The 144179-nt window shown below is 40.8% G+C and overlaps 1 long non-coding RNA gene across 1 annotated transcript; it reads left to right on the top strand.

The window, feature by feature from the left end:
* Positions 1 to 40140: 40140 nt before the first annotated feature.
* LOC129505413 (uncharacterized) lies at positions 40141 to 126671 on the top strand. Its single transcript, XR_008663519.1, has 3 exons — positions 40141 to 40310; positions 123335 to 123563; positions 126386 to 126671. It is a non-coding gene; the product is annotated as an uncharacterized LOC129505413 (long non-coding RNA).
* Positions 126672 to 144179: the final 17508 nt, after the last annotated feature.

Here is a 144179-nt window from a genome sequence, read left to right as displayed (position 1 = left end):
AACAAACATTTCCTGTGTGAACAATGTGTTTGTTATATTTTCCTCATTTGTTTATGATGGCTGTGTCAGCCACACTGATTTACATAAACACTGCCAATCTCGGGATGTTATACTCTCAACAAAAGTAGCTGAGTACAAACAGCATTCCTCAGGTTTAATTCGTATTGTCTAAACATAGCAGATGTTGATAAAATGAGCCAACAAGAAAATACAACAAAGGAGACCATTTCAAGGGGGGCTTTAGATTAAAATGCATTCCAGATTGACAAAATATTACAATATTAATGGAATGGATCATTTAAATCTCATATTTGGCTACTACAGAACCATAAAGCAAGCTTTCACTCCTACAGAACCATAAAGCAACCATAAAGCAAGCTTTTGCAGCTTCCAAATGTAAATGTACAGGATGACTGTATATGCATCTGTAATTGAGGCAGTTCTTTGGTCCTTGCTCCCTTATTAGTTATTTAGTTGTTTATTTTTGTACATGTTGTGCTGCTGCATGTTGCAGCCTCAATTCTGGACCTGCTGGAGATGCATAACCTGCCAAATGATGCTCTTTGCCTTTCCACGAGCCATGTCAGTCCATGATGGATCCAGAGTTTCCAGGGACTGCTGCTGGGACATTGTCTGGCCCCAATGGGCCAAATGATTGATTTGGAACCTCTTACTAATGTGATTGTGAGAAGCAGGTGTTACCAAGGGGGTATGATTGCAAATAAGGAGAATATTAGACAAGGATTTGATAAATTCCTTTCACTTTATATTGGCAACCACGGAATGACGTTCAAAGGTTGTTGGCAAAATCTTGCAGTTGAACCATTTAAAATTAGACTACAGTGAGCAGTGGGGTTCAAGCCTCTCATAGTAACGGATGACATAATCAACATTGTGTTGACAGTGAGCCTTTGTTTATTATTGTTCATAGAAAGAAATTAAATGGAATACTGCATTTTTGCCTTTTAATGAACACTTAGATTCAAAGAAAGAGTCCTTGGAATTAGCTGTGGATGCCATGGGGCCCAGATGACTGGGCTGGTGACCCCTTGGTGAGTGGGAGACACACCCAGTGCAGTTCCTTCCCAGGCTGCCTCCGCATCCTTGGGATTCTTTGGTGGGAGAGCTATTTGTAATTGGAGCAGAGGCTGGAGCCCAGCAGTGCAAGCACAGTAAGCAGGACTCAGCCAGGCTTCAATAAGTTTGGAGCAGATGTGGACAATGGCCTCTGCGCCCCTGGCATTGCTGCCTGTGCATTCCACGTGCAGACATGGCTTCCCCCTGCAATTAGGGCTGACACTTTGGGAATTTATGTCCAGATTTGAAATGGGGAATTTAGCACTCATTGCATTGGGTTGTTTTTAAAAATTAGATTCTGTAAAGCTCTTAAAACCAAGATTATTACATAATAAATATCCTGTGTATAGTAGCTGTTATTATTGTTGCATTTTTTTTTCATTTTGAGCTTATCAGCTCCAATTCTCAACAAGGAAATTTACATCAGCTTTTGTCATTGTGTGGATCAGCACATAAGGCTGTTGGAATCAGGCCTCTCATGTATCTGAAGTCCATCTAGCTGACAAATGGGGCAGGGTTTAATCTAGGGGCAGAGACTGTTGTTTAGATATGGAAGCTTTGACATAAGGAGAAGAGAAAATAAATAGAATTAATTACTTTTTTGACCAAGGACTCATTAAGAAGGAGGCAAGGAGACATCATAGTATTTCTTTGTAGTGGTATAATATTATTACATCTATAGGATTTGGCATTTTATTCAAAGGTAACCATCAGGTCTATTTTGTAGATGGAGAAATAAAGACCAGAGAGGCTAAGTGGCTTATCCAAGATCACAGAGACTTTGGAAGCCTCTCCAAATTCAGGCTAATGTTTCGCTTTTATCTGCACCACCTTTCCCAGTCAGACTTTATATGATCTCTAAATCAAGGAATCAATTATACTGTGAGGGGAAAGAATACAGTGTTTAATGCCCAAGTAAGTAATTTGTTCAATAGCTTTGCAGAATGTTCATGAAGAATGAACACTTTCCAGCTGCAGGAAAAGGTAGATAAGAAGAGTAAAAATGACAAAATTTTTTTTTCTCTATTTTCTTTAGGCCTTGGGTACCAGTACATGTTCATTAACTTCTTCAAAATTTAAAACTTTTCATTTTAAGATAATGGTAGGTCCAAATGCAGTTGTAAAAAAAATAATACAAAGACATCCTATGTAATTATTGCCCAATTTCCACCAAAGGTATCATCTTGCAAAATTATAAAACAACATCACAACTTAGATATTGACATTGATACAAAGTACAGAATGTTTCCATCACCACAAATATCCTTCCTTTTCCCCTTTTATAACCATACCTACCACCTTTTCCTATGTACCCGCCTGAAAGGGGACAACAATTAAAATTTCTACAATTTCACCATTTCAAGAATGCTATATAAATGGAATAATACAGTGTATAGTTTTTTTTCCACTCAAGAGTAATTCTCTGGAGATTTATACAGTTTGTGTGTATCAATAGTTCATTTCTTTTTATTGTTGAGTAGTGTTACATGGTGTTAATGTACCACTGTTTGTGAATCATCATCCAATGAAGGATATCTGGGGGTATTTCCCATTTTTGGCTATTATAAATACGGTTGTACATTCATGTACAGGTTTCTTTTTATATGAACATAAATCCTCATACTCTAGAATAGATGCCTAAGAGAGCAACTGCTAAGTCACATGGTAGTTCTTTTTTTTAAAATTTTTTTTAATTTATGATAGTCACACACACACACACACACACACACACAGAGAGAGAGAGAGAGAGAGAGAGAGAGAGAGGCAGAGACCCAGGCAGAGGGAGAAGCAGGCTCCATGCACCGGGAGCCCGACGTGGGATTCGATCCCGGGCCTCCAGGATCACGCCCTGGGCCAAAGGCAGGCGCCAAACCGCTGCGCCACCCAGGGATCCCACATGGTAGTTCTATATTTAGTTTTTTGTAGTCAAGCTGTTTTCCAGAGAGACTATCATTTGATATTCTCACCAGGAACATGTGAGCAGTACAGTTTCTTGGCATCCTTGTTAGCACTTAATGTTCTTGTGATTCTTGATTTTCTTTTAATTTAGCCATCCTGATAGGTGTGTAATAATATCTCGTTTTATTTATTTATTTATTTATTTATTTATTTATTTATTTATTTATTTATTTATAGTTCAATTTGCCAACATATGGCATATCACCCAGTCCTCATTCTGACAAGTGCCCCTCTCAGTGCCTGTCACCCAGTCACCCCAAGCCCCCGCCGACCTCCCTTTCCACTACTCCTTGTTTGTTTCCCAGAAATAGGAGTCTCTCATGTTCTGTCATCCTCACTGATATTTTCACTCATTTTCTCGCTTTTCCCCTTTATTCCCTATCACTATTTTTTATATTCCACAAATGAATAAGACCATATAATGTTTGTCCTTCTCTGATTGACTTACTTCACTCAGCATAATACCCTCCAGTTCCATCCACGTTGAAGCAAATGGTGGGTATTTGTCGTTTCTAATGGCTGAGGAATATTCCATTGTATACATAAACCACATCTTCTTTATCCATTCATCTTTCCATGGACACCGAGGCTCCTTCCACAGTTTGGCTATTGTGGACATTGCTGCTAGAAACATCGGGGTGCAGGTGTCCCAGCATTTCACTGCATCTGTATCTTTGGGGTAAATCCCTAACAGTGCAATTGCTGGGTCGTAGGGCGGGTCTATTTTTAACTCTTTGAGGAACCTCCACACAGTTTTCCAGAGTGGCTGCACCAGTTCACATTCCCACCAACAGTGTAAGAGGGTTCCCTTTTCTCCGCATCCTCTCCAACATTTGTGGTTTCCTGCCTTGTTAATTTTCCCCATTCTCACTGGTGTGAGGTGGTAACTCATTGTGGTTTTGATTTGTTTTTCCCTGATGGCAATGGATGCAGAGCATTTTCCCATGTGCGTGTTGGCCATGTCTATGTCTTCCTCTGTGAGATTTCTGTTCATGTCGTTTTCTTTTTCCCATTTCATGATTGGATTGTTTGTCTCTTGCAATTGAGTTTAATAAGTTCTTTATATTCTTGGAAACTAGCCCTTTATCTGATATGTCATGTGCAAATATCTTCTCCCATTCTGTAGGTTGTCTTTTAGTTTTGTTGACTGTTTCTTTTGCTGTGCAGAAGCTTCTTATCTTGATGAAGTCCCAATAATTCATTTTTGCTTATGTTTCTCTTACCCTCATGGATGTATCTTGCAAGAAGTTGCTGTGGCCAAGTTCAAAAAGGGTGTTGCCTGTGTTCTCCTCTAGGATTTTGATGGAATCTTGTCTCACATTTAGATCTTTCATCCATTTTGAGTTTATCTTTGTGTCTGGTGCAAGAGAGTGGTCTAGTTTCATTCTTCTGCATGTGGATGTCCAATTTTCCCAGCACCATTTATTGAAAAGATTGTCTTTTTTCCAGTGGATAGTCTTTCCTGCCTTGTCGAATATTAGTTGACCATAGAGTTGAGGGGCCATTTCTGGATTCTCTCTTCTGTTCCATTGATCTATGTGTCTGTTTTTGTGCCAGTACCACACTGTCTTGATGACCACCGCTTTGTAGTACAACCTGAAATCTGGCATTGTGATGTCCCCAGCTATGGTTTTCTTTTTTAATATTCCCCTGGCTATTCGGGGTCTTTTCTGATTCCACACAAATCTTAAGATGATTTGTTCTCACTCTCTGAAGAAAGTCCATGGTATTTTGATAGGGATTGCATTAAACGTGTAAATTGCCCTGGGTAACATTGACATTTTCACAATATTGATTCTTCCAATCCATGAGCATGGGATATTTTTCCATCTCTTTGTGTCTTCCTCAATTTCTTTCAGAAGTGTTCTATAGTTTTTAGGGTATAGATCCTTTACCTCTTTGGTTAGGTTTATTCCTAGGTATCTTACACTTTTGGGTGCAATGGTAAATGGGATTGACTCCTTAATTTCTCTTTCTTCAGTCTCATTGTTAGTGTATAGAAAAGTTACTGATTTCTGGGGATTGATTTTGTATCCTGCCACACTGCCGAATCACTGTATGAGTTCTAGCAATCTTGGGGTGGGGTCTTTTGGGTTTTCTATGTAGAGTATCATGTCATTGGCAGAGAGGGAGAGTTTGACTTCTTCTTTGCCAATTTGAATGCCTTTTATTTCTTTTTGTTGCCTGATTGCTGATGCTGGGACTTCTAGTACTAGGTCGAATAGTGGTAGTGAGAGTGGACATCCCTGTCGTGTTCCTGATCTTAGGGGAAAGGCTCCCAGTGCTTCCCCATTGAGAAGGATATTTGCTGTGGGCTTTTCATAGATGACTTTTAAGAGGCTGAGGATTGTTCCCTCTAACCCTGTACTGTGAAGAGTTTTGATCAGGAATGGATGCTGTATTTTGTCAAATGCTTTCTTTGCATCTATTGAGAGGATCATATGGTTCTTGTGTTTTCTTTTGTTGATATGATATATCACGTTGATTGCTTTATGAGTGATGAACCAGTCTTGCATCCTGGGGGTAAATCCTATGTGGTCATGGTGAATAATCTTCTCATTGTACTGCTGGATCCTATTGGCTGGTATCTTGTTGAGAATTTTGGCATCTGTGTTCATCAGGGATATTGGTCTAAAATCTCCTTTTTGGTGAGGTCTTTGTCTGGTTATGGAATTAAGGTGATGCTGGCCTCATAGAATGAGTTTGGAAGTATTCTGTCTCTTTTTATCTTTCGGGACAGCTTTAGAAGAATAGGTATTATTTCTTCTATAAACGTTTGATTAAATTCCCCTGGGAAGCCATCTGGCCCTGGACTTTTGTGTCTTGGGAGGTTTTTGATGACTGCTTCAATTTCCTGTCTTGTTATTGGCCTGATCAGGTTTTCTATTTCTAAGTGCACCAGTATTGGTTGTTTGTGGTTTTCCAGAAATGTGTCCATTTCTTCTAGATTGCCTAATTTATTGGTGTAAAGCTGCTCATAATAAGTTTTTAAAATCATTTGTATTTCTTTGGTATTGGTGGTGATCTCTCCTTTTTCATTCATGATTTTATTAATATGAGTCTTTTCTCTTTTGTTTTTAATAAGGCTGGCTTTTTAAATCTATCTTTTTAATTCTTTCAAAGAACCAACTCCTGTTTTTGTTGATCTGTTCCACAGTTCTTCTGGTCACTATTTCATGGAGTTCTACCTGCACCTTTATTAACTCTCTTCTTCTGCTGGGTGTAGGTTTTTTTTTTTTTTTTCTGTTCTTTCTCCAGCTCTTTTAGGTGCAAGATTAGCTTGTCTATTTTGAGTTTTTTTCCAGTTTTTTATTTATTTTTATTTATTTATGATAGTCACACACACACAGAGAGAGAGAGAGAGAGAGAGAGAGAGAGAGAGAGAGAGAGGCAGAGACACAGGCAGAGGGAGAAGCAGGCTCCATGCACCGGGAGCCCGACTTGGGATTCGATCCCGGATCTCCAGGATCGCGCCCTGGGCCAAAGGCAGGCGCCAAACCGCTGCCCTACCCAGGGATCCCTTTTTCCAGTTTTTTAGGGATGCTTGTATTGCGATGTATTTCCCTCTCAGGACTGCTTTTGCTGTATCTTGAAATTTCGAACTGTTGTATCTTCATTCTCATTAGTTTCCATGAATCTTTTTAATTCTTCTCTAATTTCCTGGTTGACCCTTTCATCTTTTAGCAGGATGGTCTTAACCTCCACGTGTTTGAGGTCCTTCCAAATTTCTTCTAGCGATTTAGTTCTAGTTTCAAAGCATTATGTCTGAAAATATGCAGGGGACAATCCCAATCTTTTGGTATCATTTAAGACCTGATTTGTGACCCAGTATGTGGTCTATTCTGGAGAAAGTTCCATGTGCACTTGAGAAGAATGTGTATTCAGTTGCATTTGGATGTACAGTTCTGTAAATATCTGTGAAATCTATCTGGTACAGTGTATCATTTAAAGCTCTTGTTTCTTTGGGATGTTGTGCTTAGAAGATCTGTCATTTGCAGAAAGCACCGTGTTCAAGTCTCATAGTATTAGTGTATTATTATCTAAGTATGTCTTAACTTAGGTTATTAATTGATTGGTATACTTGGCAGCTCCCACATTTGGGGCATAAATATTCATGATTGTTGGATATTCTTGGATAGATCCTTTAAGTATGATATAGTGTCTCTCTTCATCTCTTACTACAGTCTTTGGGATAAACTTTCATTTACCTGATATGAGGATGGCTACCCCTGCTTTCTTTTGAGGACCATTTGAATGGTAAATGTAGGTGTCCTTAGGTCTAAAATGAGTCTCTTGTAGGCAGAAAATAGATGGGATTTTTATCCAGTCTGAAACCCTGCACCTTTTGATGGGATCATTAAGCCCATTCATGTTCAGACTTACTATTAAAAGATATGAATTTAGTGTTATCATAAAGCTTTTCAGTCCCTGTTTTTCAGATTATTTCTTTGGGGTTCCTCTTTCTTTTACAGAGTCCCCCTTAATATTTCTTGCAGAGCTGGTTTGGTGGCCACATATTCTTTCAGTTTCTGCCTATCTTAGAAGCTCTTTATCTGTCCTTCTATTCTGAATGAGAGCCTTGCTGGATAGAGTATTCTTGGCTGCATGTTCTTCTCATTTAGGAACCTGAATATATCCGTTTCTGGCCTGCCAGGTCTCTGTCCAGAGGTCTGCTGTTAACCTAATACTTCTCCCCATAAAGGTTAGGGATATCTTGTCTCTTACTGCTTTAAGAATTTTCTCTTTATCTTTGGAATTTGCAAGTTTCACTATTATATGTCGGGGAGTTGAACAGTTTTTATTGATGTTAGGGGGGGATGTCTCTATCTCCTGGATCTGAATGCCTGTTTTCCACCCCAAGTTAGGGAAGTTCTCAGCTATGATTTGTTCAAATACACTTTCTGGTCCTCTGTCCCTTTTGGCACCCTCTGCAACTTCAATTAAATGTAGATTTTTCCTTCTGAGGCTGTCATTCATTTCCCTTAATCTTTCCTCATGATCTTTTAATTGTTTTTCTCTTTTTTCCTCAGCTTCCTTCCTTGCCATCAACTTGTCTTCTATGTCACTCACTCTTTCTTCTACCTCATTAACCCTCATCATTAGGGCCTCCAGTTTGGATTGCATCTCATTTATTTTTAATTTCTGCCTGATTAGATCTAAATTCTGCAGTCATGAAGTCTCTTGAATCCTTTATACTTTTTTTCCAGAGCCACCAGTAGCTTTATAATTTTTCTTCTGAATTGGGTTTCTGACATTGAATTGTAATCCAAATTCTGTAGCTCTGTGGCAGAGAGTACTGTTTCTGATTCTTTTGTGGTGAGTTCTTCCTTCTAGTCATTTTGCTCAGTGCAGAATGGGTAAAAACAAGTTGTACTGGAAAAAGGAATGAAAAGAAAGAGAAAAAAGGGGAAAACAAACAACAAAGAAAAAAAAAACAAAAAAAACACAAAACAAAACAAAAACAAAACAAGGAAAACAAAACAAAACAAAACAAAACAAAAATAACAAGGAGGGCTATCCTCTGATATTATATACTGTAAGTACCTCGACTCCCCCTGGAACTTTCCAGCGCTGTTCAGTCAAGAACTTGCTCTTCCCCTGCCCTTCCAGCTGGTCTTCTGGGGGAGGGGCCTGCTGTGCTGATCCTAAGGTGTGTGCACCTGGGGGAGCTGCCCCACCCCCTGACTGGTGCACAGCTCAGTGGGAGCTGTTTAACCTGTGAGCGCTCTGTTCCCCGGGGCCCCCCGCTCTGTCCCAGGCACAAGGTGACACAGGGAGGAACAACAAGATTGGCGGCGGCCAGCACTCCAGGCCCCGGAGTCAGCTCCCGTAGTAAGTACCGCAGCTCCATGTCCACACTGGCCTGGATGCTCCGGGGGCGGAGGGGCACTGATCTGCACAGCTTGGGGCACCCGGCGGTAGGAGCGTCCTCACTGTCCATGTGCTCCCAGCCTGCCTGTCCCAAGGGCAGCGCTGGATCCTGGGCTGTGTCCCCAGGTGCCCTGGGCTCTGGGGTCTGTGCTGCTGGAATCGCGTTCCAGGGGCTGCGCTGCTCCCTCCGCGCAGAGCCGCCGCCTGAGCTGCTCCCCGGCCCCGCGGGGCTGCTCTCCAGCCCTTTAGGGAGCTCTGCCTGCGGGGTGCGGCCCTCCCCCCGGGCGCAGGTCCTCCGTTAGTGTCCCAGGGAGCCCGAGGGCATCCCCGCCCTCCTGGGTCCTGTTCCAGCTCCCTGCGGGCCCCTTTCCGCCCGGGAAGGTTGGTGCAGCTCCTGCTTCTCCGGGACGGGACGGGGCTCTCCTGTCCTGGGGACACTCGCCCCGGCCTCAGCCCGGCTCCTCGCGGGCCCCTCCCCCTCGGAGGCCTTTTGTTCCTTTATTTCTTTTTCCCCGTCTTCCTGCCTTGATAGAAGCGCGAACTCTTCTCACTGTAGCATTCCAGCTGGTCTCTCTTTACATCTCAGGCCGAATTCGTGGATTTTCAGGATGATTTGAAGGTGATCTAGGTAATTTGGTGGGGACAGATGACCTGGGGACCCTACTCTTCTCCCATCTTGCCCCTCCCCCCAATATCTTGTTTTAATTTGCATTTCTCTAGTGGCTAATGATTCTGGACATTTTTTCATGCACTTATTTGTTATCTGTGTATCTTCAATGAATAGTCTCTTCATGACTTTCGTCCATGTACTTATGATTTTTTTCTTTTTTACTGATAAATTTTGGGAGTTCTTTAATATTCTCTAAAGTCTATTCTTTAAACATCCCTTGTCAGATATGTGGCTTGAAAATATTTTCTTCCAGTGTGTAGGTGTTCATCCCTTTATTGGTGTCTTCTGCAGAGGAAACGTTTTTAATTTTGTTAAAGTTCAATTTATCATTTTTTCTTGTGTTGATTGCAATTTTCCTGTAAAGTTTGACCACTCTTTGCTGAATACTAGATCATGAATACTTTCCTTTATGGTTTTCCTAAATGTTTTTTTTTTTTTTTTTAAGTCCATGACATATTTTGAGTTAGTTTTTGTAGGAGGTGTGAGACTTAGGTTTAGGATAATTTTCTTTTTCTTTTCTTTTCTTTTCTTTTCTTTTCTTTTTTTTTTTTTTTTTTTTGCCTTCAGATAATTTCTCTAGCACCATTTGTTGATAAGCTACTTTTAGGCTATTCATTTGCTTCTGTAACTTTGTCATAAATCAGTAGGACCCATTGGTGTGGGTTTACTTCTAGGTTCTCTATTCTGTCTCATTGATCTCTGTGTCTATCCCTTCATCAATACCACACAACTTCAATTACTATAGTTATGTAAGTCTTGAAATTGGGTGCTGATTCCCCTACCTTATTCTTCTTTTTCTAAATTGTAACTATCCTAGTTCTTTTACCTTTTCATATGCGTTTAAGTGATCTTGTTTATATCTATACAAAGTCTTACAGAGATTATGACAGGAATTGGGTTAATCCTATATATTTTTGGGAAGAGTTGGCATCTTTACTCTTCAAGTCTTCCAATCCATTAACACTATATATTTATTTCTCTGTTTATTCAAATTATCTTTGATTTCTTTTATCAACATTTTTATAATTTCTTTCATACAAGTCCTATACATGTTTTGTTACATTTACACATAGTACTTTTCGTTTTTGGATTGGATGTAAATGGTATTTTATTTTTAGTTTCAAGGTCCATGTATTTAATGCAAGTATGTAGAAATACAATAAATTTCTCTGTTTATTTTGTATCCCGTGACATTGCTGCACTCACTAGTTCTGGAAGTTTTTTTTTTTTCTTTTCTTCAGATCTTTGGGGTTTTCTACATAGACCACCATCTCCTCTGCAAGTAGGGACACTTTTACTTTTTCTTCTCTGATCTGTGTACCTTCTATTTCCTTTTCTTACCTTGTTGCACTGGCTAAAATTTCAGCACTGTGTTGAATAAGAAAGTTAGAGCTGTTCATAGTCTTAGGGAGAAAGCATTCAGTCATTCACTATTAAGGAATATATTAACTGCAGGTTTTTCTGGTGTTCTTGAATCAAGTAGAAGAAGTTTCTCTGTATTCCTATTTTTCTAAGATTTTTGAAAAATCATGAACAGGTATTGAATTTTATTAACTTTTTTTTGCATTAATTGATGCAGTTGGGATTTCTCTTGTTTAGTTTGTGAATACAAACTTGTTTAGTTCTCCTCCCTGCAGCGAGCCTGCTTCTCCCTCTGCTTATGTCTCTGCCTTTCTGTCTCTCATGACTAAATAAGTAAAATCTTTAAAAAATATTTTTATTTTTATTTTTATTTATTTATTTATTTATTTATTTATTTATAATTTTTTTAAATTTATTTTATGATAGTCACAGAGAGAGAGAGAGAGAGGCAGAGAAACAGGCAGAGGGAGAAGCAGGCTCCATGCACCGGGAGCCCGATGTGGGATTCGATCCCGGGTCTCCAGGATCGCGCCCTGGGCCAAAGGCAGGCGCCAAACCGCTGCGCCACCCAGGGATCCCTAAAAAATATTTTTAAAAAATAAAATTAAAAAAAGAAAACACAAAACATCAATATCAGGAAGGAAATGGGGAATACCATCTTCAGTGCAACATCAAAGAGATAATAAGGGAATGTTGTGAACAGCCCTACACACATAAATTTGGCAAATTAGATGAAATGGAAGAATTCTTTGAAAAACACAAACTACCCAACTCACTCAATATAAAATAGATAATATTCATAGTCCTAAAAGGATTTTAAAAATTGAATTCATAATTCAATTCAACAACTCTCAAATAAAAAATTTTCAGGTCCATATGGTATCACTGAAGAATTCTACCAAACATATAAGTAAGAATTACTCCTCTACAGAATCGTTCCAAAAAATAGGAGAGAAGGAACACTTCTGAATTCAAAATTAAATACACAGTTCAAAAAGGGCAGGAGGAGGGTGGCTTGGGTGGACTACTATTATCTTTCATGAGCATTGTGTAAAAATCCTTAACAGTATAGGGCAGCCCGGGTGGCTCAGTGGTTTAGCATCACCTTCAGCCCAGGACCTGATCCTGGAGACCTGGGATCGAGTCCCACGTCTGGCTCCCTGCATGAAGCCTGCTTCTCCCTTTGCCTGTATCTCTGCCTTTCTCTCTCTCTCTCTTTTTCTCTCTCTGTGTGTCTCTCATGAATAAATAATAAATAAAATCTTAAAAAAGCCCTTAACAGTATATTAGCAAGTCAGAATTCTCTAATATGTAAAAAGAATTATATACAATGACCAAATGGGCCTTACACTGCAGTCAAGGAGTGCATGATTTCAATTCTTTAAAATTTGTAGAATTTTTATTTTGTTTTTTAAATGCCACAGGATGTGGTCTATTTTTAAAATTTTATTTTTAGTTTCAGAGGTAGAATTTAGTGATTCATCAATTGCATATAACACTCAGTACTCATTATATCCAATGCCCTCCTTAATGCCCATCACTCAATTATCCTTTCCCCCCCACCTACCTCCCCTCCAGCAACCCTCAGTTTATTTCCTAATATTGGGGCCTTTTCGGAGTTGTATATAGCCTGGGACTTTTCATTCAACAAGAGTAAGAAAGGCTACGGCGAGGAGAATTGGAACAATTAATGAGATAATATTGATAAAGAACATGATGTTAGGGAGTGGAGTCGAACCTCTGGGGATAAAGGTTTAAGTTTTACACAATTACCAGGCTCTGCCACCCTAACAAAGCCCTCCTTTCTTGGGCTTATGGGGAGATAAACTGGTTAGATTGAGCTTAATTTCATTTATTAGTTTTAATGCACTTTTGTAAGGTGGGGCTTATTTCTCTTGTCCTTTCGTACTGGGAGAAATTGTTAAATAGATAGAAACCGACCTGGATTACTCCAGTCTGAACTCAGATCACGTAGGACTTTAATCGTTGAACAAACGAACCCTTATTAGCTGCTGCACCATTAGGATGTCCTGATCCAACATCGAGGTCGTAAACCCTACTGTCGATATGAACTCTTTTTTTTTTATAAATTAATTTTTATTGGTGTTCAATTTACCAACATACAGAATAACACCCAGTGCTCATCCCGTCAAGTTTACTCCTCAGTGCCCGTCACCCATTCACCCCCACCCCCCACCTCCTCCCCCTCCACCACCCCTAGTTCATTTCCCAGAGTTAGAAGTCTTTATGTTCTGTCTCCCTTTCTGATATTTCTCACACATTTCTTCTCCCTTCCCTTATATTCCCTTTCACTATTATTCATATTCCCCAAATGAATGAGAACATACACTGTTTGTCCTTCTCCGGTTACTGTGGCCAAGTTCAAAAAGGGTGTTGCCTGAGTTCTCCTCTGGGATTTTGATGGAATCTTGTCTCACATTTAGATCTTTCATCTATTTTGAGTTTATCTTTGTGTATGGTGCAAGAGAGTGGTCCAGTTTCATTCTTCTGCATGTGGATGTCCAATTTTCCCAGCACCATTTATTGAAGAGACTGTCTTTCTTCCAGTGGATCGTCTTTCCTCCTTTATCGTATATTAGTTGACCATAAAGTTGAGAGTCCCTTCTGTATTCTCTATTCTGTTCCATTGATCTATGTGTCTGTTTTTGTGCCAGTACCACACTGTCTTGATGAACACAGCTTTGTAGTACAACCTGAAATCTGGCATTGTGATGCCCCCAGATATGGTTTTCTTTTTTAAAAATTCCCCTGGCTGTTTGGGGTCTTTTCTGATTCCACACAAATCTTAAAATAATTTGTTCTAAGTCTCTGAAGAAAGTCCATGGTATTTTGATAGGGATTGCATTATACGTGTAAATTGCCCTGGGTAACATTGACATTTTCACAATATTAATTCTGCCAATCCATGAGCATGGAATATTTTTCCATCTCTTTGTGTCTTCCTCAATTTCTTTCAGAAGTGTTCTATAGTTTTTAGGGTATATTTTGAGAACCATTTGAATGGTAAATGGTTCCCCAACCTTTTATTTTCAGGTTGTAGGTGTCCTTCTGTCTAAAATGAGTCTCTTGTAGACAGCAAATAGATGGGTCCTGCTTTTTTATCCAGTCTGAAACCCTGCGCCTTTTGATGGGGTCATTAAGGCCATTCACGTTCAGAGTTACTATTGACAGATATGAGTTTAGTGTCATCATGATATCTATTTAGTCCTTGTTTTTGTGGATTGTTCCACTGAACTTCTTCTTAAAGGGGAGTTAAGAGTCCCCCTTAAAATTTCTTGCAGAGCTGGTTTGGAGGTCACATATTCTTTCAGTTCCTGCCTGTCTTGGAAGCTCTTTATCTCTCCTTCCATTTTGAATGAGAGCCTTGCTGGATAAAGTATTCTTGGTTGCATGTTCTTCTCATTTAGGACCCTGAATATATCCTGCCAGCCCTTTCTGGCCTGCCAGGTCTCTGTGGAGAGGTCTGCTGTTACCCTAATATTCCTCCCCATGAAAGTCAGGGACTTCTTGTCTCTTGCTGCTTTAAGGATCTTCTCTTTATCTTTGGAATTTGCAAGCTTCACTATTAGATGTCGAGGTGTTGAACGGTTTTTATTGATTTTAGGGGGGGATCTCTCTATTTCCTGGATCTGAATGCCTGTTTCCCTTCCCAGATTGGGAAAGTTTTCAGCTAGGATTTGTTCAAATACATATTCTGGCCCTCTGTCCCTTTCGGCGCCCTCGGGAACCCCAATTAAACGTAGGTTTTTCTTCCTTAGGCTGTCATTTATTTCCCTTAATCTGTCTTCATGGTCTTTTAATTGTCTGTCTCTTTTTTCCTCAGTTTCCCTCTTTGCCATTAACTTGTCTTCTATGTCACTCACTCGTTCTTCCACCTCGTTAACCCTCGTCGTTAGGACTTCTAGTTTGGATTGCATCTCATTCAATTGATTTTTAATTTCTGCCTGATTGGATCTAAATTCTGCAGTCATGAAGTCTCGTGAGGCCTTAATGCTTTTTTCTAGAGCCACCAGTAGCTGTATAATAGTGCTTCTGAATTGGCTTTCTGACATTGAAGTGTAATCCAGATTTTGTAGCTCTGTGGGAGAGAGGACTGTTTCTGATTCTTTCTTTTGAGGTGAGGTTTTCCTTCTAGTCATTTTGCTCAGTGCAGAGTGGCCAAAAACAAGTTGTATTGGAACACGGGGGAGTATCACTGGTCCGTCTAGCTGGTCTTCTGGGGGAGGGGCCTGCTGTGCTGATTTTCAGGTGTTAGCACTTGGGGGAGCTGCTCTGCCCCTGCCTCCTGCAGGGCTCAGTGGGGGTTGTTGACCCCGTGAGGCCCCAGGAGGAACAGCCGCAGTGGCGGGGCCAGCTCTGCAGCCCTGGAGTCAGCTCCCGCAGTCACCACGGGGCTCTCAGTCCGCCGGGCCTGGAGGCTCCGGGGCGGGGCCGCTGATCTGCTCACCTCGGGGCAGGAGCGTCCTCGCTGTCCTGGGCCCTCCCGGCCTCTGCCTGTCCCGGGGGAGGCCGGATCCTGGGCTGTGTCCCGGCGCCCTGTGCTCCGGGGCCTGCGCTGTTGGATTCGCGCTCCCGCCCGGCAGCCCCCTCCCTGGAGCCGCTCCCGAGCCCCTCTGAGCTGCTCCAGCCCCGCCGTGCGCGCTGCAGCCCTTAGGGAGCTCGGCGCACTCTCCCGGGGCGCAGGTGTCTGTTAGTGTCCCCGGAGCCCGAGGGCATCCCCGCCCTCCTGGGTCCTGCTCCAACTCCCTGCGGGCCCCTTTCCACCCGGGAAGGTTGGTGCAGCTCCTGCTCCTCCGGGACGGGGCTCTCCTGTCCTGGGGACACTCGCCCCGGCCTCAGCCTGGCTCCTCGCGGGCCCCTCCCCCTCGGAGGTCTTTTGTTCCTTTATTTCTTTTTCCCCGTCTTCCTGCCTTGATAGAAGCGCGAACTCTTCTCGCTGTAGCGTTCCAGCTGGTCTCTCTTTAAATCTCAGGCCGAATTCGTAAATTTTCAGGATGATTTGAAGGTGATCTAGGTAATTTGGTGGGGACAGGTGATTTGGGGACCCTGCTCTTCCGCCATCTTGTCCCTCCCCTCCCGATATGAACTCTTGAATAGGATTGTGCTATTATCCCTAGGGTAACTCGTTCTGTTGATCAAAGACTATTGGATCAATAAATGATATTATATTTTGACTGGTAAGTCTAAGTTTTAATCACTTGGAAGTTTTTTTATATTCCGAAGTCACCCCAACCTAAATTGTTAACCCATAACAATGGTGAAATATTATGCCTAGTAGGTATATATTACCCATGAATTTGGGTTAATTAATTAAAGCTCAATAGGGTCTTCTCATCTTATTATGTTATTCCCGCCTCTTCACGGCAAGGTCAATTTCACTGATTGGAAGTAAGAGACAGTCAAACCCTCGTGTGGCCATTCATACAAGTTCTTATTTAGAGAACAAATGATTATGCTACCTTTGCACGGTCAGGATACCGTGGCTGTTGGACAAATGTCACTGGGCAGGCAGTGCCTCCCATACTGGGGATGCTGGAGGTGATGTTTTTGGTAAACAGGCGGGGTTTATGTTTGCCGAGTTCCTTTTACTTCTTTTAATCTTTCCTTGGGTGCATACCTGTGTTGGGTTAACAATGGAATTGATAAGTATTTTATTTTTGGGTTAGTTTTATCAGGTTGTTAACTATCAGTGGTTTATCTGTTTCTGATATACGCTTATGCAGGGAGAAATAATTCTTGTTACTCATATTAGCATTATTGCTTCTATATTTAAATAGAATAACCCAGCGGCATATTAGGAGTTGATTGAATACGGTTGGAATTAAGTCATATTGTTTGTTGAGCTTGAACGCTTTCTCAGTTGATGACTGCTTTTAGGCCAACAAAGGTGATATTAACATGTACTCTCTAATGAAGGTTGTATCCTTATTCTAAAAAGCTGTACCTCTTTAGATTATATTTTAAATTTACATTAAAATTTTATTTTTTTAGGTAAATTTAAAGTTGAACTAAAATTCTGTTTATGGGTAACCAACTATCACCAGTCTCGTTAGGCTTTTCACCGCTACCTATAAATCTTCTCACTATTTTGCTACATAGATGAGTTGATCCTTCTAGATTGTTCATCTAGAGGTAGCTCGTCTTGTTTCGGGGGACTTAGCTTAAGTTCTCTTTGTTATTTCTGGCTAATTCATTATGCAAAAGGTAAAAGGGGTAATCTTTGCTGTTTTGTACATTTAAAATATCTTTCATCATTCCCTTACAGTACTATCTCTATAGCTCCAATTAGAATTTCTATCTCCTATACTTTTATGGTTTAACTGAATGTTTTATTTTGTAGAGTTACGATATTTTGGTTTAGGGTTAGTTGGGCTAGCTTTTGTTCAAAGTGGTCATGGGGTATGAAATCTTCTGGGTGTAAGCCAGATGCTTTAATTAAGCTACACTTTGGTTAATCCAAGCACGCCTTCCGGTACGCTTACCTTGTTATGACTTGTCTCCTCTTGTGTTTTAGTATGGTTAGTATGATTACGGGTTTAGTTTTTACTTGAGGAGGGTGACGGGCGGTGTGTGCGTGCTTCATGGCCCTATTCAATTAAGCTCTCTGTTCTTAATTTACTACTAAATCCTCCTTCAGTGTTTAGTTTCATAAAAACTTTCGTGAGATATTCTTGGAATAGAAAATGTAGCCCATTTCCTCCCATCTCATAAGTTACACCTTGACCTAACTTTTTTATGTGAAATGATTGTGCTTACTATTCTTCCTTTTAAGCGTTTGCTGAAGATGGTGGCATATAGACTGCATTAGGAAGAGATGGTGAGGTTTATCGGGGTTTATGGATTATAGAACAGGCTCCTCTAGAGGGATATAAAGAACCGCCAAGTCCTTTGAGTTTTAAGTTGTTGCTAGTAGTTCTCTGGCGAATTATTTTGTTATAGAATGATTTATGTTTAGGGCTAAGCATAGTGGGGTATCTAATCCCAGTTTGGATCTTAGCTATCGTGTAATCAGAAAATTTTAAAGTCACTTTCGTAGCATATTTTATGGTAACTGTAGCTTTTTACGGCTTAGTTAAGTTTTAACTTTAGTATTGTATTATCTTAAACACGCTTTACCCCGTGGGCCAATTAGTTTGGGTTAATCGTATGACGGCGGTGGCTGGCACGATTTTTACCAACCCTCTTTAGTAGAGCTTAGTCGAACTTTCCTTCATGGCTTAATTTTTATCACTGCTGTGTCCCATGGGGGTGTGGCTTAGCAAGGTGTTGTGAGCTACTTAAAAGTGTGCTTGATACCCGCTCCTTTAAATCATTAGTGATTTTAAGGGCGTTCTCACTGGGGCGTGGAGGCTTGCAAGTGTAAGTTTACTAAGGATTAATAGGAAGGCTAGGACCAAACCTTTGTGTTTATGGAGTCTTATGACTCATCTTGGCATTTTCAGTGCCTTGCTTTACTAATTAAGCTACATTAACAGATGTTTATGGTATTGTATGCTATGTTAGTGAGTGTGTGGGTATGGGCTGTGTATTAAATAGAAGAGATAAAGTTAAGGAAACCCTGTGTATAGATAGACTGCGAGATAGGCATATAAAGTCGTTTTGTTGAATTAACTAGGGTTGTGATGTTCTTGTATAAAATTTAGATGAGGCTTATGGATGTTGCATAGACTTAGTCCTGTTTTTGGGGTTTGTCGGGACATAAATAAGTATATAGTAAATAACATGAGTTTATGGGGAGTAAGGGGGGTTTGGATTAGTTAATTTAATGTCTCACGTGTGCGCCCGTATGTGTTTATGTGTGTACCTGTGTACGTGTATAAAATCTATATGTCCTAAAAAAAAATCTATATGTCCTGAAACCATTGACTGAACAGCACCTTGAATTGTGCACGGAGTTGATACATGATAATGAATAAGTCCAGCTACAAGTTATTTGACTGCATCGGGGCCGCGACAGGCATATTCCCTGAGTGCAGATACATATATTAGAGTTAGTGCCATTGCGGTCATAGTGGAGTGATAGCAAGCTCCCCCCCCCCCCGAAAAATAAAAGATACCAAATGCATGACACCACAGTTATGTGTGATCATGGGCTGATTAGTCATTAGTCCATCAAGATGTCCCATTTGAGAGGATTAGTAGGATTGGAGTGAATCAGAGTATGACCCTGAAGTACCAGATGCCAGGTATAGTTTCAGTATAGAAACCTCACATGAATATGGGCCCGGAGTGAGAAGAGGGACACTTTGTGCAAGGACTGATGGTTTCTCGAGGCATGGTGATTAAGCCCTTCTGGACTAAGTGACGTGCAATCAAATATATCCCGCTAGGAAATATGTGTTAGGTGTGGTAGACAATACCTGTCTGTATGTAAAGATATAGTAATATGTACATGCTTATATGCATGGGGCAAACCAATAACATGACGTACATAGGGGAGGGGAAAAATTTTTGGACATACTGACATAACACGGTAGAGTTGTTGCAATATATGAATAGAGGAAGGTTTGTTATCAGGGAATAGTTTAAGAAGAATTTCAGCTTTGGGTGCTGATGGTGGAGCTGGTGCTTCTTCCTTGAGTCTTAGGGAGGGTAGTTAGTCTCCATTTTTGGTTTACAAGACCAAGGTAATAAATATACTACAAAGACTCTTCATTTTAGGAGATTGTTTTCGATAATACTGATAGTTGGTAGCAGGATTAGGAGGATAGTAAAGTATAGAATGGAGGCAATTTGGCCAATAATGATGAAAGGACGCTCTACTGGTTGCCCTCCGATTCATGTCAATGTGAGTAGGTCGGCTGTTAGCAATCAGAATAAACATTGACTGAGGAGTTGGAATATTATTCCACGTTGTTTGGATGTGTGAAGTAAGGGGATAATTGCTAGACTCAGGATGGATACTGGGGGCTCAGCATCTCTTATGGTTTGCCTCCCTCTCAATTTTTATCTTATTTTTGCTTTTCTTTGTAATGACATGGATGGATCTAGAGGGTATTATGCTAAGCACAATAAGTCAGTCAGAGAAAGACAAATACCATATGATTTCACCCATATGTGGAATTTAAGAAACCAAACAGATGAACATAGGGGAAGGGAAGGATTTGGTCTATTTTGGTGTATTTTCTTTGGGTTTTTGAAAAAAATGTGTGGTCTGCTGTTTTTGGGTGGAGTATTCTACAAATGTTGATTAGGACCTTTTTACTAATGGTGTTGTTGATTTAGTCCATATTCTTGCTAATTTTTTATCTAATTCTTTTAATAATTATTAAGAGAAAGGTATTGAAGTTTCCTACTATAGTTATAGATTAGTTTATTTCCCCCTTTCAATACTGTCAGTTTTTGCTTCACATATTTTGTGGCATTGTTTGGTGCATACATTATTTAGGATTTCTATGTCTACTTGGTGGATTGACTTTTTATCATTATGTAATGTCTCTTTTTGTCTCTCATAATCTTTTTTCTGAAGTTTATTAGATATTAATATATTCACTCCTACAATCTTTGGTCATTGTTTGAATGGTGTATCTTTTCCATTCAACCTGACTAAATGACTATGTTTGAAGTGAGTCTCTTGTGGACAGTGTATAGTTGATTTTTGTTCAGACCATTTATACTTAATGTACTTATTAATATGCAGGGGTTAAGCTTGTCATATTTTTTGGTTTCTGTTTGTTCTTTCTGGTTTTTATTTCTCTCTTTTCTTTTTCCTTCCTTCCTGTGAGTTGAAAATTTCTTTTAGAATTCCATTTGGTATGTCTATAGAACTTTGAATGTTATCTCCTCATATAGCTCTTTCAGTGTTTTGCTCTAGGCATTACCTTATATATCTTATGACAATTTGCTGGTACTATCATTTTGCCAATTGGCAAGACTTGTAGAAACTTTACTTCCAATCCCCTTACCTTCCCCTTTTAATAATACAATTATCCTAAACATTTCTTCTTCATACATTTAGAACCACATCAGACTGTTAGAATTTTTGCTTCTACTGCATACTTTATTACCATATAATACACTATACTCAAGAGGAGATGAAAACTTTATTGTTTTTAGTTATATTTGTGTTTATTGTGTTCTTTCTTTCTTCCTAATGTCTCAAGATTCCTTCTTTTGTCATTTCCTGTCTGTTTAGAGAAACTTATTTTGCCATTCTTGTAAGGTAGGTCTACTGGTGACAAATTCTCTTAGTTTTCCTTCCTCTGAGTATCTTTTGATCCCCCTCATTCCTCAAGGACATTTTCATTGGAAGTAGATTTCTGGTTTGGAAGTTACTTTTTTCAGCCCTTCAATCACACGTTATTTCCTCTGGCTTACCATGGCTTCTGATGAGAAATCGATGGTTTATTTGAATTGCCTTCTTTATAGAGGTGAGGTACCCGTTTTTCTCTGGATTCTTTAAGAAAATGTCTTTGCTTTGCTTTAATTTTTTATAAGTTTAGTTATGATATATCTTAGTTTCTCTGCATTTATCTTGTTTGGGATTCACTTAACCTTTTGAATCTGTAGGCTACATATTTTGCTAAACTTAAGGAGTTTCCAACCATTATTTCTTTGGGTATTTCTCAGGCTCACACACTTTCTCCTCTCTTTCTGAGACTCTAATAACACAAATGTTAGATCTTTTGTTATAGTCTTTTGTTATAGTCCTTTTGTATAGAACTCTGAGGTTCTGTTTATTATTATTTTTCAATCTATTTTTTCTTTTTATTCAGATTGGATAAATTCTATTGATCTGTTCTCCCATTCACTAACTCTTTCCTCTGTCCCTTTCATTGAGCCCATTCATTGAATTTTTATTTCACTTATATTTTTTTAGTTCTCAAATTTCTATTTGGTTCTTCTTTCTTCTATTTCTTGCTGAGATATTTATGTGTTTTCTGAGATTATTTTTTCATTGTTTCAAGCATGTTGGTATTTGCTTATTGAAGTATTTTTATGTTCACTATTTTAAGATCTTTGTCAGAGGATTCTAACATCTGTGTCATCTCAGTGTTGGCATCTTTTGCCTTTTTTCATTAAGCTTTAGATCCTTCTCATTCTTGGAATGATGAGTGATTTTATACTGGAACCTGAACGTTGAGTACTATGTTATGAGACCCTTGGTTTTAGCTGGCTTCTTCTGACACTACTCTAGTGGGGAACAGGAAGGTGCTGCCTCATTATTGCCAGTTAGAGGTGAAGTCCTGGTTCTCTACTCAGTCACCTTTGACATCCAGGGGAAATCTCATCATTGCTGTCGGGGGAAGTGTTGGGAGTTCTGACCCCCCAGTAGGACTCCATGGATATGTCCTGGCTGTGAGGATAGAACTATCACCTACATGGCTGCACTAACATCATGGCAGGGGATGGCCATTATTGCTGGGTGGTGGTGAAAGTGTTGAGTCTGCCCTAGACTTCCTGTGACACCACCTTAGCTTGCAGAGAGAGGGGCACTGTATTACTGCCAGGTGATCTCCACTGAGACCAACTTATGGAATTGGGCTGGGGTCACAGGGTACTTCTTTACCTCCTGGAGGGGATGGGATTCTAGGATCCTGACTTGGCCTTTGCTAGCATGGGGTGGGAGAGAGACCAAAGTTTTTCCTGTGGTGTTTGGCTGGAGTACAATGGTTATTTTCTTAAAGTTTTTTGTCTTGCTAGGCTATCCCTTTCCTGGATCTTTGCCTAGAGAGAGTAAGCTTCAGTTAGATTTGTTTTTGCCTATGCCCATTGGCATTTCCAGATTTCTGGCTTCTTCAGCTCCAAGTCTGTGATATACAAAACAAAAAACAAAAGGCCCCAAAAGACAAAAACCAGGAGACTCAATTTTGTGTCATTCCTCAGGTCCTGAGGCCTCTAGCGGGTCTGGTTTCCTCTCTCCACTTTTCAGTGTTTTATGTATAAAATGTCCAGTGTTTTTGTTGTACTTAGTAGGAGGAGTAGAGCACACCTACTCTATCTTCTCAGAAGCAGAAGTCCTGTCATTAACTTGTAAATGTCTTTGCCAAATAATATAAACAGCAAGTGGAGAGCCAAAAGTCTGGAACTTAGTATGCAAATGTATCATCATGATCCAATAATATCCAACTACAGAGAGGACTTTGAATTTCTTTCTAGTTGCTATGGGTGCTGATGTTCTTTTGATGTAGGTGTCAGTTAATTTCCACAAACTTAACTATGTTGGGTTATTCTGGGATCCTTGCATTGAATTTCCTAAGGAAAGTCAAGGTGGACAAGTGTAAATTTGCTTAGCAGCAGTCACTTCATAGTGCATATAAATGTGGCTGCAAATAATGGCTAAGTTTCTGGGGTGCGAAGCTCAGACCATCAAGGCTCCAGGAGGGGCAGTGTCTGCATTTTGAACACAGAGACTTCATAGTTCACATCACTAAGCAGGGACGGATTTAAGTGACTGTTGCTGGACAAGACATATTAGTAGATTTCCTGTGGCACTTCATAATGAGCAGTTAATTTTAGCCTCCTCAAAGGAGAAAGGAGTCCTTGCTGGCTGACCAGCTCAGTTTTCAGGGAATCACTATAGTGACAAATACTGTTATAAAGTATACAGGGGAAAAAGATTAATAAGTGCCCGCTGATGATGAAGTGTTGCCAGATTTCCTGTGAAATGGAGAAGTGGTGTGAAGACCAGGCCATCTATTGACGTCTCTGGTAATTAGTGCTTAACATGCTTTTGAACCCAACTTTTCCATTTGTATGTTGTTTCTAACTAAGGGTAGAAATGGAAACTATTTATTTTTGGATCCAAACTCTAGACACACTTAGGACTTCAGAATTCATAAAAAGAAGACTACGAAGTGATTAAAATAACTTCAGAAATGTAGATTATTTTAGAAGTTACCATTTTATCTGAATGAGAACAAAACACACTCAAATTATAAGCTGCAGCAAACAGTAGTTGATTCTCACTACCTCTTCCACCATTATACTTTACCAATAAAAAACCCTTAGACTTGGCACATAAATTTCCCAAATGCCCCAGTCCAAGCTAGCTCTATTCATTTGTGACATGGAATAAGGTCTGGAACTACAGGTCACTCTGATGTTTCAGGGCCTGGCCCAGGGTCTGGTCTAGGGTAGGTGCTCAACAAATGTTTATTGAGAGAGTTGTCTATTGTAAATATGTATGCCCTATATCTCTAAACCAGAAGTAAGGTTGCAGTTTATTTCAAGTTGGTGCTTGAAACTGGGTTGGTCTTCAGATAAGTAAAAACATTTATTTAAGTTCAAGGGTTTGGGTCTATTTTGTGAATAAGATCTGAGTTTTGGAAATGACCTTGAATCAGTATGGGACATTATGGCTTGGTCTTAGAAACATTATATTATTAAAAACCTAATATATGTATATTTAGAGCTCCTCTCTCAACTTCTGGATATGTGTCATTATTTGTGGTGGTACAATAAAAATGCTTTAAAGTAGTATTTTAGTATTTTGTATGATAGTGCCTTATGGTTTATGCTGAGTTGTGCATATGGAGATAAATGGCCCACTTGCCTGTGTCAGTTAGAAAGTGGTTAGGTTGGGGGAGCCTGGGCAGCTCAGTCGGTTAAGTGCCTGACTCTTGATTTCAGCTGGGGTCATGATCTCAGAGTCATGACATTGAACCCCACATTTGGCTCCATCCTAGGCAAGCAGCCTCCTTAAGATTCTCTCTCCCTCTTTCTCTGCCCCTATTCTCCTCTCTTTATCAGAAAAAAAATAGAGTTTGGTTTCATACATAAGAATCACTCAACTCCAGTGATTCTACCACACAGAACTTTGTGTTTGCAGTGTCACAAAGGTATATCTGGCTATAGAAGAGCCTGGGAGCAGTGAATGTTTTTGACTGGACATGTTGCTGCTCCCAATAAAATTGGGACTGTGTTGATAGAATAGAAAAGAGAATGAATATTCAGTTGACAATCTTCATTTTCTGCTGCACTATATATTTTTAAAAAGATTTTATTTGAGAGAAAGAGCATGAGAGAGAGAGAGAGAGAGAGAGAGAGAGAGAGAGAGCATGAGCAAGGGGGAGGGGAAGAGGAGGAGGGAGGAACAGACTCCTTGCTGAGCAGTGAGCCTGATATGGGACTCTATCCCAGGACCCTGGGATCATGACCTGAGCCAAAGGCAGACACTTAACCAATTGAGCCAGCCAGGAGCCCTCTGCCACACTATTGAAGTGTGTATTTATATGCACTCATTTACATTAGACTGGAAGGCCTCCTAGCATTAATTTCTTATTGCTTAATTAAGTAATTATTGCTTATAGTTTAGCATGAAAACACAATGACACACTTCAATTTTTTTCTGTGCAGGGATGGTCTGGGATATTATAGATTTGCTTTTCTGGCCAAATGAGTCAATCACGATGGAAATATTAATTTGAGGGGGGAATCCCTGGGTGGCTCAGTGGTTTGGCGTCTGCCTTCGGCCCAGGCCGTGATCCTGGAGTCCTGGGATAGAGTCCCACATCAGGCTCCCTGCATGGAGCCTGCTTCTCCCTCTGCCTGTGTCTCTGCCTCTCTCTCTGTGTCTGTCATGAATAAATAAATAAAATCTTAAAAAAAGGAAATATTAATTTGAGAATTGTTCAAACACTGAAGAAAAGGCTATAGAAATTATTTTCTTAGAGAAAAGGGAAGTCATACACTGAATATGAATATCAGTACTCATAGTAGAAAAGAAGTGAACTTAGGAGAAAACAAGAGACATCAGAAGCATGTTCTACTATAGTGGAGCCACTGAAATCTTTGCTGGCCACAGAATTCTAGGCTGTAGTAATCATGAATTTGTTCCAGGAGTCTGCATGAGTCTTATGACCCTTTACTGTGGAAATATATTTGAAAATAAGCTATCCCAAATGACTTACCTGGGTGTGCTCAAGGGTTGGTGTTTATACCTACAGAAGTGATTTTTTTCCACCCCTTGATGTATTCATCTTTTTCATATTCTCATCTCATTCTCACTCTTTCCATTTAACTTCTCTCCTTTCTATTGTCTCTGATCTTAATAGACCTTCCTACTGGGTAACCATTTAAGCCCAAAGGAACAAGATTATTAAGAATATGGTCCCATACCCCATCTCAGATATTTCTGTAAAAGTTCTAGTACAAACCACATCCAACCCCATGTTCTTCCATAATGAAAAAAATTGCTATGCTTACCAACTATCTCTCCTCCATCATCAACTACAGGCATACCCCATTTTACTCTCTTCACTTTATTCTTCTCAGATACTGCACTTTTTGCAAATTGAAGGTTTGTGTCAACTCTGCATTGAGTAAGTCTACTGATATCATTTTTTCCACTAGCACATGCTCATTTTGTGTTTCTGTATCACACTTTGGTAATTTTTGCAGTATTTCAAGCTTTCTAATTATTATTATATTTGTTATGGTGCTCCGCAAACAGTGACTATGACTTGCTGAAAGCTCAGTGGTTAGCATTTTTTTAAAAGATTCATTCATTTTAAAGAGAAAGAGAGAGCACAGGATGAGAGGAGCAGAGGGAGAAGGAGAGAGAGAATCTCAGGCAGACTCCATGCTGAATGTGAAGCCAAATGCAGGGCTTGATCTCATGGCCCTGAGATCATGACCTGAGCCAAAACCAAGAGTTGAATGCTTAATCAACTGAGCCACCCAGGTACCCCAGATGGATAGCATTCTTTTGCAACAGAGTGTTTTTTTAATTAAGGTACGTACATTGTTTTTTTGGACATAATGCTTTTGCACACTTAACAGACTATAAGAGTGTAAACATAACTTTATGTGCACTGGGAAACCAAAAAATTAATTTAAATAGCTTTACTGCAATTTTTGCTTTATTGTGGTGGTATGGAACTGAACCTGCAATATGTCTGAGGTGTGCCTGTACTAAAATAAAGTAGCTTAAAAGACCTGTCAGAGTTGAAACCATTAACAATTAATGAGTTGAGAACATTCATTACAGTTGGCTATTTTAAAAAGATAATTTGATCTCCTCTTTATAAGTCATGTGAAAACAAGACCATTGTGCTTTTATAGATATCGAATTTGTATATTAGATGAAAATCTGTTTTAATTGCTATCACGTGCAATAGCAATTGCTAATATTTATTGAGCACTTATAATATGCTAGTTTATAGCTTTACATGTGATACCAGTTGGGGTTTGCTTGCCAATTAACAAGCCACCTTAAAACGTACTGGCTTAAACGAAGGACCATATTCTTGCTCATGAATCTCTGGGTAAATGAGATGGTTTTGTTGATCTTAGCTTGACTTGCTCATACATTTCAGGTCAGCTTGTGGGTTGACTGAGGCTGGCTGGCCCAAGAGGGTTTCACTCAGATATTTAGCCATTGGCTAGCTGATGTCTGGGGTCTGGTGGTAACTGGGCCCCCTATCTCTTTCTTCAGCAGGCTAGCCTGTGTGTTTGCATGGCAGCAACATGGTTTCTAGAGGGAAGATGAGAGAATGTGTGACCTCATGAGGTCCAGCTCAGAACTGGCATGATGCTACTCCCGCTACTTGCCGAAAAGTCACAGGGTCCACCCAGAGTTAAAGAACAGACTCCACCTCTTTCTGGAAAGAGTTGTAAAACCACGTTACAAAGGGGAGACCCAGGAAGAGTGAAGAAGTGTGGCCATTTTTGCAACCTACTTCACATATATTAGTTCTTTTAATCCAACAATCTTGTGAGGCAACACTACTCTTATTCCCATTTTATACATGTGGAAACTGAGGCTCAGAGGGGCTAAGCAACTTTGTTCTAAATTGTACTGTTTAAAAATGGCAGAAGGAAGTCTCAAGATATTCTTGTTCTAGAATCTGTTCTCCTAGCCACTCTCCTGCAACTTTAAACTAGGTATCAAGGGCAACTCAGATTGGTTTGGCCACCACAAAGAGAAATTCCAGGTTGCAATATAGAAATATAGCAAGTGTCAATGCCTAACAATTTAAAAGGGTTCTGAAGAAACTCAATAAAGTGGAAGATAAATTGTGCATGGATCATTTAGATAGATGCAGATTACACAGGTTCATGATAATGCCATTCATTTTCCCTCCCACACCTTCTTCAGAAGTACCACTAAACATTTCTGGACATGTTTGTGTTCTGAGAAGCAAAACAACTACTTAAAATACTAATGATCCTGGATAAGTGTCTCTGTGGTTTTACCTAATGAATATGTTTCCAGATTGTTCTATGTCTTGGTGATCTGATCATGGGGAGGCCCATGGAACAGATGGGATTTAAGAAGTTAATTCTTAACTGTAGCCAGGTCAAGGCCCCAAGAACAGAGCAGGCAGCAGACTCTCTGAGGTAACGTGATATGAGAGGATGTATGTGTCATAGGAAGTGAGTCACTTACCATCAGATGTATCTAGTCATAGTTAGTGAGGCTTCTGGGCTGTTACCTTGTTTTTACAAAGGTCACCAACCCTAGGGTCCTGACACTTAAAGAAATGCAAGAATACAGAATCCACTGGTGACCAGGGAAAACAAACAAAAAGATGAATCTGTGTTTAGGATGACCATAGGCCAACATAACCCAGTCAGTGACATGCAGCAAAGTGGAAAGAAGTGTCTGCCTAGAATCCCAACTCTGCATTGACCCTGAAGAATCAGAGAAGTCCCTAAACCCTCCCTGCCTCTGGACCTGATATCCCGTTGTGAAATGATAGAGGAGAGTGATGAGGCCTCTGCCAGCCTGGAGAGCATGATCTGTGCTCTGCTGCTGAAGAAGTTAGAGAGAAAAGAGCAACAATCATGCATGTGGCATCCTGTCTGTCAGCAATGTAACCCCACACATCCTGAAAAGAACAGATGTTCCCTAGAATAAGCAATCACCTTTCCAAGATATTGACTAATGGAGAGCCAAAGTCCTTCAGTGTGAGTCTCTGCATCATGGTGAGATTAAGAATGTCCTGGTCAATGACCGTAAGTTACTGATGGGCAATTGTGCCAAGACTTTCTTTCTACACTCAGTAGGTAGGAAAAACACTAAGATTTCAAAGACATCTTCTGGAGAGTATAGTTGAAATGCCAAGGGAATATTCAGCAACATTGAGAAGAATGTAGACAGTGCCTATGAATATAGAGTGACCACATGAGATGGTTGGAGAGCTGCCTTTAGGAGAGGACAGAGAAGCTTCTGTGGTTCATATCCTTACCCAAGGCACATTACCTGCCCTCATCCTGGAATAGCTTTGGGGAGTGAGTGACTCTTTCATACTTCTTTTGACTCATGAAAATAACCTCTTCCCAGTTGCATGCTTTGAAAAACAAGCAGCCCAAGAATTGTACCAGGACAGCAAATGACCCAGAAAGGCAATGATTGACTGATGGTTAAAACTGTGGACCAGACACATTCATAAAACAAGGAAATGAAGACAGACTGTGCCAAGTCAGATTCTCAGACATCAGGTCAGGAACATGAAGAAGGCTCTGGTGTGTGAATCATGTGCACACCACAATGGTAGGGGACGCTCTGCAAGCCAAAGGGCACAGAAGTGCCTTTTCCCCTCCCTTCCCAAGAATATCTGCAAGGACACACTGTTCTCTAATTTACTAAAAGCTAAGTATATTCCTGTATAATTCTTTAAAAAATTGGGATCAGAAGTGTTAGTGCTAACTTTATTTTTGTCTTACCAACACTCATTTCTTCAATGTTCAAACACTCTCGCTTAGAGAAGTCTTAGAAACAAACAGGGTGCCAGACGACCAGGCTAGCCCCTTCTGCACTCCACACAGAGCTCCCATTGACTGCAATCCTATTGTAAGGCAGGGCCAGCGTAAACAGGGCAGAGACAGCAATACTATGAAGCCCTAAGCCTTGGTTGAACTTGCCAAAGAGAAGTTGTAAGATGAAAACAATGGTTCTCCAAGGAAAAGGGACTTATTTATCATGAATTTCATTGTAGAATCATAGCACAAAGCATATCACTGAAGCAAGATAAATGCATGTGGTGCTGTGTATGTGGACCTCAAAGCTGTTCTCTTGGAGGTGTTAGAAAGGAAAGCTCCATAGCAATGTGAGTTTGGGACATGTTGGGTTAAATAGATTAAATGGATTTTTACTGAAAGATTTCTCAGAATATTCTTATCCTAATGTGCATTGCGAGTCTTCAAGAAGGGTATATTTTATGTAGTATTTGCCAAATAGTCAATGTGACTCTTCTCCTTTCCTTTCTTATGGGAAGTGGCTCAGTGTAATGGATAAGCATGTAGGCTCTGGGATCAGCCTCTCTGCTTTAAACTAGGCTCTTTCAACTATGAGCAATGTGGCATCAGACAAGTTAAAAGCAGTATAATAATAGCACCTACCTTAAAAACGTAAGGTTATGAGAAATAAATTAGATAACTCATATAAAGCATTGAATCGTTCCAAGGCCTCAGAGACAATTACAGCTTAGTAAGTTACCAATATAGAGCATCACCCAGAATTGCATGGTGTTGCATGGTGTACACTTTTCAAAGTTTTAGTTTAGTGGACATTGGAGCTGCTGCTTAGCATTGGAAGAAGTATGGCTTCTTCCTCGCTAAAATAATTTACTTAACTGGTCTAATGAGAAGGATGCTCAAGAACATTCCTTGATGGTTGTGGGGGGAAGATCTCCCTTTGAGTCTGAGTGATCAGGTTGTGGGACATAGACTATGGGAGGTGTTTTATTATAATGAGGTGAATGATCTGAGGAGGAAGCAGGCAACCCAGTGGACAGCAAGACACAGATGGCGCCTTCATCAAACTTCACTTGGACTGGCCCTTCCCTGCACTTTTCAGTCAGGAAAGCCTGTAAATTCCTTGAAGCTTAAGTAAGTCTGAGTAAGCCTTTCTGTTACTGGCTGGCTAAGCCTCTCAGCTGATGGAGGGGTGAGTTCAAGTGAAATAGGAAGCAGTGTGGTGCACTGGAAACAGCTCCAGAGCACACATGCAGCCCCAGCTTTCTAGCGATAGGCTTCACACTCTCCATCTGTCCCTTGACCGTTCTACTTCTTAGTTTCCTCGAGTATAAAAAGAAAACATCAATATCTTTTCTACTCAAGCCTCATGGTTAAAGTGAGTACAAAGGAGAGAAGGTGTGCAAAAACACTCTGGAGACAGTCAAGTGTTCTATAAATGCGACACAGAAATATTTATAGCAATAGTGGGAACTTGACTACTTCTTGATTTAAAGCTGTTACACTGTGGTGGTATAAGATTTTTGGCTAATGCTAAAACAAGAACATAAAAGCCAGCTGTCAAAATATTATAATTGGTCTCTGCCTAACCCTAAGGCTTTAAATTCTGTGATGCTATAAGTTTAAAAGCTTATCTGCAATTTCTGCCATTCTATAATACCCTATCCTATTTAAAATTCTACAGCTCTGAATATTTCAAAAGAAACTCTGAAAGTATTCATGTATAAACAAGGAAAAATCACCTCTGGTAATTACCTCTGGTAATTTTATTTTATTTAAAAAATTTTTCAAACTTTGTAAAATATTAATCCTCATTTATAGTTTGACCAAATGGACCAAGCACTTTGGTAAAAAATAGTGAAGTTTTTAATTTTAGTTTAGAGAGAAATAGAATTTTTAGCTAACAGTTGAAAAGGAAATACTCTACCAAATCAAGAAGAAAGTAGCTCTTCAAGGACTTTAATGAAATTGAAATACTATATTATTATCAGTAATAATGATCTGATCTTTATTGAGGAAGACGTTCTCTGTGGGTTTTCGAACTTCTCTAAGTCTTGCTGGGAATTCTAAGAGCATGAGACCTTGACTGCCCTTTGGCTGGATCGTTTCTCAAGATTGGGTTTGTAGCAAGTAACTTTGAACAATAGGATAAAAAGACAAAGAGTGGATTTATTTACTGTTCACTGTAACAAAGGTAGATCTTCCAAGCTCAGATATGACACAACCCCACTATGTATAAAACATCCACCAGGGATCTTCTGTATCAGCCATATGGGACTTGAGGACAAGGGGAACTGACATTTACATGCCGATGCTCTTGATGCTGTGCCCTGTAAAATAAAGTCCTGTGCCTCTGACCCAAGGGTCTTGTGTCTTCTGCCAGCATCCATGAAACAGAAACAGGTTAATTTTATAAGCTTACAAGGAAAGTAAAAGCAGATCCCAGACTCTTCATAAGTCTTGACACTTTTGGTGATGTGTTTGGTTGATTTTCATAAAAAATTCCTACGTAAGAGTTCACTCCTGTGGTGTTCTTTGTGGGTTCCTGGCATCTTCATTAACCAGCAGAGGGAGCCCATGCTAATTAATTAGCTAAGGCTAGCTTTGCTTGTACACATGTTAGAGCATCTTCCAGGTAAAATTCACTTAAAACTATACTGCTGTGGACAATACCCTACTGCTGACAAAAATGTAAGATGTAAAATAGTAGCATCATTGACCTGGGCTTCAGGGCATCAAAAAAAATTTACATTTTCCAAGGGGACCCCTCCAGGAAGGAGGAAGTTAGGGAATATGCATTAGCTACCTAGAAGAAGTTGAAAGTAGTATTTTCTCAATGAAGACTTTTTCTAAGTTGATAGCCCTAGATTTTATGAAAGGACAGGCCCTGAGTATAATTAAATGGTTACCTTTAGGACTTTAGAACTACCTCTCCTTTATACCATGTATATCATTAAGAGATGAAGTCCTAACTTAGAAATTACTCCGCTTAAAGACTGTTCATAACTAAAGCACACAAATACATGCACACACAAGTCTTGTGCACTTTGCTTTGGCACCTTCAAGTCTGTACTTTTACCCAGGAAAATTTTAGGAGTGCTGGGCAAGTCCAGAGCTGACCACCAGCCTGGGGCTAGGCCAATTTCTCTGAGCAAGCTGGACATCATACTTGACAATGTATGTTTGTTTACAGAACCTTCCGTTTGTTTACAAAATAAAGCTTCTCTGAGTGGAAGCACACACACACATACCCTGCGTTCATTAAAATGAGGAAGCGAATGTAATAATTTAAAACTGCACTTAAAAATTGCCATATGGAGGGAAACAAAATAGAATATCATTAATGATAAAGTTAGTAACAATGAAAACTGTTAAATATTACCTGTTGTTACTTGAATTTTATCCTGGAACTTCGGAGATATATAGATTGTACAGTGACCTTATTAAACCTTTAAATCTGGCTTTCTCCTATTACACAGTAATCTAATTTGGTGGATTTGACAAAGTGGTCTCTTTACCTGTGTTTTTTCATTTTGTCATTAGCTTTAATTTTTAATTGTTTTCTTTTACTTATCATTATCACCATCTTGCTTAGAAATACCTTAGAGAACTAAAGTGAGAGAAGATTTAAAATAGTGAGGACAAGAAAATGGCTGTTTTTCAAATATGGTCAATCTCTAGGTCAGGTTATGCTCTTGAAGATTTGTAAGAGGAAGTGATATAAGTGAATGTAATTTTCTCATACAAACAATGTTATGATGAAAGGGTTATTTTCCTAAATAAGGACTTACTCCTAAAATTTAAAGGAATACTTTAAACACCCCGTTGAATTAGCTACAGATATTAGCTGTAAAGTTTTCTGAAGCACACTGCAAATCAGTTAGAAAGGGCAATTAAGCAGCTGTTTGCATATTCTTTATGATTTAATTTGTGCAGGGAAGGGAAGGGTCCCTGGGAGAGAAGCTGGTTTCAATCTAGGAACTTTAGGGACCCTGGTGAGGCTGAGGGCCCAGCCACAGGAGAATAGTGGTGTGCGTAATCCCAGGACTGCTTGACAATGGGCAGAATTAGGAATGGGTCACTGTAAGTCTCAGGGAGATGGATACAGGTTTTGTGAGGAGCTCACAAAGAGAAAGAGAAAGTAGGGCAGCTCAGATGTGCAAGGCCAGGGAGTCAACTGACTTCAGGGGTTAAGAATCCTCTCAAAAACTCTTGACTGGGACAGGGAGATGGAGAACGACGTGTGCTGCGAACACATGAAGTAACCACCACACTGATGGTGCTGTACTAGGCGCTCTTCCACTCGAGGTTTAGGAGGAAAGGTGTGGCTGCTCTCCTGGACTTTCAGCTCCGTGTACACAGCTAAGGCCAACCACTGTGCGTGCCTTGAGCTGACCACTTCCTCTTGGGCATGCCTGAGAACCACTAAGAGTAATCTGAGATTAGATTTTTTTCCTCTCCACATCTTTGCCCCAACGATTTCTGACATTTTTCATGCCCCTTATTTTGTGATCCAGAAGAAATGTTTCCTTGAAAGTGGGAACTGTATCAGAAACCTGGCTTCTGTATTTTATCCACAGCTACTTTCCATGGAACACATACACAAAAGGCTGAGAGTGAAATGGAATCACTTAAAGTCACAGACACAATTAGGGACAGGTAGGACTTTTTCTCCAGGACCTTAGACCAGCTCTGGAGGCAGAGACACAGCTCACTGTGGCAAGTCTGAACTTCAACTGTGGCACTTGGAGTCTGAATTGGGTTAGTTCAGAGGCAAGAGGGCTGCCTGGCTATCTTGATACCTGCTGGGAGGGTCTCATAAAGCCTTTTGCCACAGGCTAGCCACCATGGCTGTGCTGACCCATAAACGACATGTCAGGCACCACAGAGTCCTATTCATGAGCTTGTGTTTTTGGAAGAAAGGTCTAGAGACTCTAAAAATGAGCAGTGAGACAGTGACATCATAATGGTATTTATTATTTCAGGTTAGACTGGCACCTACTAAATCACTAAGGCCACAGGTAGGTTTTTCCACTTGAGGGAAGTCTTCTTTTTCCCTCTAAAGCTGGATTACTGAGAGGCGTGAAGCACACACGTTCCCCAGGAGTGCCAGTATGGGTGAAATAAAGACTCAAATAATTCCCACTTCATTTTATTTTCACACATTCCCCTCCCTAGAAGTTGAGCGGATTAATTTTTTATTGGGCACAGACTGGGGCCAGCTCACACACAGGCCCTCCCAGCGGCTGCCTCCATGGCATGATGGTGATGTGAGGAACATCTCAGAACATCCTGCTCCTTTGGGCTAGAAATTCCCATTTTAGCTAAGCCTTTGGGTTCAAGCTTTCAAGCTTGAAATTTTATCAATTTGTTTGAAAGACAAGACAAAATTTTTAACATTTTAGTATAGATTCATTTATCACATTAGCCTGTTAATATTTTAACACAGGTTTATTTATCACATTAAGTCTGAGAGAATGGGACTGGTGAATTTCAGTGGGGAAGGAGAGGAGAGGAGAGGACGGAATGAGCGAATGGGAATCCACCTAAAGAAGTGTTCTGTGTGCTGACTGATGGAAAGGTGTGTGTGTGTGTGTGTGTGTGTGTGTGTGTGCACGCACATATGTACAAAGTAGTTGGGGGGAAGTGCATGGAAATGGAAGTCCTACCAGTCTACAAAAAGGTTAGATGTGGATGGGTACAGATGGTCGCTACACTTAGTGATGTATGGACCTGTCAAATCACTATGCTGTACAACTGAAACTAACATAACTGTGTATGTTAATTATACTTTAATAAAAAATAGGAAAAATGATTGAGACATATGATGTATGTTAGGACTTGAGGAATGAAAAGAATGTGTATACATGGGGTAATATATGTGGTTTGTGATATACACATATGGTTTTTTGTTTGTTTTTGTTTTTTAAGATTTTATTTATTTATTCATGAGAGACACGGAGAGAGGCAGAGACACAGGCAGAGGGAAGCAGGCTCCCTGCAGGTAGGCCCGGTGCAGGACTCGACCCAGGACCCCAGGATCACGACCTGAGCCGAAGGCAGATGCTCAACCACTGAGCCACCCAGGTCCCTTATATATGGTTTTAAACAAAATTCAGAAAGTAAAATAGAGGTCAAGAGAGCAATTGTAGTGATCACCTGATTACCCAGGTTGCATTTCAGATCATGAAAACTTCAAGGCTTGGACATTTAAGAAAAATTTATTTTTTTCTCTGCAGAGTGAAGGCTGGTCTTGGTGTGGAGGAGGCCAGAGGGACACAGCTTCCTGTCACTCTGAATCACCCCAGCGCCTGCCTGGAGGCGTCTTTCTTTCTCTGGGGCTGTGGCTTCCCTGCATTCATACTTTCTTCCTGGGTCTTATAGCAGCTGCATCATTAAACTACCCTGGTGCCTGAAAAGAAGTATAAACCCACGCTGAGGTTAATGATAATGCACTTAAGTTTACACAACATGTCAAGTCCAGAAGGGTTGCAAGGTGCCGTGTAAACCTCCCAGAGGTGCTGGGATGCAGGAGGCTTCCTCTGAGGTGCACAGAGTTGGCAGGTGGAGAGGAAGGGTGGGACCCACGTGCTAGCCATGGCAGCCACAGCAGGATCACTTATGAGATGGTCAAGAAGCTCACAGTGCTTTTGGCAGATTCGCTTGCTGTGGCTAAACTCGGGCAATACTCTGGCTCAGTGCCTTAGATGAAACTGTGTTCCCTCCATTTTGCAGACAAATATGGGAAGACTGACATGATGAGCAGCAGACCACAGATGTTTAGTGGTAGGAGGGTGGCAGCCCAGCCATTCTGTTGCGCAGCTGCGGGGCAAGGAGGAGGAGCTGGCAGGGGACTCAGTTCATGCTCCCTTCCTTGTTTCTCTGCTGTAGGCACAAGGCCTTTTGTTGTCTTTCTGACTCTGTCTGGAATTGCTCTGCCCCTGGGCTCACTCCCTCGTGTCACTCAGGTCACTGGCCAAGTGTTAGTGTGACAGGGAGGACTTCCCTGAGTCCTCCCTCAGTGTCTGTCCCAGACATCACTCACCCCCTTACCTGTGTCCATCCCATCACAGCACGGATCTATGTGAGAGTATTTCTGTTTTCATTGGTACTTTTTAGTGCCTGTGTCCCCAACTAGAATATGAACTCCATGAGTTGGAGCTTTTGCTCCATCCCCGCCTGTATTCCCAGTACCTGGAACAGGGCCGGAGATGTAGTAAGTGTTCGGTAAACATCCTTTGGATGGGGAAATATATGGGATGGCTGCAGTCCTTACACCATTCATCCACAGACTGGGTGGTGAGCATCAGGAATGTCCAGATGTGGCCTCAAGGCATCTAGTCCAGTCCCTTGTGTATAGGTGACATTTTGTTGAATTAAATGGAATTTTTTTATTGAAGAGAGGCCTCTGCTTAATTTAGGGCATTTTTGATGTTGGATGCTAGGAAAATCGAAGCTTCTGGGCTAGGGTAGATTAAAACAGCCCAGTTTCTCTGACTTTTTCCATTGGAAAAGGTGGGGAGTTGATTGTATTGGAGTCACTACCTGGATTGACCCTGTTTGAAACATGCTCCTTGGGATGCCTGGGTGGCTCAGTGGTTGAGCATCTGCCTTTGGCCCAGGGTGTGATCCTGGGGCCCTGGGATTCAGTCCCACGTCGGGCTCCCTGCATGGAGCCTGCTTCTCCCTCCGCCTGTGTCTTTGTCTCTCTCTCTCTCTCTCTCTATGTCTCTTATGAATACATAAAAAAAATGTTAAATAAAAAAAAAACAACGAAACTTGCTCCTCCAAATGGAGTCAGAACTACACAAGACAATGGCTACCTCTGTCTTTAAGAACCCCAGGACCTTTGAATAAAAGATCCAACAATCAGAGGACACGCTATAACTATGTGTGAAATGTTCAGTGGGGCTATGCAGAAGGAGGGTTTTGGAAGGGTAGGATTTTCAGGGGCGGGGAGAAGAGGAAGGGGCATTCCAGGCAGAGAGAACAGCAACAGAAGACCCAGCAATCCAATAGCATGTAGGTGTGGATGGGGAGGAGCCATGGGCCCCTGCAGTTAGGTGGTGCTATGGATCCACACCCTGGGATATGATCTCATTAGCTAAGCAGGACCAGGCTTGGCCAGGATTTGTAAGGAAGACCTCCCAGGAAAGCCCTGGGTACTGCATAGATTGATGCTGGTGATTCATTTGGAGGCAAATCTTTCTTCTGAGTCATTTCTGAATCAATGTTACAGGACACAGTGTGTGTGTGTGTGTGTGTGTGTGTGTGTCAGTATATGATTATGCATGTGTTATGTTAGTATGTGAAGGGGATAGCTCACTCTTAGACAAGTGGAGAATTTCTCACACCCTCTGAAGGGATCTGACAGATGATACCTTCCTGAGGTCTGGGCTGTGGGGCTTCCCTTTTGCTAATCCGTCTCTCACTGGCAAGATTATTTCAGTTACCTGTTTCCCTAGAAATGATCTTTTGGACTCCTATATTCTGAGATGATTCTGGCTGTTTCTGTAACAAGGAGAAATGCACGAACAGATAATTCCCTACCCTAGAATACTTTTCAGAGGGCTAGTCAAGTGCAGTGGAATGCTCCTCTACAAATAAAACTCTTCTGAACAAAGTGAGGGTGTCCAGCTGTCCATGGATGGTGTGATGGGCCAGGGATCTGGGCAGAGCTTACCAGGATAAGATGGGCTGTCCCCAAGGAAGAAGTCGCCTGGACAAGAGGCAGTGCCCTGATAAAGGTCACTGTGTAGGGTCTGACTCCACCCTAAAGCATCCCTTTGTTTCCTGTATGAGTTCTGCCTCTTTTAATCCCAGATGTGAGCTCAAGCACACTGTTGGAGCATATCCCCCTTCTTAAATAAAGGTATTTCTTAATTACTTTGATGAATGTGGTAATTTAGTATGCGTGCATGGCATACCTTGTCTGTTTGCTGTACGGCAGGGCATGGGTGCTCACGCTCACTGCCCACTCAGGGATGAGACTGCTTGCTAGTTTACTCTCAGCACTGGAGTGATTGGATAGGGTGGAGAGAGCTTGTCTGAGAGCTGTACAAAGTTGGTCAAGAAGGCAACTGTTTTCTTTACTTACTGATAATCTCAGGAAAGGGATTTAAATGAAAAAAAATTTATTGGTCTTGTCTTCGGTTGGTGATGTTTTCCTGAGTAATTTTTGTTATGCCCTTGAATAAGGACATATTCTTAATACTATAAAGTAGTTTGATGTGCTCATTACTGGTAAGCTTATAACTAAGACTCATAGGCCAGTAGTACTTTTTAGAATGGTTTTAAAAATAATTCTTGGTAGCTGGAGGTAGGTTGCTACAGGTCATGGGATAAATAGGGGAATGTGGCATGCTTTCCACAGTGACTCTCTCTTTCCTTGCTTAAGGTCAACCCTCAAAATCAAGATCAAGAAAACTCTGGACTTCAGAGCACCATTTATATTTCAGCATAAATAGGTCAGTTCATAGATGCAAGCTTTCCCTGTGACATTACTTAGCTATGTATGGTTACAAGAAAAATACTTCTTATTGCCAAGTATACATAACCCACATTAGTGAATTGGTAGTAAAAATGAGTTTTATACATTTCTTGACTGTTGTGTGTGTTTGAATTGTAAACTATGTGATGAATATTCTTATCCATATGGAGAAATATCAAGAATTCTCTTTGTGGTAGCTGGGCATATGTATCTAAACTCTTCTGGCACACCCAAGTAATAAGTCTCTCTGGAAATTTAGATTGCATGAAGCTTATACTTAAGGCTCCAATTCTATTTCTGCATTTTTATTCATTATTGTGTCGTTGTCCTGTGCCAAAGGTACACCCTCCTTATCTCTGCCAGATTCCTGGTAATTGCAATTACACTTGGAAATGCTGGTCAGTAAGGGGAGGAGTCCCCTTAATTACAAAACACAGTGCTTGTCATCTGAGAAAAATGAAGCACCCCCAAACCTGATGAGTGATCTGTAATCATCCCCTATCCGTGCTTTATTCCTTCCTGTGTGGTTGTCTCTGACATGCCCATTCCTGTGTGCTGACTCTCACCCTGGGACCTGCTCCTGAGCTGACACCCACCTGCTGCAGTGGAGGAAGGTTTGCTGCCTCCAGCGAATTATTTTAATGAGTTGGAGGAAAATGGCAAACTAAACCAGGTTGTTTAGCATGAAAGACAGAAAGCAAAGCACACTTAGGGCCTGCCAGTGCCTTTTTCTCAGCCCTCAGTTTGCTGAGGTCACTGCAGCACGCTCAGTTCCTCTCCCTGCAGCCGGCGTGTACCTTCAGTAAGTCATGCCGTACGGCGCCGCTAGATGGCGCTGCTTCCAACCAGTTCCGCTGCGGGGCCCCAGGCTCCAGGCCAGGGAGGGCGCACGGCCCAGGCCGGGATGCACCTGCAGGGGTCCTTCGCCAGGTGGACGCGAAGGTAAGAGGGCAGGGGAGAGGCGGTGGAGCCGCAGGCCAGGGGCAAGCAGCAGGTGCCCACCCTGAGTCCCTGCACAGGCTGGCACTGCGGTGCTGGTGCTCGTGCCCAGGGATGGGTGCCAGCGCAGCAGGAGGGCCCAGAACTGACGGTGACACACCTGCAAAGGACATGGCCTCAGGCAAGGCTTTGGAAATGACACCTAGAACAGCCAGGTAATCGGAGAAGTGCCCTCTGTGGCCCCTCCGCGGAAGAGTGCCATCGGAGGGACGGCGCTGGGTAAGTAAGGCTTCAATTTATTTTCCTGGGAATGTTTTTATATTTCTTGATTCAGTCATTCATCTTCTACTGGAAGTGTTACACAGTCTCAACACTCATTCCTATTGGGTACACATATCTCCCCTGTAGCTAGTTTGTGTCCAGGGGACAGCCACACAAAGTTGTCGGTCTGTTACAATCCAACTACAGTTAAAGGCTTAGAGCATTCTAGAGTGTCTAGAAGAGAGACGATAACAACAAAACACCAGGTTCGGCATTTTTGTTCCCACAGATACATTCAGGAGCGCTGGTTACTGATGGAGACTCTCCCTGTATTTGGGAGCTAAAGGTGTCTACTTCCCGTTTCTGAACTTAGGAGGGTGAGGAAAAGCCTGTCAGTGCAGTTCAGGGCACAGTGAACGATTTCCCTTGTAATTAGCCTTTTTGCAAAGGCGGGAGGTGATCATTCTCTTCTGCCAACCCAGCTAGAAATAGAATGCCTCTGCTAAGGAGAATTCTCTCTCTCCGATGGACACATTTGGACAGATTCCCTGTAGTCCTACTTGAAGGACTTAGTTGGACGACAGAATCCAAAGGTTTCATCTACAGCTGGTATTTAAGCTGTAGCTAAGATGGTTTTAAGTGAAGATCCCAGAGGTGCAAAGGCAGGAGAAACAGAAGCATTGTTTACCAGCTACTCAACAAAATCTGGGGCTCATTGATTAGCAAATGTGGGGCACTGGCCATGTGCCAAATGCTGCGTTAGGCTGGGGATACATCAGTGAATGAAATGGACAAAATCACATACTCCTCTGGAATGTGTCTTTTAGTGGGAAGAGACACAAGATAAACGAATCAACCATGTATGTGAATACAATGAGAACCGCTGAGAAGAAAATAAAGCAGAGAAGGGGGTGGGGATTATAAGGTGCGATGGATGGGGAAGGTCTCCCAGAGAAGGTGACACTTGAGCAAATGCATGGAGGATGTGGGGCAGTTAGTTGTAGAGATTCCGGGGGATGGCATCTAGGCCTTGTTATACATTTAAGAGTTCTACCACTCAGCGGTTCAACCATTGGTGGCTTGGAATTGGATACAGTGGTAATATTTACACCAGGGAAATTAGCAACTGCTATAATCCAAGGCTCATTTATTTGGACACCAGGCTCCTCAGCATACCATGGGAGGGAAGAGGAGAGGCCAGTAGTGATCCACCCAAGACCAGGTCCATCCCTTACTCTGGGGAAGGTCTGCAGTTACTGGAGGAATAAGGATGTACTCGGTCACAGGCTTGGGGGCTGCTGCTAGATGTCACCTTGGCTATTTGTAGGCAGTGCTTTGCTGGACGGTCAGTCTTTCTCGGCACATTGCTATCTCTTTAGAAGAAAGTAGGTATGAAAAAGACCCTATACTTAAGAGTTATCACACATTTCAAGATTATCCTTTCTTCTTGAAATGATGTGAGAACTGGAACATCATTCTTTACAGTCAGGCCAGAGGAGCCTAAGTCCATTTTGCTGAGGGGGAGGGGGGGTTTTGTCTATAAGCTGTTTTGGATAAAAACATATCCTTGTGTACCTTCTTCCTCTCCTACATTCTCAGGCTGCCTGTCCCTCATCCTGAGGACATCAATTGAACACTGTGCTCCCCAACATTTTGAAAAATACATGGTACACCTCAAAGTTCAATAGGAACTGTTTTGGCATTATCTATGATTTTGACTTTGATACATTTAGTTTTATCAATTTACCTTCCTTGTTATCATAAACACCTGAGGTTAAATTTTAGGGAGAATTTAGCCCTGGCCCAGCTTATATATGGTGGGCATTCTTTAGCAACCAGGAAAAGTGCTGCTGCCCTTTAGAATGGGCAGAGCCAGAGCAATCCTGAGCACACAGATCTCTCTTTGGGGGCTAACAAAACACACTGGAAATTTTACAAGAATTGACTTTTCTGTGAAGTTTCCAGAACTTTCACCTACTATGCGGTCTGGCATTGACAACCCACATCCATTGGTATGGCCTGTTCCAGCTGGGGGCAGGGAACTCAGAGGTGCAAATCTTCAGTGAGGGGTGAGGCAGGACAGGCGTCCAGGCCCTGGAGCCATGAAGTCCAGGCACCGTCCCCATCTGGCCTTGACTCACTCTTTTAGACAGGAAAAGCCATGATGGACTCCATCTCTGAGGATTTTGTGGGGATCAATTGCTGAGAATGTGTACACTGCCGTTGCAGGGAGCCATGGCCGCTCATCCTCCTCCAAAGAGGAATGTTTGAGACTGTATGGGGAATGTTCTTGATTTTCCTAAAGTCTAGGGAGTGCTTGCCCTGCTCAAAGTGCCAATATGCTCCATGGGGAGAGGCCAGGGAGTGCCTGCTACTGCATTTAGCAAGAGTCAGGGCTACAGGGGACAAAAGAGATAGAATCCCTAATTTGTGCTCTGAACATGGCTATAACCTTAATGCATAGGAATGATGGCTGAAGAGGGCTTGGGAGCCTCACACAGGGTCTGCAGAGGTGCTGCTGTGGACAGAGCCTTGAAGTGGGCATGAAGGACTATATTCCAGTCAGGGCTCATAAGCTCTCTGAGCATATTGGTCAAGGTGCTTATCTCTCTGGGTCTCAATGACTTCTATAAAACCAGAAGGCAGACCCAGGTGATCCCGAGGCCCTATCCATTGTAGTTTCAGAATGGAGACCAACAGGCTGTCCAGAATTCTTCTCAATGGGACAGGTGGGCAGGTGTGGTTTCCTGAGGAGCTGACTCTGAGTGAATCTCTAGGGGACAACACATTCCAGGCAGAGATGGGCCAGGAGAAAGGTAAGGGCTATGCTCTGTGGTCAGCAGGGGCCCGGCCCTCAGATGGTGTTAATAGCCCACCATTTGCATGCTGTGATTACCAGCTTATGTGAATGGAGATTGGGGCCCTGTCAGGAAATCTACTGGTGGGTGTCACTGGTTCAAGCTCTGCCATGGCTGTTGATTCCTCTGATGGTTTATGGAAGGGCTGAAAAAAAACTGGATCCCACCAAAGGAGAGAGAGATGCTCCTGAACTGTGCTGTGTCCTTCCCTGTGTACTCTTTTGCTTTATGTGCACACACAGTGTGATGGTTAATTTTATGTTTTGGTGTGACTAGGCCACAGGGCCCAGATGGTTGGTCAGACAATATTGTGGGTATTTCTGTGTTTTAGGATGAGATTAACAGTTGAATCCTTAGAATAAAGCAGATTACCCTCTAATCAGTCATAAGGGTGGGCTTCACCCAATCAATAGAAGCCTGAATTGAACAAAAGGCTGTTGTCCATTGAGTAAGAGATGATTCTCCTGCCTTTGAACTAGGATATCACTTCTCCCTGCTTCCACATCAATTTCTGGCCTTTGGATTTGAACTGGGACATCAGCTATCAGCTCTGTGGATTCTAGACTTGCCAGCTTCTGTAACAGAAGCCAGTTCCCTATAATAAATCTCTTTCTCTCTCTATTGATATATACAGATATACAGATATATGTGCCATTTGTTCTATTTCTCTGGAAAACCCCGATTAATACACAAAGTATTTGATTATTTCACATGCTGGGGGAGAGAAAGCAGATTGGTTGTGTCATCCAGAGGAGTGTTCAGAAGACTCAGGATATGATTGCAGGCTCCCATGGAGAAATAAATGCATTGGCCGAGCCAAAGAGTCGGAACTACACGGTGGAGATGCTGCTGGATGCTGCTGGGATGCTGCATAGTTGTGAAGGCCTCCCTCCAGAGACAGTAAGGGAGAATAAACCACACTGATATTCCAAATAAGTCCAGGAATGTTGGAAGATAAGCCAGCTAATCTATGTATATATTCACAAGGTTTTTGAAAGAAAAATGCTGGGGAAATATTTAGTATTATTGCCATTATTATTTCTGGGTTTCATTCTCCCTATATTTAAAGAGAATGAGGAATAGGGTTCAATGATCTATGTGTTTTGGCAAAAAGGTTAAAATATCCCCCTGGTTCAAATTGAAAAAACCTCTCATAATTCTCAGGTCAGACATATAAATATTCTAAACAAAAACTCATTAGTTCGGCCCTCCCCACCATGTATTGAGTTAAGACTGACTAATCCAGAGGTTGACACAGTTAAATGAAAAGGTTCATTTGGAACTGTTAACACCTTGCAATAACACCTTGCACTTATATAGAAGCCTTCATGCTGAAGGATTGCAAAGTGCTCCTCAGACGGTGTATAAATAGAAACCCTTCCCCTGACCAGAGGCAGCCTCCTTACAGGCACAATGCCACCAAAACACACACCCACAGTCTTTTTGATGAAAGAGAAAAGTGAAAACTCTTTTCTCCATTTCAAACTGAGAGAGTTTTTCCTTCATGCCAATTAATTCTTAGATTCTCTGACCAGCTGGGTGTCCAACTGATCAAATGACTATTTGATTAACGATTCAATTCTGACACTAATCCCTGGAGTTAGCATGGACCCTACAGGGTAAGGGCTCAGTTCCATGGCACTGGCCCCACATCAGACATCAGTTCAACTGTGGTGCCCAAGCCACCCATACTTCTGCCTGGCTGAGTACAAATTTGGGAATACCCACAGTTCTCTCTTGCGTTCAATAATTCGCTGGAATGAATTGCAGAACGCAGGAAAGGTACAATTTAGGAACAGCCAAAGGGAAGAGATGCATGGACACTGTATTGGGGGTGGTGCCCCTGGGGCTTCCATGCTCTCTTGAAGCACTCTCCCAGCAGCTCCAAGTGTTCACCAACCTGTAGGCCTCTGAAACCTGTCAGTTAGGGATGTTAATGGTTTTATTATTATAGAGACACAATTTTATTAAATCATTGGCCATTGGTGATTGAACTCAAACCAGCCCTTCTCCCCTCCCCAGAGGTTAAGGGAGGTTGGGACTCAAAGTTCCAGCCCTCCAGCTGTGCCTTGGCCCAACCCCTGTCCTGAAGCTACCTAGGGTTACTTCATTAGCATAAACTCAGGTGTGGTCTAGAGGGGCTTGTTATGAATAACAAAGGACAGTCCTATCTTTCAGGGAATTCCAAGGGGAAGGTTTTAGAAGATTTGATGCCAGGAAACATTATACTGCACAAATGACAGAGTACTTCAATTTTTTAAAAAGGATTTTATTTGACAGAGAGAGAGGAGACAGCGTGAGTTGAGAAGGAGGGCCAGAGGGAGAGGGAGCTGAGCAGGAGCCCAGTATGGGGCTCCCTCCCAGGGCCCTGGGGCCATGACCTGAGCCCAAGGCAGATGCTTAACGACTGAGCCACCCAGGTGCCCCATACAGGGTATTTCAAATGACAGTACTGGTCACACTGGAGTGAGACCAGTACTAATGTGAGCATGTCTGTCACATAGAAGGAGTTCTAGGGCATCTTAAATGACTTCCTCATGTTTTCTTGTCTCACGAAACTGACTAATAAAATTTCTGTGGTAATGAAATGCTCCAGTATGGTGGCCACTAACCACATGGAGTTGGCTATTGAACACTTGACATGTGGCTAATGTACTGCAATGTCATTATTTTATTATAATTATTACTTTACTTAATTGTGTTGTGCAAAGCTCTACAGTGCAGATCCTCCAGAAATGACAAATGATTTCATGGGGAGGCGGTAGCTCCTGCTGGATCAGGAGCAGCCCTAGGGCCCTCATTTCTTGCCTCTCTCCTTGGAACTGTAACCCAAAGTGAAGAGATCTTGACATCTCCAGAAATGCTTAGTGTCAGATCTACCCACCCATCCATCTATCCATCCATTTATCCTTTGAACAAATATTTCTTGAGCATATTCAACACGGTTATATTCAGTGCTTTTCCAGGTAAACAGAGGTTTTGAATTTAGAATTGCCCAGCAATTCTTAGAATAGACACAGAATTAAATTTTTTTAAAAATATTTTATTTATTTGAGGGAGAGAGTGAATGAGAGAGAGAGAGAGAGAGAGAGAGGAGAGAAAGAGAGGGAGAGATCACATAGGCAGGGGCAGAGGGAGAGGGAGAAACAAACTCCCCCACTGAGCAGGACTCTGTCTGAGGACACTGGGATCATGACCTGAGCTTGTTGGACCCTGGCTCACGGGTGCCAACGTGGCCCGGTGGACGCCCCAGAGACCCAGACCCCAGACAGGCAGATGCAATCAGCAAGAGGGTTTATTGAACGTTTGCGCAAACGGGCTCTCCGCCTCCGAGGAGGAAAAGAGCCCCGATTAGCAATTACAGGGATCTTTTAAAGGCAAAAGGAAAGAAACTGCCTAAAGACAAAAGAACCGCGGGAGTCGCATGGCATCCAGGTTGATTTCGGGGAGAGTCAACATGAACCTATTCAGGGACATTCCAATCAGGGTGTTGGGGGGGAAATGGTTTTCTTATTGTGAACAGAATGCTTTTAGTTGCTAAAATTTCAGGAAGGTGCCTGGATGGGCTGCCTCTGGGTTAGGGCTGGCCCTACTTACAAGGGGGAGGTTTCTTCAAGCTGAAGGCAGACGTTTAACCAACTGAACCCCCCAGGAGCCCGAGTAATTGGTGGTTCTTGCAATCAGGAAGGCATTTATGATAGAGGGAAACTGAGTAGTGTGGAGGGTGGCATCTTAAGGAACTCCGTTATTTTCTCCCAAGTGGGATGGTGGGTTAGAAAGAGGAGAGAAAGGAGGAAGCATGGAAGTAGAGTTTAAGAGACTTGAGTAAAGGACACCTGGGTGGCTCAGCGGTTGAGCATCTGCCTTTGGTTTGGTTGGGACGTGACCCTGGGGTCCTGGGATCGAGTCCCACATCAGGCTCCCTGCCGGGGGCCTGCTTCTCCCTCTGCCTATGTCTCTGCCTCTCTCTCTCTGGGTCTCTCATGAATAAATAAATAAAATCTTTAAAAAAAAAAAAAGAGGCTAAGTGAAATGACACTGCAGGGAAATCATTAAGGGCAATGATGGAGACAGAAGCAATTGGAGCAGAACAAGGCAGGAGAGAGTGTGACATGAGGTGAGTTGCCAGGGCAGCTCAGGCAGCCTGTGCCCTGCAACAGAAGCCAGCGGGAGTGAGGACTGGGCACAGGTCTGAGGGGCCCGGAGGCAACACTTGCAGGAAAAGCTGGACCCTAGGACAGAGTCTGAGGCAGGTGTGGGCTCCTTGGAAAAAGGGTCACCCCAGGGCCTACCTGGAAAAGGGGCTTCCTCTGATGCTGAGCTGAGTGAGTGAGCCCAAGGTTGATAGGCATGTGGTTTTTCTTACCTGGTGGCAGGTGAGGGTGGGACAAGAACAGTTTTCTTCCAAGAGTAGAGAAAAAAGCCAAACAGAAGCTACATTAGGGAAAATTTTTGTGCTTGTTAAATATTTTATGAGAAGGTCCTTAGCTAGGATGCTTCATGCATGTCTTAGTCAGTTGGCACTGCTGTAACAAATTATCATAGACTGGGTGCTTTGTAGACAACAAAATTGATTTCTCACAATTTTGGAGGCTGGAAGTGTGATTTTTGTGTGCCAGCATGGTCAGCTGAGACCTGTCTAGGTTGCAGCCTTCACTGTGTCCTGTGCAGAAAGGGTGCAGGAGCTCTGTGGGTTTCCTTTATAGGGGTGCTAACTCCACTTACGAGGACTCCACTCTCATGACCTAATTACACTCCAAAGGCCCCCCACCTCCAATACCATCACATTAGGCATTAAGACTTAAACATATATGAGTTTTGGGAAGGCACAAACATTCAGTCCATAGCAATCTGAAATGGTTTGTTCAGTCCTCAGTGGTTTGGGACCTTACCTCTAGTCACTATGGTGTGCTGACCCACAGAACTGGACAGTGATTCTTTTTTTTTTTATTTTTAATTTTTATTTATTTATGATAGACACACACAGAGAGAGAGAGAGAGGCAGAGACACAGGCAGAGGGAGAAGCAGGCTCCATGCACCGGGAGCCCGACGTGGGATTCGATCCCGGGTCTCCAGGATCGCGCCCCCGGCCAAAGGCAGGCGCTAAACCGCTGCGCCACCCAGGGATCCCTGGACAGTGATTCTTATGACATTTCTTAAAACTCTCTCTTTCTAAGAAATTGGGTAATTTCTTATAAAGGAGACTTGCTTTTCTGTCTGCTGTGGCTAGGCTATAGTTCTCTTTGTTCTTTCTGTGACTGAGTAGGAGCTTGCAGGGCCTAGGAGCTAGTTTGTTTGCTTAACATATCCTAAGAATTGCTGCTTGTCTTTTCTAAACTTTAATTAATTTTGGTTAATTTATACCTGTGCCTTGGCATAAAGGGCTCAATTTAATTTCTCTTCTTTCTCTATATACACATGCACACACACATGATATATATACACACACATACACGTATACATATATACATACACATATATAAAGCTTTAGGCTATATATACATACACACATATAAAGAGGCTTAGAAAAATCAGACCAAGTTATTGGTGATTTATATTAATATTAGAATTCATTAATTCCATTCCAAATAAATCCTTTCCAAACAAAACACATTAATATATGTAATATATTAAATATATAATATATTACATATATCATATTAAATATATATTTATAAATATATAAAAATTAATGTATAATATATATTCTATTTCAAACAAGTCCTTTCCAAGCAAAACGCAGAGCTGCAGAATCACCCATGCATCTGGCTCTTTTATATATATATATATTTATATTTATATATATATATATATATATATATATATATATATATATGCATTTTGCTTGGAAAGGATTTGTTTGGAATGGAATTAATGAATTCTTATATTTATATAAATCACCAATCACTTGGTCTGAGTTTTCCAAACCCTTACAAGCTTACATAAGTATTTTTAATTTAATTACTTTGAAGTAGTGTGGTTATCAGAATTCCCACGGTTCAGGCTCCTTGTTCCAAGGTCAAGATAACTATGCATTTGAAATGTTAAGGTCAGACCCTCAGACTAAGGACTTTGCTCCTTCCTTGGCAATGTGCTGGGCTGAGCTGTCAAGCTCACACAGCTGGAGGAATTGGCCCTGATGCCAGCCTCAGGGGCAGGGACATATTGGTGGTCCTGTCCATAGAGACGTGGGATTAGGTGGTGGCAACAGGACAGCCCAGTTTAAGTGCTGAGAACTGGAATGTAGACTGTGCAGGAGGCTGTGCAGGAGGGGTCAGCCCAAAACGACACTGACCCAGAGATGCTCAGAGGACATGCAGGTGAATGGCAGGTGCTCAGGTCTCTGCTCTGGGCTTGTGTTGGGACTCTGCTCTTATAATGAAGTATTACAGTGAATCTTCCAGGGAAAGTTTGCAAGGCCACTACACAGTCTTTTCTTGGGGTGTCAGCTTTCCAACCTCTTGGATTCCTGACCTTGTTTCAAAAGCATATTTCTTTTCTCACATAAAACCTTTATAATTTGACTTTTATCCAAGGAGGAGTGAAGGCAATTATTGGTAATTTGGCAAGTGCTTAGTTTAGTTATATAGTAGTTGAATTTTTATGCCAGAGTTTCACTTTTGTGTGTGTGGGGTGGGGGTGGGGTGGGGGTGGGGTTTGACTTTGCCTGTCCCTCTAGACTTCTGACCAGCACATAGGTGTTTTCAGAATGAAATGTATACCTCATTAATATTAACTGGGTAAAAAATGCATTGCTCTCCCAGAGAAGCTTATTTGGGGGGTCACCTTGACTCTTTTCCAGCAAGTGGGGAAATGGTGGGATGTGATATGTCAACGTATCCCCTGCACATGGGCCCAGCAGGCTGAGATCCAGGTTGAGCTATGTGAGGTTAGGGTCTAGGCCCTCTGCCAACATGGGCTTGGCATGTCACAGGCTGCAATAAAATGGCTCAACCTTGCTTTATCAGCACCTGCTTTTGAATAGCTATCAATAGCCTTCTACATGTGTGGCCCCTCCCACTGGAAGATTTTCCAATCCATGGTCAAAGCTAGTGTGTGACAATATCACTCCAATGTGGATGTAAGAAATCCATCTGCAAAGGAGACTGAAGAGCTTCCAGGGCCTGCCATGTGGCCAGGAACACCTCTGGGGTATCTGTTCAATGACACAGACACCCACTGCTTTCTGTGGAGGTGATGTGTGTGGCAGGGTGGGTCTTACTCTGTGCCTGGCCTGGCTGTGAGGTTCTGGAGAGCCCTACGAGGAGGACATGCTGAAGTTTCTCCTTGCACGGAGGCCCCTCTGCTCTTGGGAGATGGTTCTTAGGCAGCCTGGGAAAGGCAGAAGGTGAGTCCCCTGGGCTCGGAGGCAGCCAGGTGGTGGGTCAGTTGGCAGATCTGTGGGAAAGGGCTTCACATTTGAGCTCTTGCTCCCACTTGCTCATCGTGACTTGAAATTCCTTTACCAGGGGGAAGAATTCTTCCAAAAGAGTCAGGTTTCAGGTCCTCACTTCTTTCAGCAATTTATACGAAATTTGTCATTGGACCTGGCCTCAAGGGATTTGAGTGCTAATGAAAAGATTTTATTGTCAACCCTAAAATTATTTTAAAAATTCCTAATTATGTTTTAGGAAATTTATGATTTTTAAGGATGAAGAGTCTTTTAGAGACTTATTTAGCTGTATGAGCTTGAGCAAGTTGTAGTAATCTTTTTAGACTCAAATCACATTCTTTAAAAGGAGGCAGTTGTACTACATGATTGCTTACATCTATGTTAGTTCAAAAGGTAACAATTCTCCAATTAGAATCTTTAATGGAATGATTTTCATAATCAGAAAAACAATGCATATATTATGTGTAGAGGTGGTAATACGGATTAAAAATCATTATTCCATGGTCATGGATTGGAAGAATTAATATTGTGAAAATGCTACCCAGGGCAATTTACACATTTAATGCAATCCCTATCAAAATACCATGGACTTTCTTCAGAGAGTTGGAACAAATCATCTTAAGATTTGTGTGGAACCAGAAAAGCCCCGAATAGCCAGGGGAATATTAAAAAAGAAAACCAGAGCTGGGGGCATCTGGCACAATGCCAGATTTCAGGTTGTGCTACAAAGCTGTGGTCATCAAGACAGTGTGGTACTGGCACAAAAACAGACACATAGATCAATGGAACAGAATAGAGAACCCAGAAGTGGACCCTCAACTTTATGGTCAACTAATATTCAACAAAGGAGGAAAGAGTATCCACTGGAAAAAAAGACAGTCTCTTCAATAAATGGTGCTGGGAAAATTGGACATCCACATGCAGAAGAATGAAACTAGACCACTCTCTTGCACCATCCACAAAGATAAACTCAAAATGGATGAAAGATCTAAATGTGAGACAAGATTCCATCAAAATCCTAGAGGAGAACACAGGCAACACCCTTTTTTGAACTTGGCCACAGCAACTTCTTGCAAAATACATCCATGAAGGCAAGAGAAACAAAAGCAAAATGAATTATTGGGACTTAAGCAAAATAAAAAACTTCTGCACAGCAAAAGAAACAGTCAACAAAACTCAAAGACAACCTACAGAATGGGAGAAGATATTTGCAAATGACGTATCAGATAAAGGGCTAGTATCCAAGATCTATAAAGAACTTCTTAAACTCAACAGCAAAGAAACAAACAATCCAATCATGAAATGGGCAGAAGATATGAACAGAAATCTCACAGAGGAAGACATAGACATGGCCAACACGCACATGAGAAAATGCTCTGCATCACTTGCCATCAGGGAAATACAAATCAAAACCACCATGAGATACCACCTCACACCAGTGAGAATGGGGAAACTTAACAAGGCAGGAAACCACAAATGTTGGAGAGGATGCGGAGAAAGGGGAACCCTCTTGCACTGTTGGTGGGAATGTGAACTGGTGCAGCCACTCTGGAAAACTGTGTGGAGGTTCCTCAAAGAGTTAAAAATAGACCTGCCCTATGACCCAGCAATTGCACTGCTGGGGATTTACCCCAAAGATACAGATGCAGTGAAACGCTGGGACACCTGCACCCCGATGTTTCTAGCAGCAATGTCCACAATAGCCAAACTGTGGAGGGAGCCTCGGTGTCCATCGAAAGATGATGGATAAAGAAGATGTGGTTTATGTATACAATGAAATATTACTCAGCCATTGGAAACGACAAATACCCACCATTTGCTTGGACGTGGATGGAACTGGAGGGTATTCTGCTGAGGGAAATACGTCAGAGAAGGATATACATTATATGGTCTCATTCATTTGGGGAATATAAAAAATAGTGAAAGGGAATAAAAAGGGAAAGGAGAGAAAACAAGTGGGAAGTATCAGAGAGGGAGACAGAACATAAAGACTCCTAACTCTGGGAAACGAACAAGGGGTGGTGGAAGGGGAGGAAGGTGGGGGGTGGGGGTGACTGGGTGATGGGCACTGAGGGGGGCACTTGATGGGATGAGCCCTGGGTGTTTGCTATATGTTGGCAAAATTGAACTCCAATAAAAAAAATGAAAAAAAAAATCACATTGAAATGTAAATACCAAGTTGTTTCCTGAGGTCAATATTGGTAAGGGGCAGGATCATAGAAAGGTGAGGAGAAAAGGAAACAAACACAAAAAGTGTCAGAAATACGCTGCATTTGGCCAAAGTTTGAGTGTCAGTTTTTCTGGTTCATCTCTATGACCTTGGGTATATTGCTTGATCTCTCTGTACTTCAATTTGCTTATCTCTGAGGTGGTAGAGCCCAGTTAGGAGGGTGTTGTGAGGCTTACAGCAGGTAGAAGAGTGACGGGCATGTGTAGGGCTACCTCAGGGGCTGTTACTCTTATTAATGATGCTCATTTGTGAGCCATTTCCTGGTTAGCAGCAGTTTAGAATGATTCTTGCCTTAATTAAAAGATCACTTCTCAATCTGGGAGTAGAAAGAAGTAAAGGGAGGAATGGAAGTTTCAGCCTTGGCTTTAAAAAGTTGGTGAAGCAATGGGAAGTGGCACCTCCATTTTATGGATTTCAATCTAAGGAGCTCTATAAAAAAACCCAGACTGGCACAATACTTTGAAAAACTTAGTTTTCTTCTTTTGGCTCTGCAATTTGCATGGATTTTGAAAAAGGTGTTAAATTTAAAAAAAAAAAAAAAGGTGGCATTATGTATTTTCAGGGTTTAATGATTTATGCATTTTTTTTAAGGTAAAAAAGTCTCTGTTTTAGGGTGACCTCGGTTGGCTTCACAGCGTTAAATGTTCCTGGTCTGAATGGTGTTTGAAAATACACCTGCAAAATTTTTCTTTTTTTTTTTTAATTTTTATTTATTTATGATAGTCACACACAGAGATAGAGAGAGGCAAGGCAGAGACACAGGCAGAGGGAGAAGCAGGCTCCATGCACCGGGAGCCCGACGTGGGATTCGATCCCGGGTCTCCAGGGTCGCGCCCTGGACCAAAGGCAGGCGCTAAACCGCTGCGCCACCCAGGGTTCCCACCTGCAAAATTTTTCAATATCCTTTCAATGAGTCCATTGCCTGGGTATAGGAATCACAGAGGACACTGTGACTTCCCTCAATTCATGCCACCCCATCAGCTGGCCTTGATCCTTTCCAAAGGCCAGAACTCTCTTGGGGATCCTTCACTTCTCTTGCAGGCCAATGACTGCCACCCAGGGATCTGCAGCATTCTCCCCAGGCCCTGGGAAGTCTCTAGGCAGTGTGTGTGTGTGTGGGGGGGGGGGGGGCGCGTCTCAGAGGGGCGGAATAAATGCTAACCATGATTTCTTTCTTCTGTTCTCTAGTTCTTCCCTACGTCTACTTTTTGTGGGTCAATCCTTTGCAAATGTACAAGATAATTTGGCTTTTACATAATGCTTATTTTAAAATACATCTCTGAAGTTGTCTAGGCTGAAAGTCGCATATAATAGGACTATGAAAATAAGGAAAAAGGATAAAGCAACAACAATAGCAAAAGATGAAAAGAAAGATATAACCACGATGTAAAGATACTTGGTGCTCTTCACCTTAATTTAACTCTGAAACTTCTGGCAATCTGAATGATGATAGAGATAGAAATGAAATAAAACACTATAAAATACTATAAAATACATGATTTCCATTATATCATGAATAGAAGAAGACTAGTTTGAATCTTGACTTAAGAGTTTTGTTCTCAATTCTAAACAGAGTATGTCATGAAAGTCCTTATATAGACGATATTGACTGAGTAGTCTTGAATAGAAATAATGCAACAGTTTTAGGGATTGTATTTTTCATATGTCTATTTCTTGTGTTTTCCCTTGTCCATCACATAAGAGAAGATAGGTTAATCCTGGGACCACCTACTCTAAGAGGTAAGATGAGTCTGGAATAATGAGAGGGCCTCAAAAGAAGATTCTGTTGAATCACTAATGAGGAAAGTACACACAGTACTGCAGTCCTGTTAACCATGATGCTTTCACCTGCCTGATTGCCAGTATCTCTTATTGCTGTATTCTGCCCACCAGGTTGGTCCTGCTCCACTGTGGTTCCAACACAGAATGGGAGGGAAGATTGGGTCAATATAATGATGTAGAGATTGATAGGGACCAGATACAAGTCTTGCTAAGGGTTTTGGTCTTTCTTTATTGTTTTTTTTTAAACTCTTATATTTAATTTTTTAAAAAAACCCAAGTTGGTAAAGAAGAAGTAAGACTTTCACTGTTTGCAGATGACATGATACTGTATATAGAAAACCCTACAGACTCCACCATAAACTGCCAAAACTGATAACTGAATTAAGTTTTGGTTTATCTTATAAGAGCAATGGAAAGCCATTGTAGATTTTTTTTGTTTTGTTATTGTTATTTTTAGGATGAGACACATGCTAAAAGGTCTGAATTTTGAAAACACCACTCTGTGTGTGTTGTGTGTGGAGGTGTGAGAAGGACTGCATAGGAAGCCAGCACAACAGGTTAGATGACAAATTAAGGGCTTGGCTCCAGGTAAGATGGTGGCAATGGGAATGGAGAGAAGTATGTGGACTTGAGGTAATTTGTATATGTGCTGCCGAAGCGAGCACGACTTGTGGTAATTTGGGTGTGGACTGGGTGATGAGAGAGAGGAACATGCCAGTGACAACTCACAGATTCTGGAATGCAGCATGGAATGCCAGCAACAAGGAGGCTGTAGAAGGAAGATGATGAGTTTGGTCTTGGGTGTGTGCCTATGGGTCCCTAGGAGTGGACACGTCTGGATTCAGAGATGTCATGGATGATAGATTTACACTGGGAGCCCTAGGCATGTCAGTGGTCATTGAGAGTGGGAGATGATCCATGGCAAGAAAGACCATGGGCCTGGAATCCAGAACAAGGAGGTGCCCCAGTGTCTATGTGTCAGGGAAAGTAGGAGCTGGCAAAGGAGACTTAGCAGGAGGAATTGGAGATAGAGGCCTGGGGAGTGTGGTGTCCCAAGACTCCAGGGAGAAGAGTGCCTTGAGAAGGGGGAAGGGAGAATCTGTGTACCATTAGGAGTTCACCCATCTGGTGACTGAGGTAGAGGTAGTTGAATTTCATGAGATCTATCTGGACAGTGGTGGGGGTAGCAGCTAGGCTAATGTGCTGAAGTGGGCACGGAAGATGAGAAAATGGAAAAGGCAAATGTGAGTAGTCTTTCAAGAAGTTAGATTATGAAGGAGAAGAAGAAGGGGATAGAGTCATAGGGTTGGGAGAATTCCAACAGATTTTTAAGTGTGTTGGGGAGTGGGGTTGGGTGGGGTGAGGTGGGGAAGAGTTAAGTTCTAAAGCTTATACTGCTTCAAATATTTTTGGAATCATTAGCCCAAAAGAACAAATGTACACGGTGCAGGATTCCAACTAGTGTTGCTATATTCTACTACCTTGCAGGATACTTTGAATAGGGAGGTGTAACTTAACATAAGTGATTTTACAGAGGTTGCCATTGTGGTGATAGGGCGTGGCTATCTTGCAAAATGAGAATGAAATATACAGGAGGATGAGACATACAAGTTAGAGAAGAAAGAGGGGGTGAGAGATGCCTACAGTCTCCCAGCCAGTTAGGTGTAATACATGCCGTCCCGTCCAAAATTTTTAAATTCATTCCCTAAAGTGTAAAAATAGCCCCTGGCCTCTGCCCTCCACTGTGTCCAGCACTGTCTGTTTCATCACTTAGTAGAGCACATTTTGTGATCAGCTCATACCTCTGAGCACAGGACCTGTTTCTGTCTTTGAGCATGCACTGTGTCATAACAGACAGTTTGAGCTCTCCCCCTTTTCCCTCTCCAAATAATCTCCAGAAGTGCAACCCATTACACTACACCTCTGTTCCTGGACCTAGCCAGCACCCGGGCAGCCAGGAACCTGATAGTGCCAACTCTGGACAACAGGCTCTGCCTCTGCAAAGGGAAAAGGAACAAGCCCCAGAAATGCAGGTGTGGGAAGAGTTTGTGACTGGGAAAGGATAATGTCTGAGACATCCGTTTGCCAAACACCCCACTTAGCCATGTTTTCCAGCGCTAGTGCCCCTGGAGATGGGATGAGGAACACTCAGAGTGTTTCTCTGCCCAAGAATGAAGAAGGCTCACTTTCTCAAGAAACTTGTGATACATGAGAATTTAGATTTCAGTAGTTAACTGTGCTGTTGTGGATCCAAATACAATGGGTCTATTTTGTGTATTTTTCATACAACAAAAAAACATCCCCTATTTCCTAAGGATCCAGCCATCAGATCCAGGCAAGCAGATAGCCTGTTTAGAATGAAGAAAACAGACTCTCTGTGGTGTGAGTATGGGTGTGGGGATGGGGACAGCCCTTCCAACCTCCCTGTGGCTCATTGTTGATCTCTAACCCTCCTTCACTAGCCAAGTATACAGGTGTAGACAGCACACGTAGACCCCATGTAGACTCATTCACACCAGCAATGACCCACCTGACTGCCTTCACTGGGTACACTAAATGGGTTCATAGCTGTCAAGCTCTGGGCAGATGTGCTCTGTAGAAACATCTTTCCTTTAGTAAGATAGTGAAGTGGTAAATAAAGTGGCTGCTGGTAGTGAGCCCAAACATTAAATAAGGGAAGGGGGACAAAAGGACATGTCAAATTGAGAGAGAAATGGGCATTGTAGGAAGGGGTAGAGCTCTGTGTATCAGTCTAATTTTGATTCTTGGATTTTGGGTGTTGCAGATTTTTGGCATTCATTTATGATGCTCCCATTATGATTGGCTATGGTGGTACATCTTAAATTTAGTTTGATTGTCCTAGTTTGGCCTCCTGATGTGCTCTTCAAGTAATGGGAATCTGTGCTTCTGGAGAGAGCAGCAGGAAGTGTATAGGGCTGGGATGCTGTAGGAAAAACTGTGGACCCCTTGGGGAAGATAAAAAAAATCAATATCCGAAAGGATTTGATTTGATGGGCAGGGCATGGGGAGTGGCAAGATCCTACGATAGTGATGAGCCCAGAACATTGGTGACACCTTTGTTCAGAGTGGTATCTTTGGAGAAGGACCAGGGCTGGTAACTGGTAGTTAGTCTCTAAATGGGAGGGTTACAGTAAGCACTAAACTTTTGCTCCAGTCTTAAGGGAATCCTGGATAATTAACAATTCTGATGGGAGTCTCAGGTAGTTGATTGGATGACTTGGGAATTAGAGACAGTATATCTTGGTAGCCTCAGTTCGTCAGAGAGGTTACAGCATCATAAGATATATTGTGTTGTGCCTGCTTCTGAACTCTGACTACACATTAAAATTAACTCAAGACCTTACTACTGGTGCCCAGGCCTCAGCTATTAACTGGCTTACCTGGAGACTTTGGGGTGGAATTGACATTTTTAGAAGTGACAAGTATAATTCTAACTTACAGCCAAGGACTGGGATATTCAATAACTATCTGGTGCTGCTAATCCCTACTCCTCTTGCTGCTGTGTTGGGGCCATTAGCACACTCCCTCTCCTGGTTACAGTTGGCTCAGGAACAAGGCAGGCATTTCTATGTCTCACTGCATTAAGTCAAGATAAATATGAAGTAGATTCTGATAAGTTAAGATGTATCTGGTATGCCCTAGAGGGACCACCAAGAAACCAAGAAAATAACTTAAAAAGATGAAAAAATCATTAAAGCAATTAAAATGTTAGACTAAGAAATAGTTAATGCAAAAGAATGTAGTAAAAGAGTAATAGAGAAAGAAAGAAGAAATGAGACCCATAGAAAACATGTTAAATGGCAGATATAAATCCAGCTCTATCAATAATAAAGCTAAATATGAATCAAACAATCTAATCAAATAAACAATCTGTAAGGCAGAGGTTGTCACACTGGGTAAAAATACAAGATCTAAGTATATATTCTACACAGGGGACAAAATATAGATTCAAAGATACAAATAGGTTGAAAGTGAAAAGATGGTAAAGCTGCAGCTGTAAGAGAACCGGAGTGGCTCTAATGATATTAGACATAATCTTTAAAAATAAAAAATGCTACTAGAGATAAAGAGGAACATTTTATAATGATAAGAGGGTTGATACATTAAAAAGATATGACAGTTTTGTACATAGATACATCTAACAACAAAGGCCCAAAATATATGAAGCAAAAACTAACAAACTTGAAGGAGAAATAAAATTCAATAATGGAGATACCTGTAGACTTCAACAATTCACTTTTAATAATGGGTAGAAAAGGTAGGCAGAAGGTCAATGAGGAGACAGAAGGCTTGAACAGCACTGTACACCAACACAACTGCACAGGTATATAAACATACACTCTTTTAAAAGTTTTTAATTTCATTTTTTTCAGCTGTTTGAGTTATAATTGATACAACATTGTATAGGTTTAAGGTATATAATGTGTTTATTTGTACACTTATATACTGTAAAATGCTTATCACAATAGGGCTAGGTAGCACCTCCATCACCTCACATACTTATCTTTTATTTTCTGTGGTGAGAACATTTAAAATCTACTCTCAGCAACTTTAAAGTGTATAATCACTAATATATACCATAGATCCTCAGAATTTATTCACCTTATAACTGGAAGTCTGCATACTTTGCGTTCTTCTACCTCCCAACCACTGTAAACTTCCATTCTACTCTTTTTTTTTTATGAGTTCAGCTTTTTTGATTGCACATAAAGAAGTAAAATCATACAGTATCTGTCTTTCCCTGGTTTATTTCAGTTAGCAGAATGTGCTCAATTTCATCCACGTTGTAGTAAATGGTAGGGATTGCTTTTTTTCTCGTGGCTGGTAATATTTCATTCATTTGTAGAAGGGCTTCAAGGTTGTTTATGTATCTCGGCAATTATGAATAGTGCTGCCACGAACATGAGAGTTTCAAATCTCTTTTGAGATCCTACTTTCATTTCTTATGGATTTCTTATGGATATCCACCCAGAAGTGGGACTGCTGGATCATATGGTACGTCTATTTTTAATATTTTGAGGAACCTCCATATTTTACCCAAGGAACTCCATAGTGGCTCTACCAGTGGTGGACACTCTCACTAACAGTGTACCAGGGTTCCCTTTTTCCACATACTCACTAACACTTTCTACTTCTAGTCTTTTTGATGTTAGCTATTCTAACAGGTTTGAAGTGATACCTCAATCTGGTTTTGATTTGGATTTCCCTAATGGTTAGTGATGTTGAGCATCTTTTCATATACCTTTTGGTCATTTGTATTTCTTTGGAAAAAAATCCATTCAAGTCCCCAGCCTATTTTTAAAATTGAATTGTTTGTGAACGTATGAGTTCTTTATATATTTTGGATATTGACCTCTTATCAGATACATGTTTACAAATATTCTGTTTTTTAGTTTGCTTTTTCATTGTGTTGCTTTTTAATTTTGTTGTGCAGAATGTTCTCAGTGTTCTGTAGTCCCACTTATTTATTTTTCATTTTGTTTATGCTTTTAGTGTCTCCTATCTAAAAAATTGTTGCCAATTTGTAAATTGCCAATTTCTCCTTTGTCAAGGAGATATTTCCCTAATGTCTTTTTCTAGGAGTATGACAGTTTTAGGTCTTATATTTAAGTCTTCATTTCAAGTTACTTTTTTGAATGGTATAAGATAGGAATCCAGTTTCATTCTTCTGTGTATGATTATCCATACACAGTAAGAATATTGAGTATTCTTAACTTCTTTCTCAAATATTTTTTGACTCTGTATGCAGCAATTTATTTCTGACCTCTTGATCTTATTCCTTTGGTCCTAAAAATTTGTTCATTTTTAGGCCAGTACCATGTTTGATTACCATAGCTTCCTAGCATAGTTTTAAATCAGGCAGTGTGATGCCTTCAGTCTATTCCTCTTTCTCTATTTTGTTTTGGCTATCTTTTATGGTTTCATAAAAATTTTAGATAGTTCTTTTTTTCTATTTCTGTGAAAACTGACATTGGCATTTTCATAAGCATTGCTTGAATGATGGCTTTGTGTAGTTTGGATATTTTAGCAATATTATCTCTTGATCCATGAACATGAATCTTTCTATTATTTGTGTCTTCTTTAATTTCATTATTCAAAGTCTTATAGTTTTCAGTGTATAGATCTTTCATCACCTTGGTTAAATTTATTCCTAAGTTGTTATTTATTTTTTAAATTGTATAATTGACATACAATGTTATATTACTTTCAGGTATATAACATAATGATTCAACATTTATACATTGCAGAATGATACCACAATAAGTCTAGTTCCCATCTGTCATTGTACGAAGTTAGTGCAATATTATTGACTATATTCCCCATGTTGTACATTACATTCCCATGACTCATTTATTTATAGCTGGAATTTTGTACTTCTTAATCTCTTTCATCTATTTCACCCTCTCCAACCTCCCTTCCCTCTGGCAACCACTGACCTGTTCTCTATATTTCTAAGTCTAGGTTTTGTTTTGTTTTTTTTTTTTTTTGTTTGCTTGTTTGTTTTGTTGTTTAGATTCCACATATAAGTGAAACCATACTTTTCAGCTTTTGCCTTTTAACATCCATGCAGTCCCACATGGCAAGATTTCATTCCATTGTTATGGCTGAGTAGTATTTCAGTGTGTGTGTGTGTGTGTGTGTGTGTGTGTGTGTGTGTGTGTGACATCTTCTTTATCCATTCATCCATCAATGGACACTTAAGTTGTTTCCATATCTTAGCTATTGTAAAAAATACTTTGGTGAACATAACTGCATATATCTTTTTGTTTTTGTTTTTTTTTGCATATATTTTTTGAATTAATACTTCCATTTTCTTCAAATAGATACCCCGTAATGGAATTGCTGGACCATTGAGAAGCTCTATTTTTAACTTTTTGAGGAACCTCCATACTGTACCAATTCTCATTCCATTCCCATCAACAGTGTATGATGGTTCCCTTTTCTCCACACCCTTGCCAACACTTGTTATTTCTGGTCTTTTGATAATAGCAATTCTAACAGGTGTAAGGTTATATCTCATTGTGGTTTTAATTTTCACTTCCATGATGATCAATAATGTTGAGCATCTTTTCATATGCCTATTGGCTATCTGTATTCAGATTCTCTACTATTTACAAATTAGATTTTTTGTTGTTGTTGTGATTCTTGAGTTGTATGGTTACAGATTCTGCATATTAACACCTTATTGGATGTATGATTTGCAAATATCTTCTGCTACTCAGTAGGTTACCTTTTTATTTTTATTTTGTTGATGGGTTTTCCTTCACTGTGCAGAAATGTTCTAGTTGGATATAGTCCCACTTGTTTATTTTTGCTTTTATTTCTCTTGCCTTTGAAGTCAAATATACAAACACATTGCTAAGACTGATGTCATGGGGCTTACTGCCTATGTTTTCTTCTAAGAGTTTTATGGTTTCAGATCTTACATTAAGATGCTCAATTTATTTTAAGTTAATTTTTATATACAGTATAGGAGGGTGGTCTAGTTTCATCCTTTTGCATATTGCTCTCCAGTTCTCTAACACTATTTATTGAAGAGATTCTTCCTTCCCCATTGTATATTCTTGCCCCCTTTCTTGTAAATTAATTGAACATATAAGCATGGATTTATTTCTGGGCTTTTTAAACTGTTTTATTGATGTGTCTGTTTATTCCACATATAATATTCCACTATTGTTTTGATTACAGTAGCTTTGTAGTATAGTGTGAAATGAGGGTGCATGGTACCTCTGACTTTATTGTTCTTTCTCAAGATTTTTTGGGGCTACTTGAGTCTTTTTGTGGTTCCATACACATTTTATTTTTATTTTTATTTTTTTATTTTTATTTTTTTTTCATACACATTTTAGAATCATGTTTTCCTAGTTCTGTGAAAATGCCAATGGAATTTTAATAGGAGTAGCATTAAGTCTGTAGATTGTTTTGGGTATATGGACATTTTAACAATGTTAATTCTTCCAATCCATGGTATATCTTTTCATTTATTTGGGTCTTCTTCAATTTCTTTCATCAATGTCTCATAGTTTTCAGTATACAGATCTTTCATCTTCTTGGTCACATTTATTCCTAGAAATTTTATTCTTTTTGATACAAGTGTAAATGGAACAATTTTCTTGATCTCTCTGATAGTTTATTATTAGTATATAGAAACCCAATACATTTTTGTGTATTAATTTTGTATTCCTGCCACTTTATTGAATTCATTGACTAGTTCTAACAGTTTTTTGGTGGGATCTTTAGGTTTTTCTGTTCATTGCATCATGTCACCTGGAAATCCTCTGAATGGATTGTGTTGTGGGTTTTTCATTTGTGGTGTTTATTATGTTGAGCTAAGTTCCTTCTATACTTACCTGGTTGTATGTTTTTTCAAAATGGATGTTGAATTTTGTTAAATGCTTTTTCTGCATCTATTGAGATTATTATATAATTTTAACCTTTTAATTAATATGGTGTATCACACTAATTGATCACAAATGTTGAACCATCCTTGCATACCTGGAATAAATCCCATTTGATCATGGTGTGTGATCCCTCTAGTGTATGGCTGACTTTCGTTTCTAAATTTTTTTAAAGATTTATTTATCCATGAGAGACACAGAGAGAGACAGAGGCAGAGACACAGGCAGAGGGAGAAGTAGGCTCTTCACAGGGAGCCTGATGTGGGACTTGAACCTGGACCCAGGATCACACCCTAAGCCTAAGGCAGATGCTCAACCACTGAGCTCATCCAGGCATCCCAGGTTTCTAATTTTTTGTTAAGGATTTTTGCATCCATGGTCATCAGGGATTTCAGCCTGTTATTTGGGTTTATAATACATAAAATAATAATAATAATAATAATAATAATAATAATAATTAATAATAATAATGTGTGGTGGTCATTCTGGTTTGGTATCAGAGTAATGCTAGCTTCATAAAATGAGTTTGTAGGCATTACCTCCTCTTCAAGTGGAAGAGGAGGTAATGCCTCTCCTCTTCGAAGAGTTTAAGAAGGCTAGGTATTAAATCTTTGAATGTTTGGTAGAATTCACCAGTGATACCCAACTGGTCCTGGACTTTTGCTAGTTAGACATTTTTGATTACTGATTTAGCCTCCTTACTAATAATCAGTCTATTCAGATTTTCTATTTCTTTATGATCCAGTCTTAGAAGATTGTATGTTTATAGGAATTAATATATTTTTTTCTAGGTTGTCTAATTGTTGGCATAGAATTGTTCATAGTAGTCTCTAATAATCTTTTGTATTTCTGTGGTATCAGTTGTAACTACTTTTTCATTTCTGGATTTATTTATTGGAACTCTGTCTCTTTTTTTTTCATGGTGAGTCTAGCTAAATGTTTGTCAATTTTGTTTATCTTTTGAAAAAAAACAGATTTCATTTTTTGGAACTTTACAATTTTTTTTAGTCTCTATTTTACTAATTACCCCTCTGACCTTTATTATTATTTTCTTTCTTTAACTAACTTTGGGCTTCATTTGTTCTTCTTTTTCTAGTTCCTTGAGGTGTAAAGTTAAATTGTTTTTGTGAGATTTCTTTTGTTTTTTAAGGTAGTTCTGTATTGCTATGAACTTCCCTATAAGAATACATTTATTGCAGCCCATAGTTTTGGTACTTGTGTTTCCATTTTCATTTGTCTCCAGGTGTTTTTTCATTTCTCCTTTGATTTCTTCTGTTATCCAGCAGTTGTTCAGTGACAGTTGTTTAATCTTCATGTATTTGTGATTTCTTTCAGTTTTTTTTCCCTGTAATTGATTTCTAATTTCATACTATTGTGGTATAAATTATGCATGATGTGATTTCAACCTTGAATTTGAGACTTGCTTTGTGGCCTAATATGTTATCTATTCAAGAGAATTTTCTACATGCACTTGGGAAGAATGTGTCTTTTGCTGTTTAGGGTGATATGTTCTATTAAATTCCTCTGGTCTAATCTGTCTTTCAGGTCAATGCTTCCTTACTGGTTTTCTGTTTGGATGATCTATCTTTTGAAGAGTGTTGAAGGTCCCATTATTATTGTGTTGCTTTCCATTCCTCCCTTTAGGTCTGTTAGTATTTGCTTTATGTATTTTGGTGCTCCTCTGTAGAGTGGATATATATTTATAAATGTTATATCTTCTTGCTGGAGTGATCTCTTTATCATTATGTAATGCCATTTTTTGTCTTTTATTATAGTCTTTATTTTAAAGACTATTTTGTCTGAAATAAATATAGCTACACCAGCTTTCTTTACATTTCTATTTGAATGGAACATCTTTTTCCATTCTTCACTTTCAGTCTACTTGTATCTTGTAGGCAGTATATAGATGTGTCTTTTAAAAAAGCATATATCCAGTCAGCTGTCCTATGTTTTTGACTGGACAATTTAGTCCATTTAATTTAATGTAATTATGGATAAATATGTACTTATTAGCCATTTTGTTCATTGCTTTCTGGTTATTTTTGTAGTTCTTTTGTATTCATTTCTTCTTTCTCTTCCCTTGTGGTTTGATGACCATTTGGTTTTACGTTTAGATTTCTTTCTCATTTTTTTTTTTTGGTATTTACTATATATTTTTCTTTGTGGTTACTATGAGGTTCACATATATCATCCTATGTATATATCCATCTATTTTTAGTTGATAGCAACATAATTTGAACACATCCCAAAGTACATTTTTACTTCCCTTCCCATGTTCTATGTTTTTGATGTCAAATTTTACATATTTTTATTTTGTGTATCCCATAACTTGTTATTATAGTATTAATTTTACTGGTTTCGTCTTTTAAACTTACAGTAGCTTTATAAGTGATTAATCCACTACTTTTACTATATATTTACCTTTCCCAATGAGATTTTTACTTTTATGTGTTTTGTTATTAATCAGTGCCATTTCTTTTCAGCTTAAAGAAGTCCCTTTAAGATTTTTTGTAAGACCAGTTTAGTAGTGATGGACTCCTTAGTTTTTGCTTGTCTGGAAAACTTTTGATCTCTCCTCCAATTTTGAATGATAACCTTGCTGCGTATTCTTGGAAAGTTTTTCCTTTCAACACTTTGTGTTTTTTTTTTTTTTCCTTTCAACACTTTGAATATGTCATGCCACTCTCTTCTGGCCTGCTAAGTTTCTGCTAATAAATCTGATATGCTTATAGGGTTTCTCTTGAACATAACAATTTGTTTTTCTCTTGCTACTTTTAAGGTTCTCTAACTTTTGAAATTTTGATTATAATGTATTTTGGTGTGGATCTGTTTGGGTTTATCTTATTTAGAACACTCTAAGTTTCCTGGACCTAGATGTCTGTCTGTTTTCCTAGGTTAGGGAAGTTTTCTGTCATTATTTCTTCAAGTAAGCTTTCTGTCCCTTTTTTCACTCTTCTCCTTCTGGTACACTGAATATATAAATGCTTTATGCTTTAAATGTTGTTCTTTAGGTTTCTTTGTTATCTTCATTTAAACAATTATTTTTTCTTTTTTCGTCTTTGTCTGGGTTAGTTCCATTGCTTTGTTTTCCAGCTCACTGGCTTATTCTTTTGCTCCATGCAGTCTACTGATGAACCCCTCTAGTGCATTTTTCAGTTCAGTTATTACATTCTTCAGTTCTATGACTTGTCTGGTACTTTCTTAAGAGTTTCTCTTTGTTGAAGTTTCCATCATGTTTATCCATTCTTCTGAGTTCAGTGAGCATCTCTATGATCATTATTTTGAATTCTTCATCAGGTAAATTATTTGTCTTTATATTATTAAGGTCTTTGTCTGAGGTTTTGTCTTATTCTTTTGTTTGGAACATATTTCTTTGTTTCCTTATTTTACTTGACTCTGTGTTTGTTTCTGTGTTTTAGATGAAACAGCTATCTCCCTCAGTCTTGACAGAGTGACCTCATGTAGGGGATGAAACTCCTCATTCAATCTTGTTTAAGCCTTAATTGTCTCTTAAACCTTTGTGATTGTCTGAACCACCTGATTTATTCTTGGTTTATCCCCATTATTGAAGGTATGTTAAGATCTGTCAATGTTCCACGGGAAGAATTTCACTTAATGCCTACTTTCAGGCTCATTGGAAGCCAAGTCCTCAGGCAGTAGTTTTTAAAGCATGCAAATATGTACAGTGCTGTGGGATTGCAATTGTAATCCCTGCTGGCCTCCAGACCAAGAGATTTGGAGGTGTCCCCTTTGGGTGGCAGTTGTAAAAATCATGATATAAACTGTTTTCTGGGATATCTTGTCAATGTAGTAGGACCAAGGGGTCATGCAGGATGGTGTCCACCTTATATGCCTTGGGAATTTCTTCTTAGACTCTAGATGTATAGGAAACTTGAAGCCTTTCCTCCAGGCTGAAGCTCCAGCCCAGTAGGCCTTTTTCATGGAGTACTGGGACATTTCTTTGTCTGTCTGTGCAGTGTTCTGGAGATGCTAGCCTGCCAAAAATTATCTTTCTGATTGTTACATGTGGGGCCCAGAAACATAAACTTCTTCGCCACTAGAGCCAGGAGATCAAGGGCATCTTTTGAGTGGATTGTGCCCTTCTGTTGGCCCTGGTTAGGTGTGGCTGGAGAGTGTAGGGGGTGGGTCATACTTAGCACCTTTAGAAAGGTAGTGGGAAAATGTCTTGATTGTGTGCACCTGCAGGCTTCAGAAATGCAGTGGGGGAATGCTTTTCTGTGTGCACATGATGGCTTAAGGCTAGGAGCAAGAGATTGACACCACTGCTCCTGCTCACCAGTCCCAGTCAGGGAGTGAAGTAGTGCTGCAACTGCCTATGTACTCCAGCTTTAGCAAGGCAGAGGGATAGTGCCATGATCACTTGCCACACCTATCTTAACAAGGTAGTGAGAGGGTGCCACATCTGAGCTCACCTACCTGTGCTAGCTCACCTACCTGTACTAGAGAGTACAAAAATGGTATCTTCCAACACCTTCATCTTCAGTGAACATTTCAATTGTCCCTTCCTTCTCCAGCAGATGAATTTTGATCAGAAAATATATCTCCTTCACATAGGGGGCACTTTTTAAACTGCTAATTTTTTGCTGAGTCTTAGGGCAAGTGAAACTGCACATGAGACCTTCAAAAGAGGAATCTCAGTTTCCCATAGCACTTTGTATTGCTTGGACTGCCATGCCAGAGATGGGGTTTTTGTGAGGCTATGTCTCTCTTACTTGTCTCAACGTGGTCTTTTTATCCTTTTGTGTGTCTGTATGTGTGTGTGTGGAGAAGCAGTATATCTAGTTTTCAAATCTTTTTCAGAGGAAAATGGTCCATAAAACTAAAAGACAACCTATAGAATGAGAGAAGATATTTGCAAGTGACATATCTGATAAAGACCTAGTGTCTAAAATCTAAAGAACTCAATGCCCAAAAAACAAAAAATCCAATTAAAAAATGGGCAGAAGGCATGAAGAGACCTTTTCCCAAAGAAGACATTCAGATGACCAATAGACACGTAGAAAGATGCTCAACAGCACTCATCATCAGGGAAATACAAATCAAAAGTACAATGAGATGTCACCTCATTCCTGTTAGAAAAACTACAGTCAAAAACACAAGAAACAAAGGTATTGTTGAGGATGTGGAGAAAAAGAAAGCCTCTGTACTCTTGGTGAGAATGCAAAGTGGTGCAGCCACTCTGGAGAACAGTATGGAGGTTCCTCAAAAGGTTAAAAACAGAACTGTGCAATGAATCAGGAATTGCACAATTGGGTGTTTACCCAAAGAATACAGGAACACTAATTTGAAGGAAAACATGCACCCCTATATTTATAGCAGCATTATTTACAATAGCCAAGCTATGGAAGCAGCCCAGGTGTCCACCGACAGATGATTGGATAAAGAAGATGAGGATATTATTCAGGATAATTCAGGATGAGGATTTATTATTATTATTATTATTATTATTATTATTATTTTATTCCTAAAAAAGAATGAAATCTTGCCATTTGCAATGACATGGGTGGAAGGAGAGAATATAATGCTAAGCAAAAAAGTTAGAGAACAAAAGGACAAATACCGTATGATTTCACTTATATATGGAATTTAACAAACAAAACAAACAAACAAAGGGAAAAAAGGAGATAAACTAAGAAATAGACTCTTAAGTATAGGAAACAAACTGATAGTTACCAGAGGGGAGGTGGGTGAGAGGATGGGTAAGTAAGAGATGATGATAAAAGAGTACACTTACCACGACAAACATAAAATATATACAAATATATGGAAAATATAAAAAACATAAAATATGATAAAAAAAGAAACATCCAATAAACCCGTCTTAGCTAAAAAACAAAAACAACAAACAAACAAAAAACCCATACAAAAAAATAGAACTCTTGATAGCATTATTTGAGAAGTGTTCCCCCTGTTCTAAATTATCTGGAAGAATTTTGGTAAAATTGTTTTCTTAATGATCTGGGGCTGGAGTTACCTTTTTAAAAGATATTTTAAATTACACATTCAGTTTATTTCATACTTATGTAATTGTTTAAGTTCTCTGATAATTTATATATCCCAGGAATTGATCATTTCTTTTAAGTTTAATTTACAGGTATAAACATTTATATTTTTTGGAATTCCATTAGCAGTATTCCCTTATTATCCTGCAGGATGTTTAGTAATTTCACCTAATTTTTTTCTTGATATTGGTGGTTTGTGTCTTCTCTCTTTTAATCATTGTCAACTTGGTTTGTCAATTTCACTGGTTTCTTTTTCCTTCAAAGAACCAACTTTTCTTCTATGAACTGGTTTTCATTTCGTTTTGTTTTGTTTTCAATTTAATTGACTTCTGTCTTATTTTTATTGTTTCCTTTCTTTTGCTTTGCTTTTTCTTTTTTTGTGAAGTTGAAACTTAGATTTTTTTATTAGAGATCTTTCCTTTTCTCTATTAGAAAGATTTAATGCTATAAATGGAGAAGAAATGTGTGGGAGATATCAGAAAGGGACACAGAACATAAAGACTTCTAACTCTGGGAAATGAACTAGGGGTGGTGGAAGGGGAGGAGGGCGGGGGGTGGGGGTGAATGGGTGACGGGCACGGAGGGGGACACTTGACGGGATGAGCACTGGGTGTTATTCTGTATGTTGGTAAATTGAACACCAATAAAAATTAATTTATAAAAAAAATAAATTTCCATCTGATCAATGTTTTAGCTGTATCCTATAAATTTTCACATGTTATGCTTGTGTTTTTATTTATTGGGCACTTTTAAAGAATGTGGATGGAGTGTTCTATAAATGTCAATTAGATTCTGTTGGTTCATGGTGATGTTGAGTTGCTTTGTATCCTCGTTGATTTTCTGTCTAGTAGTTCTATCAATTTCTGGGAGTGGGTATTGTGGTCCTCAACTATAATTTATTTCTCCTTTCACTCCCATTAGTTGAAGCTCTGGTATTTTGTGTATAAAAATTTAGGATTGTTATATATTCTTGAAGGATTAATGTAATGTCCTCCTTTTTACTCTACACAGCAAGGTACATCTCTGCATGTACCTAGAAAGAAATCTACTTTATTGCAATTAATATATTCACTACTATTTTTAAAAAATTCATGTTGTATAATGTATCTTTTCCTATTCTTTTACTTTAAACCTAGCTATGTTGTTATGTGCCAGGTGAATTTGTTGTAGACAGTATATATTTGGGTCATGTATTTTGTTTTTTTTTATTATTAAACCATTGTGTCAACCTGCGTGCTTTTATTGGTATATTTAGATCATTTACATCTAAAGTAATTATTGGGATGCCTGGGTAGCTCAGTGGTTGAGCATCTGCCTTCAGCCCAGGGCGTGATCCTGGAGACCCAGGATGGAGTCCTGCATCGGGCTTCCTGCATGGAGCCTGGTTCTCCCTCTGCCTCTGCCTATGTCTCTGCCTCTCTTTCTGTGTGTTTCTCATGAATAAATAAATAAATAAAATATTTTAAAAAAAGGATATAATTAAAAAAATAATTATTGCTCTGCTAAGGCTAAGGTCTGGCTTTTTTCCCTGTTTATATTGTTTATATTTTTTTTCTTTTTAGTTTTTGCTCTCCTGTGTGTAATTTGAACATTTTTTTAGAATTCCATTTTGATTTCTTTATAATATTTTGAGGATATTACTTTGGATAGTGTTCTTTCTAATTCTACATATTACCCTAAACATATGTAACATCACAGTTTATGGGTGTTGACATTTCATCAACAAATGAAGTGCTAACCTTGTTTCAAGTTAGGTCCTTTTACTCTCCTTAGTTTTTGCATATAATTATCTTAAGTATTTCCTTTACATATATTATCATCAAATCAAATGGTATTGTAAATTTTGCTTCAACCATAAAATGATTAAAATAACTCATGAAAGAATAATCTATTATGTTTACTTATCTTTTTTACTCTTTTCATTGTTCTTTTTCTGTCCTGAAAATTTTAACCTTCTTTTATTATCATTTTCTTTATGTTTATAGAGCTTCATTTACTCAGTCTTTTAGTGTAGGTCTGCTAGTAACAAGTTATCTTAATTTTACTTTGAGAATTTATTTATTTCCTCTTCATTCCTCAAGGATAGTTTATTCAGATATAGGATTCATAATTGACAGTTCTTTCTTCTTAGGACTTGAAAACTGTGCTACTTCTTTCTGGCCTCCACAGTTTCAAATGACAAATCTGCTGCCATATGAATTGTTCTTTTATAAGTAATGTGTCATTCCATTCTGACTCTTTTTAAGTTTTTTTCTTTGTCTTTAACTTCTATAAATTCAATTATGATGTACCTTGCTGTGGATTTCTTTGGGTTTATCACACTTAGGTTTCTTTCAGCTTTTTGCAGGTTTATGTATTTTTTCAATATTGAGAAGTTTTTAGTCCCACACTCCTTTTTCCTCTCCTTTCAGACTTTGAAAATATGAAAGTCAGATCATTTATTATCCCATAGGTTCTTGATACTCTGATCATTTTTAAATCTATTTTCTCTCTGTTGTTTAGATTGAGTTAGTTCTATTGATTCTGTCTTCAAGTTCAATGAATGTATCATCTATTGTCACCTCTCAACTATTGAGTTCCTCAAGTAGTTTTAAAATTTTAGTTACTGTGTGTTTTCATTTTGTTCTTTTTTCATTTTGTTAATTTCCATTTTGTTCTTTTAAATAGTCTCTTTACTGAGATTTTTCTGTTTTTGCATTTGTCTTGAAATATTGTTGAACCATTTTTATGATAGCTGGCTTAAATATATGTCTAATAATTCCAACTTCTAATTCATCTCTGTGTGCTAAATTATCTTTTTCATTGAGGTTGCAGTTCTATTGGCTTTTGATATGATGAGTGAATTTTTATTTTATATCCTGGACATTTTGCTGATTATATTAGGATACTTCTAATATATTTAAATCTTCTGTTTCAGTAGATTATTACCTATTTAACTTCGACCCATAGATGTCGGCTTTTTTGTTGGCTCTAATTCCAATATTTAGTTTTCAGATCTTTTGTAATGCTGTTCTGGTCTAATCTTCTGCCACTTCTATGGACTGCTTCCTTGTTTTTCTTTCTTTCTTTCTTTCTTTCTTTCTTTCTTTCTTTCTTTCTTTCTTTTTCTTTCTTTCTTTCCCTCTTTAGATTTATTTATTTGAGAGAGAAAGAGAGAGAGAGCATGAGAGGTGGGAGGGGCAAAGGGAGAGAATCTCAAGCAGACTGCATGCAGAGTGCAGAGCCTAATGCAGGGCCCATTCTCACAATCCTGAGATCATGACTTGAGCCAAAACCAAGAGTTGGTCCCTCAACTGACTGAGACACCCAAGTGCTTTTGGGGGTCTTCTTTCATTTCCAGGATGCTATCCACATGGATTGAAACACCTACAGGAAAGGATAGCATTTCTCTGGGTTGTCTTATGTTGTTGGCCCACATTCTGTCACTGGGGGGCAGAAGCTCAGAAGCCTGTCACTGCGGGGCAGAAGCTCAGAAGCCACAAGACTTAGATCTCCTCCTTATGCAGTTGCTGGAGGGCAGGGCAATGAAGAGCTCTGCTCAGCCTGGCCCTATAGGTGGACTGGCCTGGCTACTAATGCTCAGGTCACAAAGAGGAAGTTGGGGCTTCCCACTAGGACTCTGCTGGGTTTCCTCTTTCCCAGCTCTTTGGTCAGAGAGAAAAGCTTAGAAAAGTTTTTGTTTAAAAAAAAAAAAAGAAAGAAAAGTTTTTGTTTATAGCTGTTAGTAGTTCTGATTTGCAGGCTCCTCAGACTCCTTAGTCTGAGGTCTATGGCAGATAGAAGCTCAGAAAATCACATTGCTTTTCTTTAGGTCTTGAAGTCTCTAGTCAGCCCACCTCCTTCTCTCTAGGTTTTTGAGATCTTTTTATCATTGTCTGTTTATAATGTCCAGGATGTCCAGTGTTATTTAGTTGTACTTAGAGAAGATAAGCAGAGAAAAGAACACCATGTTTTTCTAGACCCAGAAAGCTTAAATGGATTTTGCAATATGGGTATTTCCTTTGTACTTGCAACTATAGTTTGAGCTCAAAAATATATATCCATGGCATATTTGTGTGTGAATGTAGATGTTTTTTATTTTAAATTTTAATAACACAGAAAGCATCTTGACATTACTTGTTATTCAAACAATGTTAGCCGATGATGAAATGACTTTATCACATTATAAGTATTATGTATAAGCATTTCTGTCTTTTTAATTTTTGGTTGAATTTATTAAGAAATATTATCAAATCTGTAGCAAGTGCTAATTCCTAAAGCTATTCAGTGTTTGAAAATAGTGTTTGAGGATGGTTCTTCCAACCATTTAAAAACACAAAAACCATTCTTTGCTTGAGTCATACGAAAACAGGCAGAAGGCCTTAGTTTGTCTATTTCTGCTCTACAGTTTATCCCAGTGGTATGCTTGGAAATGTTTAACACTTAGATCTCTGGAGACTGAAAGCCCTGGTTTATAGAGTTTTCTGTTTTCTGTGGTGGAAATACTCCCACCATGGCTGATTTCAAGTACCAATGTGATGTCACTCAATGAATTGTTATGAAAATGTGTGCATAATAGGCTCTCTTGAGCTGGTGCTAGCAGATTTCAGCAAACCGTTGATTGAAGAGACCTTAAGAGATCTGCTAAGAAAATCATAACTTCTATGTCACACACACTGAATACTTGCAGTAGGCATCATATTTTGATAATTGTTCACTTAGAGTCTCTCTCATCTTTATAAAACATGCACACATATGGAAAAGTTGCTTTCTATGTGATTTCATTGTAACAGAACAGGGGAAGAAATAAATCAAATTATTACTTTTCTGCACTGGACCTGAAAAACTGGTTTCACCAATCTCAATATTTTCTTCATAGGCAAATATTTACTTTTGGAATGACAAGCCCTGCACCCCAGGTAGTAGTTAATGCCACACATTAAGTAATGCTTCTTTATGTTATTTACGGAAGCATTACCCTGGTTTGGCTTTCCAAAAAAAAATGGCAAGTCTTATTTTAAATGTCTTTTGTGGCTGCATTTGTTAATACATCAAAGTAATAGAGAAATCTGCTTCTTTGAAGGATAGTTACTTAGTCAGCTGTTTGCTTCCTTGCTCATGAATGGATACTTTTCCAACTGCATGCACAGCAGGGCAATGTCTCATGCAGAATATTTACTCTAATTGGCTCTTTTCAAACCTTCCCCATTTTCTGGTCTCTCCTGCCCTCTGCTCTTATAGCTCTTTATCTATGGTACTGGCCACTTTGCAGCTCTGTGTTTTGTGGGTTCTGCTATGTCCCTCTGCCCAACTCTGCTCTCTGGGATATTGAACACTACCAGGACCCATGTGTTCCTCTCCAAATCAAAGCAATAGCTGGCATCTCCTGCCATTGGAGCTGCCATGGCAAAGAAATGAATACAGATTAAGAGGTCTCTTTAACCCTGAGACCAATTCCAGTGGGGGAGGGGTGGTTCCCTGAACCAACAAGCAATTCTCAGACAAGGTGTCCAAGAATTCAGCTCAATTCTGAAACTATCTGCCTGGAGATAGCATCAGATTCCATAGCTTAAGGGCTCAGTCCTACAAGACTGCCCTCCACCCTCCACTTCAGATGCCAGCCACAAGCTCCAAGTTGTTACCTGAGCTACTCTTGACCAACAGGCTATGTCAGAGGTTTCCCAGGACCTCCTCCCTAGATTTGATTAATTTGCTAGAGTGGCTCACAGAACTCTGAGAAACATTTTACTAGATCATATTGGTTTATTATAAAAGGATATAACTTAGGGAACAAGCAGATGGAAGAGATGCATAGGGCAAGGTATGGGGAAGGGATGTGGAGCTTCCTCTGCATGCAAGCCAACTCTCCCCTACTTCCACATGTTCACTAGCTTGAAAGCTCTTTAAATCCAGGCCTTTTAGGTTTTGTTTTGTTTTTAAAGATTTTATTTATTTATTTGAGAGAGAGAGTGAAAATGAGAGCACAAGTGGGTAAGGGAAGAGGGACACTGAGTAGGGAGCCCCACTTGGGGCTGGATCCCAGGACCTTGAGATCATGACCTGAGCTGAAGGCAGACACTTAACTGACCGAGCCACCCAGTGTCCTGTCTTCTTGGGTTTTATGGAGTCTTCATTAAATAGGCAGAATTGATGAAATCATCAGCCACTGGCATCTGATTCAATGTCCAGTCCCTCTCCTCTCCTGGGAGGTCAGTGGGGTAGGACTGAAAAGTTCCAACCCTCTAATCATGTGGTTGGCTCTACCAGAAACCAGTCGCCATCCTTAGATGCTTTCTAAAAGACACCTCATCAACATAACAAAACACCTTTATCACTTTCAACACTTAGGAAGTTCCAAAAGTTTGGGGAGCTGTGAGCTTTGTTTTTTTAGATTTTATTTATTTATTTGACAGAAAGAGGTGCACAAGCAAGGGGAGTAGCAGAGGGAGAGGGAGAGGGAGAAGTAGGCTCTCTACTGAGCAGGGAGCCCAATGCAGGGCACCATCCTAGGACCCTGAGTTCATGACCTGACTGACAACAGACACTTAACTGAGCCACCCAGGTGCCCCCATATATGTATTTCTTTCAAATCATAATATTACAGGGCCTAAGACCTGATGGGCGCTCTGACTCGAATGCCACTGCAATATTAATAGAGAGCTCCTGTCTCATTGGAATGGTAGAATTTCTGGGAATGAGCAGGGCAGTAGGGCAGTCAGGATTCTCAAAGCAGCTGCTGACCTCTCTTGCTCATAAGGCCTACCTGAAGTTTGGTGTAGACAAGTCAGTAAAGTCGTTTCCTTTGTCTTATTTATAAGCTGTCTGCCACATGGGGTCAAAGCAGAGCTTAGTCCTAGAAACAAAAGGGTTACATTTCTTCCCTGGGCCTACGACTAACTCAGGAAACTGTCAGCTCTTTTATTTTGGGAAATGGGAGAGAATCTCATCTGTGGGAGAAGGGTTTAAAAGCATTCTACTAAATCCCTTTGTTATCATTCTTCATGAAGTTGAGGGACGATTTGTGGTACAGATGGAGGAAGGGTGCTAGACAATGGCAGAGCGGGACCAAGATTGCTAGAGTGGTTGGTTGTGCACAGTCAGGCATCACTTCCCATCCTATCCTGAGTTACAGCTAACCCTATTGAGGGTTGATGATTAAAATTTATGATCTCAGAATTCTTTATTTTTCTTAAGGATTCATTGCTTGTGGAAATGGAACCTCCCCAGAGGGAGGTGCAAAACTCCTTGAGAAATATCAGTGATCTAAATTCTTAATTAAGTTAGTTCTTCATGTCCTTTTCAGAAGACTAGGGGCCTGGGAGGGGGAGAAGAGGGCCATAGGAGATGTGGTATATGAAGGTAGCAGTTCTGAGCTAGCTGAGGGCTGACAAAGGGCAAACTTTGGCCATTTTACACTGTTGCCTCTGGCCAGCCCTTGGAGGAGCAACACAACATTAAATATTTCAGCAATGACTTTTTAAAGGGACTATGGAATGTTCAGGACAATCACTAGGAGGACATAGATACACATTTGCCTATGGGATCCTTGTTTTCAAAGAATGTGACTTTATTCTAATTGAAACAGATCCTAACTCAGTAGAGTCACAACATCTCTCTAAAGCACAAAAGCAGAATGGAACTTGGCTGGCAAAAGAAAGAAATTTGCTTTACTAAAGATGTCTAATCACCAGTGTTTCCAACACCTTCTTTAGTTTCATACTACTGTATGTGGAGACTTCTTATGCAGAACAACATTCTGAGGCATTACATGGTCTTAATTTATCAAAGAGAGATCATGCTCACAGTGCAGAGCTTCGGGAAAGAGCTAACTTCTATAGAGCACCTACTTTGAAATAGGAGCTTGCCTAAAGTTCTCAATTAAATCTCATCCTCTTAGTCAGCTTGGGCTGCTCTAACAAAATACCACAGACCAGGTGGCTTACACAACAAACCTTTATTTTTCAGTTCTAGATGCTAAAAGTCCAAGATCAAGGTGTTGGCCAATTGGATTTCTGGTGAGGGCCCTCTTCCTGGCTTGCACACAGCCTCTTTCTTCCTGTGTCCTCACGTAGCCTCTCCTTGGTTCATTAGGAGGCAGAGATCGCTCTCTTCCTTTTCTTATAAGGCTAGTAACCCTATCAGCTTAGAACCCTACCTTTATGATTTCATTTAATCTTAACTACCTCTAAAAGCTCTATCTCCAAATACAGTCACTTTGGTGGTTAGGGCTTCAACATATGAATTTTGGGGGACGCGATTCAATTCACAGCCCCCACTTTGACTCAAGGTAGAGTGTGTTTAAAATAATAAAATAGCTACAGAAGAGGAAACTGAGGCAACAGAGGCAAAGAAGTGACAAAGAGTGATTCACCAATGCTAGGATGCTGGCTAGTCAGATCCAGATATGCCTTCTTCATGAGGCATGCTAAGGTCAAATGCTAGGCTCTTTTAGGAGCACGGGCATGGTGAGGGCTGCATCTGGTCTATCAGGACTGAGCTTGAAAGCTTCCTGGCAAAGGGCAGACATGTAGTGCTTCTCCCCTGTAGGTGTTTGGTAAGTTGAGAAGCGAAATTCTGAAAACACAGATAATTCCTTTGATGTTCAAGGGCCAGTTGTGCACTCCATAATCCTTAGAGAAGAACAGAGATATTAACAAGTGAATATTGTGAACAAAGTCCTAAGAACTTCTGTTGGAACCATGGTCCCAATTCAGATGACCCACTGTCACCTGTGCTGAATTAGTCTCTATCCCACCTGTTCACAGGGGACTCAGAACAGAGCTATTAAGACCCTTCCTAGGCTAATTCCACTTTTCAGTTACTTTTTTAGCATTTGCTCACTATTTATTAATACCTACAGTGTGTGGTGCTGTTTTGGGTACTAGAGGTAAGTAGGTGAGCAGAACAAAGCTGCATCCTGATTGTCAGCGCTCCATTTCCTTTCCAGGAGTCAAGATGGGCAAGGGACTGGTTACTTGAGACTTCTGGACAGGCCTGGTGTTGTTTATCCCTATTTAATTTTATTTGAATTTTATTTAATTTACTTCATTTTATTTTGTTTTACTTCATTTATTTTAGGACAAATGCAGAAAGCCATGCTGCCAGAGTAGATAGTGCCACAGAAGAAACTAATTATAAAGACCAAGTGGTCATACATTGGCAGGATTTGCTGCTGTAATCAAACAAAACACAGTTAATCTGGCACACATTTCAGGATGTACATAGTCATTACTGTGCTGTATGATAATCAGACACAAATGATCAGCAGTTAACCAAAATAACTATAATCAGTATGACTTTTACACAGACAAGTCATCTTCTACGTGCTTTCTCTTATTAGGTCTCTAGCACTCAGATCTAGTGTCACTCTAGCTTTCCTAGTACTGGATGTGGCTGTCACTTCCCAGGGTACAAAGACAGAGCTCTTCATCTTGTGTGCTTCATCAGCTGGGCCTTCCTGGGTCCACCAGCCCTGCTTTGGATCTTTTCTATACCTCCTCACATTCACCAGAATTCCCACATTCTTCCCATCTTCCTGCCAGGCACCTTTGCCCCTGTCCTGAGACCAATGCTGTAGGAAGAGTCTGGGATCTGCAGGGCTTGTGGTCTGTCAGTGGGAGTTGGCCAAGTTGAGGAGGGAGAGAGATGGAAAATCTACATCCCCTGGAGAGCCTGGGGTGCAAGAATGGGAAGGAGGTTGTGAGCCAGGTGAGGGATAATGTTGGCAGGCAGAGGAGCATAGCCCCGGTGCCCATGCCTCTTTCAGATCCAAGCTCCAGGGACTCTTGATGTGATTTTAGATGTAAGGAGGATTTATCCAAAATCCTCCCCTCCAACCAGACATTCCTTTAACAAGACACAAAGCTTCCATTTAATGATTGGAGATAACAATCTGAAATGCAAATGCTTGGAGAATTACTACTTTGGCTTGAAAGGGTTTGAGATCCAGGATAAATATGCTGCTTTAATTGAGAAAGGGGAAGCCCTGGGAGACAGTGGAGGATAGGAAGGAGATGCCTTTTAGGAGGCAAGGAGGAAAATGTGATTGGGTCCTAAGTTAAGTTCCCAATTCAACCTCAGGTCTGGATCTGTTCTAAGCTGATGGGAGTCATTGATTATGTGATGTTGGGCCACCTGCATGACTCAGGTCATACACTAATTTGGCCTCTTTGTCATGAGAAGACTTTGTGAAGAGTGATTCTTGATAGAAAAAGATGATTTACTTAATGAAGTGAGGTTAGATTGCAAGGAGGCTAACATGTTGGCATTGCATTTCAGGGCAATTACTAGATGCTTTGGGTGGAGTTACAGGCATAAGGCCAAAGGCTGAATGACTTTAAGCCACCCAAGTAGAAAGATTCCTGCTGAGAAATGGATGGCCTAAAATGTTGGGGGCTGGGTGGCTGGTGGGCTGGGAAGGAGAGGGGGCAGCTTGCCCCAGGAAAGGAGCTGGTGGTAGCAATGCATTGCTTTGTGGGGAAGGCTTTGATGGAAGGATCAAAGGAGCTTAGGAGCCCAAGATGAGATCAGACACTGCTCTCCCTGTGTCTGTCCATGGGCCATGGCCCACATCCTCTGGAACCAGGGGAAAGCCTCTACCCCAGTCAGGGCTGCCCCAGAAAACCTGTGCTGAACATGCTGAGAACATTGGAGGATCGAGGGCCAAGCTAGAAGTTTCTCAGGAGCCCAAGAAAGCAAACAAAGAAGTTCCTGTAAAGTTCCTTTAATCAAGGTCCTATCAGTAAAACAGAATTACTGATTTCAGAATTATGCTCATTACTGTGGGTGGCAATGCACCCAAAAAGAAACAAAAGACAGATGGCTCACTCTGAATCATATTTTTTTTTGACCAGACAATATTTAATGTCAAAGAAAGTAGAAGAAAAAAATTAGAACCCAGATTAGTCTGATGTAGCACATTCTCTTGTCATGATTATTTCTATTTCTTGGATTTCACTTGGGAGGTTGCTCCTATTTGGGACAGGATGCTAACTGTTGTCACATAAGGCACATTTCACAACAAAGCATTGTTCTGGATTTCAAGGAAGAACACTGGTCTTTCTGAAAATCTTAATTCTCAGAGTCGTCTCATCTACTTTCTCCCACCATAGAGAATAACAGATGTTTTTCATAAAGCTGTACATGTTTATAAAATATGTAAATTAACAAATACCACATCCATTTTTATATTTTAAAATACATATAAAGTATTTTATATCTGATAGAGCACTTTTCTTCATCAGAAAGGGGGTGAAATTTGGTCCACACATTAGGACCTTCTGTCTGGAGTGAAGAATTCCATTTCTGGCCATTCCTGGTCTAAACTGTGGGCAAATGGCCTACCTCTTCCTGACTCCCTTTCCTAGTGGATGGAGGACGCAGAAGTACATGCCATGTTGTCACCAGAGCCCAGAGACTCATCTCATCCATGTACCTTTCATGCAGTCCTTGAATATTTAGGACATACATAGATTTAGGATATCAGACCCTAGAGGAGGAGGGGGCATGTATTCTCCAAAGAAGCCCTCATTCTCACTCCAAGGATATAATTCATGGAGTTATTTAGGCCTTTTGGGAAGATTGAAAATATTACTCGAAATGAATTACCATTTGATTTAGCTATCGGTTAGGATTGTTGTTAATTCATAAATAAGCACATAATTACATCCTTTCTATCCATCTTTGTACATCTCCTAATCAATTCCACTCACAGATTGCTGTGGAGGATCTTCCCTCCCACATAGAATGGAAGCATGGCCCACTAGGCCTAGCTCAAGGCTCTTTATGAAACCTTCCCTGATGGACTCTCCCAGGGTTGTGAATTTCTTTACCATTGAATCAGTTCTACATCATCTAACTTATTTCTCAAATTGTAAATTGTAATATGTAGTTAGCACTTACAACATGCCACTTGCTGTTCCAAATGCTTTTCAAATGTTAACTATTTCCACATGCATAAAACTCTAAGACACAGATACCATTATTATTCTCTGACTGCAGACAAGGAAAGTGAAGGCCTGAATGGTCACTTGATTTCTGCGAGTCCTACCACTTGTTGGAGTTATAAAGCAAAGCTATGCATATGGGCATTAGGTCCAGTCCCTTTCTACAGGCATGATTACTCTCCAGGGAAGTCATGGATGCAAGAACACTCCCTGACAGTAGCTCCTGGCTACGTATCAGAGTGATCTGGGGGAGCTTTTATAAATTAAAAGTTCCTGGGTTCCCACTCAAAGTCTGGGATTTAGGGAATGTCTTCAACTTCCTTCAGTGCTTTGAAGGTGAAGCCAAGTTTGGGGACATTCTTTCCTGCAGCAGGATCCTAAGTGCACAGTGGGTATAAAATGAGTGTGTGTGTGTGTGTGTGTGTGTGTGTGTGTGAGTGTGTGTGTGTGTTGCTTTGCAGAAGCCTCAATATCAGAGTTCTCAAATATATGTGAGTCTGTAGATCATCTGACAAGCCACACCCAGAGGAGAGCTGTCACCAATCCTATCAGATATGGAAACTTTTGACAATGGTGGGTAACTAATTTAGGGAAATTTATTGTAATTTAAAATAAAAACTTGTAATTGGAAGGCAAATTTCTCCCAAAACTCAGGCTTCCACTTTTGTCCCTTGCCTAGTTACTGGGTCCACTTGTGGGTCAGAATGTGCCCAGCCATGCTGGTGGGTGACACTGATGTCCAATATTCCAGAGGGACCAGGGTGAGCCACAGAACTGAGAAAATGAAGCTGGTCACTTTTGCTTCATTTGGCCTTAGATTCTATTAAGTCAGTTGTCTCACTGTGTATCAAAGTCAAATCCAAACACTTTTTCAAAAGTACAGCATCTTATTCATGGCCCTGTTTCCACTGATGTTTGGTTTGGTCCAGAAGATGGACACACTGTCAGCAGGATGGGCCTCCCCAGTGTGTGAGTCTCACGGCCCTTGCAAACGGCTTCCTCTCCACCAGAACTGAAGAAAGGCATTTTAATATGAATTCCTGCTCCCTGCAAGTTTCCAAAGTTCACATCTTTCTCTCTTACATCAGAGCAAAACACAAAACGCAAAAAATCCCAGGGTAGCCACTATCCAGGATTAATTTCCCCCTTCTTCTGGCCCTTGTCTCCCTCTCTAAGGGTTAAGTATGTGGAGGGAAGCATTGCTAGACTTTGTGTCTGTGCTTGGTGGGAACTATTAAATTACTGCTGGATGTTTTTGATTATACCACACATCAGTGCCTGAGCACCGCGGCCCTGGAAGCCACATGTGCCTCGCCGTCCTGGCCCCCGGCGCCCGGCCCCACGCTCGCTCGCAGGGGCCTCTCTGTGGCACCGAAACAGCGCGAGGATGGGAGCTAGTGCTGGCAAAGCAGAAGGAAACGGGCAATAAAACCGAGAGCTGAGCGGCTTACTGGAGCCAGGACGCTGGGGTCTGCTTAATTGCTCTGAAATGAAAAAGATTCGGGGGTTTCATGAAATCCCATAGGTACACTTGCCAAGCCTCAAGTATTAGATTGAATTACAGTTTCTAGTCTCTCCCCTCTCCCTCAGCCACGCGTCTTATTTCTTCTGGATGTTTGTCCACAGCTTCGAGCGGGAGGAGAAAGGTCAACCTGAGTGGTGACCAGGCTCTCCCAGTCTCATCAAAGCACACAGAGGCACCCTGTGGGAGTTCTCCATCGCTGGGCATCTGGCATCCATTGGTGCCAGAGCTCCAGAAACCTTGAGAACAAAGTTGCTTCCCCCAAGGCCCAGGGGCAGCCATGTTCTGAGGCCGACCAGGATCAAAGAGTACAGGTCATTTCTTTGGAAAGAATTGATATCTTTTATCAGAGACTCAAAGGAGTCTTGCAAAAATTAAGAAGTACTAATAGAGAAAACAGAAGTATGATAACACAGTTAGGGATTTTCCTGGGTGTGAAGATGATTTTCAGGACTGCATAAAGGAGGAATGGGAAAAGTGGACAAGGCTGCTGAAGCCAGAAGGGTGGTAGATAGTTGGTATCCAAACGACAGAGAGGGGAGGGAGCACAGCATTCTCCATCTGACCTCACCAGTGGGAAGTATCTCACTGAGCAATTGAGGGCAGGAAACCTGGCTGGGGTAGAAAGGATGTAGCATGAAAAACAGCCCAATGAGTCATGCAAGATGAACACTGGCCTATAATAAGTGCAAAGAATTGTTAGAGAGGAGAAGCTGAGAGTACAGGGAGGCTTGGTGGGGGGTGGGAGGGTGAGATAGAAGGCCAGCCATGCCAGGAGGGCAAGTGGTGCTGGTGGTGTGGCCTGCTGCTCCTCAGTTCACACTGGCTTCACACTCTCTAGGCAAAACCTGGACGGTCAGGCTAGTGTGACCTCTGAGACTGAGCTCAGAGACAAGGACTCGTTCTTCAGGCAGGTTTTGTCTTCCCTGGGGCTTTTGCATAACTCATCTTGTTTGTCTCACAAACTTTCAGCTTTCTTTTTATGCTTGGTGGAACAAGTGTATCGGGATTGTTCCACCAATCGTAAGTTTCAGGGCCAGAGGGTAGCAGGCACTAAAAGGAGCTTTCCTTCTGGGTGACAGAAACTTTTCTAATTTTCAAAGCATTCTTAGAGGGGAAAAAAGGCATTGAGGTCTGTTTTGAGGATACACACAAGAAAAGTGATAGACTGAGAATAACAGTGACATGGTGTGAAATCAAGGAGATTTTGGAGGCTGTCAAGGTTAATATGGAAAACAGGGAAACAGGGAAAGTCTACCTGAATGTGAGCTACTGTCACCATCATCATGAGTGAAGAGGCTCTTACTTTTCTAGTTCCTAGTTTACTGAGCACATGGCTTAGTGTAAACTGAATTTGGAAATTCTCTTCTTTCCAACATTCACACCACTAAGTTCACAGTGTCTTCTGAAGCAGCATATTTACTACTGCTTAGAGGTGGTACCTCTGTGACTTAGTGTGCCATCGCTCTCATAAGAGGGTCACCCTGTGCCCTATTTCTTCCTCCTTCTCTGCGGTCCTACCTGGTGACTTGTGTTCTGCTCATGTTTGTCATTGTATGTCATGAGTTTTTTTTTTTTTTTTCCAAATCAACTCTGTGTGGTCTTTTTGTGGTTTTGTTGGTAGATGAAGGATCTTGCTTCTGTGACTGGATGGCCTTCTAGAAGTAGTCCAGACTTTCAGTGTGTGCTGTCCCCTCAAAGAATATCACAGGTCTACCCAATGCTTTCTTGGCAGACAGAAAACCGGGATCTTGTGACACAGTGTTCATGGGATGACTCTTGTTCCCAAGGAACAGCATGATCTTCAAGGTAAGGTCAGTAGCTAAACGTCAGGGTGAGGGAAAGTGCTGTGGAGGCAGAGAGGCAGATGAGGTCTCTGTGTCTTCCCTCTGCAGCTGGTTAGAAGGAAGGAGCAGAGAAATAATGCATACATGCTGGACACTGTGGTCCCTTTCACAGGCATCATCTGATTTAACCTCCCAGGAACTTCATAGGTGCTAATTATTCTCATTATTTTAAATGATGAAACTAAAGCCCAGAAGCATATTAGTTAACAACTAGCTGTTGTAACAGATAAACCTCCAAATGCAAAAGGCTTTAAAACTAACAAAGGTCTGCTTCTCATTCATTTAAATCTCACATAGGCATTCCTTCTCAAGAGGAACTCTCCTCCAGGTAGCCCTTCAGAGATATGCTTCCCTCCACTCCTGAGACTTAATCATTTTCAAGAGTTTTGTGGCGCTTTGGCTTCAATGGTGAGACTGATTTAAAATATGGTGAGGATGGTATTTTCTAACTGGAATGAACCATAGCAATAAATAGTCCAAACTCTGTATTTTTGTTGATTAAGAAACTGAGATTCAAGAAGATTGAGGGATTAGTCAAGATCTCAAAGTTAGGTCATATCTGTGCATTCGGTTCTACAGATGTGACTGAAAATTTGCTGAATGGGCCTAGATATAGATAAGATTTCCCCTCTCAATAAATTAAAACAGACTACAAATTCAATTCAGCTTTTATTTGTAGATATGAAGCACAGGAGGAGTTCAAAGTTCTAGAAATCCTTGGTATGGATATTTGGGCAAGGAGATAGTAATGTATGTGGCCATAGGCAATGTGGGAAATACCTTCCAAGGAAGGTAACAGGTGCTTTTCTCTGCCACTTCAATTTTCACCTGCTTTTCAAAATATTTGTTCTCTCTATTGACTAACAGAAAGTATTTCCAATAGGTGACAAGTGGAGTTTCCTGATTTGTCATCACAGGGGCAAATCTGATTACGTTTTATCTTTGGTGTTCCCTATGTTCCCAGAAACTGCAACTGTGGAGCAGGATAGGAAAGAGAAAAAGCAAACATTTTGCAGATCCTAATCAGGTTTCCCTGAGGGAAGCAGAAGGTGATCCAGCTTGTGAGACTAGCGTGCAAGGACTGGCTAGAAGAGAAGAAGGGTAGTGGACAGAGAGGAACCCAGTGTTTTACATAGAAAGCAACAGCAAAAGATGAGTCAGGATAGCTGTGGTGCAAAAATGTACAGGGAGGGGATGAAGAAGTGATAGGGTTTGATTCACGTCTATCTAGAGTCATGGAATGAAATCACTTCTCTCCCTAGGAGATTAAAACCCAGTCTTGCTGTCTCCACCACAGAATGTCTGCTTTTCTCATTAACTGGACTTCCATATGTGGTATGGGATGACCTAAGCTGCGGAGGGCAGCAGGCTGACCAGAACAAAGGTCAGATTGTAATCTCCAAACATCAAATCTATTTTTTGTCTACACTCTCAACATCCACTTCCTACCACCAACTAAAAGGTAGAAGAACAAATAACAACATAAAACTGTAACAACAATAGGGTGTGATGTGCAATAAAGCCCTAGAGATGTCCATCTGGTGTTATCAACGCATTTAGGACTAAAATCTTCACCACTCATTCCTATTTGGCCGTGATGGTGTGCAGAACAGTCCTAGTGAAATCTGTAACAGTGGAACCCAGAGACACCTACACAACCTGCTAAGGAGACCATCGCCAAAATGGAATGTATGCTTATTTTATTTGTAGATACAGTAAGTCTAAGTTTGCATAATGATTTTTTTTAAGGGAGAGAAATAATTTGTAAGAGAAAAAGTCATTGGTTTTGAATATTATATTTTGTTCATTAGATTGTTTGTGGTTGCCAAATCTATAAAAGTGCAAAACTTAAAAAAAAACAAAAACAAATGACAACTCTTGTTGAAATCTCTTGGAAGATATACAGTCTTCAGAAAAAACCCTGTGTTTTCCTTTAAGTTAGACAACAAGTAGAGAGAAGTAGGTTTGTTGTCCTGGAACCAGTGGTGGCAGAGGTGGAATTTAAGTCTGAAGTTTGATGCATTTGATTCTTGTCAATTGTGTAGAGCAAACTGGAAATAAATTACACTGATTTCAAGTGAAGTAGTTTTCTGAGCTCTCTGGAGGCTTGGGTGATTTTAGTAGTGGAATTCTGATGCTCTCCAACACCAACAAAGACAAAAAACATACAAACCGTGGCTATGATTGGAGAACTCTCAACGACAACGGAATTTTTAGACATCTTTTTTTAAACAGCTCTGGCCTGAAATATCTGGGAGATTTTGTTATAATGTTCAGATCTGTTTCCTGGTAAAGGTAACTTTGTGGCTGACAATGGAGTCCGTATGAAAAATACATATAGAACAGGAAATATAAAAGGCATCTTTCTTTGCAATTGCAAAAGTTTGGTGACCAAGTGCTTTATTTTACTTTTTGAAATTTTGTTTTATTTTCCGATTTTATTTGGTTCGTAATATTATTTTCCTTGGGCTTGATACGGCAAATGTGCAATACTTTTGGCTACTTTGGAGAATAAAATGGAAAACCCTGTTTCTAGACAGGAAGGAACAGAGCTCCAGCATGAGGCTGAAATGCCATTTGACCCCTGTGTAGACTGCAGTGGGCTCAGTCCTGCCACAGGCTCCTGCAGGGAGGGCCAGCTTTGGTCTCCATGTCCACCCCCTCCTCCTGCTCTTCCCCCTCCTTCCTCCCACGCTTCTCCCAAAGTGTACAAGCTTCAAAGCAATCCTTAGTAGCTAAGTGACCAAGTCTTAGAAGCTTGACATTGGGATAAAACTTGGATATTCTGGAAAAGACTTTGGAGACAGAATAGGACAGGCAGCGAACCCAGCTATATCTAGAAACAGCTTCCATACCTCTTTTAAAACAGAAAATAGCTGCTAAACTGGGTTGTTTTGTTTTGTTTTGGTATGAAAACATTTTATAGTTTGGAAAACTTTCCTTAATAAAAAAAATTATATATTTTCTTCAATACTGCAATCAAGTACCTAAGGGGTTTGGAAATGTTAACAACCACTAAATTATGTTTGTTGTAAGAACTTAATACTCTGTCTGGTTGCTTTTATTTTCCCTTCTACTCCCTTCCACGTTTCTTTTTGTCTTATTAATAAGATACCCATAATGACCTCCTGGGTATATTTCTAAAAAAAAAAAAAAAAAAAAAAAAGAAGATCCTTTTGTCTTAAATTCCATTAGTGTTTGAGCCTCTGGAATTTCACAAGAGGTGTCAAATTTAGCTGACCCCAAACTTTTCACTTGAACAGAAATAGAAGCCTAGAGGGGAAAAGCCATGCTGTGTGCTAAGGATATGTGACCCATAAAAAGAACTACAATAGAATATGTTAAATGATCTTGTTAAGAGCATTATGACTCCTCAGAGTTCTGTTTCACCTCTCTTGAGTGGGGAGTATAGAACTTTGTTCAGGTTTGCTGTGCCTGACTCTAATAAAAAGAGTTTAAAAAACAAACCTGAAATGAGTTTTTCTTCACTAATTTAATGCTTTTATCAATACTACCTTGTTTCTGTTCTTCACCTCTTTTGTTATCAGTTGTTATTCATTCATTGATTTAATTCTTAATAAGTGCCTACCATGTTTCTATGGAGAATAGAAAGATAAATAAGACACGGATCTTAGCTGCAAGGAATTCAGTCTCAATTTTGTGATCTTAAAACTGAAATATTATGTCTCTGGCTTTTTAAGTCCAATGGAATGATGAGATGTTATTTAAATATCGTGCCTTCAGGTGCCTTCTACAAAAACACATTCGTATTTTATGGCAAACATAAGTTGGTTTTGAGGGCCTTTTGCTATTGATGATTTTGCTCATAGAACTCTTACTGGCCTTTAGATTTTGTTCAGAAAGACCTTTTGCTATTTCTAGTACAGGACCTCGCACTTCTTGGTGATACCACAGGCATAAAAGGCATGCTTGTTTTTCCTCAGGATCTGTGCAGTTGTATGTTTGAGACTGCACGTGAGCATAGAAAACCATTCCTGCCACAGGAAATTTCGGCAGTGTGGAGACAAGGCAGCAAATATCTATCATGTGACAAGTTCCATATTAGAAGCTCATACCAAGTGCTACTATGGGAGTGTAGATGGTAGGACTCTGGAGAAGAGGTATGGTTAGGCTGGGAAAGTTCACTGCAGGAGATGACACAGGATGCCCAGATGTATAGGAAGGCCATAGAGGGCAGAGGGTGGAGGTGCCATCCATCTGAGGGTTTTGTGGGAGAGCAGGTGAAGCCTGGGGTTGGTGTTCCTCCCTTGGCCAGAGCTGCCTCTGTAGCTGTCCCAGTTGGTTTGTTCTTCATCAAATCCAGTCTCAAGGATGGCTGTGACTCTCCAACACACATGCTGTGCGAGTCAGTCTAAATGAATCCAATGGTGGTAAGGGCCATTTACTTGGAGATACTCTGAGATTCTAGAAGAACTGTCCTTGGAGTCTGCGAAGGTCTAACAGCATGCCCTCTGCACTCAGAGGGGAAAATATTTTTTGTTCTTATTTTTGAAGAATCTTTCTGCCTCCTTCAGCACATGTCACTACATCTGCATAGCAACTGAGAAAGTCCCACATAAAGTCCTGTAGTGTGTCAGGCACAAGCCCCATAGGCACTGGGGCAGTCTCAGTCTTGACCTAGGGGTCTGCCTAAGTGCATACAGCTGACAGGTGTGTAGCCCAGGTCTTGGGACCCTCAGTTCAAAGTGCCACATCAGTCTGGTTTATTGGAAATTTACTCTTTTAGACAGGGACAGTCTTGTCATTATGCAGAATGATCAACTGCTTTATAGGCCTCTGTAAATTCCTGGCATCTAAAATTCCATTTCGAGGGATTTCTTCCTCCTAGTAGTAGTGGTAAAAAGAGAAAACTCCAGCAAGTCTTATCAGTTGTGTACATAGAGAATATAAGAGGCTCTTATCAGAGCTGGCTGTTACTGGGGGGCTGTCAGGGTGGGTGCTGCCGAGCTCTCACTGGGCAGGTGAGGGGGACAGAGCTGCAGAAGCCATGAAGAGGAGAGGCCTTGGGAGCTGAGAGCCATTTTACCCAATCACATGTTTTCTGTTTGGGACATGCTCGAACTGCTTCTTGGATTGACCATCCAAATTTGCTGGAACTTTGGTTGTCAATGTGATAGCAGCAATGAGGGAGGGTTGCCTGATTTCTTTCCTTGTGATCCAGGCCTCAGGTTGTAAATATTTTGGATGACTTCAGTGGGATCCTCCTTGACACCCATAAGGAGAACTAGCCAAGGGAAAGAAGCCTGGGTGGGACAGGCTCACCTTTCCTGCAGAGTGGGCTGACAATCATATGCTATAACATGACCCTTCCCCTCTGCTCTGGGTACCATGTGGAGTGGGCACAATGGAGATTGCCTGGGAATGTGGCCCATTTCTGCTGCTCCTGGTATGTTCTGGGCAGCTAAGGAGGGGCTGTGTAGGCTGCCTTTGTGCCCAGAGCCAACCGGCACCATAAGCTGGGACACAATTAATGGGTAACCTGGTCCTTTCTGACCTAATTCAGATGTTCCATTATGAGTCTTTAGAGTTGGACCAAGCTAGTACAAATACCATTCTGTTTACCTGGCCTAGTTAAAAATTTTTTTTTTTAAACAAGGAACTGAATTTGTAGCTTTTTTCACCCATAATTATTGCACAAGAGATCTGGAAGAGAAACTTCTGTACCTTGCTTCATTTTGCAGAGTTGCTGTGTACCACTGTGGCCAGAGCATAGGCTTTGGAGGCCTGAGGACCTGCGTTCTGATTCTCAGGTCTAAACTATGTGAGGTACACAAACTTTTGCTATCTGAGTTTCTTCCTTTCTGGAAAGGGAATAATAGTACTTATACCCAAGTTGTTCCAAAGATTTTGTAAGGTGACCATGTGGAGGGCAGGGTGCTGTGATCATTGTTATTGGTATTATCATCATTAGCCTACAGAAGTTAAAGGCCCTGTCTATGCTTAGAAAGGTGCAGATTCACTGTAGAGCAGGTGGCCTGCTCTCCTAGCCCCAAGTCTGGTCACTCTGTGCTGGGTGCCCTGCAATATGCCCTGTGTTTACATGTGGCACCACTTTCCCAATATTGCAATGAAAGCATGAGTGGCATCCTTTTTTATGTTACATAGACATGCTCCTGGGACACAAAGAAAAGGAAGCAAGCTTTAAGAAAGTATAAGATCTGACATGACTCTGCCCTGTCCCTGTGAAACCTGTGGAATGCCCTTAATTTCTTGAGATCTTGGTTTCCTCATCTATGAAATGGGGATAACAAGAGAGACTCAACCGTGGGATTACTGGTAGGAGTGAACAGTCTGCGAAGGTGCTTGGCACACGGGCTGGCATACAGCGGCACACCCTGCATAGAGTTCTTGATATTCCTGGCAGTGTCCTCATCGTCATTATGAGGCGTGCTGGGAGGAAAGTGAGGTCGTTGTCCTTTTCTATTTGAGAGAACCTTATCACTCTGCTTCCACCGAGTTCCACAAAGTCACAACCTGTAATTAGTCACTTGTGAGGAGCTTCACTTCATGCCCATCTCCCTGCTCCACAGGGAGGCCTGCTGGTTGGCTCTGGTGAAGTAGGAATCCCATCTGTTTGCTTTTCCTCCTTGGATCCTGGCTCCTGACCTGGCACATGGTAGGTGCTCAATAAGTATTTGCTAAGCAAATGAATACAGAGGGATATAACATTCTTGTTACCTCTCTGGACCATCTCTTTCTGGGACAGTTGAAAGAGCACAGGCTCCAGACATAGCTTGGGTTCAAATCCCAGGTACTGGCTGATGAGCCTTGGTGGCACCCGATCCTGTGCCTGGGGTCCCCGATGCAAGGTGTGGGACTGGTGACCACACCTGTCTCCCAGAGTTCCTCTGAATATCCAGGGAAGTAATGGAGGATGGATTTCCACCATCTTCCTTTCTTATGAAGACACCTTATAGGAATTAAAGTGGCATGTTAAAATTTTCTTAATCACTACATCATATTTTTTATACCTTTTCCAAAGAGAGGAATTCTCCTGTTTTTCATTAGTTTTATCTGTATAAACAGATGTACCGGACATAAATACACTAAAGTTAAATCCAGTTTCTAAATGCTCATAAAAACCAAATTATGCCAGATTACCAATTTGATCTTCTATTTCATCCTTTAGAAGCTGACCATTCTGATGTAGTAAAAATAGGACAGTGTTCTTTCTCACTGAGGCATCTTAAGGTTGCTATCCAATTTTTCTCTTGCTTTTTTTTTTTTTTCTAATTTATTTGCTAGGCTAATTCTGATTTAACTTTTCTTTGTTTGATCCTTAGAGACAGACTTGGATGAAAATAGTTTACCCAAGAATAGGTATCAGTGTTTAAGAATCTTCGCAAAAAGTTCTTTCCAGAAAGGACCCTTTTCTGATTCCAGGATCATTGCAAGGGCACCCTAAAACACATGCCATGACTTGGGCCTCCTCTCCTACCTCCCTCAAAAGGGGTTTCATTCCTTCCCAGCTCTTGGCAGTGTAGATGTCACCTGGCAGGGGCACCCAGGGGCCTTATGGAGCATGAGGATGAGGAGGCCCAGCCCTCAGCTGGTCAGTCCACTTCGGCAGCGCTCACTTAGTTTCTCTACCTGCAATTTGAAGGTGATGGTTTTGGGCACACAACTCGCAGAGCAAGGCTGCAGAGGTGGCCTGTGGAAAAAAAAGTAGAAAAGGATTCCGACCTTTCTACTGGTGGAAAACAAGGAGCTTGTACTCAAAAAGCAGGTTTCTGATGCTTTCCTCCCTGGGACTCTCCCTGGGGAGCTGCTCAGAAGGTCTCTGCACCTCCTCATCAGCGCAGGCTTGCGGAGGCCTGGCCTGCCCCCAGCACCCGCCCCCCCCCCCTCGGATTTGACATTTTTTGCTCCCTCCATAGCTACCAGTCTCGCTGCCAGGAAGGCTCCACACCCGCACTCAGGGAGGGCTGCGCCTTATGCTCCCCTGCCTAGTAGTATCTGTGCGCCCACAGCCCGTCCGACCCTTGCCGGGTCGGGGTCGTTCCCCAGCTCCAGCTTGCGGTTGCCGTGGGTTCGGGGTCCCTGGGCGCGAGCACAAGCCTCCCGGTCCAGGCCTCCCCGTCCAGGCCTCCCCTTCCAGGCCTCCCCGTCCAGGCCTCCCCGTCCAGGCCTCCCCCTCCAGGCCTCCCCGTCCAGGCCTCCCCCTCCAGGCCGCCCCGTCCAGGCCTCCCCGTCCAGGCCTCCCCGCCCCGCCCCTGCACCCGCCGGGCGCGACCTCGTGGAGATCTATGGGCCCGGGCCTGGCATTACACGACCTGCGCTGGGTGTCCTGGCGGACACGCTCTGCAGGCTTCCGCCCTCCGATAACTTCGTAAACTGCGGAAACATGCACAGAAGACTCCTGATCCCTTTCAGGTCACCCTAACGTCCCATTCATCCCTCGGATCTAGTTCCTCTCCGTTGCCTCTGGGTTGCTGCCTCGTGCTAAAATGCCTTGAGGTCACAAAACACGTGTTTGGGCTTTTAATCCCTTCCTAAATTTTTTTCCCTAAATGTAGTATTTTGCAGAAACGAGAGGGAAATGGCTCCTCCAAAGAGTTAAAGAGAGGAGGCCTTTGACATCCATCAGAGTCTTCTAAACTGTGGCTTTTCTTTCTTTTAAAGAATTCATTTTCCCCTTGCTTAGATTTTTGATATAGATGATGTTCCAGACTACTGATAATATTTAGTCCTTTTTTTTTTTTTTTTTTTTTTTTTTTTTTTATGGGGACAATTGCAGTCATGCTTGCAGTGAATGTTGTGGCACAGAACAGGGGCTGTGTGAGCTGCTTATCAGGACGTAGAGGAGGGGTTAGGTGTGAGCTGCCAGGGACCCTGGTCCTTCTGGTCTAAGGGACTCTAGCAAGCCTGGGCCAATGTTAGTGTAAACTGGGGATTGCAATCTGCTTTACTGTCACCTCAGAGTTGTTTAGACCAGGGTTTGCCCTGGATGGGCTCAAATTCCTGCGAGTCCTGCATTCCTCACTCCATTTTGATGGTTGAAGGCTGGGCCCCTCCAGTTCTCAGGGAAGGTTCCTGAGACAGACCCTTAATGGTGGAATTACATTTTGTGTTGGAGCTGGGTGTGCTTTAAACTCGGCTCTTTCTATTTGACTCTTATCTTCCACTTTCTCTGACCATTCAAATTGAATGTCCCACCATAAAATCCCCATGTAGTCACCTACCATTTGGCAAAAAAAAACCCTAATTGACGCCTTAAAATGAGTGTGTTTGGGGCTGACCCCACTCCCTAAAGAGAGAGACAAAGGTGTCTATTTCTACATGAAAGTGTAAATGCATGCTTTGAGTTTGTGTCTGTGTGTTGTGATATCTGACCAGGGATAATAAAACCTGTCTTTCATACCCACAATACTAAAACTATGTGCTTTTTTTTTTTTTTAAGATTTTATTTATTTATTTATTTGAGAGAGAGAGCATGAGCAGGGAGAGGGAGAAACAGACTCCTTGCTGAGCAGGGAGCCCCACAAGGGCTATCTCAGGGTTCTGGGATCATGACCTGAGCTGAAGGCAGATGCTTAACCTACTGAGCCACCAAGGTACCCCTAAAACTATATTTTTGAAGGTCACCAGTGACTTCCAGTATGTCAAATTCATGGCCAAGACCTAATCCTCATTTCCATTAAATTTTCGAGAATATTTGACAAAACTGTTCAGTCAGGGTCTGTCTGGAAATTGCTCTGCTCTCTGTAGCCATGAACCTGCCGACTCTTTCCCTACTTCCTTTTTCTACTCTTTCCTCCTGACTGGATGGGTGAGGCTGCATCTTTAACACCTGTATTTTTTGCAGATGACTCTAAAATTGAGCTTCGTCCTAAATGCCAGGCCCATATTTCTAACCAAATCAGACATTTATGAGTGATTGAATTGCCATCATCTGAAATGTAATATGTTCATTCATTTGTTCAAATAATGCTGACAGCCTAGTGTCTGTATTCTTGGTGTTGGAGACACAGTAGTGAAAAAATAAAACAGCAAGTTCCTGCAATGTTCCCAACATCAATGTTCCCATTCCATCAAGGCCTTCCTTTATGATGGTTCTTCCTTCACAATGGCTTTCTTTTCTTTTCTTTTTTTTTGGTATATATTTTTTATTGCAGTTTAGTTTAACAACATACAGTATAACACCCCGTGCTCATCCAATGGCTTTCTAATCCATTCTTTTTTTGTTCTCTTTTTCATCTCTTTCCTTCTGAATTCCTAACTACTTCTAGATTCTTCAGACCTCCCCCACTGAAACCGTGATCTTTTCTCTCCCAGCTGCTAGATTATTTTTCAAAAAGTACAGATCTGATCAATTCAACTATTCATTAAACAAACATAAGAACCCAAAATATGCCAGACAAAAAGCTAAGTGCTGAGTTTATAGAGAAAAAAAAAGAGAGAGAGAGAGAGAGACAGCTGTAGAAATCCTTACAGATCTCACAATCTACTATATGGGGAACTGGACTAAAAACCAAATTAAAAACAGTGTGATAACTATGAAATTTGATTCTCTATCATCTACTAGGGTTATGTTTTCTTGCCATGGATCCAACACCAGCACCTGGGCTCAACCTGGTGTCCTAGCTTCCTTTAATCTGCTTCCTGTCCTCATGGCCACACTGTGCTAAGTGCCTCTTCCGGACTGTGCCCCACCTTTCCTGCCATTCTGTTTTGCCTTTGCCTTTTCTGTTTGTCTGCAATGCCCTCACCTCACCATCACTATCAGTTCAAATTCAATCTATCCTCTAAAACAGAGCTGAAATCCCATGCTATCCAAGCAGCTATTATCAGAATTCCTCCAACTGAAAATCTTAGCCCCTTTCCCAAGCCTTTTTAGCTGTATTTGGATCCATTCCATGACAACATCAGACACTGCTAAGATTGGAGTTATTTGCACCTGTGTACCCCCTGCTATACTGTCAGTTCCCTAAGAGCAGAGACCTCATGTTCTTTAACTTATTATACTCCACAGTGACTCTGACATATTAACCTGAAGATGTAGACAGGGGATATTTTTGAGTGAATGAATGGTTAATTGAGAGGACTCATGGAGGAAGTAGACTTCTTTGTGGCTTTAGGAGGGTAGTTATAGTCAGGGTTATTGATGTGAAGGAAAAAGGGTCCTTTCTCAGAAGACAGGAGGTTATAAAGGTGTAGAGTATTAGATAGAACCTACAGACAGAGAAAAGACAGCAATATCATGGTTGCAACAGGGGCCTCTGAGTTGGAGAGGCTAGCATCTTTAACCAAGTATATTTTCAATAAGAATTTAAATATGATTGTGTCAAAGACCCCAGAGGAAAAAGACCTTATTTTACATGAGCTGAGGAGAATGACTCAACCCTGGTCTCAGGGTGAAACTAAAATAGACTGGCCCAGAAGAACAGTAACCTCAGGGACTAAAGAGAAGAGTCATCAGACTAGAAGCTTCCACGAGTTAGCTAATTTTTTTAGCCAGTTAACTAAGTGATGTAGTTTGTTCTTTTGCAATCCCCACTGTATGTAATTTGTACCCTGACTTTCCCCCTGATCCCAGGGGGCCCATTTTTTACAGAAGAACCATCAAGACTGACCTTTAGAAGGGTGAAGGATTGTAGGAATCACAGAAACACGGCAGACTTCCTCATATTGTGGATGAGGAAATCAGATTTTCAGTAGCTCATTAGTGGCAGCTGGGATGCAGTCCTTTCTGCTGCATTCACCAGGTGGATTTTTTAGGATGCTTTTGGTTGTAAGTCATTGAAAGAGCACCTCAAAGTGGCTTAAACAATCAAAGAAGGTATTTCTCATATCACTGCCAGGCCCTAGGCTCCAGGTCTGCAGTGATGTGTCTTCATGGTGGACCCTGAAGAGCAGTGACTCCTGAGGCCGCAGCTTTCCGTCCACCTGGAAGTTGAGGCTGACTGACTACAGGTGGAGTTCCAGAGTCATCACTGATGAGGGCGATTGGGATGTGAGGGGCTAGACTTGGGGTCAGATTTCCCTGTGTTCTGTGAGTTGTCTAGGTGGCTTCATGCAAAAGGGGTAAGAGAGAAGGGTGCTTGGGAGGGACCAGAGAATGGCCTGGAAAATGGAGGGTAGTTCCACACACTCATCATGCTTGGGAGCCACACAGTATCCAACAACTTACCAAGAATGTTGGTTGAGTTTAAATACTTAAAGGCCAGATATTTTACTTTTTAAAAGCTACCTATGGTATCCTAGAACACACTCACTGCCTGGGAATCTGGGTCTGAGGCTGCTCATGTCCTCTGGCCACACCCTGTCCCCACAGGTCTGCCCCCAGCCTGCCTTTCCTCCAGTCTTTCCCGCTTAGTTACCAGCTGACTCTCTCTGTGTGTTCTGTCATACATTCTGCCTCTGTTCCCATCAGCCTTTTCCCTTTCTTCCATGTATGCACATGCTTGAAATACTCACTGGAGTAGCATTTAAATTCTAAGTTGATGCAGATATTTAGGAAATTGGAAAGGTGTGTTAAAATCTTTTCCTTTTTTTTTTTTTTTTTTTTTTTTTTTTTTTTTTTTTTTTTAGTGCTAGCTACTCTGCATTGTGTAGCTTGTACCGGACAATGTATATAACATGATCTCATCGAAGCCCAGCAAGAGCTCTGTGAAAGGGCTGTTAAGAGACCTGAATACAGCCATATAAATTTTTGGGGTTCTGGACTTAAACTCTATGTTTTTTTCTTTACAATCTTCTGCCAAAGTCTATCTCACTGAGGGAAATTTAATATTGCATAATTTTTGGTCATCAGCATGGGTGGCTAAGTAAAGATCAGCATCTAAACTCACCAAAGAGGCCTTGGTGTTTTCTAACTACTCCCCTATTATACATTTAATGAGGTTTGTCTGGGAACAATGCACTCTGTACAGTGGAACAATTTGAGTACATTCTCCACTGATAGAGACTTGGATAGATTAGGGGCCAACTGTGCTTCTAATACATTTTTACATGTGGGTAGAAATACCACAGCCTGATTATATGGAACCTAGCTTCTTCAGGACTGGGCATCCCATGCCCAGACACCACTACTGTGGAGGGATCTCATGTTGCCAAGGCCTTCATGGCTGATGAGCAAAGCAGGAAAGATACAGTCCAGGCTGGCCTCAGTTGGGCATTTGCTTTACCTGTTTAGGATCTGCCGTAACTCTTGCACGTGTTGACATTGCCTTTGCTTTGCATATATACTGCACAGACTGGGAACATCAGTTCAAAAAAGATAACATTCCAGGTGTGTGAAGAATGATCTGGAGTCTGGGATTCTCATTATGACAAAGTATCCCAGGGAAAACGTCACTGGCTTCCTGACTTAAGTTGAAAATTAGCAATGTGGATTTCTTAACCAAGAGGTCCTGAGCCCTGTTCTTCATGTCTTCCTTAGATTCTGTGAACTACTCCATACCTTTTCAATAAATTGCTGTTTACTTTAAGTTGGCCAAGCAGGTTTTCATTTCTTTCAGTCAAAGAGAACTGAAACCATGATGAAATGACAGGTAGATGATGGTTTAGAAAGCACAAAAATATGAATTGCTACTTGATGGTCTCAAATGAATAATAATGCCCAACTGTCATACCAGCCTGTGTCTGTGAAGAATCTACTTCAGCAATATGCTGTTTAAATCATTTGCCTTGAGAGAAGGCCTACTGGAAACTGACTGTGATAATATATGCAGGATGACCTGTTGGCAGCTTCTTACTTTCTCACCAGTGTCTGTGTCCCCAGCTTCCATTTGACTCTGTGAAATATGCCTGCTTGCCTACTCTGAACTACCTCTGAGCATCAAATAACTGGACTAAACTACAGATGTAGATATAGAACAAAAGTAGAGGTAATGGTTTTTGAATGAGGGTCAGGGATGGAATTTAGAGCAAAAATATATTTGGGTCTAAAGAGGGTAGCTATAGATCTTATAACCTTCCTTCTTTCTCTATCTAAAGGATTTCTGTACATTATGACAACCAGTGGGTCGACACCTGAAGCTGGCTAAGGGAACTGTCAGCAGGTATGGTGGCTTTTCAGTAAAACAGAATAGAGTTTTTCTAAGACACTGGTAGGTAGGGCCTTCAGAGATCATGCAACCTCTACCCATCCCTCACTTAGTAAAAGTGGAAACTCTGATGTCCAGAGAAGTGAAGCTGAGGTGAAGCCTCCCCAAAGCTGGCTGTCTCTGCAGGGCTCTGGCTAGCATATATTGTGTGTTAGCTTCACCATGGTGATCACTGCCCAGGTCTGTGTCCTTAGTTTAGGATTCACTGAGCCAGGTAGACATGGAGCACCTCAAAATAAACAAAGTTGAAGAAAGGAATGTTGGCCAAAAACAAAGATGCACTTACTGATGGCTGTGTCCTCTGGTGCTCTGATGAGGATGACCTGGACTCTATCATGCGTTGTCTCTAGAGATCTTATCATTGTCACTTTGCTTGGGACTAAACAATTATTCAAAGCTTTGGTCAGTTGAGAGTATGTAATTGCACTTATCTGAACATAAGCTGCAGGAGGCTATGGAGGAAGAAATATAACTTGATTATACATTGAGCTGGATTTATAGGCATTAGATTAGAAGTAGAACCATAAGAAGTTTAGGGGTTACAGTTAGTGAAGTGTTTTAGTGAACTTGCTTTGCCCCTATCATTACGGGCTTTGCATTTCTAGGTATTGTTTTGTACCTTCTTGGTTTGAACGGAAGATTCTTTCAATTTTGTCTTAATTCAATGCTGATGTTGAGTTTCTAAGTGAGTGAACGACGGTTGAGATTCACTGTCATTGATTAAGCTCGTGTGAGAAAGGAAACCAAATCCAGAACTACACCTGCCAGACCTGCCTTACTGTGTATGCCAGTGTTATAAAACTATGAATAAAAAGAGGAAAACAAGTCACTCATCTGGGAGTTGTCACAGATTGTTCCCAAACTGTTACATGGCTAGTGGAAATGTGTCCTGCTTTTCCTGGGGTTTCTTCCGCTTACTGCTCCTAACTCTGCTCTCAAGGACCAGTCAGGAGAGTTCTCTGAATTTTCACTTATGCCTCAGACAGCTTCCACTGCTTACAGGCTGTTCTATATCTTGTTGCCTAGTGAATCACTATTGAAAGGAGACTCTCAGAGGGCTTCTGTATGGTTCTATTTGTGTTTTTTACTTGGTTTGTGAGGTGTATTGCTTAAATGATTTCTTAGGTTAACTTCAAACACTGTTAGAATCACAGTCCATGAGGAGTTGCCTGATCTGGTTGTAATATATAAAGAATTAGTGCTTGCTGGCACAGAAAAAAATCCATTCTTTAGATAATATTTTGAGCACCACAGTGAAGGGCTTCCTCACAGAGATCTGCATGGGGTGTTATGTTCTTATCAGGAGATTTGAGATACTTTGACTTTTAAAAGAATAATGGGTTTGTTTTTTCCCTCTGTGGGAGAACTTTATCATTCTCCCTGCCCCCAGTTTAAACTAAGAATAGTGATGCAGAATTCTTAGGCTTATAGAGGTCTTGACTTAAAATCTGGTAGCTTTGTTCCCTAGGTGCTAAATGATATAGAATAAAAATGCTGACAATGCCTTGTATCACAGCCCAGCCAGCCATCTTCATATTCATTTAAGGAGATAGATGCGCTGCCTCTGTTCAGTGAGAGAAGATAAGACCAACCCCAGGAGAGCACTGTGAGCTGCCAGCTCCTGAGGAACTTAGAGCACAGGGCCCTTGACTTAGACTCAAGCTCTCCAGGATGTAACAGAGCCTTAATGTCACATTAAAATATCAAGATGTATTGAAACTTTTCCATCAGGTTATTTAATTTGTGTATAGTAAAAACTATGCTGCTTCTTGTTAAATCTGCATGAAAGTACACGAAATTTCCCTGGAAACCTCATAAAGAATAGACATTGGGAAAGACCTTGTGGCAGTGCATGTATGGACATACATCCATGGAGCTGGCTGTGCACACACATTCCTGCTGGGAATCAGAGCATGCATCTGCTCTTGCAGGGACCACACTCTCACAGATACTGTGGGCCCTCATTTGGGGCATCCACACCTCATTCCCATGGCCAACAAACCCGCACATGCTGACTGTGAATCACTGGACAAATCCCATTGGATGCCTTGTGTTTCCCTACTTCAAACACAGTCCTGTTTCACATGAGGGCAGAGATTTTTGCTTCTGTCCAATGCAGGTGTCAGGGGAATCAAAAGAATTATAAGCCTGCATTAGAGGACAGTTCTCAGGCTTTTTGAAATTCCTGAGTTTACTGAGCCCTGGGCATTGCACTGGTACATTGCATGAAGCACTGTATTTCATCTTCACAACATTTTTAGACCATTTTCTCTACTTTATAAAAAGACTACTGAGTCACAGAGAGAAAGACATAGAGAAGCTAGAGAATATGGCCAAAATTTCATAGCTAGGGAATGGTGTGGACAGGATTTAGATGCAGGTCTACTTACCTGAACTTTGTGTTTTTTCTTCCAAAGCAAGAGATCAAGTGGTATGAGGATGATGTAGAAGGAGGGCTAAAATGGCAAAGTGTCTCCTGCTGCATAAGGTCTGTGTTTTCCCAACCTCCATACCATCCTCTTGGATCTTCTACCATTTATACTGATGGTGTGATGTCAGCATTCTTAGTATGCAATAATATAAAATCAGAGAAATAAGAAAGAAGATGACTGGTATAGTGTCTGGTGAATTGATGATTCATTTGTATTCCACCAGGATGCTGGGTGGCTTGGTGTAGTGACTTGCACATTACGTCTCTAACTTGATGCACACAGCTGGCCCTTGAAGTCTTTTTGGGCAGGGGCTGTCTACATGAGAAACAGCTATACATGGCCTAGGCATTGCTCTGCCCAGGACCTACTGTGCATTCCGTGCTTGTGTGTGGGCTCCCCGAGCTGATGCCAAGGTCTTGCTTAGCCCGAGGACACCCCCAGTTGTTAAGTCCCCTAGCTTTTGGAGAACTTGCTGCAGCCACAGAAATCTGACTCACAGAGAAGTGGAATCTGGGTTCCACTTTCCTCACAGTTAAATCTGCTACATTCTTCTTGTCTGGGCCAGATCAGCCCTCACACCTCCTCGCTGCAAAACTGAGACCTCAGCCTCCTCACTCAGTTAGGGTCCTCTCACTTTGCCATTCCCACAGAAATGATCTAGAAGTGTACAGTTACAAAATGGAAACTCACCAAATTGTGATGTAGAAAAATTGGAATCCCTTTGCAAAGCTGTATTTGCTACAGAAAAAACAAGAAAAAAGAAACGACAATTTCTCTTTTTCTCTTCTCCTCTCTCTCTCTCTTCCTCTGCACACATATGGACGAATCCTACAAACACACACACACACACACACACACACACACACACACACAGAGCTACAAGCCTAGTAGGGACTGCTCCCTATTGCAAGCAAAGCTGCTGAGAAAGCACACGCCAGCCATGGTGGTGAAGTCATGCAAATGCTATGCCCCCAAAGGCCACAGGAATTGTGGAAAGATTTGTGTAAATATCTCATGCATTCTTGTGATCTAAGGTTTATGGAAATGAAAACCACAATTGAAAAGCCAATGCCACATTTATTCCTCCTTCTTCCTTTTCTCCTTTAGAATGAATTCATAGAACATTTTATGGAGCAGCCAAGAAAATAAATTATTTCAACTTTATTACCAGAAAGACATGAACCAAAGTGCATGGCAAGGAGTAACCAGGTTAAATAGGATCCACTTGGGTAAAAGATGAGCAAACACTGTCAACTATCCTTGCTGCCCCCTGGGCTGGAGTTCTGAGACATGAAGACAAGAGTGGCTATTTATTTCCCCCATTTCCAGATGGGATTGGTAGGGTTATGAATGCTCAGTTGGTTCAAACTCTATTTTACTCCCATGAACTTCAGCCTTCCTTTCCTCATTTCTCCTTTTTTTTAATTTTGTGGGGAACACTGGAATTGGAATGTCTCACATACTCATCACAGCTCAGACTTTCAACTTGCTGAAGCTTCCCTGGCACCAAGTTTAAAGAAACCATCGAGGAACACATGGTTTTCCACACAGCTGGTGCTGAGGCACACCCTCTGCAGGATCCCAGCAGCAGGCTTTCTGGAGTTTCTGCCTTGGCCATTTCATAGGCCTGAAAGTGAGGAAGGGCTCTCTCTGGACGGAATCCTGGGATGTTATAGGCTCATGCTCACTCACCCCCCGCATATCTTGTTTAACACAGCAAGGAAGTCAGTGCAATGAGAATACATTTAGATCCTAAGTTTTATAATGCACTTGTATGTCATGTTAAAAGTTTAATTCTTGCCCTATTTTTTTTTTCTGACTTATAAGAAGGAGCAGTGGGTTAAATATATTCAAATCTGACTTCCTGCTTTCTCTTGCCCCTCATTTTCCTCCACTCATCTTCTGTTGATGTGTGTCTGCCATGTATTGAATGGACTTAGTTTGTGAACATGCAAAGTAGGAAACAATACTATTTTTAATTAATCCAGTTGAAGATCCCTTCACTGCCCTGGGATGAGATTTTGGCCACAGCCTGTAACTTTCTTGTTTACTTTCAGGTATTGAAAGTTCATTCTGAATTAAATAAAAACTTTACTCTCCCATCTAATTGGATCTGACCCTCACTCTGGCCCTAGATCTCAATCCTAATCTAGGCTTGGGACCTGGCATAGAGAAAGGGAGTATTTCTCCATCCTCTCTTCTTTCTCTGGAGTTAGGGCTGGGGAAGGAAGGAAATTTCTGATAGGAAGATCCCTTTTGCCTAAGATAGCTATTATCTAATATATCTAACACTTTTTTCAGGTACCCAGATACTGGCTTTTTCTTTAAATAGATGCTTCAGTGGATTCTTTGTAGAAGAACTCCAATAAAAAAAACAAAACAAAACAAAAACCTCTTGCCTGTGTGGGTCAACAAAATGGCAGAGTAGGCAGCACCGACCCCTCCATAGAAATATGAGAAAATGAGCAGAAATAATTAGAATGAACTTCTTAAGACTCTTCAAAATGGCCAAAAGTTTATAGCAACTAAGAGAATGCTGAATCAAGGAAAACACAAGTTTAAAATGCTGTAAAATCTTTGTGGCATTTTTATTTAGCCTTGCCACATCCCCCTTACAGTTGATGACAATCTTGAAGAAGGCAGACTGTATTTCTGGAATGGAACCATGGCCCCTGACTCCAGACATTATTTGAAATGATTGTGTTTGTCTCTTCTTCCCTTTCTGGGAACCCCCTGAAGGATTGATACAAGGTGCTTGTCTCTGTTTCACCTAATTCAGAAGTCTATCAGGGTGGAGAAGTAATGGACATTTCTTGAAAACATTGTAAGACAAACAAGTCACAGCCTCTTGAGCAAAAGATTACAGTTGAAACATACAAGAGACCACCTAAATCTTGGGAGAGAAAACTGAAGTGTGTGTGTGTGTGTGTGTGAAATTAGGGTATTCTAAAGCACCTGTATATATAGCATGAAATTTAGAAAGCAACATGCATGCTCAGGCAAAGACTCATGCACAGAAAAGTTCTGGGAAAACCCTAACCTTTTACCAATGACTGATCTAAAAAATCATTGCAGGCACAAAATGAAGGCTAAAGCAGAGCTATAAACAGATTGGCTAAGTGTTGAAGGAGTGCCTACGCACAGTCAATCTTCAAAGATTAGTAGAGGTATGTTTTGTTTTGCTTTGTGTTTTAGCTGTTAAAAGTCAAAGAAATCTGTCAAAACACCAGCTGAAAGCAAGCTAAAGGAATAGTCTTTAGTGATCACACAGGACTAGGAATACAGTATTTGAAAAAATATAGTTTGATAAAGTCGTCACACAAATGGATAACTACAGCTTTCAAAACAAAAACACCAGGCCTTGGGGGAAGGAGAATAACCTGATTTCCAGACTAACCACAATATAATATTTAAACATCCAATTTTCAATAAGAAATCACACATACAAAGAAATTGGAAAATGTAGCTCATTGAGAGGAACAAAATAAATGGATATAAATCATCCCTGAAAAAGTGTAAACATTCAAGTTACTAGACAAAGATTTAAGTAATCTGTTTTAAATATGTTCAAGAAGTTAATAGAAACTATGGACAAAGAGCTAAGGGAAACCAGATAAAAATTATTAAAAAGAACTAAATAGAAATAATAGAAATTCTGGAGCTAAAGTACAATAACTGAAATGAAAAGTTCACTGGATCATTTAAACATTAGATTTGAAAAGAGAGAAGAAAGAATCAGGAAAATTGAAGCTAGAACAATTGAAATTATGTAATCTGTGTAATACAAAGAAAAAAGAATGAAGAAAACCAAGCTGTGCCCAAGGAACGTATGAGATATCACTTAAAAAAAATCAACATATGCATTACTGGATTCCCAAAAAAAGACAAGAGCTACACAAAGGGCAGAAAGAATATTTGAAAAAATAATGGCTGAAATTTTACCAAACAGAAGGAGAGATGAATTTACAAAATCAAGAATCTCGACAAACTCCAAGTGGGATAAGTGGAAAGAAATTCACATTGAGACACATTACACAATTGTTGAAAGCCAAGGGAAATGAGAGAATCTTGAAAACAGCAGGAGAGAAGTGACTCATAACATACAAGAGATCCTCAATTATATTAACAGCTGATTTCTCATCAGAAATGAGAATAGATGCAGTGGGATGACACATGTAAAATATGAAGAAAAAAACTCCCATCAACCAAGAATTCTGTATCTGGGAAGACTATCCTTCAAAAGTGAAGAACAAATTAAGATACTCACAGAAAAACAAGCGCTGAGGAAATTTATTATCAGTAGGCTTTCCTTACAAGAAATACCAAAGGGAGTAAAATGAAAGGACACTAGACAATAACTTGAAACCATATGAGCAACAAAGATCTCTAGGAAAGGTAACTATGTGGGCAAATACAAAAGCAATATGATTGCATTTTTGGTTGTAATGCTACTTTTTATTTTCTACATTATTTAGACATATGCATAAGACAATTAAAAATCTGCTATTGGGCACACAATTTAAACAATTGTAATTTGTGACAACACACATGAAAAGGGAAAGAGCTGTATAGGAGCAGAGTTTTTGTATTCTACTAAAGTTAAGTTGGCATTAATTATAACAAAATTATTATAAATTTGGGATGTTATTGTAATGTCCATTATAAGCACATATATATTTATATATACATATATATGTATATATATTTTTATATATATAAAATATATAAAGAAAATTGAGAAGGGAATCAAAATGGTTTACTAGAAAAAAACCAACCAAATACAAAGGAAGACAGCAATGGAGGAAATGAGCGATAAAATGGGACAAGGCATAAAGAAAACAAATATGAAAATGTTAGAAGGAAATCCTTCCTTATCAAGTAGTTCTTCCTTTTTTACATTTGGTTACATTAAATGCCAATGGATTATATTAAATGCAAACTCTTCATTTCAAAAGACAGACACTAACAAATTGAATAAAATATACAATCCAATATCCTTTCATGGTTAAAATTCTCATCAAAATAGGAATACAAGAAAACTTCTTCAACAATATAAAGGACATTTATGAGAAACCCACAGCTGACATTACATTAAGTGGTGAAAGACTGAAAGCTTTCCCCTTGATATTAGGAACAAGACAATAATGTCCCCTTTTACCACTGCTATTCAACATTGTATTAGAAATTCTAGTTTACAGAAATTAGGCAGGAAGAAAAAAGAAGACATCCACATTGGAAAGGAAAAAGTAAAACTCTATTTGCAGATAACATGATACTCTATACATAAACATATAAAATGCCTAAGAATCCACAAGAAAGCTGCTAAAGCTAATAAATGCATTCAGCAAAGTTTCAAAGTTTAATATAAACACGCAAAAATCAGTTGTGTTTTCATACAGCAGCAATTAGCAAGTCAAAGAGGGAATAAGACAGTTTTTTTTTTACAATATCATCCAGAATAATAAAATACCTAGCAATCATTTTAATCAAGTAGGTGGAAGACTTGTCCAGTGGAAACTATAAAACATCACTGAAAGAAATTAAAGAAGACAAATAAATGGAAAGACCTCTTATGTTTATGGACTAGAGGACATAATATTGTTAAGATGCCAACTCTACCCAAGCAATTTACAGATTCAACGTTTTCTTTATTAAAATTCTAATGACGTTTTTGCACAAAAGGAAGAGCTAATCCCACAAATTAATACGGAATTATAGAGGATTTTGAATAGCCAAAACAATATTGAAAAAGGAAAACAAAGTTGGAGAACGCACCTGTCTCTACTTCAAAACTCCCTTCAAAAGAGACAAACGGGAGTGATGCTAACATACATGTAGACACATAGACCAATAGAATAGAACTGAATGTTCAGAAATGGACCCATACATTTGTGGTCAACTGATTTTTGACAAGTGTACCTAGACTTTGAGTTTCATTGAATAATGGGGAAAAATCATCTCTTCAATAATGGTGCTGGGACAACTGGTTACCCATACGTAAAAGAAAACGACCCCTGTCGAGCACAATATATAAGAATTAATGCAAAAGAGGTATAAATATAGGAACTGAAATCACAAAACTCTTAGAAGAATACATAAGGGTAAATGTTCAAGACCGTGGGTGATAACAGATTCATAGATTTGAATAACAGCAAGAAAATATTGATAAATTGGATTTCATAAAAATTAATAAGAAATTTTGCATATCTAAAGACAGTATCAAAAAAGTGCAATGGCAACCTATAAAATGAAAGAAAATATTTGAAAATTATGTATTTGATAAGAGTATAGGATCCAGAATATATAAAGAATTCCTACAACTGAAAAATAAACAACCAAACTGAAAAAAAAAGGAGATATACAAATGGCTAACAAATACATAAAAAGACAGGTGCTCAAAGGAAATCCTTGTACATTGCTGCTGGGGATATAAAATGGTACAATCCCTGTGGGACACAGTGAGGCATTTCTTTAAAAAGTTAAATTTAGGGATCCCTGGGTGGCGCAGCGGTTTGGCGCCTGCCGTTGGCCTAGGGCGCGATCCTGGAGACCCGGGATCGAATCCCACGTCGGGCTCCCGGTGCATGGAGCCTGCTTCTCCCTCTGCCTGTGTCTCTGCCTCTATCTCTCTCTCTGTGACTATCATAAGTACATAAAAAAAAAGTTAAATTTAAAATTATCATATGACCCCAAAATTCCATTCCTAAAAATATACCCAAAAGAAGTAAAAACAGTTAGTCAAACAAGAGGGTGAACACACACATGCATAGTAGCACTATACACATTAGCCAAAAGATGGAAACAGATCTACTGCCCATCAGTGGATGGGTGGATAGACAAAAGTGGTATACCCACAATGGAATATTATTCAACTATAAAAAAGGAGTGAAGTGCTTGTATGTGCTATAATGTAGATTAACTTTAAAAATTATACTATTTGAAAGAACTCAGATACAACAGGTCATATATTGTATAATTTCATTTAATACAAAATATGTAGAATAGATAAATCCATAGAAACAGAATTCAATATGGTGGTTTTCAGGGGTAGATGGGGATAAAGCGCTAAATAGGTAGGAGGTTTTACTTTGTAGTGATAAAAATGTTTTGGAATTGATAGAGTTGGTAGTTGTGCCGCACTGTGAATGTGCAAAATGCCATTGAATAGTTTATTTTAAAATGGATAATTTAATGAAATCTCCTCTGAATCTGCTCCATCCATTTGGCACCTCTCCTGAGGCTGGAAGGGGGTGGAGACTAAGTGGCCCAGAACAGATGCTGGAGTATCTCTTTGAAAGTCTATAATTTCTCTTGAGAATGCGACTAGTGTTTTCATCTTAGTAAGGGATCTTAGTAAGATCTCCTGTTGCTGTGTATGGTCTGTGATTTGTGTTGAGGCTCCATGCCTCTTTTCTCCAAAGGGGAGTGTGTGACAGAGTGCAGCCTATGAGCACCAAGGAAATGGGTTGCAATGGACTCTTGACATCTCAGGTAAATTTTACACTCTTACCTAAAGGAAGAACAACCCAAGCCAGAACCTAGGTCATGGCTCCTATTTGCAAGATCCCATGAAAAATTGTTCATTACATAATTATGAGTCCTAGGTATCTTAAAGAGATAGAGGCTTTTGAAAACTTCTATAGAATCCACGTATCCTAGTTTCTCTCTTTTTATAGAAAACTGAGGCTCAGGCATATTGAAAATTTGCCTGGAATCCATAAAGATAAAAGGTGGATTAGGCTGGAGTGGTGGGTTCTAAATAGGGAGTGGCTGTTAATGGGTTGGAGTTTTCTTTTAGGGTGACAAAAATATTCTAAAATTGATTGTGGTTCTGGTTGTGCAACTCTATGAATATACTAAAAATCATTGAATTGTGCATGCTAAATGGATGAATTGTATGGTGTGTGAATTATATCTCTATAGAGCTGGTATATTTATATGTATATACACACATACATATATATGTATAATATTATCTGTCTATTATCTATATTATCTATCTATCTATCTATCTATCTATCTATCTATCATCTATCATCTATAAATTTCCTGGTCCCATTCACAGCAAATTAGTGGCAGGGGAGCCCTTCAGCTCTCTTACCATGAATGACCTATCACTATGAGTCTCAGATGACTCTTTGTCCCAATACCTGTGTCTTTTGCCAGGATTGCTCTGAATAACTGCACTGATCCTCTAAATCACTTGCCAATGTGATAGCGTCATTAGTCTACCCATATAAGACCAGCCCAATGATGCATGCTGTACTGGGCTTCATAATCTAAGTGGCTGATATTATGGAATGAAGACGGCTATGTATTTGGAAAACATAATCTTCCAAGGAAACAAATAATGAGGTTTTCAGTTTCTAAGTATTTTCTGATGCAATGGCCCTGTTGGGAAAGCCCTTCTGGCCATCCTATAGGAGAAAGTCAAGTGAGATAAAATAGAAAAGAATTTCTCCAATGAGGAGGCCACTCCACTTCTGAAACTACCCGGAAATAAACCAGGCAGAGGAGCACAAAAGCTCTTTTAGTGGTTATATTCCTAAGTTCCCCTGGTAATGATAAGTGCATTTAAGAGGCATTCAGTGAACTATTGCTAGCAAAAATGCTTTTGTATGAAGAGTGGCTCCAAAGCATATGGAAAATACTACTGGCCCAAAATATTTCATTTTTTCAGACACAATGTCCCTACAGCCATTGGGCTGACCCAAGGCTGAGTAGGGGATGATTGAAGTCTTCTGAGCCCACTGCTTTTCTAGTTGAGGTTACTCTGATTGGTGGTTTTGGCCTCCAGAGCTGGGTCTGCACACACAAAGCCAAACAAAAACTTGGTAATTGCACTGACTCAGTGAGGAAATCCACTTAGGGAAGATGGCCAGTGTGCATTGTTCAGTAGTCTCCTCCTTTAGGCAGGGATCTGTGCAGAGACTAAAGAGCTCCCTGCCACAGGCCTGATTTTGGGTTTATATGACCCAGTGTTTCCTTGGATATTTTTCAACACATTGGATTTCATTAATCTGTTCACATGGATGCTGCCTTCTATGCAGAAAGAAGCCATATTAGATTTAAGACAATTTTCCTCAAAATAGCTTCTTTTTATAAATGCCTCCAATACACTTCCTTTGTCGTCTGTGGTCTCTTCTGGGGGAAGGCTGCAGTGCTTTGCTGACCTGAGTTCAGTGGTTTGTTGCTTATTTTATCTCCCTAAACAAAACAAATTTCTCTCCATTTTGTCCTATTTCCTACCAGATAGAATCTTTTGTTTTCACTTGCTGCCTCGTCAGCTTCCAAGAATTTTTTTCTTCTTGAGACTAGTCGAGACACCCAGGGTTCAGTGGTCTATGGCCGGCTCCAGCTCAAGGTCGAGGATTCCCTCCTTTTCCTTCCCAGTATTGTCCAGCATCCTGCAAGGCCCTGTCTCTGGCCACACTGGCGGACATTGCCGCCTGGCACCGGCGTCCTCCTGCAGCCTTAGGGCGCAGTTGCTCCCTCCCCAGGCTTCACCATAACCATGTGTTCTCCCATGCCTGATGGAGGAGGAAACCAGAAGCTCTGAAAGAGCGGGTTCCTTTTGGTCCTTGGCTATCTGGGTTGTCCCATTGAAAGCAGGTTGGAGAATCTCAGAGATGTTTCCCTCCTGCATACCATGTGTGTCACTTGCTAGATGGTGGACTGTACCTGTATTTTAGGGGGATGCCTAATAGGGTACTCCCCAGATTAGTTTAGGGACACTATAGCTTCATTTCAGTGCCTTTTCAAGTAAAGAAGAGGATTTCTGCCATATAATCTTTCCTCCACACTAAAGTTTCGTGTTTAACATAGATTTAATCAATTTGGAAGCAAAATCTTAAAAATCTTCCATGGGTTCCGTTACCCATAGGAAAAAGTGCAGACATCTCAGGCTGGCACACCAGAACCCCTACAATCCACAACCCAGACAGCCCCTCTTGCCTGCCACCCTGCGGCCCTGGGCTCACACAGCCCCCACAGCCTCTATGATGGCATGTCCAGATCCTCCAGCCTGGTTCTGGGGTGTGCTGCCCTTACGAGGTACTCCAAAGGCTGAGTCTATTCTGTAAGCCTCTCCCCAATTCTCTGGAAACTCATTGTTGACATTCATCATGACGACATATTTATCATGGTGTGCCTTATCTTATTATCATAGCTCTGCCTATCTCCCATGTAGACTGGGAGCTCGTGGCTTGGCTGTGAATGGTGTTTATTGCATGTAGCAGGTGACCAGGAAATATTTATTGGCAAAAACTGTAAGATTAAAATGGAAAGGCTTTAAATTTCATTCAATGAGCATTTTTTGAACACTAAGCAAGGCTGTGGGAGTGATATAAAGATAAATGAGATGCTTGTCACTGAGAAAGCAATACAGTATATCACATGTAGGTGGTGGCTCTGGTTCTACACATGAGACCATTGACAGTATCTCAGAAGGTCGCTGCTTTTCTGATCACTATTTATGAACATAGAGTATGAATGGGGGCTCACAAGGGCGTAACCTAGAGTGAGTTGTATTTTGACACCCAGCTGACACATGAATATGTGTATATGCTCATCTTTCAAACTCACAAATCATTCATGAGAATTCTCTCCATCATTTCAATTCGAGTGAATTCCTTTGCTCAGGCAATGAGATTGGTTTTCTCTTAGAGCAGTGGAAATCATTTACTCTGAGACAGAGTGGAGTAGGGAGGAGATTTAGTTGCTGAAAGCATTTTAGAGGAAGGAAGGCCTGAGACACTGCCCCACCCCCCGCCCACTCCCCACACCCTCTTAACTTCAGGTCAGCAATGGCAGGCGTATGGTAGGCATCGTGCAGACAATTGAGGGATGCCTGACTGGCTCTAACATTGCGATAAATGGCAGACAGTCAGATTATTCAAAATGTGTGTTCTCCAAGTCTGTTTAGAGGGTTTCTAGGTATTTCCCTAGCTCAAATACATTTCAGAAATGTTGAACAAGTTTCTTTCTTTCTTCCAGAATCTCTACCAGGGCTTTCCCAATCACATTTGAACAGGGAACCCCCTTTCCCTCATAATCATTTCCATAACACACATATTTGGAAATGCTGGTGCGTCGAAAAGAAGAGACTTTGCACCCAGCAGTTGTGAGTGAGCTTCTTCCAATGACTTTGCCTTCATGCCAGGATCTCTGTGTTGTGCAGGCTGTGAGGATGCATGTGTGGATGAGGGCCTGTTCTGCGAGAATAATTTTTGGTTTGTGCATGACTGCTTTGCCCATACTTGGGGGAAGAGGCTCCCTCTAATCAGACTAGTTATTCTTATGCCTACTCCCTCTTAGAAGAAGGAAGAGTCATCAACGGGCCTCAACTATTATTGCCCTGGAGTGCATGCAATTAGTAAAGAAGAAAGGAAGATTATCCTCTTAACTCCCAGAATCATGACTAGAAAATTCCTTACTATGAAAAGTGGGCCCAGACAGCACAGCATATCTGATCATTTATTAATTTGTTCAACCAGTACTGACCAAGTTTCTGCCGAGTGTCAGGCCTGGTGTGTGGAGCACGAAGGTATTGTAGTGAAGAAAAGCAAACACAATCTCTATCCTCGTGGGGCTGCTGTCCAGTGTAGAAGATAGACTTATCAAATAAGCAAAACCAGTGTTTCACACTTTTTCTGTAAAGGACCTGGGAGTAAATAGTTGAGGCTTTGCAGGCCATGTGGTCTGGCATAACTGCCCAGACCTGCTGTTGCACAGCATGAGTGTGTCCAATAACACTTTAATTACAAAGATGGATGGTGGATAGACTCAGGCTATGAGTGGTAGTTTGCCAACCCCAATCAAAAAAAAATAAATATTCAACTAAAATGCGTTGGATAATGGGAAGAAATTAGATAAGGGAAGGGGGAGAAAAGAGAATTTTAGGTAGATAGAGGGAAATAGGGACTGAGGTGCAGCTGGCAAGGAAAGGAGGTGGACACTGCCAGGCTATTGGCTAGGCTCAGGGCTATTTTAAGCATGACGGACAGTGTCATGTGCAGGGAAGTATGTGCACAGCTACGTCTTAGAAGCATCCTGTTGATTGAGCTGTAGACAGTGGGTTGGAGAGGGGAGCAGTGGATGTGGGTACCCCAAGTGGGAGGCTGGTGTGGCTGTCCCAGCAAAGGTGGCAGGAATATGGACAAAGGGAACACTGTGGGTGGAAGAAAGCGTAAAACTCTAGTAATTCTTAACAAGTAAAATCAGCATACTTCATTCTGGACTTAAATTTGAGGGTTCAGGCAGAGTCCAGAATGGCTCCTAGGTGTCTGGATTGTCTGACTGGTTGGGTGTGTTTCTGAGAAGACGACAGAAGAGGATGATTTGACAGTCAGGAAGCTGTGACATCCACGTAGGTTTGGTGGACCGGGGTGCATTTTGTTTATCCAATAGGGCAAGAATGGGTCTGGAAGTCAGAGGAGAAACCCGGGTGAAAACCATATGTTTGGATAGCAGTTGAAGACTTGATAATGGATCTGTTCACTTAACAGAGAGTAGAGTATGGAGGTTGCCAAATGCTGGCCATGGGGTAAACCAGATGGCCACCTGCTTCTGTAAATAAAATTTTATTGGGGAATGGTAGTGCTTGTTCACTTAAATATCATCTATGGCTGTTTTTGTGTTACACTGGCAGAGCTGGGCAGTTGCAACAAAAGATCCTATATCCCACAAAGCCTATAATATTAACTCTTTGACCCTTAATAGAAAAAGTTTGCTGACCGTTGGTATTGAGTGAGGAAAAAGTGGTCCTAGGGCAAATCCTTGAAAAGATTCCACATTTAACGTGCAGGGGGAGGTGGGTGAACTTCCAAGGGAGCGGCAGAGAGGGAAGAGGGACACGAAGCCAAGAGAACAGCTCATTTGAAGAAGGAAGGTGTGGTCATGAGTGTCAAAGCTTTCTGGAGGTCGAAGGGAGAGGAAGACAGAACCACCATCCACTGAGCCCAGCACTGGGGGTCACTGGGAAGCCCAATGGTGCTTGTTCCATTAGAAGCAAGGAAAGATCTGGCTGCTGTAATATATGTATAGAACAAGAATTCAAAATAGGCAGCAGATAGGAGACAGAGATCATCTTGGGAAGTAAATTCCTTGGAAACTTGTTTGCAGATGATTTGGGAAGATCACTGTTTTTTTTTTTTTTTTCCCCACAGTCTTGAGAGGAGAGGTAGAATATAATACTACTTAGCTCTCGAGGAGCTGGGACTTCCCAGCTAACACCTGGATTACCATACCTGTGGTTTGGGGTGGTGGTGGGGGAATAAAATATATTTATCCCTATCTCTCCTTACTAGGGTGTAAGATTCCTGATGATAGAGACCATGTCTGACTTGCTCATTTGCTGCACCTCCTTATACTTAGAGCAGTGCCTGGCACAAAGTATGAATGAACCTTCAGAACACCAAGGAGAAACAGAAACTTTTTTTATTATCATCATTGTATAGAGCAAGAAACAGGTTCAGAGAGCCAGATGCATACATAAAGAATACAGAATTTTGATTTCTAGGGTACATATAATCTATTTATTTTTAATCCTTATGCATTATGGCTCATAACAGTCCCACTTTCTTGGGCAGCTCCCTGGTGACCATGTCCTTTTCACTGCAAAGACCTTTTTTATGATGTTGGTGATGGAGGGGGAGCTCACGGATGATTACCCTCTGACCTTCTGTTTTATAATGGCTCTGACTTTAGCATCTACTTACCCCTTCCAGTTCTCTCCCACATTCTCTTCACTGACTCCACTCTTCATCCTCTTTAGTTCTCCACCCATCCTACAGCTTTAGGCAGGCAACCACTTATATGAGTACAGGTTATAATAACAGTTTTCACATGAGTGTGACTGAAATCCCCCGATCCTTGGTTCTTCCATGGTTTCTTATTAGCAAATTGCTTTTGACATACATTTTTAAAAAGCTGGATGAGCTTCCAAGTGTTAGTGAAGGGTGTAGGGAGCATGGGACAGAGAACTTCATCTCTGAGGTTGACCTTTTGTGGTCAAGCCCAATTACCAGCACTGTCTGGAACAAGAGAATGACAGAAAGGCACTGCCTAAGAATTATTCAGAATATAAAAGGTGGGGTTATTTGCTTTGTTTAAGGAGTTTGCTAACATCCCCCCATGACTCCACTCTTTAGACACTGAAGTTTGAATTCTAATCTGATTTGCAAGCATGGTTTCTCACCACAGCTTCCTCCTTGTGGGAGCCCTCATGCCCTGTTGGTGGGCATGCAAATGTGATAGCCATTGGACAGAACTGGCCCCCCTCAAGCAAATCAATTGTGGGACCACTCTGTGACCAGCAATAACTCTGGAAATTCCCAGGTAGGTTCTTGTGGTGAGGGGTCTGCAGATGTTCACAGGAGTGTGGTGTGAAGAACAGGGGTTTGGGGCAAACTGGAACCAATGTGCAGTGGGCCATAGAACATGTGTTCTGGTTAGAAGCAATGGGACCCTGCATGCACCACAATATGGACTACCTGAAAAACATAGTACTTGGTTAAAAAAAAACCCAAATATTTAATGAGGTAAATTACACCATCCATTTACAGGAATAGGGAATCCATGTGCATAAAAAGACATTTTTTAAGAACACATTCAAATTCAGAGACTTTGTAAAGGCAATGCCTTTGAAGGGGAAGGGAAAGGGTGGGGGATGGGAAACAGGGAAATTTAATAATTACATGGGCTAATGATAATAATGTGCCAAGAACTGAGGCATATGATTAACTCAACCCTCTGCATAGGATATTAAAAAAAAATCCTCCAAGGTTTTTCTCTTGAGAAGTCTAATCCTTATAACAGGTGCTGGCGAGGGTGTGGAGAAATTGGAACCCTTGTGTACTATTGGTGAGAATGTAAAATGATGCAGCTGCTGTGGAAGAAGTATGGAGGTTCCTCAAAAAGTCAAAGACAGAATTACCCTATGGCCCAGCAATTCCACTTCTGGGTATACACCCCAGAGAATTGGAAACAGAGTACAGAGGAGATATCTGTACATCCACGTTTATAGCAGCATATTCATGATAGCTAAAACACTGAAGCAACTCAAGTGTCCATAGACAGATGAATGGATAATCAAAATGTGGCATATACATACAGTGGAATATTATTCAGCCCTGAAAAGGGAAGGGCATATTTTACAACATGGATGAAACTTGAGGACCCTATGTAAAGTAAATAAGCCAGACAAAGAATCCTATACCATATGATTCTACTTATGTGAGGCACTTAAGTAGTTGACATCACAGAGAAAGAAAGTAGACTACTAGTTGCCAGGGTTGGGGGGAGGGGGAGTGGGTGATGTTATTTAATGGGGACTGAATTTCAGTTTTGTGAGATGAAAAGACTCCTAGAAATGCAACAATATGAATGTATTTAATACACTGTACACTTAACATGGTTAAAATGGTAAATTTTATGTTGTATGTATTTTACTATTATAAAAAAAATTGAAAAAAAAGTCCACATCTTAGCATGGTTTTACTGTCTAGGTTAACAGTTTGTGGTCTGGTTACTGCTTGCTTCTGCAGACCTACCTCCACAGCATCCTCTACTTACCCCTGCCTCCATAACAAGCCCCCCAAAACGATTGGTGGTTCCCTTTGTCTAAAACTACTGTTCCCGAGGACAGTAGTCTTCAGGACTACTGAGTAGTGCCTCAGTGGTTGAGTGTCTGCCTTCAGCTCAGGGAGTGATCCCGGAATCTGGGATCAAGTCCCATATCAGGGCTCCTTCCTGGGATCCTGCTTCAACCTCTGCCTCTCTCTCTCTCTTTGTCTTTCATGAATAAATAAATAAAATCTTAGAAAAATAAAAATAAAACTACTGTTCCTGTTCCTTTTCACCTGGATAATTCCTTCAGATCTCAGCCTAGATTATGTTTCCACTGCCTACCTTGCCTTGACCCCCAAACTTGCATAGGTTTCTCTCCTCAGCTCATTTAATACCCTCTCCTCCCTGAGGACTGTGCAGAGCCTCTCCTCTCCACTTACCTGGGAGGGAACCATGGACAGACCCCAGCCCCTGTTGGCACTTCAAAGCAGGACCCGCAGTGGGAGAGAGTCAGTAGGCATCCTCTATCCAAGGAATGTTTTATTTTCTGAGGAAGCCCAAACATTCAGCTGCTTTGGGTAATAATAATCTTGCTTTCTGATAGCTTCTCAGGGGAAAAAATAATTCTGGCTATTTCTTTTCCACTTGGAATCCTTTTTTTTTTTTTGAAAACTAGCCTCTTTAGCTGGTCTTGTTCCTCTGTGTTTGCTAATATGTTTCTGTGTGGGTGAGAACCATTTTATATCTGTCATGCTCTGGGCTATTTTCTTCTGGGATGGGGTGATTTATAATGAATAGCCCACAGTTCTCTGGGACCCTCCACCATGGAAGTCTCCATGAGAGATAGGCTGGTTCTCCCAGCAAACTTCCTGCACACCAAACATCAGCCGCTCTCCATCAGTGCATGCTGATGTCACTCTGGCCATTTACTTCAGATTTGGACTGAGCCCCAAACAGGGACTGTCTTTGGAAGGAAGATTAAGAGAGCTGAAAGGAGGCCAAGATTTGAATTAAGCAAGTGCCCCATCTGGGAGCCCTTCTCTCTGGTTACCTCCTCTGTGTTGCCTGTACATGGGGCAGGGAGGAGGGAGCTTAAATGAGGGTGAAGAGACAGGAGGCCCTGCCCTGCGCCCTGTCTTGAGCTCTGAGGGGCTCCTAGTTTGGGTGGCTCTACTGTGAAGCCCCTGTTTCCAGGCTGGGTATCGACCGAACACTTCTTGTACGCATTTGTTCTTAAATTCGTATCTCTGGGCAAATCCTCAGGGACACATGCACCTTTGTTCAGTGAGGCTGGGAGGAAAGGAGAGTCTTCGGTGCCCCTGATCCTACTGTCTCGTGGCCTGTCAGGTGGTGGTATTCAACCACTGACTGTGTCCTCCTCTTTCCCTGAGACCCCATGTCTCATCCAGTAGGTGAGAACAAACACTGCTCTTGCTCGGCTTGGTGTCCTCCGGCTACCTGCCAGCAACCCTGGTGGTCGGGGCATCTGGAATCTGGAATCTGACCGCAGCTCCTGGCCTAGAGCTTGGGGTCTGCCCCTGAGGGGTGGGGACAGGTAGGGGTTGGAGAGGGACCCTCCCTGGCTTGCCCACATCTCCAGAGCCAAACCGAGCTATGAAAGGCCCTGTCTAGCTGCCAGTTCAGCCCCATGGAAGAACTTCAGCCCCCACCTTCAGCTAATTTGTGTCCTTTTTTGAACACAGAGTAACTGAGGATCGCCAGGTCTGGCAGTTTTTGAAAGAAGACTTTCTTTCCATTTTGGCAACTTGTGTCTTTAAAGGCACTGTGCTCTTTTTATTGGATGGGAAATAATTTCACAAATGACACATTTACTTTAGCAATAAAGCCCACCTCGTCCTCCGACCGTCCACCTCTCAACAATAGAATTTCTCTCTTATCTATTTGTTCCTAGGCCTCTGGCGTTAATTGTCATAAGGTCAAAGTATAAACTCTCTAGGGGATCCCGGCGTTGTAAGGATTTGACTGAAGATCAGAAACAAATTGCAGTGAAGTAAAAACATCAGGTCCACAGCGTGGAAAGCTGTGAGCTTCCCAAACGGCCGCCATCTGTGCCGCGCTGGGCCGACGGCTGGCTGGCGCCTGAGTCCGCTTGGCTTGGCAGGCTCTTACTCAACTCTCTGTTTTCCTTGGGGGGTGGGAGGGGGTGTGAGGGGGTGGGAGGGTGAATCAGGGAAGGAGGGACAGAGAACCGAGGCAGTGAAGTTGCCCTTTTGCCTTATGATTTATGTTTGGTCAGAGTAGCCCTGTTCCGCTTTCTTCTAGCTGGAATGTGTCTTGGACATGTTGTTTCAATATGAGACAATCAGCTGGGCCCTCTGTGGAATGTCCCTGGAGACTGGAAACGACCTCCCAATAGGGTCATTTGTTCAGCAGAATTCTAAGTGGCATTCTTTAACATCTGCATTCTATTAATACCTTCAGAATATTTCCATCAGCTTTGGGAACTCAGAGATGCTTTGCGAGATGTTCAGCCTGACTCCTGGGGTATTTTTAATTCTTCTTCTTTGTGATTCTTTGTGTTTGTGGGAACATCTTCCTGCTCTGTCCCTTTTCCTTTACCATCATGCAGGTGTATATCCACGTTCACAGTGAAACCCAAGGGAGAGGTGACTTGTCAGGTGGACTGCTGCAGCCTGCGACAGCCCACAGTGGAAGGCAAATCTGTAAACACACAGCAAAGAGCCGGATGCAGCAGAGCCAGGACAGACATTCTGGCTGCACTTTCTGGAGATGAGTGGAGAGAAAGACCACACTGAAAGGGGCCCTGGTGCCCTGGCGAAGGGCTGGCTTGTGGGTCCGTCCACGTGGGGGCATCTTCCGGCATGACTGGCCCTATCTTGTCCTTCCAGGGCGTGAAGGCACTGAAAAGAAGGCTTGGAGAGAAGGGTACAATGAAGAGGTGAAAGGAAGGGAACATTTCTTTAAGGAAAAATAAAAACGATTTTAATACTTAGATCAGATGGGAGTAAAACTTATATTAATAGAGAGCATACTGAGTGTGCTGCCTCTGAGGCAGGGCCTGAACTGGAGACACAGCTGTGGCCTTGTGGGAGGGCTCCCGGACAGTTGGTCTCCTGAGGAGCTGGATACAGAGGCGACCTCAGGGAGAAGGTCATGAGGTGGAGGGCTGCTTGATGGGAAAGACAAGGTGGAAAACAGGGAATCAGTTTAACTCAACTCAATGCAGTGGAGTGTTTTCCACACTCCGTGGAAGTTTGCACACATGAGAAGTCACTGTGTTGCAACACGGAGCCCAGCACTCTGTAAAGCAGACTTTGAGGTAACAGGACACATGTTTGAAAGTGAGACCTGACACGCTGGATACAGGTTCCAAAGGGGCATTGAGGAGACACTCAGGGGAAGTGCTGACCACGGGGACTGTGGCCGGTGTGGCCCATGTGGGGGGCTGGACAGTGCACCTGCTGAGGGCAAGATGCTTCTGCAAAGGTACAGGAGCCCCTTACTCAATTAATTCTGTTTCACAGCAGCTGAAAAGGTGTGTCTGAGCAAATCCATTCAGCCAGTATCTTAAAAGGATCAAAAAATAAGTCTCTGCCTCTAAAAGGTGCTGGAAACACAATTTTACCCAACATGTACTTTATTGCTTAAAATCCTAGTGTGCAAGATTAGATGGATGAATTATAAGTCTTGGTAAAAATTATGGAGCAGTTTTCTTGGAAATTCAGAAGAATGTCAGACTCTGATAAGGAGCCTGATCATGATAAATTGCTTCCTGGTTATGTGACTCTGAGAGAACTCCTCTTCACTGGCCCAGAGTAGCTGATGCAGTCGGAAAGGCGCCCCCTGGACCTGAGGGAGTGCCTGCTGACCAGAGGCCTCACGTACACCTCTTGCCACTGCCTGCGGCCCCCTGTCCCTAGAGACAAAATCTGAATTCAGGCTGGCACTCCTGCGCCAGTATCACGTGAATGCTCTGGGAGCAAAAGCTTAAACAACACAATCATACGTGTTTTAGATTTGTACCTTCTTTTGCTTTGTCAGAATTATGCAGAATCTCTTGGAAAACAAATAGATACAACAAATAACTGAAGTCAGATCTTTGGCTCTGGAAATTCTTGAGCTCACATGTTTGCTCGGAAGAGTTTCCCACAGCCTGGCCGTTACTTTTTATCTATCCCCACAGGATGTACTCCTACACTGTCTCTTCCAGGGTCCCTTGCTTCCTGTCCGTGTTCCCACAGCCGCCAAGGGGCACAGCTCCAGTTTGCACTTGGAGGCTCCTGAACGCAGGGTCCTCGCTGTCTGCCTGAGATGGTAGCTCCACACAAAACTGTGGCAGATGTTCAGCATCAGGAATCGCACCATGCAGCACATTCTTCCTCCCAGTCCTGTTCGTTTCCTCTTGACAGGATGTGGAACAATTTCCCTCATCTGTTGCTCGCTCAGTGGGTTTGAGGATTTTGTGGATTTTACAATGATACTTAGATTCCTCCCAAATCTCTTCCAAGAGGTTAAAAAAAAAAAAAGTGTTGATTTAGTCACAGACTCTGTTTCTAGTTGAGGGGTTGCTAGTTTTGTGACACACGGGTGAAATCAAAGGAGAAAAACCACCTCGTGGGATTTCCTGAGTCTTGGCATCCAAAGAATGCAGTCTGGCTAACTCAGGGGTCCTCTAAATTTCTGAAGAAAATTTGAAAAATCTACGAGATTACGGAAAAAAAGCAAGGCAATTTACTTTCATTTGCAAACTGGACAAATTCTGAACAGAGTTACTGCAATACTGCACTGGCACAGAAGGCATTCTGGTAGGGCCCAGAGAAGTAGGGCACCATTTCTTGCAACTATATACTCAGTGTATGCTCAGTGTCCAGTGACACAATTTGGAAAATATGCCTACTGCAATGGTTTCCTTCTGGATTCCCAGGCTATGTAAGTTCTCTCGTTTTAACTTCTTTGTTTTCCTCTCCCATTAGCAACCAGGAAGGCAAACTAACATTTGCAGCAATGCACTGGAGCCAGTCCCTTTGAGTGTTATCCCCTTCGATTCCCACAACTCTGTGGCATAAGTAATTTATGCCCATATCACTGATGAGGAAACGGAGGCTCAAAAAAGCATTAGGTCAGTTTCTCAAAGGTCAGTCAGGAGCACGTATATTTGAATTCAAAATAAGATCTGTAAGACTACAAAGTTGTGCTCTCTTTTACTATACCGTGGTGGTTTCATTATCTATAGTTCTCTAGGGCCCTGGCTAGGAAAAATGGCACACAATGAGAATTCATTCACTTTTGTTTTTGTTTTTGTTTTTGTTTTGTTTTGTTTTCATTTTGCTACTTGACAGATGGGCTGCTTTTCAACCACTCTCATTCCTGCTGCATGATTTTCTCATTTCCCAATAGCACATTGGGTTCACAGATGCAGCCCCGTGTGAGAATGGCTCATCCAGTGCCTTGCACATACCAGGTGTCAGCAAATGTTGTTGAAGGGAGCCAAAGCACCCATTATGTTATTTTTTTTTGTGTAAAGACAGAATTGGACCAGATAGCATCCAACTCAGCATCTTTGCTCCTTGTCCAGGATTTGAGCCTGGTGAGTCTGGGTCATAACCTCCTTATTAGGGTGAGGTTGACTGCTTACCAGTTACTAATTTAAAGGAACAATTGTATTAGATTTAAGATTCAAGGCTATGTGTCCAGTTGGTCCTTTAAAAATTAATCACTTTTCACCATCTCTGATAAACCACAGTGGATTCTTTTTTCTTGGCTGCTTGTTTAGCTTTCAGTTCTCTGTTTAGGTCAAATAGTCACACACTAGGGGAATCCCTGGGTGGCTCAGCTGTTTAGCACCTGCCTTCAGTCCAGGGCGTGATCCTGGAGTCCCGGAATCGAGTCCCACATCGGGGACCCTGCACGGAGCCTGCTTCTCCCTCTGCCTGTGTCTCTGCCTCTCTCTCTTTCTGTGTCTCTCCTGGATAAATAAATAAAATCTTAAAAAAAAAAACACACACATCTAAAAAAAAGTCACATACTAGCTCTCAGCTTTGTTTGGCCATCCGCAGGGGTGACGGGAAATGATTGCTAATCTTTTTTGCGTTTAAGGCACCTCTATGAAATGGTTTTCTTTCCCTGCCTTGCTTAGGAGCCCTGGGGCTTTCTCACCTCCTGTGAACGCTGCCTTGCGTGGCCTTTTTCAGTGTGGCAGCCATCCTGCAGGAGCCTATTAATAGCCTTCATTTCCAGTATGTGCCCTATAAAGTCAAGCCTCATTTTTAGCAGCGTTCTGTTACTCACAATTCTAGGAAAAGTTCCCTTTGCCTGTCTTCCTGCCAGAGGACGGTCCAACCCCCTCTGCCTCCTCAGGGAGAGGAGAAAGGAGCCCATGGATATACAGTGGGTGGGACACTGGTTACAGGAGCTGTTCCTCTCCAAACTCCTCCTACAGAGACAACTGTCCTTGTTTGTACCGCTACCTTGATAAGCCTCCTGGGGGAGGAGGGTGAGGCTGTGGCTGCCCGATGCTGAAGTCATGTTTGACTCATCTCTTCCTCTCACGCCACACATCCAGTTGGTCACATATTCAAGATACATCCAGAAACCAGTGCCTTCTCACTAAGCCATCCTTGTCTCTCACTGGGCCCCGGGAGGCTGCCGGCCTGGTCTCCACCTCCTCCATAACTCCCTTGGGCTCTTTTCTGCACGTATCCAGAGTAGGCTCTTAAAGCAGAAATTAGATTAAGTCACTTGGAGTGGCCAGCTGTCAACACTGAGCACAGCTGAAGTCTTCGCCCGACCTGTACGATTTGCATGACCTGGCCTTTTTGACCTCATCTCCTATCACATTCTTCCTTGCTTCTGCCCAACCACACTGTCGTCTCCTCTCGCCCCTATTCCTGTCCCAGTGTTTTACACATGCTATTCCTTCCATAAAGGACAAAAAGCCGGCTTCCTTTGCTATGGAGAAAATTAATTCGTTAATTCTATTGGTCTCTGCTCAGATCTCTTATCAGCACAGCCTTCCAGGATCACCTGAAACAAAATAGCACCCTCAGTCCTGGCAACCCATAGGAGCCTCCTGTTTCACTTCCCTGTTCTGCCTCTATGGCCATCTGATGTACTGTCTGCTTGTTTGCTGCTCGTCCCCCACTACTGGAAGACAAAGCGCCACGAGGGGTGAGCACACGGTTCCAGCTGGAACCTCAGAACACGAAGCAGGGCCCTCCCAGAGTAAGTACTCACTAAATATTTGATGAAAGAATAGTTGTTGAGCAAAGGTGGCATGAGATAACCAAACCGCTTTTCACTCCTGGGCATGAGAAAGATTTGCCAGAGGGCAAACGGAGAAGGGTTGATGAATGCATGGGGCGGTAACCAGGGTGTACTTGGTGGACAGTACTCTCCAAGGCAAGCGTGCCGAAGTGGCTCAGTAGGTTAAGTGTCTGCCTTTGGCTCTGATGATGATCCTGGAGCCCTGAGTCTGACTCCTTGCTCAGCGGGGAGTCTGCTTTTTCCTTTGTCCACCCACCCCCTGCTCTCTCTCTGGCTCTCTGTCTCCAGATAAATAGGCTTTTTAAAAAAAGGACTTTCCAAAGCAGAGCTTCACAGTGTTGACCCTCATGCAATAGGACTTCCTCTGCTCATCTGGATATCCAGGTCTTTGGTTTTTGTCTGACAGGCACTAATTAAGAAAAAGACAGAGCCCCACAGTAAGGTGGTAACCAAATAGTTCACAACTACTGGAGCCAGAGGGCAGGAGAATATAAGTAGCCAGTGTCTGGGGAGGGATTCTCTAAAATCCTACTGAGGTGATCAGCCATGCACAAAACACAGGGTTAGACACCAATCAGTCTTACAGAGATTTAAGGGGGCAGGCAATCCTGGTTATAGCTAGATATTCCCTTGGGGACCTCAGTTATCTTTTACTAGAAAACTCACAACAGATTCAGGCTAAAGGAGGGACAGAAAGAAATGAGGCACAGCAACCTGATGTTACTGCTGGAGGAATGTCAGGTATTGAGACAGCCATGTTTCTTATCAGCATCATTAATTGCCAAACCATGGAATTTTAAATGGAAGGAAATCTAAGAGTTATTTTGCCAGCTCTCCCTCTAGCTTGAGCACCTTGAGGCTGGATCCATAACTCTCTCTCTGTGTTTATCTGATCCCTATCCTGGCTGGGGTGTTACAGACTCTATATTCTTCACTAAATGGAAGGTGAGGGAGACCAACGGAATTAACGGATTGATTTTCTCCATAGCAAAGTAAGCCAGTTTTTTGTTGATCATTTGTGGAGAAGAGAAGTATTTCTCTACCAGTACACTAGTTTCTCTTTTCAGACACCTAAAATATTATCAACATTAGAACTTCTTAAAAAATACTGAATCAAAATATTAGTCTATCCAATATTCCAATGTTTTTCTTTCTGGATTGGTGAAAAACAGGCTCATTCTCTCTTTAACTAGCACAGTTACTGAGAATTTGTTAGGTCAGCTCAAAATTATTCTGTCAGTAGGGAAGATTACTATTTGATTATAAGGATAAATATTAATAAATATTTAGCGAGAAGGGATGACATCCTACGTGCTAGGACACTAGTGCTAAACACTCAGACATTTCTTCTAAGAAGGATACTTTTCTGGACTTGGCTCCACTTAGGGTGGAGAAGATTCTGAGGCTATATCAATGTGGGTTACCCAACATCAGAAAGATACCAGTCAAGGGGAAAATGATTGACTATTGTCCAAACACTCATGCAACCCCAGACATCAAAGTACTACTGATATGCTGCAGAAGGAAACCCCACACTGAATGCAGTATGGGGTCAGCAGGAACAGTACTGCACAAGAAGTCTGGGCACTGGGCGCTCTTGTCACCACTCAGATCTCACCTACCTTAAGCCAGTAGTGATGAAAAGCCATCCCTTCTTCTTTGTGAACAATTCAATGCTAGTGGCTCTGGCATAGAGTTCCAGGCAAGGCCTTTGGCTCCTAGACGGTGCTTGGGCATCCTTGGCTCCGGTGTTGCCTGAGGGTGCTGAAACTGCAAAAGATATCCAATTCGCTTCTGCCTTTACCTCCATTTAACTCCAGTGGTGTTGCTCAGGCCATTCAGTCTGAGCAAATCCCATAAATGTTAGTGGCCAGGCTGTCTCTGCACATGCCTTAGAGACAGATGGAGGAGCTGGGTCTGGGTGGCCTCCCGAGGGTGCTGTGGGCTCCCTCTGATGCATCCCCGGGACTTTTTCCTGGCTGGATCATCATTAGTTTAGCAGTGAAATAATGAGTTTCATGGGATGAGGAACTAAAGAATAGAGGCCATGCAATGCTTCTGCTTTAACTCCTTTCCTGTCTTCTTTTTTATTTGTGTGTGAGAGAGATAGAGAGTGGGAAGGGGGATTTAGGGGGAGCATGAAAGGGAGAGAGAGAAAGAGAGAATTTAAGCAGGTTCTACACCTAGCACAGACCCTGATGCCAAGCTTGATCTTGTGACCCTGAAATTATGACCTGAGCCAAAATCAAGAGTTAGGGGGCAGCCCGGCTGGCTCCGTGGTTTAGCGCTGCCTTTGGCCCAGGGCCTGATCCTGTAGGCTGGGGATTGAGTCCCACGTCCGGCTCCCTGCATGGAGCCTGCTTCTCCCTCTGTCTGTGTCTCTGCCTCTCTCTCTCTCTCTCTCTCTCTCTCTGTGTGTGTGTGTCCCATGAATAAATAAATAAAAATCTTTAAAAAAAGCTTTAAAAAATAAAAAAAAAAATCAAGAGTTAGACATTTAACTGACTGAGCCACCCAGGCGCCCTTCTTTCCCTTTTTATCCCTCCTTTACAGAAACAAACAAAACCTAGAAGTAGCTGAGAGCACACTTAAATTCCTACAGGAACAGCTTCTCAGGCTGAGAACTGCACATTCGTAGGGGAGTTCTAGACTGCTATGGAGTGTCATTTGTAGAGGTTTGTTGAAAGTGGTTTATGCTCCTGGAAACACCCATGACTTCTGTGTTTTCTCTCCTCCTGTGTTTTCTCCGTGCCCGGGAATGGTCATGGACTCTTCCACAGTGGTGGATGCCCAAGCTTGCCAAAGCCTGACACCAAGACCTCTGAGAGACACCCAGCGTGGATACTGACTGAGACTTCTCCAACCTGATGTCTCTGGGCTACAAGCTGAGTTTGAGCATTCCTCATTGATGTGGTGACTTCTGTCTGCCAAGAGAGTTGCCAGAGTCTTCTTCCATGGAAACTTAGGGCCTGGGTTCTGCCTGGTGAAACTATTAGTTTGTCGGGGGCATTCGTTGGCTTTCTACCCGACTTATCAGGAGATCTGAAGTGAAATAAACCAGATTATGGCTAAGAAGGAGTGCTTATTCTTGCTGTCTATTTTCTGATTTTAGGACCCAATAAGAGAAGTCTCCTCTTCTGCAAAATGCTTTTCTTTACTGAAAGGACTCAAAGCTGTTGCTAGAATCAGACTCAGGTTACGATGACCACAGTTAACACTGCCTTAAATGGATGTCTAAATACCATTCCAGGAAAAATGGCTTGGGATTTAGTAATGTAGCCAACTTGCCTTTCTCATCACAGCCAATTCTTTTATCAGTTATGTAAGCCCTGTGCTTTGCTTTCCTGTCTTCCACACCTCCTCCTAGCAGTTGAATATTTGGCTCTGGAGCCAGATGCACATGGCTTTGGATCCTGACATGGTCTTTGCTTGGTTTTGGATCACTTAATGAACCTGTACAAGCCTCAGTTTCTTCATGAATCACCTGGAAGCAATATCAATACCTCTAACCTCCACCACGGTATAGTTCCAAGGGCTGAGATAATTTATAAAACTTATAAAAAGTTTAGCACAGTCCAGGCACAAGGTAGATATTCAATAAATGTTGACTAGCATTTTTTTTAGGAATAGCACCTACATCCACTTTGAAAAATCTGAGGAATGACAAGCAAATTTTGAGGTACATGGAAAAATCATAGTTAGAATTTATTCAGAGTTATTTCTCATTGTATAAAAAAATGGAGAGATGGTCCCCAAAATGCCAATTATCCAGAATCATAATAAATAAACTCTTCTGGGAAAGTGATGTCTTTGTATGTGGAGACTTTGATCCTTTATATAACAAAATTTAAATTTGAATACTTTTTTGGTGACAATCTTTTTGAAATATACTATCTAATTTCCTGCCTTCTTAAGCAAAGTTTCCAGGACATAATTCATCATTTCCTTCCATCCCAGGTTGTCATTATCTACATCAGTTTTACCATACTGTATTTTGGTTGAATATGGTGTGGAATGTGGAGCTTGCTGTAAGACCAACTAGTTTCCCTGCTTTTCCATGCAGTAAACACGTCCCATTCTGCCCTGAGGGCTGGGGTGCTCATGGCTGTGCCTTCAGACTTCCTTCTCATTCTCCCAAAAGATGCAGACATGCCCCTGGCCTGCCGCAGTGTGTATGACTCATACAGGACAGGGGTGTATTGTATGTGTCTGTAGAGGTAGCAAGCTACTTAGATATTCTGGGGCCATCATCTAGGCTTGTGGATATTGCAGAATTTCAGGGGACATAAGGATTTAGGTCTCTAGGCCACTAAGGTTTAACTTTTTATCTTTTGCATCATTGTTAACCTTGTATTTCCCGTGGGAAAGATTGTTTATCCTTAACAAGGGCAAACTGGAAGTGGAGGAATAAAGCCAGGACAAAAAGTGTTCTGATATCCAACCCTTCAGTTGTCCATGGAAAGAGTTCTACAGGTAGAAGAATGTTACTTTGGCTCACCTACCCAACTATTTGACCAAAAGACAACAGTCCCAAAAAGTTCAAATGCTTCCTCCCAATGCACACCTGGGGTAAGGCCAGGATAGACCTGAGTCAGCCCATTCTGTGCCCAGAGTTCTTTCTGCTTCTTTCATTGGTCAAACACAAGGAATGTTCAGGAAAAATTATAAGAATAGCACCAAGACCTTGTACTTAAGATCATACACATATAATTATTGGAGGGTTTCTGCATGTGTTTGATTTTCTGTCCCTAGAATTGCTCGGATAGTAACTTTTAATTAAATATTAAATTCTAAATATTTGAAGCATGCGTAACTTCCTCGTATACAAATAAGAAGCTTTGCCAGGAAAAAAACTCTCTTTCTCAAATATCCCTGCTCTCTTGTAGTTAGAGTAATGTATAAACCACAAGCTGGGTTCTTGGATTCTACCAATATTCCTCAACTGAAAAAGTATTACACAGGACACATATAAACACAATAATAAAAACTTGTCCTATTTCTACTTTGTTTCAAAAACAACACACAAACTTATTTTGTGAAGATTGGTGAAATGTTGAGTTTCCTATAATCACTTGTGCAGTTGGATTTACCTAAGAAATATAAAAGAATGCTTCTTTTTTTTTGGCTTTAGTGAGGGATAATTGACAAAACTAAAACTAACATGGTGATTTAATAATTACTTCAATAAAGTAAACATCAATCACTTGACATATTTATACCCCCCCCTTCTTCTTCTTCTTCTTCTTCTTTTTTTTTTTTTTGGTGAGAACGTTTAAGTTCTACTCTCAGCAAATTTTAATTATACAATATAATGTTATCAACTATAGTCATCACGCTACACGTTAGATCTTCAAAACTTACTCATAACTGAAACTTTGTACCCTTTTACCAACCTTTCCCTATTTTCCATATCCCCCACTTACTTTCCTGCTCTCTATGAGTTTGGTATTTTCTTTTTCTTTCTTTTCTTTTCTTTCTTTCTTTTCTTTTCTTTCTTTCTTTTTTCTTTCTTTCTTTTTTTCTTTCTTTCTTCTTTCTTTCTTTCTTTCTTTCTTTCTTTCTTTCTTTCTTTCTTTCTTTCTTTCTTTCTTTTTTCTTTCTTTTTCTTTCTCTCTCTCTTTTAGATTATATGTATAAGTGATACCATGCAATATTTGTATTTTTCTGACTTATTTCAGTTACCATATGCCTTTAAGGTCCATCCATGTTGCCTCAAATGGCAGAATTTCCTTCTTTTTGTGGCTGAATAATATTTGATTAGATATATATGACACATTTCTTTATCCATTCATCCACCCATGGACATTTATGTTGTTTCCATACCATGGTTATTGTGAACAATGCTTCAAATATCATGGGAATGCAGATACCTCATTCATATAAGTTTTATTTCCTTTGGATATATACATAAAAGTAAAATTGTTGAGTCATCCTATTTTTAATTTCTTTAGGAAACTCCACAGAGTTTTCCACAGTGGATGCACCAGTTTATGTTCCCACCAATAGGGCATGAGGGTTCCCTTTTCTTCATATCATTACCAGGAATTGTTATCTCTTGCCTTTTTGCAATTAGCTATTTTGACATGTGTGAGGTGTTAGCTCATTGTGGTTTTGATTTATATGTCTCTAAAGATTAGTGATATTTAGTACCTTTTCATGTATCTCTTGGCCATTTGTATGTTATTCCCATTTTTGGGAAAAATGTCTATTCAGAGCATTTACTCATTTTTTTTTACTTGGGTTATTAGTCTTTCTTTCTTTCTTTCTTTCTTCTTTCTTTCTTTCTTTCTTTCTTTCTTCTTCTTTCTTTTTTCTTTTCTTTCTTTCTTCTTTCTTTCTTTTCTTTCTTTCTTTCTTTCTTTCTTTCTTTCTTTCTTTCTTTCTTTCTTTCTTTCTCTTTCTTTCTTTCTTCCTATTAAGTTGCATGCATGTCTTGTATATTTTGAATATTAATCCTTTATCAGATATATGGTTTTCAATATTTTTTCCCATTCCATAGATTGCCTTTTCTGAGCAGAAGCTTTTTAGTTTGAAGTATATCCAGTTGTTTGTTTTTGCTTTTGTTTCTTTTGCTTTTGATGTCAAATTCAAAATCACCGCCAAGGCCAATGTTAAGGAGTTTACTACCTCTGTTTTCTTCTACTTTTATGGTTTCAAGTCATATGTTCAAGTCTTTAACCCATTTTGAGTTGATTTTTGTGTGTGGTTGAGATAAGGGTCCTGTTTCATTGTTTTGCACGTGGCTGTCCAGTTTTCCCAACATTATTAAAGAGACTATCCTTTGCCCATGTATATTATTGCCTTTGTTGTTACAAATTAGTTGATCTTGATTTCATGGGCTTATTTCTGTACTCTGTATTCTCTTTCACTGATCTATGTGTCTGTTTTTATGCTAATACTATATGGTTTTGATTACTATAGGTTTGTGATATACTTTGAAATCAGGCAAAATGATACCTCCAGGTTTATTCATATTTCTTAAGATTGTTTTGGCTACTCAGAGTCTTCTGTGGCTCCATAAATATTTTAGGATTGTTCCAGTTTGTGAAAAATGCCATTGGGGTTTTGATAAGGATTTCTCTGATTCTGTAGATAGCTTTGGGTATTAGAGATACTTTAACAATATTAATTCTTCCAGTCAATGAGTATGGAATATGTTTCCATTTATTTGTGTCTTCTTCAATTTCTTTGATCAGTGTCTTATAGTTTTCAGTATAGTATAGTAGTTTTCAGTTTTCTTTCCTGTCTTTGGTTAAATTTATTCTTAAAATTTTTTTATTCAATTATAAGTGAGATTATTTTCTTAATTTCTCTGATAGTTTATTGTTAGTGTATAAAAATGCAACTGTCCTTTTGTATATTAATGCTGTATCATGCAACTCTACTTAATTCATTTGTAAGGTATAGCTTTTTTTGGTAACATCTTTATAGTTTTCTGTATATATCACCTATGAGTATGACATTAGCTATGGGTCTCTAATAACTTGCCTATTATGTTGAAGTGCTTTCCCTCTAACTCAGTTTGTTGAAGGTTTTTATTATGTTATGAAAGAATGTTGAATTTTGCTAAGTGCTTTCTATGCATATAGGGATATCATATAATTTTTACCCTTTATTATATTTATGTGATTTACCATATTGATTGATTAGTGTACATTGGACTGAACCATCCTTGCATCCATAAAATAAATCCTACTTGATCATGCATATGATCCTTTTAATGTGGTAAATCGGTTTGCTAATATTTTGTTGGCTATTTTCACATCTACGCTTATCAGCAATAGTGGTCTGTAATTTTCTTTCCTGTAGTGACCTTCTCTAGTTTTACAGGGTAATGGTGGGCTCATAAAGTGAGTTTGTAAGTTTTTTCCCTTCTTCTATTTTGGAAGAATTTGAAAAGATTTGGTATTAATTCTTTAAATGTTTGGTAGAATTTACCAGGGAAGCCATCTGGCCTGGGTTTTTGTTTGTTGGGAAGTTCTTGTTATCCATATGTCTGTCTATCTATCATCTATCTATCTATCTATCTATCTATCTATCTATCTATCATCTATCTATCTATCATCTATCTATCTATCCATCTATCATTGAAGTAAAATTGACATACAGTATTATAAACTTTTGGGTGTACAATGCAGTGATTCGGCATTGATACACATTGTAAAATGATTACCATGATAAGATTAGTCACTACACAATGTTATTACAATATTATTGACTATATTCTCTATGTTGTACTTTTCATCATCATAACTTATTTATTTTATAACTGGAAGTTTGTACCTCTGAATTCCCTTCATCTGTTTTGCTTATCTCCCATGCCTCCCCTCTCTGGCAATCATCAGTTTTTTTCTGTATATAAGAGTGTTTGTTCATTCATTTGTTTTATTTTTTAGATTCCACTTAAAAGTAAAATCATATGGTATTTTTCTGTCTCTGTCTGAGTGATTTCAGCATGATACCATCTATGTCCATCCATACTGTAGCAAATGAAAAGATTTTATTCTTTTTTATGGCTGATTAATATTTCACTGTTCATGTGTGTGTGTACCACAATTTATCCATTCATCTACCAATGAACAGACATTGCTTCCATGTATTGGCTATTGTAAATATTGCTTCAATGAACACAGGGGTGCGATATATCTTTTTGAATTCGTATTTTTGTTTTCTTTGGATAAAGATCCAGAAGTGAAATTGCTCTATTATATAACAGTTCTAGCTTTAATTTCTTGAGAATTTTCATACTGTTTTCCATAGTGGCTGCACCAACTTACATTTTCATCAACAGTGCACAAGTATTCCTTTCTCTACATCCTTGCCAACACTTGCTATTTCTTCTCTTTTTGATAATAGATGTTTTGACAAGTGTGAGTGTAATACCTCATTGTGATTTTGGTTTTCATTTCCCTGATGATTAGTGATGTTTGAGCATCTGTCCATGTACCTGGGGGCTATCTGTATATCTTTATTGAAAAATGTCTATTCAGATCTCTACTCATTTTTTAATTGAATTTTTTGTTTTTTCAATGTTCTGCTCTATGAGTTCTTCCTATATTTTAGAGGATAATCCCTTTCCAGATATATCATTTGCAAATATCTCTTCCCATTCAGTAGGTTCCTTTTTCATTTTGTTGATAGGTTCCTTTGTTGTGCAAAAGTTTTTTAGATGGATGTAGTTCCGTTTATATATATGTTTTAGCTTTTGTTGCCTTTGCCTGAGGAGAGATATCAAAAAACATATTACTGAATATCTAAGAGTTAGCTTTTAGGAGTTTTATGGTTTTAGGTCTTACTTTTAGGTCTTTAATCCATTTAGAGTATGTTTTGTTTTGTTTTTCATTTTTGTTTTTGGTTTTTTTCTTGGTATATAGTGTAAGAAAGTGGTCCTATTTTATTCTTTTGCATGTAATTGTCCAGTTTTTCCAATATCATTAATTGAAGAAATTGTCTTTTCTCTATTATATATTCTGGCCTTTTTTGGCCATAGATTAATTGACCACATAAGTGTGGGTTTATTTCTGGACTCCATTCTGTTCCATTAATCTATGTGTCTGCGTTTGTGCCAGTTCCATATAGTTTTGATGATTACAGCTTTGTAGTATAGTTTGAAATATGGAGCATGTTACCTCTACTTTTGGTTCTCTTTCTTAAGATTGCTTTGGCTTTTTGGGGTCTTTGTGATTCCATACACAATTTAGAATTATTTGTTCCAGTTCTGTTTAGATTACTTTGGGTAGTATGGACATTTTAAAATATCAGTTCTTTTAAAAAATGAATACAATATCTTTTCAGATATATGGATATGGTATATATGGTATAAATAAATAAAAAATATATTTTTAAATTTATTCTTTTTTATGCTACTATAAATGGGATTATTTTCTAATCCCCCCCATAGTTTGTTATTAGTGTAGAAAAATGTAAAAAAATATGTATATTAATTTTTACCCTAAAGCTTTACTGAATTCATTTATAAGTTCTACTAGGGTTTTTTTGGGGAGAATGTTTGTTATTTTGTGGAGGTTTCATATTTTTAGGAACTCATCCATTTCTTCTAGGTCATCCCACATGTTCATGTATAATTGTTTATAAATAGTCTCATAATCCTTTGTATTTCTGTGGTATTGCTCATAACTTCTTTTTTAGTTCTGATTTTATTTACTTGGGCTCTTTCTGTTTTCTGGGATGACTCTGGCTACAGTTTTATCCATTTTGTTTATCTTTTGAAATAACAAATTCTTAGTTTCGTTAGTATTTCTACTGTTGTTTTTAGTTTCTATCTCATTTATCTTCACTATAATCTTTGTTATTTCCTTCCATCTCCTAACTTTGGGCTTTTTCTTTTTCTAGTTCATTAGGCATATAGTTAGGTTGCTTGAGATTTTTTTTTTCTTGAGGTACATATGTATTGCTATATACTTTCCTCTTAGAACTGCTTTTGCTGTCTCCCATAGATTTGGAAATTGTGTTTCCATTTTCATTTGTTTCAAGGTGTTTTAAAAATTCCTCTGTTTTTCTATTGATCCATTGATTAGTTAGCATGTTGTTTAGCCCATACATCTTCATGTTATTTTTTTGTATATTTGTTTTTATTGGAGTTCAATTTGCCAACAAATAGCATAACAGCCAGTGCTTATCCTGTCAAGTGCCCCTCTCAGTGCCCATCACCCAGTCACCCCAACCCCCCACCCACCTCCCTTGCCACCACCCCTTGTGTGTTTCCCAGAGTTCTGTGTCTCTCATGTTCTGTCAACCTCACTGATATTTCCCACTCATTTTCTCTCCTTTCCCCTTTATTCCCTTTCACTATTTTTATATTCCCCAAATGAATGCGACCATATAATGTTTGCCTTTCTCCGATTGACTTACTTCACTCAGCATAACACCCTCCAGTTCCATCCACATTGAAACAAATGGATGGTATTTGTCATTTCTAATGGCTGAGTAATATTCCATTGTATACATATACCACAGGTTCTTTATCCATTATCTTTCAATAGACACCGAGGCTCCTTCCACAGTTTGGCTATTGTGGACATTGCTGCTATAAACATCGGGGTGCAGGTGTCCCGGCGTTTCACTGCATCTGTATCTTTGGGGTAATACCCAGCAGTGCAATTTCTGGGTCATAGGGTAGCTCTATTTTTACTATTTGAGGAACCTCCACAGAGTTTTCCAGAGTGGCTGCACCAGGTCACATTCCCACCAACAGTGTAAGAGGGTTCCCCTTTCTCCACATCCTCTCCAACATGTGTTGTTTCCTGTCTTGCTAATTTTCCCCATTCTCACTGGTGTGAGGTGGTATCTCATTGTGGTTTTGATTTGTATTTCCCTGATGGCAAGTGATGCAGAGCATTTTCTCATGTGCATGTTGGCCATGCCTATGTCTTCCTCTGTGAGATTTCTCTTCATGTCTTTTGCCGATTTCATGATTGGATTGTTTGTTTCTTTGCTGTTGAGTTTAATAAGTTCTTTATAGATTTTGGAAACTAGCCCTTTATCTGATATGTCATTTGCAAATATCTTCTCCCATTCTGTAGGTTGTCTTTTAGTTTTGTTGACTGTTTCTTTTGCTGAGCAGAAGTTTTTTTATCCTGCTTAAGTCCCAATAATTCATTTTTGCTTTTGTTTCTCTTGCCTTCATGGATATATCTTGCAAGAAGTTGCTGTGGCCATGTTCAAAAAGGGTGTTGCCTGTGTTCTCCTCTAGAATTTTGGTGGAATCTTGTCTCACATTTAGATCTTTCATCCATTTTGAGTTTATCTTTGTGTCTGGTGTAAGAGAATGGTCTAGTTTCATTCTTCTGCATGTGGCTGTCCAATTTTCCCAGCACCATTTATTGAAGAGACTGTCTTTTTTCCAGTAGATAGTCTTTCCTGCCTTGTCGAATATTAGCTGACCATAGAGTTGAGGGGCCATTTCTGGATTGTCTATTCTGTTCCATTGATTTTTGTGTCTGTTTTGTGCCAGTACCACACTGTCTTGATGACCACAGCTTTGAAGTACAACCTGGAATCTGGCATTGTGATACTCCCAGCTATGGTTTTCTTTTTTAATATTCCCCTGGCTATTCGGGGTCTTTTCTGATTCCACACAAATCTTTTTTTTATATAATAAATTTATTTTTTATAGGTGTTCAATTTGCCAACATACAGAATAACACCCAGTGCTCATCCGTCAAGTGCCCCCCTCAGTGCCCATCACCCATTCACCCCCACTGCCTGCCCTCCTCCCCTTCCACCACTCCTAGTTTGATTCCAAGAGTTAGGAGTCTTTATGTTCTGTCTCCCTTTCTGATATTTCCCACACATTTCTTCTCCCTTCCCTTATATTCCCTTTCAGTATTATTTATATTCCCCAAATGAATGAGAACATACACTGTTTGTCCTTCTCCTATTGACTTACTTCACTCAGCATAATACTCTCCAGTTCCATCCACATTGAAGCAAATGGTGGTTATTTGTCGTTTCTAATGGCTGAGTAATATTCCATTGTATACATAAACCACATCATCTTTATCCATCATCTTTCGATGGACACCGAGGCTCCTTCCACAGTTTGGCTATTGTGGACATTGCTGTTAGAAACATTGGGGTGCAGGTGTCCCGGCGTTTCATTGCATCTGAATCTTTGGGGTAAATCCCCAACAGTGCAATTGCTGGGTCGTAGGGCAGGTCTATTTTTAACTCTTTGAGGAACCTCCACACAGTTTTCCAGAGTGGCTGCACCAGGTCACATTCCCACCAACAGTGTAAGAGGGTTCCCTTTTCTCCGCATCCTCTCCAACATTTGTGGTTTCCTGCTTTGTTAATTTTCCCCCATTCACTGGTGTGAGGTGGTATCTCATGGTGGTTTTGATTTGTATTTCCCTGATGGCAAGTGATGCAGAGCATTTTCTCATGTGCATGTTGGCCATGTCTATGTCTTCCTCTGTGAGATTTCTGTTCATGTCTTTTGCCCATTTCATGATTGGATTGTTTGTTTCTTTGGTGTTGAGTTTAAGAAGTTCTTTATAGATCTTGGATACTAGCCCTTTATCTGATACGTCATTTGCAAATATCTTCTCCCATTCTGTAGATTGTCTTTGAGTTTTGTTGACTGTATCCTTTGCTGTGCAAAAGCTTCTTACATTGATGAAGTCCCAATAGTTGATTTTTGCTTTTGTTTCTTTTGCCTTTGTGGATGTCTCAAAATGGATGAAAGATCTAAATGTGAGACAAGATTCCATCAAAATCCTAGAGGAGAACACAGGCAGCACCCTTTTTGAACTCAGCCACAGTAACTTCTTGCAAGATGATTCCACACAAATCTTAAGATGATTTGTTCCAACTCTCTGAAGAAGGTCCATGGTATTCTGATAGGGATTGCATTAAATGTGTTAATTGCTCTGGGTAACATTGACATTTTCACAATATTAATTCTTCGAATCCATGAGCGTGGAATATTTTTCCATCTCTTTGTGTCTTCCTCAATTTCTTTCAGAAGTGTTCTGTAGTTTTTAGGGTATAGATCCTTTACCTCTTTGGTTAGGCTTATTCCTAGGTATCTTATGCTTTTGGGTGCAATTGTAAATGGGATTGACTCCTTAATTTCTCTTTCTTCAGTCTCACTGTTAGTATATAGAAATGTCACTGATTTATGGGCATTGATTTTGTATCGTGCCACAGTGCTGAATTGCTGTATGAGTTCCAGCAATCTTGGGGTGGAGTCTTTTGGGTTTTCTATGTACAGTATCATGTCATCTGTGAAGAGGGAGTGTTTGACTTCTTCTTCGTCAATTTTAATGCCTTTTATTACTTTTCATTGCCTGATTGCTGAGGCTAGGACTTCTAGTACTATGTTGAATGGCAGTGGTGAGAGTGGACACCCCTGTCTTGTTCCTGATCTTAGGGGAAAGGCTCCCAGTGCTTCCCCATTGAGAAGGATATTTGCCGTGGGCTTTTCATAGATGGCTTTTAAGATGCTGAGGAAGGTTCTCTCTATCCCTACACTCCAAAGAGTTTTGATCAGGAATGGATGCTGTATTTTGTCAAATGCTCTCTTTGCATCTGTTGAAAGGATCATATGGTTCTTGTATTTTCTCTTGTTGATATGATCTATCACGTTGATTGCTTTATGAGTGTTCAACGAGCGTTGCATCCCGGGGATAAATCCCACTTGGTCATGGTGAATCATCTTTTAGCAGCATGGTCTTCAACCTGCATGTGTTTCAATTTCTTCCAAATTTCTCCTTGTGATTGAGTTAAAGTTTCAAAGCTTATGGTCTGAAAATTTGCAGGGGACAATCTCAATCTTTTGGTATTGGTGAAGACCTGATTTGTGACCCAGTATGTGGTCTATTCTGGAAAAAGTTCCATGTGCACTTAAGAATGTGTATTCAGTTGCGTTTTGATGTAAAGTTCTGTAAATATCTTGAAATCCATCTGGTTCAGTGTATCATTTAAAGCCCTTGTTTCTTTGGAGATGTTGTGCTTAGAAAGTCTGTCATTTGCAGAAAGTGCTGTGTTGAAGTCTCCCAGATAAGTTTATTATTATCTAAATATGTCTTTACTTTGGCTATTAATTGATATACTTGGCAGCTCCCACATTAGGGGAATAAATATTCATGATTGTTAGGTCCTCTTGTTGGATAGATCCTTTAAGTATGATATAGTGTCCCTCTTTATCTCTTACTACAGTCTTGGGGATAAAGTTGAATTTATCTGATATGAGGATTTCTACCCCCGCTTTCTTTTGAGGACCATTTGAATGGTAAATCGTTCTCCAACCTTTTATTTTTCAGGCTGTAGGTGTCCTTAGGTCTAAAATGAGTCTCTTGTAGACAGCAAATAGAAGGGTCTTGCTTTTTTATCCAGTCTGAATCCCTGCATCTTTTGATGGGATCATTAAGCCCATTCACTTTCAATGTTACTATTGAAAGATATGAATTTACTGCCATCATAATAAGGATTTAGTCCCTGTTTTTGTGGATTATTTCTTTGGGCTTCCTCTTTCTTTTACAGAGTCCTCCTTAATATTTCTTGCAGAGCTGGTTTGGTTGTCATATATTCTTTCAGTTTCTGCCTATCTTGGAAGCTCTTTATCTCTCCTTCTATTCTGAATGAGAGCCTTGCTGGATATGGATAGAGTATTCTTGGCTGCATGTTCTTCTCATTTAGTGCCCTGAATATATCCTGCCAGCCCTTTCTGGCCTGCCAGGTCTCTGTGGAGTAGTCTGTTATTAAGTAATATTTCTCCCCATATAAGTTAGGGATCTCTTGTCTCTTGCTGCTTTAAGGATTTTCTCTTTATCTTTGGAATTTGCAAGTTTCACTATTAAATGTCGAGGTGTTGATTAATTTTTATCGATCTTTTTTGGGGGGTCACCTCTCTATCTCCTGGATCTGAATGCTGTTTCTCTCTCCACTTTAGGGAAGTTCTCAGCTATGATTTGTTCAAATATAGTTTCTGGCCCTCTGTCCCTCTCAGCGTTCTCTGGAACCCCAATTATACATTGATTTTTCCTTCTGAGGCTAGCATTTTTTTCCCTTAACCTTTCCTCGTGGTCTTTTAATTGTTTTTCTCTTTTTTCCTCAGCTTCTTTCCTTGCCATCAAGTTGTCTTCTATGTCACTCACTTTTTCTTCTATCTCATTAACCCTCATTGTTAGGACCTCCAGTTTGGATTGCATCTCATTTAATTGATTTTTAATTTCGGCCTGATTAGATCTACATTCTGCAGTCATGAAGTCTCTTGATTCCTTTGTGCTTTTTTCCAGAGCCACCAGTTGCTTCATAATTGTGCTTCTGAATTGGTTTTCTGACTTCAAATTGTAATCCAAATTCTGTAACTCTGTGGCAGAGAGTACTGTTTCTGATCTTTCTTTTGTGGTGAGTTCTTTCTAGTCATTTTGCTCAGTGCAGAGTGGCTAAAAACAAGTTGTACTTGTTAGAAGCACAAATTCTTCTCTCTGTAGCATTCCAGCTGTTCTGTTTAAATCTCAGGTTGAATTCATAGGTTTTCAGAATGATTTGAAAGTTATCTAGGTAAGTTGGTGGGGACAGGTGACTTGGGGACCCTACTCCTTGCCCTGCCCCCCACCTTCATGTTTTTCCAGGTTTTCCAGGTTTGTTGTTGTAATTGATTTCTGTTCCATATCACTGTGATCAGAAAAAATGCTTGATATGATTCATGTATTAGCCCAGCCCAAGCTCTTGGTTGTCTCACAAACCTTTGTGATTGTTCAAGCTGCCTTCTTTGTTCTCAGTGGCTCCCTGTACTTGAGAGTGTGCAAACCCATAAGTGTCCCAAAGGGGAGGATCCCATAAGCACCTAGATGCAAGCTGGTTGGAAACCAGATCCTCAGGCAGCAGATAGGGAAGTAGGGAGTCACTGGGAGATGGGTATTTTGGGCTGCTACCTCTGCACAGGGGAAATGGAGGGTTCTCATTCTGCACCCATTAATAATTGTAACTGTTATTGGAACTTGTGAATGAAAGCCCCATTGGCTGTCAGAACCAAGAGATCACAGACCCATTTTTGGGGCAGTAGCTACAAAAGCTGGGGTGCCATACATAGGTACAAACTCCTTCCAGAGAAATATGGGCATCTTAGAGTAGTAGGCTGGGTGGAGAAGGCAAGGAGATGTACTTCATCTTTCCTGGTCTCGGGGGAGGATTGTAGTAGCCAGCCCTTAGATATATGCACAACTAGAAGCTTGACCCAGTCAGAAGCTTTTAGTATCCAGATAAACCCCTTAAAGGGAAATACTGAGCTATGTATTTCTTTTTCTTTTCTTTTCTTTTCTTTTCTTTTCTTTTTTTTTTTTTTTAGCTATGTATTTCTATCTGCGCCCTCTGCACTAAGATCTGGAGGGAACAGCTGTGACAAGTGCTCCCACACCCATTAAGTGCTTTCACACCCTTTGTTTTCCATAGTCTTGATGCAAGCCCCATTGGATTTCACAGCTAGGTGTTTTGGAGGCCCATCACTCAGGTGAATCTTAAAAGTCGGGGTATTAAATGTGAGGTCCGAATCCTTCACTCTTCAGGGGCAGCTGGGAGTTGGGAATTCCTTCCCAACTTTATGGTGCTGTGCTGGGGGTGGGATTGATGAAGAAAGTGTGCCCCAGCCTTTTGATGGGATAGTTTCTGGATTTTTTTCAGAGGAAATTTCTCTATGTGTATCTGTACATTCAGTAGGTTTGTGAGGTAGAGGGAGCCCAGGAGCCTTCTATGTTGTTATCTAAGTCAATCCCTTAAAGTTTTCATATTCAAAGTGACTTCCTCCTTCTAAGAGCTCACTGTAAAGCTACTGAAGAAGAACTAAATGGCAAGCTTTGAGAACATCTGTGCTAGGTGTGGAGTATAGTGGTTCAGGCTGGGACCTGTGACAAGCCTGTGCAGGGCCAAATCCTGGTTCTGCCACCAGCTTCTTGGGGGACCTTGGGAAAATTACTTTCTGTGCCTTTGCACCCCAACCTGTAAAATGGAGATGATTACAACAATAATTTTTTAATAACAGAATAGAACCTGGCACATAGTAACTGCTATATAAATGTATGTTCTTAAAAAATTCACGGAGACAGGAGAGGTCAGTATAATCCAGAGGATACAAGAAAATGTCCTTAAAAAAGCTCACACCTGAGATGAACATTAAACAGTAAGCAGATATGGATGATGATAATGAGTGATTCAGAGAGAAGCCATATTTGAGTCCCTCTGGAGCCTGAGGTCTTCACACAGCAGGTTTCTGGCCCCACATGAGGAGATTCTGGGGTTATAGATCACAAAGATGCCATGAAGAGACCAGGAAGGCATTCCAGCAGGAGCAACAACCTGTGCTTGATGAGGAGAAATTCCCTGAGTGTTGTTAAATCCCAAACTGGTCTAACCACAGTATATTCAGAAGACTGCTAAATGCTGCCCTACAAGATATTTTTTTTTTTGCAAATGTAGTATCATTTTCTACAACCCTGCAAAGTAGGACTTGTAGCTGGATTTTTCAGATGAGTAAGCAACTTTAAAGAGCTAAGCCTCTAGAAAAAGGTCACACAGGGAATAAGGTGATGGAGACTGGTTCACTCCACCCTGGAGCCCATGCTTTTCCTGCTGCCTTGGGATGCCTTCTAGGTATGAGGCCCTGGGCCAGTTGGTCAGCTATGAAGATAGAAAGAACTGGCAAATTAGACTTCATTTGAACAAAGTATACCTTGGGTTGGATAGAAGGGATGGATTTGAAATAAAAAGTGAAGGAAAGATGTAACACAGAGATGCTACCAGGATATTTTCTAGAAAGAGTCATTGGCTGGGGTTGTTAGAGAGAGATGCTGAGTGCTACTTGAACCATGCAAGTGTGGAGATCAAATAAATATATTTTCTTGTTGGAAGAGGATTGTGTGGTTGGCATAATTCAGGGCAGGAGCTGTAGGTGTGGGAGATACCATGCAGGATGGCATGGGATTGCAGTATGCAGACAGGAATCAAGTTGTCCCCAGCTGATCACACGCAGTCTCTCTGCTTTTCTGTATGTCCCAAAGGCCTGGTACTCCATTTCCGAGGTCCCAAACTCAGCTATCATGTTGGTCTATTGGGAGCCATGCAAGCCCTATTGATAATTTTTTCCTCTTGAGGTTCACACCATCTTTGCCTTCTCAGCCTGGGCTGGGTGAGTCTCTTTATCTCTTTCTGATGCTCTCGAGGCCTCCTCAGCATATTACAGTGAATGACTGTTTGGGCCATGTCGATGTCACTGCTCAGTGTAGTCTCTTTAACCAGAAGCTCCTGCCCTGACTCCCATGGAGGCTGTCTGCTCTATGGGCTAGATGGTATAGTCATATGTGTGGAATGATTTCTTGTGTGTCTTAGTAAGGGCTCTTTTCCCTCTGCATTTTAGAATATTTGTAAAGAAACATAAGCCTTCTGGCATCTTTTTATTTCAGTATTTCAAGTAGCTGAGACAGAAGGACTACAGCTGAGAAGCAGCAGATTAAAACTTCTAGACACAAAGTAGAATGAATGGCCAAGTTCTTTTTTATAAGTTCCCGAGCTAAGTAATGAATGAAAAATAAACAAATAGTCATGCAAATAGTGAAACCCAAATTAGATTTCAGGTTTCTGCCCCTTCTGATTTAATAATAAGTAATCCAAACAGTTATCATTTGGGGAAGTAAGGAAGTGATACTATAAAAATAAATGCTTCTCTCCATCCAGCATCCTTTGTCCTTGTGTATTAATTGCAGTGAGAGGAGGGCTAGCTGCCTGTGGCCCCACTGCAGGGTTTGGCATGCTCTGTGAAATGACTCCCTGAGAAGCAAGGAAAGCATTAGTTAAATGGGAAATGAGATAGTTTCAGTCCCAGCATCCCCTGTGAGGAAGGGAAACTTGGTCAGTGTAAGATATTCTGTGTTCCTAGAAGTCGGGAATCTCTGTCCAAAACCTCCCTCCCCAGTCTTTTGTTTTGTTTTGTTTTAGCTCTTTTTTTTTTTTTTTTAATTTTTTTAAATTTTTTATTTATTTATTATAGTCACAGAGAGAGAGAGAGAGAGAGAGGCAGAGACACAGGCAGAGGGAGAAGCAGGCAGAGGGAGAAGCAGGCTCCATGCACCGGGAGTCCGACGTGGGACTCGATCCCAGGTCTCCAGGATCGCGCCCTGGGCCAAAGGCAGGCACCAAACCACTGCGCCACCCAGGGATCCCTGTTTTAGCTCTTTTGAAAATAAAGAATAGTTTTGTTTTTCACTAATTAATTTATTTTGTCGATGAAGATGAATTTTTTAAGATGAAGATCCTGTGTTACAGTGGTTATGACTCAAATTCATTAGCACGACCAGCAAGAAAGAACTAACGAGATTTCAGGCAGCTTTGAAAATCGACAAAGCCTTTGGACTCAGGTTTTGTTTTCACCTCCCTGTCTCCTGCTCCTTGGCTCAGTGTTCAGGCCAGGAAATAGCTCTGATGGCTTCTTGGTTTGTTGTTCCAGACAGCAGCCCTGGGAGTTCAACCCAGCCTTACAGCACCACTGGACCTTCGTGGAGGCTCAGCGGTGTTAATCCAATGTGGGTCATCCTGTCTGTAGTTACAGAGGAAAAACAGAATAGGATTTGTTTCCCAATGGTTTCTCCAAAGCAGTTCCTGGGAAAATGAAACACTGACCATTCTCACCTTGAGAAATAATTGTCTCTGCTTCTTAAACATAAAACACAACCCCCACAATTGTACTGGTAGAATTGTGGTTAAATAGACTGTATCCAAAACTTTTCTTTTTATATGCCTCTTTTCTCCTGCTGCAGGGCACAGTGCTGCAGGGCTTTAATTTTTTTTCATTAGAGTCAGTTGATTAAACTACTTAATTCAATCTGATTAAATAGAAAACAAATTTGTCAATGACATTAACAAATACTATTTAAATTAGCTGGGCCTTTATTTTATGTGTGAAATCTCTGTCTTTATATGCTATCTACGGTTTAGAGGCAGAAACTGAGATTTAGACAGGTCTACCAAATTAGGAATTAACAGGGGTGGGATTTGGGGCCAACGGTATCTAACTGAAGCCTCTTGTTTGTTTACTCCTCCGTATTGCCCTTCTTTAGG

Source organism: Nyctereutes procyonoides, unplaced genomic scaffold (genome assembly GCF_905146905.1).
Source record: "Nyctereutes procyonoides isolate TBG_1078 unplaced genomic scaffold, NYPRO_anot_genome, whole genome shotgun sequence".
NCBI classification, from domain to species: Eukaryota; Metazoa; Chordata; class Mammalia; order Carnivora; family Canidae; genus Nyctereutes; species Nyctereutes procyonoides.
The sequence above is the reverse complement of the archived record's forward strand: the minus strand, read 5'-3'. Positions and strand labels throughout refer to the sequence as shown.